This window comes from Aspergillus lucknowensis, assembly GCF_044049455.1.
Source record: "Aspergillus lucknowensis strain CBS 449.75 chromosome Unknown BJX67scaffold_73, whole genome shotgun sequence".
Classification (NCBI taxonomy): Eukaryota; Fungi; Ascomycota; class Eurotiomycetes; order Eurotiales; family Aspergillaceae; genus Aspergillus; species Aspergillus lucknowensis.
In genome coordinates this window covers 1-123,857 of record NW_027263617.1, presented here as the reverse complement: position 1 = coordinate 123,857, position 123,857 = coordinate 1, and the positions used below count along the sequence as shown (strand labels likewise).

The window sequence follows — 123,857 nt, the reverse complement described above, 5'->3', positions numbered from 1 at the left end:
CTGATCTTCCGACCCTCGACCGCAGAACTCTTCCGTCCTCGTCGCCTCCCGATACGTCGCAACTCCACGATTGCGGCTTCAACGTGCTGTCTGTGGAGCCTCGGGCAATAATTCCCATCGTGCTGCCTCCGGTGACTCGACAAGTCCAATTCTGGGTGGCGCATTCCATACGAACTTCCTCGTCCGCAATCATGTCAGGGCCAATGTACGACGACCCATATTATGCGACTTCGCGCCGCCATTCACTTGTCACTCCTCCGCCCTCAATGACTCCGCGTCACGGCCGTATGCGCAGCCAGAGTGTTCGAGTCAGCAACAGCACAGTCAGCACAGATAACAGCATGTCCAGTGGAAGGATATCAGAAGCAACAAATATCACTCAGCCACCAGCCTATTCCAAAAAATTTGTGGTGGTGGGGGATGGAGGATGTGGGAAAACGTGTCTCTTGATTAGTTATTCTCAAGGATATTTCCCTGAGGTGAGTATGAGCTTGGTGTGATTCCGGATCGCTATTGTGTCTTTTTCCTGACGAGTCGCTCAGAAATACGTCCCCACCGTGTTTGAAAACTATATCACGCAAACAACGCATCGTCGATCTGGGAAGACCGTGGAGTTGGCGCTCTGGGACACTGCTGGTCAGGAGGAATATGACAGATTGCGCCCTCTCTCTTACCCAGAGACTGATCTTCTCTTTGTTTGTTTTGCTATTGACTGCCCTGCATCTCTGGAAAATGTTATGGATAAGGTTTGTTCACTGAACCCTGCGACAACTTCAGCGTGCTAACGGAGAGGTGTAGTGGTATCCCGAGGTTCTGCATTTTTGTCCAACAACTCCGATCATCCTCGTTGGTTTGAAGTCCGACCTGCGCAATAAACGAACGTGTATTGAGCTTCTGAAGACGCAGGGCTTGACTCCTGTCACGCCAGAGCAAGGTGAAGCAGTAGCTCGCAGAATGAATGCGTCCTATGTCGAGTGCAGCAGCAAGGAGATGCGAGGTGTGGACAGTGTTTTCCAGCTTGCCGTGGACACAGCAGTATCCCTCGAGGATCAAAGTTGGGATAATCGTTTGCCTTCATCCAGCAGAGGCAGCAAATCTAATGCCGGGGGTAAAAAGGTCAGAAAGCGCACCTGCAAAATTCTGTGAAATCCTGCCTTGTTCAGTTTTAACTTCTCCATGCTGCACATATTTGGCCGCATCCAAACTTTTCATGCTGAAGACAAAGCCTGGTTGCTTTGATGTTTCCAACTTTACGCCTCTCCTTATCTTGGCCTGTTTAGTGCAAGGTGGATAGAGGGATGCAAGCTGCAGCCTAGCGTTTCCCGCATCCATGCTACTTATGTCATATTTCTGAGGTCTGGTCCTTAAAAAAGATCCGAGACCTGCAGAGAATGGCGGTTTTCGAATTCGTTTTCTTTCAAGCTGCAATTTTACTTCGACGACCAACGCGCCAACGCGACCAACGCGACCAACGCAACCAACGTTACATGGTCCCCTGGCGCCATTTTCTCGTTCTATTTCTTTTTGAATGACCACTTGGCGACTCCTGTTTTCTGTGATTTGGACCTGTTTATTAGCAATGTCTGTGATGAACTTGGTCCGAAGGGCTCTCCTTAGCATGCATGGAATAGGTGTTTTTGGCGCATGCGGAACCCCTGTATCTCCATGAATACAAACTTGTCAACACCACACTGTGCTTAACGAACAAATGATATAGAATATGACAGTCAATGCAAGAATTTCGTCTATGTACAAGCATGGGGAGGTTTGCATCGGGAGGTAGGGAGGATTAGAGTGAACAGGTCATGTCGTGTCATTCTGGGCTAGAGTGTCTCATTACTTTTCGTGCGTCTCGCTGTCGCCGTCGTCGTGATGTTCGTCTTTCGGTCGACTGCCACTCTCCTCGACTTCGTCGCGGGGTCGACCCATGAAGTTCTCGAATTGGGACCAGAGCGCCTCGACTGAGCCGAACTCATTTCCAACCTGTTTCACTTAGCTACTTCTGCATAATGGGCTGATCTTGCTGGGAATGAGTAGCAGTAGCATACCGCAATGATACTTTCCAGATTCCGATTTAACCGGTTGATGTTTTGGAGGACTTGCTCCATTCCCTTTAGTGTCGGCATCGCGTCAGCAGAATTCGTTTCGATTACTGACCCTTGAAGGGGCTCGAGAAGTCACTATCACGCACCACTGCGATTTCCCTGACCAGCTCTTCGCGCTGTTGTTCGAAGACCGTGGGAGGGGCGGCCTTGGGGGTTGGTGTTGACATTTTTTTTTTCGCTCCGATGGGAATTTTGTACGCAGCCTCGAGAGCCCAGTTCTTCCTCAAGAGTTCCAATCCTCCAGAATATCCCCAGAATCGGTGTCAAAATCAATCTAAACTTGCTGTCCTTGCTGGACAGTTGCGAGACGCGTCCATGAAGTTGAGTGTTTCTGGGCCGCGACGGAGTCATGTGAGAAAGCTGACTCATCAGCGGGCCGAGCCGACGACCATGTGCTCCTGGCTGTCGATCCACACTACTGATCCTCCAGATACTCCCTCGCTATTTCAAATCTTGGACATTTGGGATTGCTTTCGTGGTACTTGGGAGGACTCTGTAGCAAAGAAATTACGGGAAGGCAACAATAATTCTTTCATTTCACTTCGTTGAGATCCTCTTTGAAATCGTTTCGAAGTCTGAAACTACGTACTTGAAAGTCGAACCTAACAAAGGAGAAGATGAACGGCGGCAGGGCATCTCATCTACGTCTTACAGCTATGCACATAGTCTACCTTTATTATGCAGCCATTGTTCATGGTAACATGTCCACACGCTCCACAGTTCCCGATGTTGTCGTCTACAAGGTGATCATATGCACTGGGTGTTACGAGAGTCAGCAAGAGAACGTGGGTGAGAGAGAAAGAGAAAACGAGAGAAGGGCACCTACGCTTGTATAGCCGATCCACGAATCTGACAGTTATTGCCCTTGACGAAGACACCGCAGCCACCGAAGAAATTAGCGGGCGGGGCATGGCAGACGCCAGAGTTGCGGTTGGCTTCGGTTGTTCCGTAGACCACGTTGGGGTTGATGTGTTCCATGGCACGGTTGCACATTTTTCGGAAACTTCCCCCTAGCGTAACCACCTTCCATGTGGAACACATTTTCGAGTTTCCGCGGCACGAGTATTCTTTCTCGCCCGGGTCGTATGGGTCCTTGGTTGGCTCAGGCTCTTTCGTACTCGTTGTGGCTGTGGTCGGTTTGGTGTATGTCGGAAGCGTGAAGCCTGGGGCTTGACCGGGGGGATTGAATCCAACTGGGTGATCTTTGGTCGTGGTAGTGGTTGTGGTCGGTTTGGTGTATACTGGAGGCGCGAAGCCGGGGGGTTGACCGGGGGGGTTGACTCCAACTTGCTTAACTGTGGTTGTGGTAGTGCTCTTGGTAGTGGTCGTGCTCGTGGTCGTGCTGATGGTCGTGCTGGTGGTCGTGCTGGTGGTCGAGCTGGTGATCTTGCTGGTGGTCGTGGTTTGCAAGGTCGTCAAAGGGTTTTGGACAGGGCATGCATCGCGTCGTTGCAGTCGACCAACCCGAGTAGCATCCCAGAAATCGAAATCCAGAATATGCTTCCCGCCAACCCACAGCCGGTAACGGCCAATAACGACCATGGCATTCTGGGTCCCTACGAAGCCGTTTACCCTGGCTGCTTCGATGATCACCTTGCCGACGACAGAGTTGTCGTCGTTGGCCGCCTCGAAATCCCAGACCACGTACGGTAGAATCATGGGCTTTGCATCTTCCGGTGCCCCCTGTGGCCCATGGATCGCCTGCTCGAAGCGGGAAGCGAGCCAGTGGACTCGGTCTGCGTATCGGATAGGTGTACTCGTCTCTCCATAGCCTTCGCGAGGTGTGACAACGTAGATCCGCGTCTGCCGGGTTCTATGAAGCGGGCCAGGCTGTGCATCTGTTCCGATATACCAGGCTAAGCTCTGCCGCAGTATATGGCCGCCGTCTCGAAGGGAGAGCCAGGCGAGCCGTTCGAACTCCGCGTTGGACGTCCAGGGGCCGTCGCGGTAGCGGAAGACCGGAACCTCGAAGATATGAGAAAAGTAGACCCCCTCGTTCGAGGCAACAATGATTGAGGTACACCCGTAGAGCGGCTTGACGCCTGATGCGCCCAAAGCGCGGTCGGGGTACCTCCAGAATTGCGCCGTGACGGGTAGGCGCCATTCATGCCACGCGTTCGCCGCAGTGATGATATGGTTCCGCTGCTGGACGTGGTTTGCGAGATTCTCGATTTGTGAAATGTGGGGTATGGGCTGGACGAAGGGGACGGGGTTGTCGGCGCGTTTGCTTAGGGCTGACTCGGAGCTGGCCCTGACGGGGGCTAAGCCCTGGGCTGTTGGTAGTGCGCTGACCGTCAAGGTTGGAAGCCGGCCGCAGTCGATGTCTGCAACTGACGCCCACCCGCCACCACCAGGCGCAGGGCAGGCTGGACCGCATTTCCCAAACTCACATACGACGGCAGTTGGTGTCGGACTAGGGGTGCATACTTCGTCTCGTCGTTGCTGTCCAGAATCGACAGCGGTCATGCCGGCGAGGTCCCAGAGGTCATCCTCATAGACTGGTTTGCCATTAACCCAGACACGCACACCATCAACGGGCACTTGCATGCCGTCAGAGACCATGACCTTGTTCTTCTTCTTGGCCTCGACGACAAGCTTGCCGAGGACCGAGTTCAAGTCTCCAGTTACATCACGGAAGCCCGCGTCCCAAACGTCGTAGGGAATAATCAAGGGCTGTCTGTATTCCGGGACTCCATCTGGATAGAGAAACTGAGAGAACTGTTCACCTAGCCAGTGGACTCGTTCGGGATATCGAAGGGGTCCGTCTGCAATCAGAGCGTCCTTAAACGGAGTCACCAGGATGACTTGAGGGTCGTTTGAGGAGTGTAGCGGCCCACGATTCTCGTCTGTACCAACCGCTTCCGAAATTGGGGGCAAGATCTCACCGGGCGCTTCGGTACGGCCATATAGAATGTCGTAAAGGCCCCATTTCCTGAAGTTTTCCTCAACTGTTGGATTCGTATCGTACACGTTTCGAAAGACAGGTCCCTCCCAGAGATGGGCCATATACACGCCTTTTCTTGACAAAATCAGCAGTGCTGTGCATCCGAACATCCCTTTGATACCAGTGATCTTGTACGTTTCATCGTATTCGAGCATTCGAGCACTGGAAAGACCTTGGTGCGGTAGCCAGAGGTCGACGCTTTCGATCACATTGTTGAGAAGTCTGCCGTACTCAATGTGATCCGGAATCTGATCCAGTGGGAGAAGTTCTGCTGCTTCCGGCTGATCGGCACGCTTGCTAAGGCTATTCTTTTGGTGAGAACCGTAGATAGTACCTTGGCTAGGACTGGGCCATGCGGATACAGTTATCGTTGGAACGTGAACACAGCCGCCATGCGAAATCGTAGCCCATCCAAACTCGTTTTGGTTACTGGAGCAAGCATCACCGCACACAGCCAAGGCACAGACTGCCCGGAGGGTCGTTGTGGGCGTGGAAGTCTCCGTGATGGTCGTGGTGGTGTCGGTAACACTGCATCCAGTGGTTGTAATCGTCGTCGACGGAGAGCAAGTGCTGGTTGTAACGACTGAGTTACCGGAGATGGTCGTCGTAGGCGTGCATAGATATGTAACCTGGTGTGCAGTTGCATCGGTGGTGCAAGATGAGGAGGTAGTCGTTGACGAGGAGATAGTAGTTAACGAGGAGATCACATCGTCCTCGTCCTCGTCCTCGTCCTCATCATCGTCATCATTGCCATCGTCGCCATCGTCGTCGTTCTCATCGTCGTCGTTGTCGTCGTTGTTTTCATCGTTACCAGGCTTTGGGGGCTCGGGAGGCTTTGGAATATCAAAATCACCAAGGCTAGGTAGTGTGTTCCTGACGTTCTCAATCCGGTTCTTGATGACATCTTCCCCGAGTTTCCCCAGAGTGTTGGCAAGGCAATCGAGGCCACCGAGAGCATTGGACACAGCATTGGCTCCGGCGCTCACGGCGTCACTCGCAGCATCGAAGACTTGACCGAAGATATTCCGCTTTCTGTTATTACACTTTGGAAGCGAGCCACCACCGGATTTGCCGGCCAGGTCTTTCTTGAGACCCTCGACTTTGCCTCTGATGCCATCGATCTTGTTCTTGGACTTTGACTTGTTGTCGTCGTTTTGCTCCTTGAGCCAGCCGATAACGATTGGGCCGACGTCATTCTTGAACTCGTCCTCGAGACCGCTAATTCTATCTTGGACTTGCTTTGGCGGGATACCCCAAACGAGGGTCCCAGATGATTCGGCTGGGGCAGCGGTGACGGTGGGCGGTCCGTTATCACCGATGACAGTCACGCTGGGACCAGGGTCGAAAATGGTAGTATGTCCATCAAGGCCAGTCGAAGTCTGAGGAGCTATGACAGGCAGAATTGTTTTGGTCACAGCTGTAGCGCGCACGGTCTGGGTGACAATAGTGAAACCTCCGCCTTCGAGGGACCGGGTCGTGGTGATGAGAGTGCCGTAGATGGGAGTTCCGTCGACCGTGGATATAACAGGTAAGATTGCCCCAGCAGAGTCAGTTGAGTCTGCCTGGCCTGGGGTAGTCAGCTCCGTCGAGACTCCTGAGACGCAATTTTCGTTAGGTTGTCGCTGGACGTATGGGAGTGTTTGACATACCTAGAGCGGGAACGGCACTACTGCCTGGAGTCGATGCACCGGGGACGATGCTAGTGCTGGAAGCAGTGCCATGAGGAGTACCAGAAGAAACAGTGCCGTGAGGAATACCGGAAACAGTGTCAGAAACAGCAGTGCCGTGAGCAGTGCCAGACGTGGTGGCATGAGGAATGTCAGAAGAAGCCGTACCGTGGGGAACGCCAGAAGAAGCAGTGCCATGAGGAATACCAGAAGCTGTGCCGTGAGGAGTACCAGAAGAAGCAGTAACATGAGGGATGCCGATACCGGAAGCAGTATCAGAAACAGTGCCAGAAGGAATACCGGGGCCAGTGGGATTTCCAACTGCAACACTGCTACCTACAGAAGTCGGGGGGACAGGCAGATTGGAAGAAGGGGGCGAGGTGCCAATACCAGACGGACTGGTCGGCGCAAAAAGATAAACAGTGCTAGCAGGGGGCGCTTCGCTGAGATAGACAGTAACAGGAGAGGGGACAGGGCAGGTATACCCAGCTGTAATCATGCTCGGATCCTGAACTACTGCACTAAGTGCAGTAGCACACCAGGTCCCAGCACGGCACAGCTTGGTGTACCGCATGGTGTGGGAGTGAGAAGGGAACGGTGGTAAAGAGTACAGGAAGACCGGGGGACGGCAAGAACGGAAAGAAGAGATCGAGAGGCATGGTATTCTGGCAAATATTTATATTCATCCTTGTCGATGATTCTGGAAGCAAAGACTTCTCAAAATCTTCACAAAAGATATGTAAGGCTCAGTGATGTCTCAAACCAAGTAGTGTGTAAATTCACATATCCTCATGTTCTACACGTTGATTCGATGGGGTGGGCAGCATCACTTCCCGTGGCGGAGATAGCGGAATAAAGAGTAAGAGATTTCATGCGTGCATATAAGATTTACGTATATGTGTTACTGGAAGCTTCTCAAATGAAGTAGTGTGTGAATTCATGTAATCTCAGGGAGTCACTGTTCTACACGCTGATTTGACAAGGAGGCCAGCATCATACCCAGAGGTGGAGACAGCAGGGCCGATACCAAGAGATTTCATGAGTGAATATAAGATTTGTATGAAGCTGGTTGTGATTATAGCAAGCCTGGCCGAGACTAGATCAAGTGGATGATTTCACTCATACAGCTCTCAGTTCTAAAACAAGATTGCAATTCAAGGGAAGTTACTTATCCATCAAGGCCTGCTTACCAGAGCCATAACTGTCAGTTGCCGAGTAGTAGTGGGATAGAAATCCCAATGGCAGTGTGTACGTCGTAAGTTGATCCTCGGTCTCACGATAATCTCCCAGCAGAACTCAACAACCAAAGCGGGAACTCTCAATTCTCTCAATTCTCTCAATTCTCTCAATTCTCTCAATTCTCTCAATTCTTGCGGAATTGACTACTGGCTACCCTTGACAGAAATCCATCCACGCTGTCCATTCTCGAGCCCTCCGTCGAAGCTGCTGCCCCGTCCTTTCTCGCAGTACCATGTCTGTTCACGCAGTAAACCCAATCCCTGATGTTCAGTTGGCTACAATATCCAAGCACTGAGTTATCGACTAGGTCCTAGTAGCTCATCTCTGCCATCAGCCTTCGAACTTACCGTCCTTTTTGACCGTTTGCACACTGCTCTGTCCGGGGGTCGAAAGGATAGTCCCTAAAATAGCACATTTCGTGACGGTAGGGCTCCAAATTCTGACCTGACGGACAACAGAATAACCTGGTGACAGACTTTTACATGGGAGTGTGAACCTTCCAACGTTTAGCTACATTCGGTTGTGATGAGATGATCCCGAACGCCTCTCCGCTATGTCCAACCTTCAATCTATCTAACGTCGAATTGTTCTCGATATATGTGACAGATTGCCTTGCCCCATCCTTTTCCTACGAAGTAGTCGCAACATTTGGCGATAGCCACCGATGCTTGCTGTGCACCTGAGTTGGATACGAGATATTGCTTTTCAAATGCACTAGCTATACTCGTCATGCAGCTTCGCCGAAGTTGATACGGCAGCGAGGATTGCGAGAGCTTCGCCGAGTATGACGGGAGCGGACATAGATGGGGTTCCTAGGAGGGAACCTCATTGTTTGATGCTTCCCATTCCGATGTAGGGCTGGAAGTTCTTTTGTTGTGATGGGGTAGAATTGGGTTTCGGTTGTTCTAGGCTTGGGAGGGCGGATGTTGATTCTGATGCTAATTATTATGGCTAAGATGTCGGCCCGCAGCGAATTCTTGTAGAAGGTCCCGCGGACTGATGATCGTTTGCAAGAAGCCTGCAGGTCGATAAAGGAATCTGCAGGAGGGAGCGTCACCAAAGGATAACGGCGAAGTTAGAAGCTACTATATTGTTTACCCCTTTTTTTTGTCCTCATTGGGCTAAGTGTGGGTTACGTTTCTGAGATAGATTTTTCCTCCTTCGTCATCTTGATCATCTCGCATGTCTAGTTTAGACCTTTCTCATAAATCATTTCTTGCCTCGTCCATGCAATCCTGACCGTAACCGATACGAGAATGGGTCTGTATCACCCGTATCACTCCGTTATGCTCAAACTAACGGTCAAGGCAATTTATCTGGTATTCCAATGCTATGAGATGCGTACGCGTATCCGTCGTGCGTCCTTAAGATCCGTATCCGCTCGTCAGGAGTCAATTTGGGAAGGGAGCTTCCGAGCTCTCAATATCCTTGCTACGATGAAGCTGAGAACCGTGGATGTTGTCATTCCGTCGACAGGGTAGTTGCTGTTCTTCAGATGGCTCCTGACTTGCTGTAAGATTGTCTTGGAGAGGGGAAGTGGGTGCTCAGCTTCTGTGGGCCTTCTGTTAGTCCAGCCTGTGTTCGGATAGTGCGTTCGGAAAATGGAAAGTCAAATTCGGCTATAATTCTCCAGAATCCAAAGCATCGACATCGACGATGGGGTGGAAGTTGAGAGGGAGCGACGAGGACGAGGCATGCTGGGGTGTGACTCTCTCGTCCCGTGACAACACAGGATCAACACCCGCAGCGACAATGTGCCTGTTGATATGACGTAGGGGACATGGCGACAGTCTTTCCCGGGGCATTGGGGCCATTCGAACAGCCGCTATTGCAAAGATGACAAACCCCACTTCAAACGTCTCTTTTTTGAGATCCAACATCCCCTTCACCTCCGGTGTGTGGCTCTGAAACAGACGCTCAGATGCTCCTGTTCGTCACAAACGAGTGCCTTTGTCACGAAGTTCGGGGAAGGTTTCGACCTTCACGCGATTTGAAGATCTCCATCTGAGTGTTGATTGTGGGGAGCTCTTCGATTCGCCCAAATCATCATCTCCGTCCCGACCCCTCCTTTTCGCGAAACTGCACATGTGATTGAAAGATGTGGGTGGTCCCGACAAGAACCCATCGTCCTGACTGTGCGGGATGCATCTCAGACTTGTTGGGATTTTGCATGCATGCTCGTTGACGCCTCCGTGTCCTCAGAGGCAAGCGTTTGGAGTCGCGGGAACGAGCTCCTCCGCTATGACGCGGCAGCCACTTTGACAGACCTCGGGAGCTTTTGTTCTTGACTGGCACGGTTAAATCGCTCCAACCCCAAACCCTTGAGTTATTGGCGGGCAGCCAAACTGTGGGACCATCCGCTCCCTTCCTCCGTTTTTCTTCCCCGAGGGGCAATGGCCTTTGAACTCCCATGGGGCATTCACGACAGCGGTTTCGATTGTGTCCTGGACGTTGACAGCAGTCTCTTTGTGCAACGACAGGAGCCGTGGAAGTAAAGGCGCTGACACACCCTTGCCTCTGGAGCCGTCACCCAGTGGCGTTGATGAAATGGTCTGTTCCTCGACACGATCGGGTTGCCCTAGTTTCATCTGCACAGAATTTCAATCGTCGATGAATCGGAAAATAAGGGGAATCTTCCACATGCTACATTCGGGTTGTACTGCGCTCGTGGCCCTTCACGAAGAGTCCACGCTGCGTTATGGCTGCAGAAAGCGTCATGCAGTACTCCAACTGTGTTGTACAGTTCAGGCATCATTGCATGCTCTGTGTTGAAGCTGGCTGCTATAAGGCACTAGATTTCCCTGGTGGAGCTTCATCTCGCGAGCTTGCTTGACTGTCACATTTAGGATTGAATTCTGAACTATGCACGCGGTGGCTCTGTGCGAATCAGGTACACGATCAGGAGAGTATACGTCTATGTAACACAACTCGGGCAGGGGTATCAAAGGAACGGTAAGCAAAATTGTCATCTGGTAAGGATTCGCAGGCCTCCTAGCTGTCTTCATAATCATTCATCGTGATTCGTCGCAGTCTGGCGAAGTCGCGCAGTCGTAAGGGGTCAAGTCCAATAACTCCTGAATCGGAGGGCTAGTTCGTCGAAACCAAATTGAGTTGGATCGTTGCGAAGCGTAGCCGATTTTGTTCTCTTTTTACTCCATGTATTCCACGCCCACACTACATCCAGAGCTAAAGCGGTCGTCGCGTAGCGGTGAGAATATGGCTCAGTCGTTTCCAGCGCCGAGACGGCGAGATTGGGGCCGGACGATCTACCCGGTCCCTGTCGAGGCTGGTCTTGGAGGAGTTCTGCGGAGAGGAAACGGGTCTGCTGACGAAGGCCTCATGGTCGGCCAAGACGTCTTCCAATCGCACGTCTGAGTCGGAGATGCGAGGGTGGGCGTCTTTGAAGTCGAGGATTTCGACAAATTTCGAGGGCATGTCGCGCATTGTCTTTGCTCGTATGCCGAAGTGGCTTTGTGGTGGGTGTTATGAAGGCCCGCTGGTTGCGGGAGGCATCAGTGATTGAGGCAGAATCACGAGATCGCAAGATAATCCAAAGAAACGTGTTTCGTCCGTCTTGAGACAAAAATGCTTGGAGAGGAGAAGAGGCCAGGTGGACGCAAAGAGTGGACTGCAAACCGTCAGGAAGAAAATGAGGAGCATGCAGAAGATAAATTCAGGAGACTCGGAGCACTTTCAATCGACGAACGAACCAGTGGAAGGATCTTCAACCTCAAATGGTGTGGAGCAGCAGGAGCGAGGAGCGATCCCGAACAAAGAGGGAAAGATATTGGTCGATAATGGACCGGACTGCAGTAGCGTCAAGCGTTCTCCGTCTTAGTCGAGTTTCGGGAAGAGACCGGATCAGGGCCTGGGGGTGCTTGCTGCTTGATGCTGAGACAATGATGTCTGTGGTTGTCCCAAGCCTTTATCTCTTCCACTTTCCAGGCCGCGTTTGCTGACGAGTATGCCATCCCCAGCGAGTTAAAAGCCAGCCCGCCACTCGCCTCATGTTCAGATGGAAGATGATGGGATCAGGTGTCCTCCGGAGCAGACTTTCTGCGTGGTGGCGCCGAACAGAGTTCGTTGGTCAGCGAGGGCGATGACAGAAACAGCAACAAATCGTGCAGTCCACGAGTGACGGACACTCAGACCTTCCGCTCTGGGGAGCATCGGCCTCCAGCCTGCGAGCAGTCGTTTTGTTGCTTTTCCTCAAACCAAGCGTGGACCGTGCTCCTGGAGGACTGCCTGTCTGTGTGAATGGACGGCGATCAGTGGAGATGCTGGCGCTCGTCCACTGCCCTGCCTTGTCAGGTTGCCCAGACGCAAGAAAGCAATCAACTGGGGTGTGAAAGGGAATCATTCGATGCAGCCCTGAAGTCTGCAGCAAAAACCACGGCATCCTTGGAATAATGTTTCTTAACTCATACCGCAAGATCTTGAGGGCCCACGGCCTCGTTTCTATACTTAACTCTCCGTCTAATTTTCGGCGCTGTCTTTGGAGCGACATTCTTTGTCTGCATCACTTTTTGCTCGTTGAAAATTGGATAAGCTGCGTCCACGGGTTGCACAACTCTCCACCCACCATCTGGACAGCCCTATCGCGCCAGGGAACACGCCGATCGCCGCCCACCACAAGACGACGATTTCGCCTCCTCATACTTCATTCTGCGGCTTCGCGCTTGAGAACGCGTAACCACCCTGACTCAGTTGACCCGGACGGAGACAGCTACGATGAGGTAACAACGAACTTTTTTGAACCGCGGGCTATCTCTGAAAAAGTCAGCATTGCCACCTGACATATGGTTTGCTTCCAGGTGCTTTGCTATCTTTCTCTGGCCGCAGGCATCCCCTGTTCCGCCTTTTTGGCTTCAGCTTCAAAGGCTGTTCTAATTCGAGTACTAAAGAGGATGTCGGATATTCCGGAGGCGCCTCAGACATAAATCATGGTTTGAGGGAGATAAAGTTGCCTTCATGTGCTGAGGAAAGCTTGGAGGACGCTCAGGCGATCGCTTGTCCAGTCACGGGATCTCGCTCGGATCGGTGCAGAAGATCGTCTGTGCGGGACTTTTCCTTTCACTTTTGGCCCAGAAACTGCTAGGCAAATTAATAATTTGGGACACGAACTCTGGCTTCCCTGTTTTCTGCAAACTGCGCTCTGCCCACTTCAAGCAGCAATGGATTCTCGAATACTCTCCCTCGCCAGTGACCTGAATTCGAGGGATGCTCGCGATTGAGCTGCACCCCGGCAGTCTGAGATGGTCCGAGTAGATACCGCGGGCGGCTGTCGGTAGTTACCCCGAGAACGCAACACGTCTGTTTCACGTAGCGATCGAGTTGACCATTGGGGAGAGACAATACGACCTCAATGCCTCGGTAGGTTTGGAGATGTGTGCCTGACGATCTCAATCAGCGAAGTTTGACGTCGTGATGCATTGACCGCAATGGTGACTTTGGCTCGATCGTTCCTGCCTGCCGAGGTGTCTTCAGTGAGAACCTCTAATGCCGAGCCACTGACCGAAATACGACAGGGGAGGTTGAAATCCTCCTCTGAAGCTTTAAAACCCGAGACGCGGGGAAATCCTCTGTGTTTGAATTTTGTGGAGTCCGGGGTGTGCGCCTGTCTGGGGAGGGAATTGGCCAATGAATCCACTCGAAGCCTTTTGCGCAAGATGGGTCGAGCGATATGATAGTGACATTTCTTCCCCGGCATTTGATCATCTCTTACTATGGGAGTTGCAAGATGCCGCGGCCGAGTCACGAATGCAGGATATAAAAGGGAGGCAAAGATCAAGCTTTCAGGAGTCTCTGGGCAAGATCCAGAGACCAGCACGATGTTTTCGAAATCATTCCTCACCTTTTCCTTGCTCTCAACAGTGCTCTGTTCCAGGAGTGATGCGTTCACCATCGGTGGTCCTGTCAATACGACAGGTGGCCTGGTCAAGGGCCACGCATCTAGCCTCCGGCCTGATGTCTCTGAATACCTTGGAATCCGGTTTGCAAAGCCTGCGAAGGGTGACCTTCGCTTTGCGGCTCCTGTCCCGGTGGACAAGAGGTCGGATATTTTCGATGCAGCTGAATTCGTATGTTAACACTGCCTGTCCTGACGAATTGCGCTGACCAAGTGTAGAGTCCGTGAGTACTCAGGTGAAATATGTGGCCACGTTGTCTGAGATGTATACAGTGACTGCCCGTGTAATCGGGTTCCCATGAACAACTCGTACCTCGGCGGCCCAGTTGGAGAAAAGATTACTGTGGCATTGTCTCAGCAGGCAAACGTACTCGATGAGGACTGCTTTGGCATCAACGTCTGGACGAAGCCGCAGACGGGCGAGGAAAAGAAGGCGGTGCTGTTTTGGATCTACGGAGGAGGTAGACTCATCCACTCCTTGGTCTGATTTACATGCTTACGGTATAGGCTTCTCGATTGGAAGCGCAAACAGCCCCGTCTACGACGGTTCCATCCTCGCGGATGAGAACGACGTCGTCGTCGTCTCGTTCAACTACAGACTGAACATCTTCGGGTTCTCCGGTGCACCTGGCCAACCTGCGAATGTAGGCTTGCTGGATCAACGCTTGGCCCTTGAATGGACGAGAGACAACATCGAACAATTTGGTGGAGACCCAAGCCGAATCACCGTCTTCGGCCAGTCAGCCGGTGGCATGTCCACAGATCTGGTGGCCTTCATCAATCCCGAAGACCCTATCGCCCATGGGTTGATAGCGCACTCGGGGGTTGCAACCGCTAGAGCCATGCCAAGTCCTAACGCCACTCAATCCCTAGCTACCTGGTACGATGTCTCGCAAACCCTAGGGTGCGGTGGGGCAGAAGCTCGTGAGGAGACCGTAGCCTGCATGCGGACAAAAACCCAAGAGGAGCTCTTAGCAGCCATCGAGAGCCAAAGCACTTCCGCCCTCATCGGCGGCTTCCTCCCCTACGGCGACGGCGTGGTCCTTCCCGAAGACATCTCCGCCGAAGCGGACGCTGGCAACTTTGCCAAAATTCCGTTCCTGACAGGGAACACCGATTATGAAGCTGGTTTCTTCTTCATTGTCGCAATCGCGTACTCGAATATCACGACCGTCGAGGAGTTAAATGCCATCCCGTGGGACCTGGTTCGCCCGCTCGGCAATCTTCTTACCCGGGTAGCATTCACCTGTCCTGCTGCCGATGCTGCGGACCTCAGGAGGAAACATGGCGTGCCTTCCTGGCGGTATCGGTTCTATGGCGGCGACTATGAGAATACTGCAATAAACCCTGTCGGATCGGACTGGCATACGTCTGATATGCTGACCGTGTTCGGGACTGCCGCTGCGGTCACGGGTGTGGAAGATAGCGAATATGAAGCCAAGGCCGCGGCGTACCACCGGAACGCGTGGGCGACTTTTGCGAAGGATCCGACAAGTGGATTGGAGGATAAACTCGGCTGGCCGACTTATCATCCTCTGAGTACGACCCCTTTCCTCTTCCTGACTCGACTCGGGGTTTGTTCTCGTTTGGATGGAGACTAACAGGATGAATGCAGGACGCACCCTAGTTCAGTTATCACTCGGTGACCAGACAGAAGCAAGTTTTACCGTCAACTGGATGACGGACGCCATGTGCGACGCTATTGCCAATCTTGCCGAGATAATTGAGGATATCTCGGGTTTTTTCGGTGGACTAAACAGCGGGAAGGAGCTCGGTCGCCGTAGTTTTGATGGTATGTGAACTGACATTAATCGGTAACGGTGGCTGACAATCGTGTAGCTCTGCTGGAACGCTCGGACGAAGCTGCTGCTCTTTTGTCGCTTCTTGAGAAGATGGCAGAGTAAGGGCCAATTGGCTGCGATACATGCAGGCGTGGAGAGATTGACAGACGCTGAGCCGTCGGCCATGGCATGAGAGTTCGCTGTAAAATACCAGACTCAGTTACTCAGATTGTCCTAATATAACGCTCTGGCAGCTGTCTGTGTGTTTTGTGTTGTTTTGCATCTGGACTGTGTAGAGTGCATAATTACGTCATTCTTATGCAATTACTAATTATGCTTGGACGACGGACTTTCATTTCTGCCCCGCCAAAACGACCAGCTGCGACGCATCGAGTGTTCAATGACAGGGAGAAGCTCTTCTACGGGTGCCGTCCGGAGCACCTTCCGTGTGCGTGCGGTATGCAGTCTGCTGTTTCTGGCGTTAACGAATTGACGAACTGACAGTACCAGTGTGACAATTGCAGGCTCCGCAAGGTACACTATTCCCCGCCCAGGGTCGAATACACTCTGACGACCAGCGAACCTAGATTAAATGTGACAAATCGGTGCCGTGCTCGAGCTGCAACGCATTAGGAATTTTGTGTAGTGCTGGAGGAGCAACACCGACTCCAGCCCTTCCACGACCGCAGAGCGACGAGTAGTAAGGACACCGAGAAGCCGAGAAGCCGAGAAGCCGAGAAGCCGCGAAGCTGACACTGTGAAAGCGAACAGCGGTTCTACGCGATACAAGAGCAGCTCAATTCCATTCAACAGACTCTGTTGCGGATCTCGAGGTCGTCTCCTCCCACCGCCCCGCTCGCCGTTTCGAGCCCGATCCCTGCGAAACAAGCTGCTCCTCCGTTCGAAGGACAGTCGTCTTTCCACCATGAGACACTTGTTGCGAGGGATGCGGCGCTTTCAGCAGTTGGTGCGGCGAGGAGTCGAGAGCTGAATGATCAAGTTTCTTCTGCGCTGTCGTCGCTGAAGGATAGTCTCGACAATCACCATACACCTGCTGCTACGCAAGGCGCGTCATCTGAGGAACCTGTGCGCCAGGTCAAAGAGCCGTTGTTGCCCGCTGACCTCGTGGTTGCGGTAGTGAAGAAGGTCAAGTGTAAGTGTATTGGATTACTTGCACAATCGAAGATTGCTGAGTTTCCACAGCACAGCCGCCGTTCTTCCTTGTCAGTCAGTCGTGGAAAGACACTCGTCAGCTCGAGTCCCTCTGCCAGTCGATATACTTTCCGCTGGATCCGATTCCAGCCGGCTCGATGACTCTGTTGCATGGATTGCTGTATTTCGTTATTAGGGATTACATGCATGAAGGGGATCCTGATCTCGCGCGCTTTGATCTGCCGTCGAGCAAGTCGTTCTGCGAGCGGAGTTTTTCTGTGGGCCTCAGTAGCCCCCAGATGATGGTGGATCCTACATTGGAGAAAGTGCAAGCGTTGTTGATTGGAGTACGTTTCCTGAAATATGTGAAGACGCAGCTGACGAGTGTAGATCATCAAAGCCCAGGAAGAATTCGATATACAACGCTGCTGGACCTACCTATCGCTCGCGTTTAATATGTGCCAGACAATGGGCTTGCATCGAAAGAATACCTCCCTATCACACTCCGATCCCCTCGCCGACTCGAAACGCCACGCTTTTTGGTCGCTGTATACCATCGACAAGAACATATCCCTGAACATTGGCGTCACATCACACTTCCAGGACCATGATATCGATGCGGAGCTGTATGCACCGTCTCTGGATCACAGGCAGCGCTCATGGGATCTTATCAATCTGATCACTGTCGAGTTTGCTGCTATCCAAGGAAAGGTGTATGATGAGCTTTACTCGATAGCTGCTGCAAGAACGCCTGAGGAGGAGAGACTCAGTCGGATCCATACACTCTCCGTGGATCTAATGAATGTGCGGAATAAGTTGCTCGAGGTACTAACTCTGTCCCGACGAACTGACTGGTATACTTGTCTAATGATTGACTACGCCGTAGATCGATGTTAGCAAAGGTCTCTATGCAGACTCGCTACACGGAATGACGGCGTGTGCCGACTTTATCGCATACTCCGTCTTGACTGTCATATACCGTGCTCAGACGCGAGCCAGCGATGCTATGGCTGTCTCCTCCCACTGTTATGAAGCCGCCTCAATGGCCCTGCACAGCCATCTCAAGTGTATCACCTACTTCCGCGACCGCCAAGCGCACAAGCAGGCGGAATACGTTAACTCGTGAGTCTCCAGAACCTTCTAACCGGCCCGGCTAACCGGTCAGGATTCTATTATATCCCTCATTTACACCATTCGTGATTGTATTCACGCACGCCATCACCACTGCCAGTGTTACAGACCTGTCCCTGCTACAAGAAACAGTCGGATCGCTGGAACTCATCAGAGGCGTATCTCGCGGGTCAATGCATCTCCACACGATATGCGAAGCGTTTGCCAAGACTGCACAAGTTCTCGTCGATTCCAGACAGACGCTGACCGGGCTGGCTCAGCACCAGGATGGATCGCTAATCATGCCCAGCGAGGGGCCGGCGAATATCGCACTGCCGGATGTAATATGGCCAGAAGATATGTTTGATTCGCATGTGGATCAGGCGGATATCTCAATGTTCTTAAACGACTTTATTGGAACCAATCGGTCCGCTATGGACATTTTGAACTCGAATTATATGACCGATTACGGTAGTTGACTACCAATCCTACAATTATACACTGTCTCCCACTTTCGTATCGCTCGACTACGGTCCTGGGCGTTAGGAGCTCATATGACATACTTTGTACGTTAGTATTGCCTTCAAATAGAGCAGTGTGGCTTACCGGAATAAACAGATACGGAACGCGCCGCTCATACTCCATCCAGGCCTCGCCGTACCTCTCCCGACACCGGTGGATATCCCGTCGCGCGCGGTGGATGATCATGACGGTGAAAAACACCGGATAGAACCACGGAAACGGCGAGTCAAAACCGGTAATCAGTCCCCACGAGACGGCAAAGAACCAATCGCATGTATAATGAATCTTCCGGGCGATTCCATCTACACAATTAGCACTCACTCAAATTACTCGCGGACCCGTATTCGGACCCTGAACAGCGGAGGCAAAGGGGCCAGAGACATACACCATCCGTCACAAAGAATCAGCCCGCCCTCAGCGGTCTTGATAGTCTGCGGATTCCTCACAGCCCGCCACGGTAACTGCGGGAACGACTTCCGATCAACCTTCGCGCCGCGCTCTTCCGCGCGGAAGATCGATTTCTGGCTATTGCACGTGTCCCAGACCCAGTAAACGAAGATGTACGCGGCTGCCCAGGTGATCAGGATCCGGGAGTCCCAGCGGTATTCGGATGGGTCGTGGAACGCTAGATAGAGCGTGCAGTGGCAGTAGCTCATTGGGACGCCGGCGAGGTTCCAGAATATCAGCATGAAGCCCATTTTTTCGTAGTACATGTCCCTTTGCTCGTTAGCACCCCTGCCAAGGTTCCCAAAGCATGGAGCAGGAAGGAAGCAAAGAGGGAAGCATACCAAGTAGGAATAATCAAATCCTCACCCTTCGCACAAGCATTCGCATACAGAAAGTGCGCCATGAGCAAAAACCACACTTCGCCAGCGACATACCCAATCTCCTCATACTGCCTCAACGCCGTCGCAAGCGTCACCAGGAACAGAATAAACCACGGAATCCGCACCTCAAAGAACATCTTCATATCGATCCACTTGAGCACCCGCGGATTCAGCTCCGCGCCCATGAAAAAATCATACACGTGGTTCCCCGTCATCCGATGCTGCGTGCCGCGCACAAGGGCCGAGACATACGCAATTATCGAGACTCCGAACCCCGAAATAATCGCCACAGACATGATAGACCCAAACTCCGCAATCAGCGTGTCAAGCCTGAACCCTCCCGAGAAATGCAGACCCAGCGCTACGAGGATCGTAGCAAACCAGCTCCACACAGCAGAGCAGTAATATGGGAGCTGCGCGCCATTAAGATGCGGAAGCGGCTTTCCCACTCGATACACGCCGGGCAGGTACAGGTATGCTGCGCCCTCAAGGACGAGGAACGTCCAATATATGGCCCATGCCTTTCTGTGCGGGTATGCGTGTGTGAGGGTCAAATCGAGGAGGTGTGACGCAAACTGTGGCAGGGATTGACCGCGCTCAGGGAGCGGGAGAGAGCCGTTGTACGCTGTTGCCCCGAGGAACATGTAGTACATTAGCGCGGGAAAGCCGAGCATTAGGGCTGTGACGCCAAGGGGACCGCCGAATTCGAAGGCTGGCTCTGGGGGCATTTTGGCGGCGGGTTCAATAGTTGCTGGGATGCCGTGGGTGGTATCGGGGTGACGGTTTCGCGGTATGGGGCTGTTTGTGTAGTTCGTGAGCAGGGAAGCGAAATGTAGATATGGGAGATGGGGGGGTGGGGATAGACCTACATTTTGCCCGGTACTGAAGACATTCTGCAAGAATATCAAGAACTATATGAGTGTTAACTGATGACTACGTAACTCTGAGGAGGAAAAGCATGTTTTATATTGTGAGTGAAGACCTGTATAGAGACGGCCGCCGTGCTCTCCGGGGCAGCCGTGGCGCCCGCGGAGTCCGCGGAGAGCACGGTAAACGCGCAATTCTTCATTTTTCTGCCTATTCTTCTGCAGAGGGATTGTAAGATATAGAGAACTCTCTTCGGATAGCTTTATTTCATTTTAGAGTGTTGATTTCTTGCACGGAGTACCTCTTGGTTGGTTGGTTACACGGCATGCGGACGGACGGGGCTACTGCAGGTACTCGAATCATGCATTGCTCACGTACTCTGAATATATGTTTAACTGTCTCCGGAAAACCAGCTAATAAAGCAGGTTATATTCTGCATCTACCATCCGTTACTACACCATGCATTTACCATATAAACGAGGCTACGCCTGCGTCCCATTCGCCATCACCACAGCAGGCCGATAATCCACATAGCAAATGGCATTATCCTCAAACGGCCCGTAGAACCTGCTCCGCTCGTAGGGGGCAAACGGGACCCCGGTCTTCAGCCGCTCCACCAGATCCGGGTTGCTCGTGAAGTAACGGCCGTACAGGAGGGCGTCGTAGCGGCCGGACTCCAGCACGCCCCAGGAGTTTTGCGCGTCCCACCCGCCGGCGGAGAAGAACGGGGTTGGCCCGAAGATTTCGCGGAAGGAGGCTAGGTCGACGTTGAGGAGGCCCCAGGATTTCAGGAAGGCGTCTTTTTCGGTGGTGCTGAAGATTTGTTCGTAGCGCTGATGTCATCATCATGTTAGCACTTTTTTTTTTCTCTTTTGGTTACGGGCTTGGTGCTTGGACTTATGTGGTGGGGCTGAAGGCATACCGGCTCGATGAAGCTGACGTAGGAGAGGTTCGGGAGGGTGCGCTTCAGCTCCCTGGAGAGATGCGTCCATGTCTCGACGCGCTGCTCGCCGCGCGCCTGGTTGAAGAGGCCGAAGGGCGAGAGCCGGATGGCCAGGTTCTCCTGGCCGACGGTGCGGGCCAGCGCGGCCATCAGCTCGAGCGTGAATCGGCACCGTTTCTCGGGCGAGCCGCCGTACTCGTCGGTGCGGCGGTTGACGTTGGAGCTCAGGAACTGCTCGGGCAGGTAGCCGTTGCCGGCGTGGAGCTCGACGCCGTCGAAGCCGGCTTCGAGGGCGGCCTTTGCAGCGCGGCAGTAGTCGTCGATAGTGCGGCGGATGTGCTCGACGGTGAGTTCGATGGGGGGATGGGCGGAGTAGGGCACTTGCGCGGTCGAGCCAACGGGGGGGTGCGAGTAGCATTCCGTCGGGGAGTCCCAGATTGTGGCAGAGGCCGAGACGGCGGGCGAGCCGGTCATCTGGGGGATTGTGGCGCGGCCTGCGTGCCAGAGCTGGGCGTAGATGTATCCGCCTTTCTCGTGGACGGCGTCGACGACGCGTTTCCAGCCGGCGGTTTGTTCGGGGGTGAAGAGGCCGGGGACGCCGGGCATTCCATTGCTCTATGCTTGCGTTAGCAGGAGTGAAGGGAGAGGAGCGAAGATCTTGTAGCCAGGCACCTCGAGAGAGGGCGGGATGCCCTCCGAGATCAGCAGTCCGCCATCGGTGGCACGCTGGCGGTAGTATTCCACGATGAGGTCTCCGGGATACCAGATGCGATTGGGGTTCCCGGGAGTGCTGACGGGGTTGAGGGGGACGCCACGGTTGCGAGTCATCGGTGCATGGACGACACGGTGCTTGAGGGTGATCTTGCCATTGGCAATGGCCAGCGGCTGGAAGAGCTTTGAGTTCTGTGTGCTCATCTTCACAGCGATGGAGAGGGAGCTTTGGTGGTTCGGTTTGCTGTCGGTGATTGATTTATGCTTTCTCGTGCGATTTTCCCCGGGCCCCGTCTTCTCCCCTCGGATGCAGAGTCTTCGTCCGCCGTTGGATCCATCAAAAGGGCCGCGATGGGTCTTGATAGCCGGTTGGGATCCAGTGGGATCCAGTGAGAGAGGAAGGCGAGTGTGCAGTGGAGGTGAAGGCCCACTCGTGGGAGGCCGGCCTTGTTAGCTTCATGGCATTTTTCGTGAGTTTGGATTGCCCACTCTGAAGGCATGAGATTTGCAGTGGACAACCTCTGATAGCCTTCACGATCCGCTTGAAGTCCTGAACGGGAAAGATCCGGACTCCTGAAAGCCCAAACGATCCTGGACGACGACTTGGCGTGGTCTGCGTTCCACAACGCCGTCGAACTTATTTTCGAGATTCTGGAGTCTGCTTCGCCATCGGATACCAGTGGGCTTTCCCGGGTCCACAGCGGGCCGGAGTCTTCATCCAAGCTGGAAGAGCGTTTGGGCATCGGGATGTGAGTGGCCGTGGCAAGGCGTTGCAGTGGAGTTACGCAAAGGAGACCTTGAACCAGAGCTGTTGGGGAAGACAGTTGAATACTGTAGATGAAGACTGTTGACTGTTGACTGTTGATATCCTCATCGCTCAAGGCTAAGAAGCTCTCGGCCCCTCGTATTCATCATGATGCCCGGGTCGAGGTGCAGTCCGATTGAAACGATCGACCTCGTCCTGAACTGCCCTTTGCGGAAAGAAGTCTTTCTGGCGCTGTCTCAGCGCTGTGGGCCACTGGTCCAGAATGACAGCAGATCGTCCGGGAACGGCGGAGCAGTTGCAGCAAACCGGAGTCTTTTTCCGGCCAGGCAATCCCAATCTTGAGAAGGCTGTACTTATTGGCACATGCTCCCAGACCGCTGGGCTGGCAGGCTTCACTCCTTTGCCCTCCCCTCGCCCCCTCTGTGCACCTGAAATCGATCCGAGTGCGTAGAATGCTGCCCTGAACTGGCAGCATGTCGACAGAAGACCGGCCCGACATCCTGCACACCGTCAATCTCGTCACGCAATGTCTCTGCATCCCGATCGTCAGCATCTTCGTGGTGCTGCGGTTCGCCATCCGCGGTTGGTATAGGCAGTGGGCCGGTGTTGAGGACTGTACGTGCCTTCTCGTCGAGTGTTGCTCGTGCTAACCTGACTAGGGACGTGTTTGTTGGCATGGGCAAGTCCATCGGCGTTCGGAGTGAGCCAGACTAACCGTCCTAGATGCTCTTCATGGGATACTGCGGCATTGGCATCGTCGGTGAGTATCAGCATCTCTGTGACACTGACGCGGGCGTTCTGACAAGAATAGTCGGCAACTATGGCGGAGGATTCCACTACACGGACGTCTCGGATGAAGACCTCGTGCACTTCCGCAAGGTAATTCCCCTACTTCCTGTCTCGATGTCACTGACGGCGCAGTTCTGCTACATCGCAACCGTGCTGTACTGCCCCATGGCCCTCCTCGTCAAGATCGCGCTGCTCTCGATCCTGATCCGCATTTTCGCTCCTTTCAAAAACAAGGTCCTCTTCATCTACGTCTTCCTCGGCGCCCTGGCCATCTACTACACTGTCGCTGAGATCGTCAAGATCCGCATGTGCGACCCAGTCCCGGCATATTGGACCCTGGATCCGAATGCCTCGTGTCTCGACCAGCGAGCTGCCCTTATTGCAGACTCCGTCATCAGCGTGGTCTCTGACTTGCTTATTCTCCTCCTCCCGTTACCCCTGACGTGGTCGCTGCAGATGTCGCGGAATAAGAAGCTCCGGGTGATTGGCATGCTCTCTGCAGGAGGACTCGCCACGGCGTTCAGTATCTACCGACTGGTCCTGGTGCTCCGCGACGGCAGCTCCCCGGACATGACGATTGTCTTTGTCTGCGTGATTCTATCAGGGTGCGTCTCCTCTCTCTATTTATTTTCTTGTCTGTATTAAGTGGCGTTCCTGTAGAAACGCCGAAGGAGGCGTCGGCCTCATCTGCGCCTGCCTGCCCTCTCTCAACATCATGATTCGGAAAGTCCGCGACCACAGCTACAAGTCCGACCGGTACTACGACCAGCAGGGCTCGTCCGTCCAGCTGAGCCGCGTCCAGGGCCACCACTCAAAGGGCCTCTCGCTGAGCCGGTCCCGCCGCGAGCCGGAGAACCGCGAGGTCAACTCGGACGAGAGCCATCTGATCTCGCATGCTGGGCGTGGCGGCATCCAGAAGACGGTGGACGTCTTGCAGACGGTTGAGATGGTGGACGAGGAGCCGGGAAGTTTTAGATGATGTAGTCTTTACAAATTAATGGATGGGGTCGACTCTCGAGTCTGAATCTGACTCTCACTGGAGAAAATGCCGGCTCGGGTCCACCAGGAATGTCTCTCAAGCAAAGGGGTTTAATAATCCCAGAGTATAATCCACCTATGAATCCCATCCGGGAATCTCGGCGTCTGGACCCGCCGTAAGCATGTGCCAGCCAGGGCAACCCGACTGGAGCGCATTTTCAGGGGTAGAGAAGCTGATGCAGTTGTGCACTTTCTTCGCCCTTCGACTTTCCAAGCTCTGAGTGGAGGGTCCCTCGTTCCTCATCCTCGTTTCTCAAGGTGATCTTTTGCTTTTTCGTCCGAGGGATTTCGGTAGGACCTCAGGATTCCGCTGGCCTTTCCATCTGCCCGGTCTGGCCTGGCCTCATCTCGTCGGCTTTGGCCAGGAAGAAACTTCCGCAAGAAGGAAGGACAGACTTTCCTCGGGAAGTTTAAATTGAGTCCGGTCCCGGAACAAGATTCCAGACTCGAAAGGCTGTTCTGGTTGGTTGGTGCCCGGCGAGACTGCTTGCTCGACGGTGACGGTGTGATGACGGTACCTCGCTAGTGAAGCTTCTCTGGACACAGTCTCAACCTTATTCTGGATGGAGGAGCAGTAAAGACGAAAAGAAAGTTACGTGTGTCCAAACTTTGTCCTGCGTCACCCGTGGCCACATGAGCCCGTCAGGGGCGCCAGGCTCAGGACAGGCACGGAGTCAGAACTGCCTACCGTGTCCGGTCTGGTCTGGTGACAGACTCGGCTCTGTGAGTCAGTGTGACGTGACGTGGATCTCGCTGAGAGTGAGGATCAAGTGTCGAAGGCAGAAGTCTTCGAATACCTCGCTGTGTAGATTCTGAGCTTTGTTACTGATAACTAGTACGGGTTTCGAGGACTGGATATAAAATGTAATGTAGTCTGATGGATATTCCCTCCATCGTACTGATATCTACAGGTTCTCTTCAATAGGACCCTGTATTGTGGATGTAACGTGTGCATTGAGCACTACTAGTAGTAACTGGTCATAGTAGTACCAACATGAAGGCCCCATACACGATGCACACAAGACCAATCGACTCAGTCTGTCTAGTCTCGGCGGAGAAACATAAGTAGAAAGAAAATACATGACTGTCGTTCTGGACAAGACAACCTTCCATCCACCGAGATCCAAAGATAATCCACATACACAAAACTGAAAGAGTGCCCATCATTTGAACAACGCGGCGAGGGCATACATCCATCCCACACATGATGCGAAAGACAAAAATAAAGAATAAAACGACATATCCAATCTCAATCATCCATCCACGACATTCAGGAACGTCGACGGCTGCGACCACGACCACGGTGACCACGACGACGACGACGGCGAGGCCTCGTCCCACTGTTGTTTTTGTTGTCGGTCTGATCACACTCACACCCATTGACCAGCGGAGCCAGGGGCGAAACATCTTCAAGACCGCCGTCGTTCATCGGCGCGAGGCGTGGAGCTCGTGGCGGGGTCTTCTCGTTTGTCCGATACCACGTGCTGAAGTTGCCAGTGTTGTGGACGATGGAGGCCCAGGAGGAGGTGGTAGAAGGCTGGACATCAAAAAGCTGCGCTACATCATCATCATCATCATCATCATCATCGTCATCGTCGTCGTCGTCGTCGTCATCAATAGACTGGGCTTCATCGGCGGGCGAGGCTTCAGCAAGCTCAGCTGCTTTCTTGGGCTCAAGTGGCGACAGGGCATGAATCTCCGGGTCGACGATCTCGACGACGAGAGCAGAGTTCAGTACGCGGAGACCGATTCGGAGGATCGCGTCGACAGCGAAGAGGACCATGCTCTTCCCATCTTCTCTGAGTGAGTCCTCGTCGAGCCGCATGTGGATGAGGAGTGTTGGGACGGGCCGGACGGAGGGATCATTTTCTGGTTGCCGAACACAGGGCAAGATGGAGGTGAAGGGGGCAAGGCCGTGGGAGGTGAGGGCCGTCGCGGCGTAGTTGACGACGTAGCCGATGCGGTTCAGGGTCTTCTCGTCTAGATCGTCGTCGCCGATTCGAATGGTTTTGAGGGGGAGGGGGAGGAGGTTTGGGCCGCCGGCCCGGAGGCGCGAGACAGTGATGTTGTAGTCGGTTGGGCTTGCTGGCTGCGTGTGCTGGATGAGTGCTTCGATTGAGTTGTTGGAGCTGTTGTGGAGGGGGTTATCGAGGCACTGCCTTGCTGGCGCCTGTGGTGTCTGAGGGACGAAGCAGGTGGCGCCAGGATCGAGGCTGGAGGTCCGCTTTGAAGACTTGAGGGCAGAGAGAGGGTGGAACGGAGCGAATTCGTCTGTTTCGTCGGAGGGGGAGGGTGTGGGCTCGAGGATGAAGTCGCTGGCCAACCAGCTGGGGAGATATTGATGGGGGATGGGCTGAGGGCTCTCGTTCATCTTTCGTAGAGCGTTCATATTGGACCAGCTGGACCGGTTGGACCGGCTGGGACGAGTGGAGTGGGAGTGAGAGGTGGGATGAGGCATGATGTAGATGGAGGAGTGGTAGAGATGAAGACTCGTAAGAGAGGCGAGATATATGGATAGAAGAGTGAATAGAGATAGGCGAGTGGATATAGATCGAGGAGAAGTAAATAGAGAGTTGAGTATGGAGGTAGGGAAGGCAGACGAGCTGAGGGGTAGGGCTTGTAGCAGATGGCGATATAAGGCTGGCTATAGATCTGTCTGAACGGGCACGATGGAAGAGAGTGGAGAGGAGAAGGGGAGAATAGAATAGCCAGCAGGGAAATAGAACGACGAGGGCAATGCAATCCGACGGAACAGTATACACTTCCAGAGTCATCGAGGAAAGGCAATTCCACCCTATGTCTATCGTCAACCAAGCCCTACTCAGGGGCGACGTGGAATCGTTGGTCCGGGACATCGCTGAACAGGAACAAGCTTCAGGGACGGCCAGAGCCATCGAATAACCGCGTGCATTCGTAGTAAGTTTAAATTAAGTTCATTCAGTTTGACTCTTCTGCCCGTCCGTCTCATAGACCTGCATCACCTAGCCGACAAATGACACAGTCTATCCGTGAGCACACTCGATTGACTCGGAGGCGAAGAACATACCTTGGCCAGACACCGTACTGTATCGTTCGGCCTCCCGTCGTCCCCAGGTGTAAGCGCCGCATCCAAACCTTGCGGCATGCCCATAACCGTCTCCAGCACATCCGGCTCCAGAGCAGGTGTCATGTCCACGCTTCCCAGAATCCCAAGTCGAGTCTCCATAACCATGGCACTGGGGTTCACGGCCACGGCCACATCCACAGGGACGGCCTCGAACAGCCGGGACACTGTCAAGCTCGAGGACACCTCTGAGACCAGCAGACGCAGCCTTCGTGATGCATATACACAGTTCTTCAAACGCGGCAGTGATGAAATGGCTCTCCATCAGGCCTGTATCGGAAATCGACTGGCAGGCTTCCTGCGATGCGAGCTGGTGTCTCTTTCATTCGATGCTGCCCTGTTGGAGAATTCGTACCCCCTCGATGGATTTGCTCATATGGGCATGGCCGTAAAAACCGGGGTTCTCTGCCCAGAGTCAGCAGTTGAAGAGGTCAAGGAACTCCAAAAGGGCACAGGGATGGGAGGGAGTTATCCTGAAGCACCCCGACAATGTCGATGCGGCGATGGAGGTTACAATTAGGGATTGAGCGGCGTTCTTGAGACAGAGAGTAAACATCCGGACAGCCAGCATAGGGGGAATGACCGTCCGATTAATGGCTGGGATCTAAATGGCGGTAGTCAAGTGGTTGATGAAGCTGGATCATCTATTCGACTTCGTCTCTCGTATTCTGCAAATGCTTACGCTGAACTGAACTGACTTGGACTCGCGTCGAGAGTTGGGAACAGAGGTCGAGAAAATAACGCGTGTCAACCTGGAAGAAATCGCTGCACTTCGACTCGACATTGTATACGAGTCAGAAGAGCAGTGCGCTCGGGCCGTTCTGACAGTCTGTGGTTGACTCGACGGATGAATGATTGGATGGACGCCTCTGGGAGAGATTTACTACTAATATACTGTATTGGATTGTGAGTATCCTGGTGAATTGCAAGTGCGTTGTCAGATCAGACAGCCAATTTGATGCTTTCCTCGTCGATATCCAGCACGCCATCCCCATATTACACGAATTAACGTCCACGAGTGGCCATAGAAAATAAGTTACTGTCATCCATCCATCCATGCATAAGTCGTCATCCAGCTGCGATTACGACCCAAAACTCAACCCGTCCATCTCCATCGACGGACTCTGGTGCTGCGGCGACGCTTCCTCGCCAAAGTACTCCTGCACCCAGCTCGAGATCAGCGGGTCGAACCCCTGCGCCAGCTGCTGGAGCTGCATGCGCTCGAACTCTGCGTCGTCCTGGTCTAGCATCTGCGTGCTGCTGCTGTCGGGCTCGATGTATAGGTAGTCTAGGTTGATTTCCTGCTGTACTTGTTCGGTTGAGCCCATTAGAGCAGCAGCAGCAGCAGCAGAGTATTCCGTCCCCTCGCCGAGCGCCTGCACGGGCGCATCATCTGCCACCGTGTGCACACCGTGCCCCGTCTGCTCCGTCCCCGCCGCACTCGCTCCCCCAGGCGTCGGCACAGTTTGCACATACGCCTCGCCCACCGCAGTCACCTCATCCCGAATAAGCCGCCGCCTCGGCACCTCACCAGCCGGACCATCAATCGTCCAGGGGAGACGAATCCCGAACCCAATCGGCGGGATACTCCGCACCAGTTCCGGAAGCGCGCTGTCGTAGGGCAGTCTTCCAACCGCAAGGCTGTAGTCCACAGACGTAGAGATGAGCAGGTACGCGCGCGGGTACCGCAGAAACGCCTCGTGCCATGTATTCGCGCGGCCATGGGCCGATGTAGCCGCGACCAGCTCCATCCCGCTGCCGAGGCTGCCCTGATTCTGATTCTGGCCGCTCCCGCTCCCGCTCCCAGGTAGCTGTGCGGGCTGGCTATCCGGGTCGAAGCGGAGGAAGAGGTGCTGCGAGGTCATGTAGGCGAGGCGCAGGATGTGGTTTGTGCCTGTGGTGACGAAGTCCGTGACGTCGTAGACGCGGCTGGAGTGGCGGACGATTTCGCCGAGCGAGTCGAGGCGGCGGCGGCGACGGTCCATTTCTGAGGCGGAGGGGGAGAGCTTGAGGTCGATTGCTGTGAGGACGAGGGGCATGGCTACGTAGGCGAGGCTGTTGTTGTTAGCGATGTGCATGTATTGGGTTTGGAAGACGCACACGCTGAGAGGGAGATTCTGGGCGCGACCCTCGCGGCCAAAGTACTCCATTATACTTGTCAGGCGGCTCATCGCGTCGCGGAGGGTGTTTCCCGCGCTCCAGAGCTGGGTGATGTAGTTCTCGCCGCAGAACATGAGGTGGTTCTCCAGGAGCAGAGCCTCATAATGTGCTAGGTCGATACGCGCGGTCCTGCTTCTTAGCTCTGCCTTCAAAGTCTGGATGCGAAGGGAACGTACTGATAGTACATATAGGTGAAGTTCGTGAACAGCGTGACAGCCTCCGGCGCCTTCCCCTCCGTCCACTGGTGCAGCGGCGAACACGCCTCCCACCTCTGCATAGCGGATTTCGTGCGCGCGATCCTCGCAAGATCCTCGTGGAACTGCTCGAGCGTCAACGACGGCGCCGAGATCCCATGTGACGCGAAGACGAAGGTGATCATCTCGGAGAGCAGGACAGCGAGCCGACACTGCTCCTGCAGCACCTTGAGCATCATCCGCTTGATTTCCGGGCTGTACACGGGCGAAGTGCTGATCTCGTCGGCGAAGTCCTCTTCATCCGGTAACTCGGCGACTATCCCCATATCGAAGGAGGTGACCTGTGGTCTGCGCCGGAGACCAAGACACAGGCTGCGGTCGCGGAGGATAATCGACCACCAGAGACGCTTCTTGAGACTGGCGTTGATATCCTCTGTCGGACCGGGCTGGCAGCCGATGATCATGGCGTTCTGGATTGCGCGGGTGAGCCAGAGGCTGCAGATCTGCGGCTCGTTGGCGGATGTGTGCAGCGTTAGGAGGACGGAGCCCTGGGCCTGTGGGTGTGGACGGTCCTCGGCGTGGAGGTCATAGAGGATCTTGACGCGTTTATACAGGGTGTTGCGCGCGTTGCGTTTGTCTGTGAAGCCGCATTTGCGGATTGTTTGGGTGGATATATACTGCTCTGGTCAGTTTCTATGCCCACATATGAGAGGGATAAATAGGGATACCGGCGACCCAGCGAAGAGAATAGCCTGAAAGACAAAAAGAGAAATCTTCTTTCCAGCCGCAGGATTGCGATACACACGCCAGAACTCCGCCTCATCGATCACCGGCGAGCCCGGGTGGATGTGCAGGAAATACTGGCGAACGAACTCGTCCAGGACAGACTCCTCGGGCACACTGAGGCAGCCCTTCGACGCGAGGAAGGCGAGGTCCTCGCGGTCTAAGGTAGCGAGCCCACGCAGCTCGAGGAAGTGGTAATTTGCGAAGCTGACGTGCCCAGGTAGGGATGTTAACGACGACGAGAGACTCCTCGTGAGCTCGCGCCCGTCAGCCTCGAATGCCAGAGCGCGGATGCGCTCGAGGTGCGGGTTTGTCTGGTTAATTGTGTTATCTTGCGTTGCGGCTTGCGCATTTGCAAAGCCGGCGAAGCTGTGGCAGTCAGTATGCAAGGCACGTTCATGGCAGCTTTTCGATCACGTTCACGATCACAATCACAAGCTTGGGAGCCGCTTACTTCCGTGGCAGTTTCCCGCGCAGCACGCACTCCGGCCGGCCGTCCTGGCGACAGCGCGTGCAGGGACAGCCCCGGATAGAGGCGTCGCAGCGCACCTTGCGGTGGTGGCACCATGAGCACGCCTTGGGCGCTCTCCTCGTGCGGCGCAACATAAAAAATTTGAAAATAGTGAGTAGAACACGAGCGACAGACGATATCGTGCCGATCTGGGATGTGGAGAGAGACGATGGAGCCAGCTGCGGGAGTGATAAGTTAGACAGAAAATGGACACGCAGGCGTGCGACTGCGCGAGAAGGACCGGATCGGCCCGTGCAGTATGTTTTTCGACGCTGACAGAGGATTCTGAGGATTCTGGGGCGTGGAGAAGATGCTCACGAGAAGTTAGGGTTAGCCACCGAGTCAGGCTGCCTGACTCGACGCCTACTCTCCCCACGTCACCCTCAGCTGATCGTCTTGTCAAGCGGCCCGAAATTTACAGACTACGGATCGCTAGTTCCAGGCCAGAGACGCTCATCCAGTCGTTGGACCGCATAAATTTGTCTAGGCGTACCCCGCGTCCCCACTGCGCCTCGGTCCTACGTACCAGAGTCCACGGTTGAAGGATCGAAGTAACGAGACATTCATCTCGTAATTGACCACACTCACTTGAAAGAAAACAGAAACAAAATGGAAAAAAGAGAAGAACTGCTATATCTTCCGCTGCCCCTCGCCATACTTGGCCATGCGTTTCCGCATGTCCTTCATGTAGTACTTCACCGGAAACGTGCGAATCGCCTTCGGGAAGAACGGATACGTCGCCTTGGTAACCAGCATTGTCGACCTGTACAGCCTCTTACGGCTCTTGCTCGTCTTCAGCCCGTACGCCTCGCGCAGCCGCGGGGGCAGGAGCTCCGCCGTAACCAGCCGCAGCGTCGGCATCATCACCTTGAAGTAGACGGGCAGTTTCGGGTTATACAGCAGGTCGTGGGCCACGCTCTTGGCCTCGTCGCAGACCTCAAAGCTGGCCAGCTGCTCGTCCCAGTACACCCAGAAGGCCGCGCGGGTCCTCGGCCACATCTCCAGCGGCACGCGCAGCGAGGCCCCCAGCACCACGTACTCGCGGTACACGGCCTCCGCCTTGTCCTCGTCCATCACGCCGAAGATCTGCTCGTATAGATCGATCGCCACAGCGTACAGCGTCGCGGCCACCCAGAGCTGCGCGCTGGGGTCGTCGGCCGCGTAGTCGGGGCCCTGGATGGAGGCGTGCGCCTGGTGAACGAGCTCGATGATCTTCTTCTTCTCCCGCGGGGTGCCGAAGAGCATGCTGTAGACGTAGGTCATTGTCGTGCGCAGCCGGTCCACCGGTCGCTGCGCGAAACTGCTGTGGTAGTTGACGCCCTTGGCCACGCCCGGGTGTGCGACCTGGAGGAGGATGGCGGCCGCCCCGCCACCGAGGATGATGGCCTCGCTGACGACCTTTTGGATGTGCTGCGGGTTGTCCAGGGCGGCCATGATCAGGTCGGTCTCGCTCTGGGTGTGCTTTTCGTTTTCGGATGCGGACGACATGTTGGGCTGTCGGTCACTGAAGAAACTAAGGGGAACCAAGGAAATGAAGAGGGTAAACGGACCTGAGGACGACATTATGAATATAAAGTCACCCGCTTTCCCCGGTGCCAGCATCGGACTCTGGCTGCAGCGGCATCATATGGAATCCGTCGATACGAGCCGCGGACCGCGCTGCCGTCCGTTGTGGCAGTCTAGACCCTGATTGGCGCTGTCCACGCAGTGACATCTCTCGACTCATACGACCGAGTCAGAATCTCATCGATTCTCGGAGGGAAAGCTTCGCGATGGACGTGAACAGAGCAATCAGTTTTGAGCGATGGCGGGGTTGGTCGATCCTCCACACTTGCCACGAGGACAGGCCCGTCGACAGGCCTGTTAACAGGGATATCACGGACTGATGGAACTTCTCTCCAGATCGAAGAGGCCGATAGTCAAGCCTCAGGCCTAGACTAATATAATAACCCCTCCCTTGCCTATCCAGGGTCTACCCCACTGCATATTTTCAACCCCTGTCTGACTCTGTCACTTTGTGAGTGCGTCCCTCACGATGGCAGTGGGTGACGCGTACAAGGCCCGGATGGCCGAGAAACGGGCCATTGGAGCCCATGCCACTGGATCCAAGGACGCAGAGATCGAGCACGTCGAAACCGTGGCTGTCGGCGACGAAAAGCCGACGAAGCGGCAGCGGCTCAAGCGACACCTCGCGCGCTTCTGGTGCTGCTACCTGCTGGGAGGGATGGTCTTCCTGGCCATCTTTCTTCCCGTGTTGTACGTCTAAACCCTCTTTCTCGTGTCCTAGCAGTGTGGCCTGATGCTATTGTCAGCTTCCTCGTGGCCATCCCGGCCATTGCGCAGCGGATCGTCGACGACACGAACCTGCCCGTCTACGCGGCGCATATTACGGATCCCAAGCCTGATGCCGTCACATTCACCCTCGACACGGGGCTGACTATCCCTCTGGGACTCAGCGTGCGGCTGGATCAGTTCGACCTGAACCTGTTCAACCGCGACTCAGACCCGGAGATCACATATCTCACTGTCTCCGTGCCCGAGTACACGGTCAAGGGCAAGACGAACATCAGCGTCTCCAGCGAGGATACGCCCGTCATCGACGAAGACGAGTTCGTCAAGGCGTTGACCAAGGCCGTGTACTCGAAGCGGTTTACCCTGTCGGCGATTGGCAAGACGACCGGCCATCTCGGGGCGTTGAAGGCTGGCATCACGCTGGACAAGGACGTCGAACTTGACGGTCTGTCTTGCTGTGCCATCTCTCTATTTCTCTAACGTTCGTAGGCCTCGACCAGCTTAGCGGCTTCTCCATCGACGAAGCTGCCCTCCTGCTCCCTCCTCGGGTGGACGGTACGAACCTCCGCGGACGAGCAACGCTGCCCAACCACTCCGTCGTCACCTTCGCCATGGTACGTCCTCGTGCTAGTACTTGATCAAGTCTAACGAGATAGGGCAACGTAACGCTGAACCTCAAATCCGGCGATATCATCCTGGGCACAGCCCTCCTCCCCAATGTCACCCTCCGCCCAGGCAACAACAGCGTAGCGTTCACAGGCAAAGCCGACATCAATACAGCCCTGGCTAACATCGTCGACATCCTCTCCGCACAGACAGACGCCCTGCGCAGCGGCGAGATCGAGCTGTCCGCCTCGGGAAACCAGACCGTCTTCAACGGCGAACACATCGCCTACTTTGAGCGCGTGCTCAACGACCTCACCCTCACAGCCCGCGTCCCCATCATCCAGATCCTCCTCGACACCGTCGGGGATTTTCTCGGCGACGACTCCGAGGGCGTGATCAATACGCTCACGGATATCCTGAACAACATCGACTTCGCGTCCCTCTTCCAGGGCGTGGACTTTAACTCACTCGTCGACAGCGTCGGCGACATCGTGAATAACTTGAACCTGAACCAAGGCGATCTGCTCGACGGCGTCGACTTGAACAGGCTCCTGCAGGGAATCGACTGGCCGAAAGTCGTCGATGCGCTCGGCAGTATCCTCAGCCAGCTGGATGTCGGCGCCTTCGTGAAGAACCTCGATCTCCCTGGTCTCTTGAAGCACATCGATTGGAATAGCCTGCTCGACAGTGTAGCTGGTATACTCCGGGGCGTGGACTGGGGTGCCCTCGCCTCGACGCTTAACGCTATTCTGACGAGTGTCGACTGGGGCGCGATAGTAGAGCAGCTGCAGCCGATCCTGGATAGCCTTGACATCGGCGAGATTCTCGAGAACATCAACCTCGGGAAGATACTGGATAGCATTGCGCCGGTGATTCAGAATATCGATCTCGGTGCTATCTTTGAGAACCTGGACTGGGGGTCTATCATCCAGGGGCTGGGAAGCATACTCCAGAATGTCGACCTGGGCTCGCTGTTCAGCGGGTTTATGGACGCTCTGCAGAGCCTGAATCTGGACGACCTGTTCGATGTGGATATCGAGGGCGTGAATGTCGGCGACGTGCTGGGGGAACTCGCAGACAATGCGAATGGGACCAGCGTTGACGACGCCTTTAACAACCTGATGGACGCGCTACAGGCCTTGGGCGATGGAGCTAATACACCAGATCAATCATAGCATCAATCATATCGCAGTAAAGGCATCAAAGAGTAAAGTACAGCCAGCTACAGTTTCGCCTGAGCTTGAATCTCCCTCTGCGCCTTCTCTCTCAACATCCTCTTCAGTATCTTCCCACTGGCATTCTTCGGAATCGCCTCGACGAACCTCACGCCCCCCGTCAACGCCTTATACTTCGCCAACCTTGCCTCCAAGAACCCCCTCACCTCCTCTTCGGTGAGGTTATCACCGTCCCCAGGTCTCCGCACCACATACGCCCGCGGCAACTCCGTCCCAGGATGCCTCACAGTATCTTTAACCCCAATAACTGCCGCATCCGCAATCCCCGGATGCGAAAGCAAGACGCCCTCCAGCTCCGGCGGCGCAACCTGGAACCCGCGCACCTTGATAAGCTCCTTCTTCCGGTCGACGATGTACCACTTTCGCGTCTCGCCGTCGCAGTACGCGATATCGCCCGTGTGGAACCACCCCTCGTCGTCGAAGGCCTCTGCGTTCGCCTGCGCGTTCTTGAAGTACCCCGGTGTGACTGTTGGGCCGCGCACGCACAGTTCCCCGCGGACGCCGTACGTTGAGATGTTCTCCCCCGCGTCGTTAACAAGCCTGTCCTAGATATTAGCTCTCTCCATCAATCAAGTATACAGCCAGGAAAGCCCTAGAAGAACCCGTGGACAGGAAACGAACGCACTTCGCCTCAACATTGGATATCAACCTCCCCACAGACCCGGAGTCATCATGCTCCGGAAACGGAATCATCGTCGCAACGCAGCTCAACTCCGTCATGCCCCAGACCTGCGTGAATGGCGCCCCATCACCCAACAACCCGCGCACCCGCGCCTGCACGTCCTTATCGAGCGGCGCGGCGCCGCAAACCGCCGCCTTTACGGACTTGAGGAACGGCCGCGTGCGCGTGAGCGGGCTCATCAGCACGGCGATCGCGATCGGCGGGACGAACGTCACGTCTGTCACCTGGTACTTCTCGGCGGCGGCCAGGAAGAGCGCCAGGTCGAAGCGGCGCATCATGTACGCGGTGTGGCCGGCTTTCAGGAGGCCGAAATGCGTTGAGGGCGCGGCGGCGGCGTGGAAGAGCGGGATTGGGATGATTCTGGTGACCTGTTCGAGTTAATACAGGAATGTCCTTCAAAAGAGAAAACGAAATGAAATGAAATGGAACAGGGGAGGGGGGAGGGGTACCTCGTACGGCCGCGGATGCACCTCAAAGGCCAGCTCCTGCTGAGCAACCATATTGTGATGCGTATTCGTCACGGCCTTGGGCAGGCCCGTCGTGCCCGAGCTAAACAGTCTCGCTGCGGGCGTTGTTTTCGCGCGCTCCAAGTCGTCAAAGGCTATCCAGTCCTCTTCTCCCGAGTTGAAGAGCTCGTTCCACGAGACCCGTCCGGGGGGCAGGGGTTGGCCCTGTGTGTCGAAGATGCGGATGTGCGCCTCGGGGATGCCAACTTCCTTTGCAGCGGTGAGAATGGGCTGGAGGATCTCGGGCTCAGAGAGCACGAAGCGCGTCTCTGAGGCGCGGAAGTGGTGCGCGACCTCGTGGCTTGTGTATGCCGGGTTCGTGCCTGTGTAGACGCCGCCGCAGCCGACGATAGCCAGAACGAGCATGGAGTAATATATCTATCTCATCAGCTAACCTGTTCTACCTATTTGGAAAATGAAGGTGCGGTACATCATTAAACGAATGGATAGCCACGCAGTCGCCCTCCCTCACGCCCCAGGCGCGCAGGCCCGCGATGAGCTGCCGGACGATTGTGTGCGCCTGGTTGAAGGAGATCGAGCGGCTTGGATTTGCGACATCGATGTATACCTTTCGTCTAGTTAGCCTTGTAGCTTGTCCTCATCCAGCGGTACGAGCCGAGGATACGGACTGGCTTGTCGGGGTTGTAGTTCGGGCTTGAGAAGACGTAGGACAGGATGTCTGTCGCCGGGACCGGGAAGCGAGAGGCTGGTTCGAAGATCATACTGTGTGTTTATGTTGAGAGACGGACGGATTATCGAATGGAAAAGGCGTTATTTAAGAGACGAGGAGAAAGCTGTTGGCTTGAGCTGAAGAGGATCGTTCGTTCGGCCGTAAGCAGCCACGCGTCTCCCGTGGTTGACCCCGGTGGTTTTGTCAGCACAACTTTTCTTCCTCAGCTATGCGGGGATTGTGAAATCTATGTATTATAATCTGTCCAATAATTTACCTTGTCCTTCTTAAGAGTGGAGGAATTTTGCCCTAAAAGAGCAGACAGGAGATGAGAATAACACAGCCTGCCCGTTATGGGATAGCATCGACAGCCACTGGACGAACAAAATCACCAGGGCCAACCACAGGAGTGCTGATATCATCCGCGAGTTTCCGCAAACCTCGATTTCGAAATAAAATACAAATACTCGCTGAGGATTATTTCCTTTGTATCAGAGTGGATGATCCGACCTGACTTAGCCACAGACATTGGGTAACTGTTCAACCCACACAAGTCGAGTACGTATCACTGTGATATCTCCTATTGGAGATATTCTCGTTGGAGAGTTGACATGCATATCTATTTCCAAGGTGATCAACTGGAGACTTGTCCGAGAACCATTCTCTGTACAAAAACTGGACGCCGCTACAGCCGGATTTGGAACCGCGGATGCGTCCGTATCATCTCGCCATACTTCCAGAACAACACCGGACACCCGCACATCACGAGCGCCACAAACGCCAGCAGCGAATTCCCCCATCCCAGACCCAGCGCATCGTACATCGCCGGCCCGGCAAGCGGCAGGACAGCCCCAGCCAGCGAGCGCAGCGCCGTATTTGCCGCCGTCACGGACGCCGCGTGCAGCAGGTACGAGTCGACGAGGTACGTGTTCGCCGCCATGAACACGGTCATGAGCCCCACGGCGAAGACGGCGGTGCCGATAATGGGCACGATCCAGTGCGTCTTTGCCTGCGCGGACCAGCCGTACCAGAAGAGGCCGATGGGGATTGTCCACGCCCCGAAGAGCATCGGTGGGAGCCGGGATTCGGGGCGGAATATGCCCCGTGCGGAGTGTGAGACGGCGATTTTGTTGGCTACGACGCCGCTGATCACGAGGCCGACCAGACTCCCGATGCCGAAGCCGAGGTATGCGAGTCCGGCGAGGGATTGTGAGAAGCCGTAGGTTCTCTCGAAGATGCCGGTTAGCGTGGTGAACATCAGGTACAGGTAGCCATAGGTGATCGCGGCGAAGAGGCTGAGGAGGAAGACGATCGGGCTGAGGAAGAGGAGCTTCACAGGGCGCGCGAAGGCGTCGATGAAGACCTGCTTCGGGGCTCGGCCGCTGTCGTGGATGGAGCGGAGGGCCATGTTTCCTGTCTCTTTGCGCAGGCGCGCTGCCTTGCGCTCGAGGAGGACCGGCGCATACGATTCGCGGTAGGTGATGAGGCACCCGAGGGCGATGGCGGCAGTCTTAGGTACTCGTTAGCATTTCATGCTTTTTTTTTTTCTGAGATAAGGAGACGAACTGTAATTGCAATGACCCAAAACACCCATCGCCACCCCTCAGCCTCGGCCAGGAACCCCCCGGCAACTGGCCCGACGACTGGCCCCAGGATCGGGCCCATCGCCCACACGGCCATGATTCCCGCGCGCTTCTCCTTCTCGATCATATCTGCGATGGTCCCGGACCCGATGGTGAGCGGACACACGCCTGCGACGCCGGCGAGCAGTCGGAAGACGATGAGCTGCGGCATGTCCTGCGCGACCGCGCATGCGATTGTGAAGACGAGGAAGAGTACGTTGCAGCCGTGGTAAATGGGCACGCGACCATATAGCTCGGACATGGGAGCGATGATGAACGGGCCGACAACGTAGCCCAGGACGAAGACGGAGACGACGAACGAGGCGAGCATGGAGTCCGTAGAGCGGAAGTCGCGCATCACGCCTTGGATCCCGGGGGCGAACATCGACGAGGCGAGGGGGCTGCTGCTCATTAGCTGCGTCCGTTTTCCTGGTGAAGGAGACGTACGTGAGGAATGTGTTCATGGCGACGAGGACCAGCTGCTGCATCTTCCTGCGCGTTGTCCAGTTGAAGGGGTTCTCGGGGTCGTCAGGGCCATCCCAGTCGACCTTCTCAGCTGGAGTCTCTGTAACCCCTTTCTCGCCATTCTCTTTATTCTCACCACTCTCACCCTTCTCAATATCGCTCGAGGTCGACATCGGCCTGACTTTTCTCTATCCCTCGATCGCAGCCGAAACAGCAAGGCCGGTGGGCGTCACCCGGCCAGGCCGCTTTTTAAACCCCCTCAGAACCTCCAAAATGCATCGGATCTGGGGTAAATGCATAATTCACAACCGAGCGCCCAATCGCGCCCAAGATCAAGGGGAGTGAACCCCTCCTCTGCGGAGATTATTCCGGTTATGACGGGACAAACTTCACTCCTGACCTGGCCTGGTTCGTATTCACGATTAGTGTACGAGGAGCCGAATTTTATGCCCCGAAAGTGGGGGTGAACTGCCGTTATGCATGATTGCGATGGATAAGCGCTGCATCCGAGTCTGGCAGACACGGCTCTGATGTTCGTGCACAAATAAAACGAGATCTTGTGCTCAGTTGCTTGATGAATGGCTGGAGCTCTTCGGACAACCAGGTATGTATATCGGCCCAAGACCTCAAGGGCCCGAAAAGCGACAGAAGAGCCGCATATCGCTTTCGACGTAATGAATTGGAATATTGTGAAAGCTGCTCCGCATAAGCCTCATCGATCACCGGAGAAGTGATAACAAGCGAAGAAGATACTAAAGACCCATCCCCACAACCAAGGGAATGAAAATCAAGCATTCTGACTGAGTCTAAATGGTGCCATTACCAATGAAGCATCGATCATGGCCACCAATCTCCGGTTGACGATGGCATACCTTGTCGGATCTGGATGGTCATGGCCATTTCCCTCAAATGCTTCTCTCAGCCTCCCGCATTCAACATTGGAAAGCATACGAGATTTGTTTGATCTGCTGGAATTTCGTTGAGGATTCAAGTACTAGTACGCTAAAGTGCAGGTCAAGTTCGATTCGGGTTCGATAACGCACCACTGGCACAATGACCACCATCTTGTCATACAGGCAGCTGAGCCCGACGATAATATTCTAATGGACGGCCTCATCCGCCCCGGCCATGCGAGGGCCACCCACTCACTCGGGAGAAGGTCGATTTTCTCTTCATTCCCCGAAGTATCTGCAGGGTTATATCGAGTACATGCATCATGCGTTTCTCCTGCATGATTCTCTGTTTCCGTTTCAGAGCTATGGCAATATCCTCATGCCCGTGAGTGGGAAAGGTCGTGGGATGAGGTACATGGGGAGACCCCATGAGAAGTTCGTTGCAAGCCTGTTTAAGCTCATTCTCGGATTCCGATAGCTGAACACACTTAATCGTCGGGCGCCCTCTAACCGTCGGTTCTTAAGAACAATATCAGCAACGGTTTACCCTAAGGAGACGCAGCTCTCGACCACCGTCTCCTTGAGGGATGGTATTGGAATAGAGCTGTGTACGTCTGATAGCTTGGCGTACAATGGTAGAGTGTCCTTAACCCTCTTTGTTGGCCTTGCCGCCTTCGTTCTCAGTGGACCCGATAAGAATAGTCAATCCCTGAATCCTCCTTAGGTGGAGGCTGGGGCTGCTGTTAGAACTCGGCATATCCTGAAAAGGTGGACATAAAATGCTGTTGTCATACCGGTGTGAATTTAGCGTTTTCCATGTATTTTAGAAACGCGCTGGAGTACTCTGGCTCGTAATCGGGAATGTAAGCCAGGTCAATTAGATCCCGGACAACACTTTCTTCAGGTAGACGATCACGGTGGCCAAGGAGAACGAGTCCCGGAATCGACGACAGCTTTTTCTTAAAATACACCTCGCGCTCGGGACGAGTTTCTATCCGAACAATGCTAAGAATCTCCTCGTTCGGGTGGAGGATATCCCCAATGTCAGGAAGCTCAGTGTTGTCATACAAGTGGATGGTTTCCCGTGGATTCGGGCGGGCGACATAATATAATCCATAATACCCACTGTCACGGCCTTGCAAAGAGATTCCAAGTGCTTCTTCGACGGTTACACTAAGTTCATCAATCTTCTCTATCATGGAGGCGTATGCAAGGTCTGTGTAACCACTGTCTTGTGTCGAGGGCCACGGTGGGAATTCTGGGATGGCTATGCTGCTGTCGTCTGATTCAGCATCCGACTCGCTTATACTTTCTGGCCAAGTATATTGGAGTTCCTGGTTTAAATCCACCAGGCCTAACTCGATTCCTTGTTTCTCAGCCAGTCGCTTTAGAGCTATTGCCTCGTGCAACGTTTGGGTGCTGTATTCCTGAAACGGTCCGTCGAGTCGTATATATCGGAGCCGTAGAAACCTATTGGTGAACAGCAATAGACGCAGTTCGCGGAAAAGATCCGGCAGCATGGTCAAGTCGGGTTGACGATGATACACCCGGAGAGTCTCCAGAGACTCGGGGAGTCTTTCGTGGAGTGGCATCCGGGCATTGATGAGGGCGGCTGCAGAATCATACAGTGCATGTGTCCCCCGTCTACCCCGGTCGAGAACCAAATACCCCGTGGCAATATCAAGATGGGTTAGGACATGGAAGTCAGCAAGGTTTAAGGGATTAACTTCCTCTTCCATATCACCAAGGAGGAAGGGATTAGCTTCCTCTTCCATATTTGCAGGGTCGGGACAGACATTATGAAGAAGGATAAGCTCTCGCAGAGTTTCTTGGTAACACTGCAGTGCGGTGTTGATGGCAGAAGATGTGAGACCCGCCCAGCGGCCTGGGTTCCAGTCACGGATAAGCCCAAAACTCTGCAGCCGGTGACATCTGGAGATGACCATATCCAGATGAGTGGATTCGAAAAGGCAACCCCGTAGGTTCAGGTGTGCGAGTGTTAATGAAGGGGTTGGGAATTTGCCAGCCCGTGGCTTTCCCCACGATGAACCATCAAAATAGGTTAAGGTGGGGATAGACAAATACGAGAAGAGCAGGTTAATCTCGTGATAACAGTCTGGCTCACCTTCTACTGTTAATTCTCTCAGATTTGGGAGAATGCCAGTGGTCTCCCTCCCGGCATGAGCTTCCAGGAGGTATTGGCCATGCTCGCGCACAAGTGACATGGTAATCTTTAGCTCTCTGAGCGAGGGCATAAGAATCAGAAGAGCTGCAACAACGGCATCCCAGTTACAAGGGAGCTCTTGAAGTGCCTCCAACCAGGCTGATCTGCGCTCTTCCGTGATGGAGACCAGACTCTGGACAATATCGACCAGCTTGGGCTTGGAAATCGGGCCAATAGCCTCTCCTTGGGCTTTTTCGATTGGTTCAATCTCATCTGATTCATCACCACTATTAATGTTGGGCTCGGTGAGGTTGATGGAGTGTGTCCGTTCAACTAGTGAGGGCTTCTGGAGGATGCTGTTGGCAAAGCATCGTAACTGCCAGCTGTGTCAGTTCCGACAGGGCCCGAAGAAGGGAACGACTAACCTTCCGTAATCTGTCGGGTTCACAACAACGCAGGTCGACATGGCGGTAGAGAGCTGGGGTGGTGGAATGGTATTGTGCTTTGCTGCAAAGACGCAGTTGGAGCAAGCTATCTGTATCCAGAAAGTCCAGGATAACGAATATAATTTCTTCTGGAAGATCTGAAAAACGCATTGTTATATTCTTTCCTCCTTTTAGTTTTTATTGATCTTTTTTTGGGGTTGTTCAACGTTCATCAATCTTTTCAATCTTCATATCAAGGACATTATTTCATCAGAGAATGACACATATTCCCCAAGACCCAATACGAGATGACCCAATACGAGATGCCGAGGTGCGGCTGAGCAAATGAAAGTCTCATCATGGGGATGGGGCTGAAAAATCATCCAGGGTCACTGGCCTGTTTCTTCCAGTTTGGTGATGGAAAAGAGTCACAGGGGACGCATCCCAGCCGCAGCCAAGATTCAAATGGGATCGCCAAGACAGTGATACGAATGGGAGAAAAAAACTTGCAGCGACTGAAGGCAGAAATTGTGACCACAGGCAACGAAGTGGATGATCGCCAAAATCTCCCGACGAGATTCCAGACGGTGGTTTTGTCCTTCAGTCTTCACGACCGTCATACTCTCCCCACCAGCCCTGAATCGCAGAAAACCAAAATCCCACGTCTTGATCACGGACTGCATTCATCATGATTTCCCGCCTGCCATCTGAGCTGATCTATGAGATCCTTGATCTCCTATCGCCACCTTCCTGGGAATGGCCCGAGAACCGGTACGAGATAAAATGGTTCGTGAGGTTGAGATTGGTCTGCAGTATGTTGAAGTTTTAGCCTCCGTGTCGCGGGAAGAGTGAAACCATTCGTGGTGAATGGCCTAACCGATACTAGAGCGTCTGGATGGGGCCATTATCCCCTGGATTCTGGCATCCATGAACCGGAGGTTTGACTTCCAATTTCTCCCGCTAACTGATCCGATCGCAACGCCCTCGGCCGCGTTAATGGGGCGCCGTCTGGTGTCCGAACAAGTTTACCGCGACCAGACTGCTGGGGGAAGTCGTCTCAATGAGATTAACCAAATTCTGGCTGGGGTCGACGCCGCAATTGATATCTTGGGCCATCAGCATCAGGATCTCCAGAGTCTCCGGAGAGCCTACACTGACAGCCTGATCACCACCGCGATAGCATCCGTTGGGGTGCGTGTCGCGCTGCAAGATTTAGCTGAGGGCGACTCCTCCGTGACAGGCGAGCTTGTCTATAGCGGCAATCGGAGTGTAGCATTGGTCGCTGCTGCGAGCCTTGGTCGCGTCTCTGACATGAAGTTGATCGAGACGAGTGGTGGAGACCTGGAATGGGATGAAGAGGGTTGGCTGTGCCCTCCATTCCTGGCCGCCGCATACACCGGCCAGCTGGACGCCATGAAGTTCCTCATCGACCGGGGCGTGGACCCGAATCGGAAGATAGGTGGCACAGGCGACACAGCATTGCATTACGCCGCGAAGGCCGGTCAGGAAGAGACGACTCAGTTCCTCCTCGATCTTGGCGTGGAACCAGACATCCAGAATGAAAGCCAGGAGACCCCGCTCCTCTGTGCTGCCCCTGCGGGACACGGTTCAATCGTGAGACTGCTCCTGGCCCAGAATATTAATGTGAACGTTGAAGATGAGTCAGGTCGAACAGCGTTACTGTGGGCGGCGACGAAGGGTGCGGTGAGTGCGGTGCAGCAGCTGCTAGAGAGAGAGGATCTGGATGTTGGCTCTGCGGATGGGCAGCATTTTATGCAGAACCCAACGATGATGGCAGCTCTCAATGGCCATGAGGAAGTCTTCCGCCTGCTTCTCTCACATCCCAAGGTCGACATCCATGCGACCGATGAGAGTGGTTTTACGTGCCTAAAGCATGCAGTCTATAGAGGGAAGGAGAGCATTGTTCACATGCTCCTGCAAACACCCGGCCTGGACCTGAATAATCGAGGCGGCCCCCAGGGTACGACCCCCCTCATGTGGGCTGCCAAGGAGGGCCACGAGCGCATTGCCAGAATGCTTCTGGCCCAGGATGGGATTCAGATAAACCTTCGAGGGGAAGGAACGGGCGCAACGGCGTTGGTTGCTGCTGTGATGCATGAGCAGGTTGAGGTGGTGCGATGTCTACTCGAGGAGCAAAGCATCCTCGTCAATGAACCGACGGAATATGAGGACGATGATTGCGAAGGTGGCAACCCTTTAACACTTGCGGCACTTAGTGGAAATGAGGAGATTCTTCGGCTACTTCTCAATCACCCTGATATTGATGTCGAGTATCAGGATGTGTACGGGCGATCCGCGCTCAACAATGCGGCAGGGTGTGACCATGCCAATGTTGTGCGGCTCCTTCTGGAACGTGACTGCATAGATGTAAACACTCGGGATAACGCCGGGCGAACGCCATTAATAACGGCAGTGCTGGGCGGATGCGAACAGTCGATCGGAGTATTGTTGAATGATACAAGAACGAATACTCTCTGCTGCGATGAGAACGAGCAGACAGCGTTGGAGTTGGCTGCAATCAATGGACGTGAGGATATCGTGACCATGTTTTTACGGTCGAATAGGGAGCTCCCCAAAGCTAGTATCGAGGAAGGTCTGGGGGAACTGAAGCATTTCAATGACACCCCGCGTGACAGCGTGAACAAATTACTTCATCGCGGCCTCGACGAAGAGGTTGAGGGAAACCTGGACAGGGCCAACGAACATTACCTAAAAGCAATCGAGCTTGCAAAACAGACGCTTGGTGCCGATGAAGAAGAGACACTTAACGGCCAGATCTTTCTAGCGACCAACTACCGAAAGCAGTATCGCCACAAGGAAGCAGAGCCTCTCGATCGCGACGTTCTTGAGCGACAGCAACGCACCCTGGGCGAGAAGCACAAAGATACCATCATAACTATGGGTAATCTCGCATTAGATCTGAAGGGTCAAGGACGTGTAGACGAGGCTATCCCGCTCCAGGAAAAAGCAGCCCACTTGATAATGGACGTCATGGGAGTGGATTCGGAATCAGCAATACAGAGGGTTAGTGACCTGGCAAACTCATATGCCGCCATGCGGTGGTATCATAACGCCGCAGAGCTGCATCAAAAGGTTCTTGGATGGAGAAAGCATAACCTGGGCAAAGAACACGCTATGACCATTATTGCGATGGATTTACTTGGGATTGACTACCGCGGTCTTGGACAGCTGGATCTCGCTTTAAAGTTGCAGGAGGAGGCAGTGAAGTTGGCCAAAGTCCAGATGGATACCATGCATAAGACGACAATCACATGCGTTCTCAACTTGGCTGATACATACAAGGCTCTCGACAAAGAAGAGCACGACGGAAGTAGTCAACGGACCGGTACTCGCAAAGCAATTGAAGTTCTGGAGGAATATCTACCAGTGATACAGAATAAAGGCGATAATGGCAATCCGCTCTTTGTTGGGATTATGAACAACCTGGCCGTCGCGTATATGAGTGTGGATCGACTGCGTGAAGCACAGGAACTCCTGCAGTCCTGTCATACATGGAATGAGGCAACACTAGGAGACGGTCATCCAAGGACAGCGACCACACGCCAGAACCTCGACTTAGTCTTGGAGAAACTAGGCGAGAACTTTGGAGATTGACATGTATATATGAAGACAGGTTAATATTCTCTTATCCTGTTCCGTCAATCATACGGAAAGTGGGACGCAATCTCACTTCTCCAGGATGATGGGAGCTGGATGGCATCGCCCGAGTTTCTCGCACGCACGTCCAATTCGATTGCTGCGAGTGAGTTGGTCGCACATATTATGAAGATGGATAGAGACCCCCCATTCATGTCCTTTCTATTTGGTATGTATTTATTCCATGGCAGTTTGACTCTCCCTCTGCTTGCAGCTCGGATGGCGCGGGCTGGGCCAAACGTTCCAGTAAAGGGGGCATGTGAGGTGATAATTCGAGCTCACGAGGTTACCGTGATGACGTTCGACACGGAATTTCAGGCATGGTTCCAAACAAATTGGAATACCGTGCGAAGGAGTGTTGGTAATGCTAAGCAGTGGAGTTTCCGTCGTGCCCTTCGATCGACGCTGTAAAGCGCACAGAACCAGTCCCCTGTGGATTCCAAGTCAAACACACACACACACACACACACTCACACTGTGACGGAAGGTGGTATCCATGCAGCAGTGGATGCGGGAAAACCGTGAGTAACGCTGCTAATCGTTCATGGAAGGTCCACCTTCCGCTTCGAGGTGACCACGTCTGTAAATCACGGCCCATGTGTCTATGGTATGTGTGCATTGTAATACATTAATGCCACTTGATGAAAGACGAGGATTAGTCGAGACATAGGAAAAGGTTAACCACCAGAGAAGTGACCGTCCCTGACGGCGATATCCTAGATAGGGGAGTATTGGTTTTAGCAAGGCTCTTGCCTTGCAGACGAGGGCCTCCACTATTATCGTGCTCGCCAAGGCGCGTCAGTCCGCTTTGTCGTTCGGTGACTTCCTTCGGGCGGTCTGAAACACAGTCATCGCTCTCCGCCCTCTATCTCTGCTTCAAAGTGTGGCCACTGCATTTTCTCGCCATGATGATGGGAACGGTGGAGAGAAGAAAGCTGACCTGGAGCTCGCGAGGTCCTGACCGCTTGCTTCCGAATCCGGTGTTTGTTTGCTTTGTTTGCTTCCCACGTGATAGAGGCTGGCTCAGAATTTCGGCGAAAGTTACTCAAATTTTGTTCTCTTCGTGTCTCTCAACGCATTTGTTGGGGAGAGGGCATTGACCAGTGACGGATGGAGATTGTTACGATATGTGGTCCGGGAATTAAGGCTTTGTGCCAACCAGGTGGACAGATATATTTGAGCGACAGCTCGGAGCAGAAATGATACACATTCGACCTTGGAGAAAACTATTTAAACAATTTCTAATCGATCTCCCGGAGGTCAAATCTCCTGTTGTGACATCTCTCGCGGCACATCCACTAGGGATCGGAGGAAGTCGGGGTGCTTCTCGTCGAGACCATGTTATGCAGCGGTTCTTCGGGCTGGGGTAGCACAGGTGGTTTTCAAATCGCACACACAATTTTTGTCAGGTTGGGCAATTGGTTATAGGTGGAAAAGGGGCGCGTCTTGCTCAATTAACCCCTGGTGATGAAGGAAACCTGGTTGAACTGTCTGTTCAATCATCTACCTGCCCGGAGCGATGCAAATTCCGGACTGTCAAGGTCGAAACCAGCTGGCAGTGAATAGGATTTCAAGAGGGCAGTAACGCGGCTCGATAGGCGGCATGAATCATGATTAATATAAGACCCGGAAGAGTCAGGGTCTCTTATGACTGGGGAATCCATTTTACGGCGCAGATCTGCGAGGAGGTTTTGAGCAGAGAAGCCCGAGAATGGGGCCGTGGGTGTTGGTGACGAGAGCTCCATATCCGCCATGTGCTTTGTGAAGCCGCCCAGGACAGCGAAAGTGCACAGTCCAGGCTTCTTTAGTGTGGAGTTCGAATCGCGGGGGCAGCCTTTCCTCAGCTTGACCTCGAGCCGATGCAGGTCATCGAATAATCGCTGAATATAGGTTATTCTCTCGGCATTCAACTTGTCTGTGCACGTGTGGACAATTAGTGAGGCTCTGGGGGATGGATCTTGGAAGGATAACGCCCGTGCAAGTACACACCTATGATGAGTCCGGGGATAGGAAGACCAGTGGCCTCAATGGTGTCTTGACCAAGGAGCTGGAGCCACTGTGTCATGTCTGTGAAAATCGAATTCCTTCGAAAGACCCACGATATTAACAGCCATCTTGTGGCATCGGAATCATCGCGGTCAATGGGTTCTTCGGGGAAAGTCTCCGGTAAGCATCCGGTAGCCCGCCCTCTAGAGCTTTAATCCAGAAGCCTGCGAATACTGCCACTGCATCATAACACTCATAGAAGTCAACAAGCACGGCCACATCAGCGAGCGTCGTAAGTGTCACCGCAAGTGGAACTTGAGATGTACGGCAATGGATGATCAGCATGAGTAGGAGGAACGCAGTCCCTCTCGAGTCTTCGATTTCGATCTCGACATTTCCCTTGGTCTTAAGCTCTGTGGCCTCACGAAGGCCACTCCGGAACATGCGTACGAAATATGGGCAGGCCAGCGTGAGATGTTTGGAGGAGGCTCGGAGACGAAGAATTTGCCGTTCTGCTTCTGCCGACTCGATGGAAGTGGACAGATTTCCAGCAAGAGCGTCGGATTGCACGTCCTTCAAATCGGGGGGGAGGTCGTTTGGTGCGTTGCGCACGATAAAGAGGACATCGCCATCGCGGTCTAATTCATAGCTTGGGCCGTCGGTTGCCATTTGGCTGCTTTCTCTGACAGGTGGGGTTTTGGAAAACATTCTGCGAGGTCTGGAGGAGTCGGGAGAAGAGAAGCACAGCGGAGGGTCACTGACGCCCGGAGGAAGGAACCGGAGGGACTTGTTGAGGAAGGTCCAACTGACTCTGTCGAACGTCAACAACCTTGGTGACGGATCAATTCGTTCATCCCACTATATGAGGATTGGCCAGCACCATTGCTTCGCTACCTCCGAGTCCTGATTTGAGTTCCTCAAGGTGGTGTCAGGTCATGTCGCTTCACTCACTCAATCGCTCTGCCCACATATACTAACATGAAGGTCTATCGGAGGCTTCCTTGCAGGCATATATAGTTATTGCTCGAGAGACCTTCGTGAGCACTTTGGATTCTTCTTCCGCTTTCATCCCTATCACTTTGGTCCTTCGTTTCAGGGTACCCTCTCATTCAAGGACCTTAAATTCAGTTTAATTTGGGTTGGGGCTAGCGTACCGTTATCTTGTGTTCGCTCTTTCCTACTCACGGGTCCACGGGTTGGGTTGGGTGCGCGTGGCTGAAGCAAGCTATCTGAAGAAAGGATATGTTCAAGATAACATGCAAAATAGTATTGCAGGAATAACAGAACAATTTACTTAAGTAGATCCTTATAAACCTTGGAAACTAGTCTTTTTTAGATAGCTGGCCATGTTACTTTGGGTAATTGCAATAGATACCACGACCAGAGTCTTTAGTGCGGGTATTATTGCCAAGCAAGGTGTAGCAAGCCACTTCAATGCCTGAGAATTCAGAAGTTGTCTATTAGATGCCAAGGGGTTCCAAGGTTGAGGTACCAAATCTCCTAGTTAGGTTTAGAGGGTGTTGCCTCGAGCAGAGGCAGGTGTGTCTGTGGCGGCCCCCAATTTAAATTGAGACCAGCACACCATTATCTTGTATTCACTCTTTCCTTGGCTACTCTAAAATCCATTTGTCCAATTTACTCTGAGTGTTTCAGCACTGGGCAGCTGGGCATGGGAATGCACAGCTCAATGTCCGGTGCCCTCCCCCCAAGGACGGACAAAGCAGCTCTCCAAGCCAAAAGAATGTGCACCATAGTGGAAAGTCAGCCCGTCATCGACTGTATCGCCCACCAAGATATCCAAAACCAAGGGTAGGTAGCTGAAAAACGCGACCTTCCCATCAACAGGTTCGGCCAGATTTAGAACCCCAATCGCATCGGATGCGCCGTCGAGCATGACCACGTCGAGCCGAAGGTTCTCATTTGTGAGTGATCCGGACTTGTCCTTTATTTCTCTGGTACTGCGTAACCTGTGCGGCGCACCGCCCAGGTGTCCAGCTGGCTGCGTTGGCTGTCTTGATATTATTACCGTCTACCCTAGTAGCAGGGCACACTTCGTCCTTGGCGTCTCGCCCCCCTTGACAACCGTTCTCAGGCCGCTTCGGCATTTTGCTCCACCGGCCGTCATAGCTCACGTCCATGGGCCAGGAGCTACCTTTGGTGCAACAGCGGTTGCCAAACAATGAACACGCAAAAGGGATTTTGAGCTCCATAGTTACGAGTACTCCGTCCTTTCTGATGAGGCGAGATTGAAGCCACGTGGAAGCGCGATTGTCGTTATTCGTTGCGATAGAAAAGTTTTGCAGGTAAAACCCGGTGCTGCGATAGTCCAGCGTTTGGCACTGTTATGTTGATAATTAATCCTGTCAGCAGATGGTCTCTACAGGAGCTGTTCCACACGATGTGCCTTCACTTACGTGGACGTTGTAACGAATATAATGTTCTGCCCCTTCAGCAAACTCGTCCCATCTTCGTCAACGTCCCAAAACCACATCTTGGAGTGGAGGTGGGCATCGACGTTCTTTGCTTGCCAGCTAAAGTCACGCTGGTCAAGTGTTTCAAATGGCCCAGCCTCGATCCCGAGGTTGCGGAGCGAAACTGAACTGGTAAGATAGCACTCCGCACCAGGAAAGCAATCAATGCTGGCTAGCTTCGGATAGAGGGCCATAACACCAGCGGCGTCCCTCTTGATTTGAGATCCGGGCTCTGTGGTGTCCAACTAGCGCGCAAAATGGTCGAACTCGGGATGATCCCGATAGCTGGACAGGTTATCTTGGGCGATATCGGCTATAGGAATCGATAACGGCGCGGCGTCAGTTGGAACTGCCCATGCTGCAGACAACTGTAAAGCCGTAGTGACGGCAATGGGAAGGAGAAACATTGTGTAGAATGGGCGACGTTAGATGTTGATGCGGCTATGATTCAAGCGGGCCCTATTTGAGCGGTGAATGCAGAAGCAGGAGATTAGATTAATCAAGGTAGCCAACGCTAAGAGTATCGCGATACTTATACCTTTATCCTGTCTCATGCCGTTATACTTTTGGATGGTCTTCTCAGACAAAGAGTTAGGTTCAGCCCTGGAGGTTCTAGCACTGCCCGCGGGCGGCCTATCAAAGGAATCCTGTTTAAGGCAGCCTGTATACACATCATTGGGCCAGGGATGTCGAGTGGATTGGTGCTCCCACAGCAATCTCGCAACATCCCAGTTTCAAGACTGGGGCTCGTGGGTGAGCAAGGCAATCGACGGGACTCTAAGGCGAAACAACACCACCTCACCCTCCTGGTAGCATGACTAATTTTGCACGTCTGCACATAAGTGGGTGAAATGCAGCCACCATGGAGAGGTTGATACTCAACCCGCCCCACTACTTGGCGACAAATGTCCACGAATCTCCAGAATCAATGCAACAAGATGAGGCCTGAGCTGAGACTGCGAAACGCCCTTGCGAGGAACTGTGGGGATCAGCAGAATAACATGGGAAAAGCAAGGCTAACCACAAGGCGGCAGGATCAACACGCAGTAGTTGGCACGAGGATCCCCCATAGATCACCCATTCTGGAAGTGGATATCCATAGCCCTGGAGCCCTGGAGACCCGGCACACACGGTCCGCCATCGACACAACCTTATCCAGATGAGGACACTAGCATTGGCCGCCTGGGTTACTGAACCACGGCTGCCTCCGTTCCCTGCTGGTGCGGCAACAAATAAACAACGACAGATTGGCAAAAATGACAAGGATGGGATTCGACCATGCGATCCAAGATCACTAGTCTACTTGGAGGGGGGTTAGCGAAGGTTCAGGTTGCTGGTGGTTTGGAAACAGTGGGCATGGACAAACTAGCGCCTTAACCACCTGCACTCGTTTACCTGGCCTTAAATGGATAAAAGTCACCTTTTTGAATTTACCAGCAGGAATGAGTATACGACTGTGTTCACCATTGGTTCCATGGATAGTATAAATGGTTTTAGCTTTACCAATTGAGCGAAGGCGAGTTAGGTATCCTGATCGGATTACATCACGCAGGAATCCCAGGGCTGACAGTAGAACAGTATCAACCAAGGTGTTCTTGTGGGATTTAATGCTCTTGTTGTATGCTGGCGTATTTACAACCGCTCGCGCCTCAGCTCCCACTCATACGAAGCAAGGAGGAAAGGACCAACGCCTCGCGTGTCATGCGGAACCACGGGAATGCTGGTGTAGTACTAGATACACGGTCAGCGGGCACTTTCCAATTGTCCACCGGAAACGGCACTCACCTCGAAAGACGCATCGCTATTCAGCGAGCCGACCTGGACAGTCCCCTCCCAGGTTAACGTGCCATTGCGATTGTGGGTGACAAACTCGTCAATCAGGTGTCTGTACGCTTTTGCCGCTGGACCGGCGAAAGTCTCTTCATCCAGGTAGCCCCTCCGCAGACCGGCAAGCCAGCCGTACGTGAACATCGCCGCCGCCGAACTCTCGAAGTAATTCCCCTCAGCGCCAACATACTCCTTGCTCAGGATCAGGTACCACCCGTTCGTCTCGCTGGCCTGGGCACGGCGAATCGCGCCCGCCAGCCGCGTGTAGTATCCCAAGAGCCGCTTGTATCCCGGCAGATCCTTAGGATAGATATCCAAGACCTCGACCAAGGAGACAAAATACCACCCCAGCGCACGGTTCCATACAAGCGGTGACGCCCCAGTCTCAGGATCCGCCCACACAGCCCTCTTACTCTCGTCAAATCCATGAACCAGCAAGCCCGTCCCCCCCGGATCCCGCGTCACAGCCTCAATCTTATCCCACTGCAGCACAATATCCTCCCACGCAGTCTGATTCCTGCCATCGAAGAGCGCCGTCCACTTCGCATAAAAGACATCCGCCATGAAGATCCCATCCAGCCACATCTGATGCGGATAATCCGGCTGACGGTGCCAGAACCCACCCGTCTCGGTGCGCGGGTGCCGATCTAGCATCGCCCGGATGCGGTCCGCGGCAAGCCGGTACTTCTTCTCGCGCGTGCGCTCGTACCAGTACAGGATGTTGTTCCCGATGCGGTAGTCGTCGAGCGAGTAGTAGGTTTCGTTGAAGTCGACGATGCTTCCGTCGGGGGCGACCACGACATCGTCGATTTGCGATCTGTACCACGAGAGAAGGGTTTCGTTGCCGTAGAGCGCGTAGGCGGCTTCGTAGCCCTTGTAGATTGTTGCGCGGCCGTACCAGTAGGGGCCTTCTTGTTCGTGGTTGTTGACGATCCATGAGTCGGCCATCCAGGTGAGGTAGGAGGGGGCAGCCGCTGCTGGAGCGGCGACGAGGAAGAGGGTTTCGAGCCTCATGGCGGCTACTGGAAAAAAAGCAGGCTCCTGGAAAGAAGGCGAATGTCTGTTCACAACGGTTGATGGGCACGAGCTCGTTTTATACTCATCGCGGTGTCTGAGGTGTCTTCGCTCCCCAGACGGAGGGCCACGAATTGCCCGGAAGCCAAGCACAACGCGGTCTTCTTCATTGACGGAGAGTGTCCCGGACTGTGTTTGCCCGGCTGGCCAAGAAAGGGCTTGCTTTGGGACTTCGTCTCACTGGTTCGGTAGCTGGAGTGTATGGAAAAATTGCGAACCGTGAATGGGATCTTGAGTGTAATTTCTCCGGCGCGGCTTAGCTTCGAGGTGCCATGGCGGCGGCGGGAGACTTTTCCGAATGGCATTGGCAACCGGTCTGAATATTCTGTCTTGATGAAGTTCTTGGAAGTGAGATGGTATTTGTCTAGTTCTTCGCTCCGGTCGGCTAGAGCAATATTCTCCGAGTAGTTGATCAAGTGTGGAACATGTCCTGCTGTCTAGATCCGTAGATGTCAGTGATTACTGCTAAGGGCTCACCCAGTGCTCGACCCGTGCACGGGCAAGTGATATGACCGAGAAGACTGGAGCTGAAATCTCTGTTCCCCGTGATTGAGCAAATACTGGACTTTTAGGTCCCTTTGTTGGCCTTTGTAGGGCATGCTCTTCTGTCTTCTTCAACTCAGTCCGTGTGTGGAAGAATGACGGCCATGAGTAACCCTATCCCTATTGAACATCATCAGCTATGTACATAATAATCATGGCTAAAATATCAAAAAGCCTGTACACATCCATGCCAATCCATATACATCCATCTGTGAATCATAGCCTCACCGCATTGACACCATTCACCACCCCATCTACCTCCTTCCCCCCTAACCCTCGAAACCGCCGCGGCCAAATCCCCTGCTTGCCCGGACTCAAAATCCCATTCGGGTCCAGCGCATCCTTGATCCGCTCATTCAGGCCGCGCAAGCTCCCGCCGTTGAAATCATACTGGTCCGCCACAAGGTCCATGTAATCGATATGCGCGCGGTACTCGCTGTACCCATGCCGGCGGGCCAGATGCACCAGCTCGACGAATAGCTTGTTGGCGTTGACGCGTTCCGTCTCGGACGTGCGGTCGAAGTAGATCATGTTGATCATGGCCAGGTGTCGCGGATATAGATGCAGACCGCCAAAGTAGTCGAATCCGTATCGCGCGCAGAGCGGCTTGACGTCGCGGTAGAAGGCCATTGCAGAGCTTCCCTCGGGTGGCAGCACGGGGGAGAAGGAGATGTGGCCGCTGGCGACAGAGTTAGCTTGCAACGGGATACTCGGCGGGAGGGAGGGAGTGAGTATATATACCCATCTTTACCGCGGTACTCGACGGCCTTGAGGGCCATGAGACTGGGCGTGCCGGTTTCCACTGTCCTCTCTGCGGGCGGGATATCCTCTGGGCTGAGCTTTGTCTTCCCCGGCGGCGGGTAAAAGGCCTTCCCTGTGAATGTTGCACTGGGGAGGTCCTGGAATGCCCTGCGGCATCGCGCGAAGCTGTACTCGATCAGCTCTTTCGGTCCGTAGAGGCCGAATCTGGCGGACCAGAAGCCGACCCCGAGCTGGGCCTGGATCTCCTTCAGACGCGCATCGGGGATCGCCCCGTCGCCGGTGTAAAAGTCCCGTCGTCGGCCGTGCTTGACCATCTCGCGCGGCACGTTGCCGATCAGCGGGTGGTTAGGGATGACCTCATGGAGGAGGAGGTCGCGGAAGATATCGATCAGCGGGATGAGGTCTGCCTCGTGGGCGACATCCACCCGGCAGTGCATGAACCCTTCCGGGCTGGGAGTCGCCCAGAGGGAGAGCTTGGTGACGATGCCAAAGTTGCTCTGGCTGAACATGCTCTCGTAGGTTGGGCCGTATCCGCCGCGGAAGAGGGGCCAGCAAGGGGAGTGGTCGATGGCGCCGGCGCCGGTGCGCACGACTGTCCCGTCTGCGAGTACGACTTCCATGCCGCAGATCTGATTCGAGTGGTCGCCGGCCGGCGTGTATCCCCAGCCGCGGTCGAGGGCGTTGCCGACGACGGAGCCCCAGCCGAGGGCGGGGACGGAGCACCAGATGTCCTTTTTCTGGGTTTGAATCTCGCGGTAGATGTCGCAGAAGGTCACGCCGGGCTCGACGGTGTAGTACGAGTAGCGGTCGTTGATTTCGAGGACTTTCCGCATGCATTGCAGGTCGAGAATGATAGAGCCCTGGGGACGCTCGTTAGTACTTGTCTCCCGGGGGATTCGTTGCTGGATCGGTACCTTCACTCTCGCCGCTGGACCTCCGTATCCAAGGTTTTTCCCCCGGGATACCGTCCAGAGTGCGATTTGGTGTGTGTTGCAAATGCGGAGAATCGTCTGGATGTGCTCCACGGTGACGGGGAACAATGTGGCAGAGCTTCCGCGCTTCTCCTGCTCGTCGGCTTGCTCAGCGTATGGGTCGACATAGCGCACGCGGTGTTCGTGGCCGGACAGGACCCCCTGGTCCCCGAGGATGGCTCGGAACTGCTGCAGCACGTCGGCCCAGGTCGAGGCGTCGAGCCCTGGCGGGAGGATGTCGATTGTCGGCGTCTCGCACGCCGTTGCAGCCCACGTCGAGAGCACCTCGTTGGCCATTACATTTTCGGGGTCGGTTAGGGCGAGAGAAAAGGGATCCAAGGGCGAGTACGTCTCCATTGTGAGCAGCGGCGGTGGTGCGAGAGTCAGAAAGAGCTGACTCCTGCATTGCAAAGCTGTCTGTTGGGTTATTTTATTCTTGTTCCTCGACTGGATCCGTCGGCTGCTCGGCCTGGCTCAGAGTTGGAGTCGATGTGTATCTCGGATCCATCCAGCCGGACACGAACGCTGTCTCCAAGGATGAACGTTGATTAACCCGTCGACAGCCCTCTATTCTGAATTTTACGGGAGCCTTGCACCCCTCGCCAGCTCTGACTGCGGCCCTGTAGTCGTCCCCGGAACGCCTGATGAACGGAGCAATATCTCCGTCCCCAGCTACGAAATGATGGGGTTCCACTCGGAACCTTTTGGTTCTGTCTGGTCTGGGGGAAAAGCGGGGGAAAGGCTCCACAGATCAGAGCAGTCCAGGGATGCCATGCGTTGAGTGTCTGGAGTAGTGTAGAAGCGGATACCCACCGCTATAAATGGGTGGCATCAGTCGTCGCTTCTCGCTCTGCAATCCACATTCCGTCTATCTCGTTTTTTTTTTTTTTTTGGTTGATTGTTGTCGTCCTTAATCTCTGATTGACAGCTGATCGACATGTCGTCCATCACCGTCTCGGGCGAGGAGATGCAGACGGTGACCGAGGGCCGTCGCGACACCAGCCTGAAGGCGAACTGGCGAGTGTTTGCCGTCACCCTCTACATGGGTGTGGCTTTGTTCGAGTATGGTTTTGATAAAGGCGCCATTGCAGGTTTTCAGGCCATGCCTGGGTTCTTGCAGGTGTTTGGCTATCAGACCGAGTCGGGGGAATGGGACATCCATGTACTTTACCTCCACACCCCTTAGTTATCTCAAGGATGGCCGCCGTCTGTTGACACTCTTGACCATGAGGCCGGCCCCCAGCAAATCATCTCGTCGTTCATGATCCTCGGCAGCGTCATCGGCTCCCTCCTGACCGGCTTCGTCGGTGCCCATTGTGGCCGTCGATATGGGTTGATATTGGGCTCCGTGATTGTGATCATCTGTATCGTGATCATGTCCGAGACGACCTCCCTGGGGGCCCTCTACTTCTCCAGACTGTTCATCGGGGTCGGCAACGGCCTCCTGCTGAATTTTACCGTGCTCTACCTGCAAGAATGCACCCCTCCTCGGTTCCGAGGTCTGTGCTTGAGCATGGTTACGTGCTGGATCACCATTGGGACGACGATTGGAATGGTGAGTGCTCTCTACGCAGCACCACGGCATGTGGAGACGTGATATGAAAGATGAAGATAAGAGGTGCTAAGACATCCACGGTCCAGGTAATCAACCATCAAACCAGCGGTATGAAGAGTCGAGAAGCATACCGCATCCCGCTATACGTCTGCTATCCGGCGCCAGCCATCCTCATCCTCACCCTCCCCCTGTTCCCCGAGTCCCCTCGCTGGCTCCTGCAGCACGGCAAGCCGGAGGCCGCGCTTCGTAGCCTCCGGTTCTTCCGACAGGGCGCCTACGACGAAGTCGCCGTGCAGCAGGAGTTCGAAGAGATGAGAGCCGCAGCGAGACGAGAGAAAGACCAGGAGCACCTCCAGAACCGGTGGCTGCTCATCTTCGAGCTCTTCCGCGGCGTCAATCTGCGCCGGACAATCATTGCCGTCGCGGTTGGCACGGCCAATGCGGCGGTCGGTGCCATGTTCATCTTGGCCTATGGGACCTACTTTTTCCAGGTGGTGCGTCTTGTCCTGCCTGCGTTGATGGTTCTCGATTCTAACCCATCCATCCACAGGCAAATGTTGGCGACCCGTTCAAGTGGATCATCGTCACCAACTGTGTTGGACTCGCAGGCCTCTTCACTACCTGGACCATCGTCACCCACGTCGGTCGCCGACGGATCATTCTCGCCGGATGCATGCTCTGCACGATCCCGATGCTCCTCATGGCCGCCGTCTACTCCGCCCCCGGCGTCTCTCCCAACGGCGCCGGCATCGCCCTCGTCGTGCTCGTCTCCATTTACGTCTTTGGGTTCAACTTCGGCCTCGAGTCCTACGTCTACCTCGTCGCCGGCGAGATGCCTGCCCAGAACCTGCGTGGGTATACGATGGGCCTATCCACCGCGGTCAGCTTCACCTTTGCGTGGCTGAGCGCCTTCACCACGCCGTACTTCATCAATCCAGGCGAGCTCAACTGGGGGCCCAAGTATGGGTATATCTGGTTTGCCAGCAGCATCGTCACGACCGCGTTCCTGTGGTACTACCTGCCGGAGGTCAGGGGCCGCACGCTGGAGGAGATTGATGAGATGTTCCGGAACAATGTCCCCGCGCGGGACTTTCCCAAGTACGTATGTGTGGAGAGTCTCGAGGCGAGTGCGCGCGCGGCCTTGACGGTCAGGGGAGAGGATAAGCCCAGTTCTGCGCATTTGGAGGCTGTCTGAGATAGACCATGGACCTCCCTGGGGGAGGGTCGTCTGAAAGGGAGCAGCAGGGTGTGGGCATTGGCGGATCCGCTTGTTGTACCGGATAGTTCGTGACTAGGCAGTTGACACGGCTCATTATTTCCAGTCCGTCGTTAGGTATACGTTGTTCTTGCAAGACCGTGGTTGTTGCCTCGATCTCGGACAATCAGACTACTCGCATCCATAGCCCCGAACCTTCCTGGGTACCTCAGCGCCGCGTGGTAACTCGGCTGCATATTACCGCAGCTGCATTGCGCTTTCGCATCGGAACCCTGTTGCCGGCGTTCAGGGAGCCCTGATCCTGGGTAAGCTAGGTGAAGGTAGATTCAGTAATTTCTAGAAAGAATGACATTCCTGACCAGCATCTAAACCGTGGTCTTCTCTGGCCTTCAATCGCTTTGCACTCATCACACCCCATGGACAACAGTACAGTATACTACTACTCCGCAGGCACAGGAACCGCCGGCATCCTCAGCCATCTCGTCTACTTCATCCGCGGCGAGCACCACCAATATGCCCATCGCTGGATCATCCGGGCTCTTGCCGGCATCGCATCAGTTGCGCTGATTGCGCTGCGCCTGACCAACTGGCACCTCGTCCCCAGTCTCACTCTGACAGCGAGCATCTCCACCTCCTTCTTCCTGGGCTTGTACCTCAGCATCGGGGTCTACCGCGTCTTCTTCCACCCGCTGCGGCGCTTCAAGGGCCCGTTCTGGGCGCGGGCATCAAATCTGTACCATATGCACATTATCCGGAAGTCAGATAACTACCTCATCATGAAGAAAATGCATGACAAGTACGGGCCGATTATCCGCACTGGTAAGGATAAACCTCTGCATCAGTCTGTGCTCGCTTATCGAAACTGATCGCTCGTCACCCCATCTCGCAGGACCGGCAAACTTATCAGTCAATGACCCCGTCGCTATCCCTCTCGTGCTGAGCGACCGGGCGACCTGCGTCAAAGGCCCCTGGTACGACCGCTCCCTGCCTCTGGTGAATCTGCACACCGTCCGGGACAAGAGGGTGCATGACGCACGCAGAAAGGTCTTCACCAAGGCATTTACCCCCGCGGCTCTGCGCGAGTACGAGGAGAGGGTGGCTGTTCACTGCGAGGAGTTTGTGAGGCAGATGAAGCGGCTGAGAGGGGAGCCCTTTGACGGATCCGAGTGGTTCAAATACTTCGGTACGCTTGTCCTGTCTGGAATCTCCTTCCTGGAATATCCTTGCTCGGGCGTCTGAAGAGTCATAACTAACGGCCACAATTTCCAGCATTCGACGTGATGGGCGATCTGGGGCTCGGCCGGGAATTCCATATGATGACCTCAGAGACGAACCGATGGATTCCGGTCCTTCTCGAGACAAGCATGGCCCACGTCGGGCCTACCAGCCCTGTCCCCTGGATGGCTCCGATCCTGCACAATCTTCCCTGGGCGGGACGTGGCGCCAGAGCATGGCTCGAGTTTGTCGGGTCGCAGGTCAAGGAGCGGACACAGAAGAAGTCAGACCGGCGTGATGTGAGCTGGAAAAAACCCCCTTTCTTTCTGCTTGACATTCAGACTAACCATACCATGTCAGATCCTCTCCCACCTCGTCGAGGCGTACAATCACTCCGAGAAGAGGGATATCGACTACCAATGGCTCCGCGGCGACACCAGACTGACCATCGTCGGCGGCTCCGACACAACCGCAGCCACGCTGACCTTCCTCTTCTACCATCTCGCCCGGGACCCAGCGCAGGTCGACAAGCTGCGCGCCGAGCTCGAGCCACTCCTCAACGGCCAGCCGCGACTCGATCCCAAGGACGTCCCGAAGGCGCAGCATCTCAACGCTGTCATCCAGGAGACCCTGCGTCTCCATCCGGCGATCCCGTCGGGATTCCCGCGGACAACGCCGCCGGAGGGCATCACCATCCGCGAAACCTATATCCCTGGAGGCACAACGATTGTGATCCCGGTGTATGCGATGCAGCACGACGAGGCCAACTATACCCATGCGGAAGAGTTTATCCCGGAGCGGTGGTATTCCAGGCCCGAGCTGGTTAAGAATCGGAGTGCGTTTCTGACGTGGAATATTGGTGAGTTCGGCTGCACGGTGACTTACATCTGTGGATGTAGCTGCGTCTCTAACATCGATGAAAAGGAACGAACGGGTGCATAGGGAGGGCGCTGGCTCTGGCGGAGATGCGGAACCTTGTCGTCTACTTCATCCACCACTTTTCGGGGGTGCGGTTTGCCCCGGGGGAAGATGGGACGGCGCTGATGACGGAGACGAAGGATCATTTTACTCTGGGGGTTCGACCGTTGCGCTTGATTTTTGAGTAGAGGATTCTGTGCGGAACTTGAATTGTTTATTCACAGTATTCGATGGGGAAGACAATCAGAATGAAACCAGATTTGGCATTGCCTTCGTTCAGTTTGTCACATAGTCCAGTGCCGGAGACCGCTATAACCATTGAATAACCAGAGCTTAGAGATCCGAAAAGTACTGATTGACAGCTTCCAAACAAGCCCGTAACTCCTTCCTATCCACAGCCAGCGAATGGACGAAAAAGTCCGGCCGCACCAGGACATATCTAGTCGACGAGGCATAGCGATCCTGCACTGCAGTGTCTCGATACCCCTTGATCGGACGGATGCCTTCCTCCCTCAACTCCTCCTCCTTGCAAGGGCAGTATGTCTGGTCCTCGACCCCCATCTTCTTCAGCGTCGGTACACTCCCCACATCCAAGCAGTAGTACGTCGCATCCATCGCAGTCAGCAGCTCCGCCGAAACCCCAGACTCCCGAATGGCCGCCTCCACCCCCTGCACCGCCGCCTCAGCATCCGCAGCGCTCCGGACAAAGACAACAAGCCCTAAGCGCGGCAGATTGCGTAGAAACACCGTATCCGACAGAACCGGCACCTCGCCCCCCCTCCGCACCCAGACCTGCGCAACCTTGCGCCCTCCTCCCTTCTCCTCAACAAAGAACCCATCCGGACACGTGCCGGCGTTGTAGACGAGCTTGTCCCGAAAGGCACGTCGAGTCCGCAGCCACGCCAGAGACGGGAACCACCAGATCAGACGCATGCAGGCCCGGTAGACCCAGCCGCCGAGGAGAGAGCGGTCGTTCACGATGCTGCCATTGAGCTTGGTCGCCAGCGTTGCCGCCGTCCATGCGTGTCGGCGTTCCTGCGCCCAGCCGTTCAGGATCCGCTCCCGCACCGCTGGCGAGACGCGCAAGTTCGTCATCAGTGCCAGCCGCCAGCTGAGTGCCTGTGCATCGCGGATGCCCGCTGCGATGCCCTGCCCGCCAAAGGGGGGGAAGACATGCGCGGCGTCGCCGATAAGCATTGTCCGGCGACTGAACCAGCGGTTGACGATCTTGGTGGCGAAGCTGCGGTGACAGTGATTACTTTAGTGGGTATTCTAGTGATAAAATTGTAGTAGGTGGGGGAAGGGGGTCTGACGTACGTGAATGGTCTGCACCGGATGAGCTTGATACAGTCTCGCGGGAACTCGACCGTCCTTGGCCGCAGCGCTGGGGAGAATCGAGACCCCGGAATTGCGGTCCATGGACCAAACTGTCTCCAGAAGCCGCCCTCGACATCATCTTGCGCGTCCCCGGGCTCGACGGAGTACTCATGTCGCCAGAACCCGGAATCCGGCGGTCCAAATCGCCCACTCACGGCCGGCCGGTGCGCGCTGTTACAGAAACTAGGAGCGCCGTGTCAGACATAGTAGTTACAAATTCGAAGGCAGATTGGCAACGCGACTTACTGAAACCCACTCGGCCAGAATATGTCATGTACCTCCTGCGGGGTGTACCCCAGCTGCCAGAGCGGAAAGTCCGGGTGCGATTTTGGCGTGGGGATGGTGATATGCAAGTTCGCTGCGACCCAGGTCCCGACGTACTTGTAGAATCCATCCACCTGGCGGATCCCCTGGGGCTCCAGGAACTTCTTCCGGACGACGCCACGCTTCCCGTCGGCACCGACAAGCCATGCAGCCCGGACAAAGTGGTGGGAACCGTCGCGGGCGACGTACTCGACGGTGCTGTGGTCGTCTCGTTCCTCGCACGCGATCGCTTCGCAGCCCGGCCGGACAGTGCAAGTGTGAGAGTACGATCGGGCGATCAGGCTGCGGATCTCACGCTCGTAGTTTGGCTGGAACTGGGTGACGTTGTTGGAGACGGCTTGCTCGGCCCAGTCGACGGTGATGTCGAAGTTCATGAAGGTGGGTTGTCGGAAGTTGCCGCGATGGAAATGGAGGACGCCGATATCTATCCCGTTGGGAAGGGAAGAGATCAGTTAGGGCTCGTAAGGGTTCCTGTTTTTGAGGCCTGGGTGCATGCATACCTTGACCGACCCTGCTGGTCAGGCCGTCGCCAATGCCAATCTGGTATGAGATGCGAACTGCATCGCCGTTGACGACGATTCCTCGGGGGTCCTCGCACACTTCGACTTCTTTCTCCAGAATCAGAACCTGTGATTATCTTTGATGTCAGTTCGTGTCCGGCTGGTCTGATATTCCGCGTCATCAAGCGTACCTTGATCTGCATGCGGGCCAGGAGAGCTCCGAGGGCCAGGCCACTCGGGCCAGCGCCGATGATGAGCACAGTGGTTTCCTCCATGTTCTCGGGAGGGTAGTTGAAGGACGAGAAATGCCCCAAGCATTTATTTCATCCCACGAGCGTCGTGAAGCTGTTCGGTTCGTTGATACCGCTGGCTGCAGGTCACCATAACCAGAGCCATTTGCCAGAGAAAGATCGGCTACAACCACCCGGAGACGATAACCTTGGAGAATCCAATGCCCCATTGGTATTTCTTCCTTGGATAATGGATAATGGACTAGAGATTTCCCACTACCACTACGCAACCCCTGCCTCTGGCCGAAGCGGCCCCCAGATATACATGGACGCCGCACCCTCACTCCTCTCCCTCCCCGTCTCATTATCCTCATTGACCAAGTCCCCATCCGCATAATGCTCGATCGCAAACCCGCTCGGGTCCTTCCAGTAGTCAAAGATCTGCGACCCGAGGACATGCCTGCCCACGCCCCAGATGGGGGTCCACTTCTTGCGGAGCAGGTACTCGTGTCCCAGCAGCTGCGTATCAAAGTCCTCCACCTCGAACGAGCAGTGGTGCATCTTGTGCTTTCCGCTGAAGTCCTGCGGCGCGCGCGAGAGGAAGACCGTGTGGTGGTCCACGTACTCCTGCCCGTGGTCGAGATGCATAAAGGTCAGGGCGTCGGTCTGCGTGCCCGTCGCGGAGTCCTCCTCGTAGAGTACGTCGGAAGGGACGAAGTTGAAGGCCTGCGTGTAGAAGGCGACGTCTTCGTCGAACATGGCCGTCACGTACCCGACGTGTCCGAGTTTGTGGATCATGGCCGGCCCCGGCTTGAAGCGTTGGAATTCGCCTAGGACGAACCGGTATTGAGTGATGCTGATTCAGAGGCGATTATTGAAGGGCACACACCTTTTCTGGTCTTCTGCAGCGCGGTATTGTACCCTCCTTTATGGACCTCTGTCTGGGTCTCTGCCCTGCTCGGAACGGGACGCTCTTTGACTCCCCAGAGGACGTGGACCTTTGTCCCAGATGGCGACTCCACCGTGACGATCCTGCCGCCACCAGGGCCTGTATACGGTTCTGCGGCGGTTGTTGCCGTAGCAAGTTTCGATGCCTTCAGGAAATCCTCCTCGGTCTGCGCGGTGAAGGCGACGCCTCCAAAGTGGGATCTGCCGTTGGGACTCTTGCGAGCGACATACACGCACTTGTCTGGGCCGTACCCGCGATAGTAGATGATCTGGTTTTCTTCGTCGCGGGAGTCCTCGACAAATCCAAAGTCCCGAGCAAAAGCGTCGAATGAGTCGAGATCTGGGTGGGAATGGTAGACGTGACTGATCCGATTCAACTGGATCTTCGCGGGGCTGTTGCGGATGGGGAGGGGGATGTGCCCTGGGGTGATCTGAAGATCGGTCATCGTGCTCATGGTGCTGTTGGAGATGACGACCGGGAAGGAGAGGACGAGCTGGGTCACCGATGATATACCAAGCTGCGAATGATCCTCTGCTTGACTCTTCTAGCTAAGATCGGGCGTATTGTCGGAACGATGGCGCCGATATAGCAAGCGACTCCCGCCTTCATAATGAAGGGCTCATACCGTTGTCTCACAAACAGATACCACAATACAATGACTCCGTGGGAGAGCTTGATCTGCTTTCAAGCGACCGACCAACGGGTTTACTGGGCTCCGCTTGCTCTGGACGAGCAGCCCTATGTTGGCCTCAACGTGCAAGCGTTTGCCAGCATCGAAGCTTTAGAGGCCGACGAGCAGAGGTCCGAGGTTACAGTTGAAAAGGTAAGCATCAATCCCAGTTCAGCATGAGACGTTCGTTCGCCATTGACTTCGACAGCTCCTCGCCCCGGTCCCCGTCACCGGCATCAACATTATCTGCGTGGGCCTCAACTACCGCAACCACGCCAACGAGGCATCAGTGAGAGCACCAAACAGTCCGGTCTCGATCTATATCTAACCAAGTGTCCTTAGCTGGCCACCCCACAATGCCCACCGATGTGGTACAAGGCGCCTCCAGCACTTGCCAACCCCGACAGCGAGATCCCATTCCCCGTGCAGGCGCAGAACGCATTCCCTGACTTCGAGGTACCAACAACAAACCATGCTCTCTCCCACGATAAACACCGAATACTCCATACTAACCCGAATCTCCAGGGTGAGCTGACCATCGTCCTCCGCAACACCATCAAATCCGTCCCCGCCTCGTCCGCTGCCTCCCACATCCTCGGCTACACCATCGGCAACGACCTCACGGCGCGGATGTTCCAGCGCGCCTGTGGCGGCCAGTACACACACGCCAAAGGCTACGACAACTTTGCCCCGCTCGGCCCGCGTCTGGTACACCCTTCCGTCTTCTCCCCCTCCGATCCCGCGAATCGCATCACGACGCGGGTGAATGGTCGCGTGGTGCAGGACAGCCCATTCGACTTTATCTTCCCGGTGGACGAGCTGCTGGCGTTTCTGTCCCAGGGAACGACGATTCCGGCCGGCACGGCCATCATGACGGGGACGCCGGCGGGGGTGGGCTGGTTCCAGGAGCCGAAGTGTGCGTTGGCGGATGGCGATGTGGTCGAGGTTGAGGTGAAGCCGATTGGGGTTTTGAAAAATCGGGTTGTGTTTGAGAAGTAGAGGGTTAAATTCGCCTATCTATAGAGTTAAATGACAACAAGGTGATTTTTTGGTGCTGTTTCAGTGTTGAACTGGTAAACCGTTGATCTCTGAGCACTGCGTTATGTTGGCATCGTCACTACGGCTTGCATATTAGGTTCCTGGAGGTACAACTAATTCTAGGACTCCCTGGACCAACCCATCACTCAGGCACAATTCTTCCCCTTGAAGACGTGGGGGAGTGCCAATACCCGAGACTCGACTCCAACACGCCCCAAGATCGACCATCGGAAGCATCAATCCGCCCCCTTCACGACCCCGGCTCCATCAGGCCGTCGCACGCACTCCTCGCCATGGGGTAAGAAAGAGAGGGGCCAAACCTCAGTATGTATAACAGCAGCCGATCCGATATCGAACACAACTCCAACCGCGACTTCACCTCACCAAAATCCCCCGAACCATCGCAATGGGCTCCCGCAGCATGCCACAGCAGTACACAGTCCAAGACCAATATATCCACCAGCGGCGCCGGATCCGCATCATCGTGATCGGCGCCGGCATCTCCGGGATCGCGTTTGCATACAAGGTGCGCGAGCTGGAGAACGTCGAGTACCAGATATACGAGAAGAACGAGGACGTCGGCGGGACGTGGTTCGAGTCGCGGTATCCCGGGTGCTCGTGCGATATCCCTGCGCACTCGTACACGTATCCGTGGGTGGGGAATCCGGAGTGGTCGCGGGTGTGAGTACTTTCTACCTACCCCCTATCCCGCGGGCTGTGTTGACAGGAACTGTGTGAGATAGATATGCTGGGGCTGAGGAGATTTGGAAGTTCTACCGCGACCGAGCGGAGGAATATGGCGTCTACGAGGCGACGAGGTTCCGGCATCAGGTGGTCGGGGCGAGCTGGAATGAGGAGCTGGGCAGATGGGCCGTCAAGGTCAATGATCTGGAGAGCGGAGAGGTCTTCGAGGACTCGGCGGAGGTGGTGATTAACTGTGCTGGAGTGTTGAAGTGAGTTCTCCAAGCTATTCCAACTTATTTTTGGCCTGCTGACCAGAGATAGCAAGTGGAAATGGCCTGATATCCCGGGTCTGCACTCCTTTGACGGAACCCTAGTCCATACAGCGCGATATCCTCAAGATCTGGACCTGACGGGAAAGAGAGTCGCCATAATTGGGGCTGGGTCCTCCGCAATCCAGGTGGTGCCGACGATTCAGCCTCGTAAGACACGCGCAGTCCTCCCTCTCCTCTATCTGATAAACAATGACTCGCTGACACCGACGCGGCAATAGTGGTCAATTCCCTCATCAGCTTTAACCGGTCCGCGACCTGGATTGCGCCGCAATTTGCCGGCCACCTGGCCTCTGCGGGACGAGCAACAACATACACCGAGGAAGAGAAGGAGAAGTTCCGCAGCGACCCGGACAACCTACGGCAATACCGCCAGGAGATCGACCAGGCGCTCAATTCCCGCTTCCCAAACTTCTACAAGGGCTCGCAGGAGCAACAGATGTCCAGGCAGATCGTGGAGACGGCAATGCGCGAACGACTGGCCAAGATGGACCCCGAGCTGCGCGAGAAGCTTATCCCAGACTTCGACGTGGGTTGTCGTCGGTACGTATCACGGGCTAGGGAAGATAACAAATGGACGAAAGACACGCCCGCTAACGGATGGATCATGCAGCGTCACCCCGGGCGACGGCTACCTCGAAGCATTGCAGGAGTCGAACGTGGAGGTCGTTCGAACTGGCATCGAGGAGGTCACGTCGGAGGGCGTTGTCACGACTGATGGCAAGCTGTACGCGGTGGATGTGATCATCGCAGCAACTGGCTACGACACCTCCTACGTGCCTCCTTTCCCGCTCATCGGACGCAATGGGGTCGATCTGGGAAAGCGATGGGCTCGAACCGGTGCGGAGGCGTACCTGACCTGCGCGGTTCCTGACATGCCGAATTACTTCAGTGCGTGCTCTCATCCTCTCCGTCTGGTGTTGACTTGGGACTGATATCGCCCGGCAGTGGTGGTTGGACCGAACACGCCCATTTCCAACGGCTCTCTGATGCCGGCAATCGAAAACCAACTGCAATTCGCTCTAACCTTTGCCAGGAAGATCCAGAGCGAAGGAGTCAAGGCGGTTGTGGTCAGCCAGCAGGCGACGACCGAGTTCAACGAACACAAGGACGCCGTCATGGAACTGCTGACCTTCTCTGGTAGCTGCAACAGCTGGTACGTCGAGTCTACTTTACCGTCTATGTACTCGCAGCAGGGACCAAGCTGATGAATGCACAGGTACAAAGGGGGAACCTCGAATGGCAGGATCGTAGGTCCATGGTGTGGCTCATTGAACCATTTCCTGGAGAGCATCGCAGAGCCGCGACTGCAGGACTTTGAGTTCACGTACAGGACGCCGAATCGGTTTGCGTATCTGGGACGGGGGCTGTCGCTACGAGATGTGCAGATGAAGGATCTCGCGTGGTATATTCGGTAGTACGGACGTATGTGATGATTCGAGCTTCAGTAATATTTCTAGGCCAATATGACCACTGTTCTTCCTTTCTCTACGTGAATTGAACAACGGCCTCTACTCTTCAGACATATCCCAGCTATTAGAATAACACGGCCAGCAGGTTGCTCATAATCTTCATACCCTAGCGAACTCTGGAGCCACAGTGCACCACGCAGCAAGCGTCCGCAGCCAATCCGCATGCAGAATAGGAAAATACAGCACGCGGGTGCTTGACGTAGACAGACTGGGCATCCATCGGCTGCTTGTTTCCGATATGCTCGGTTCTCCAGATGAGTCGGAGGTGAGCACCCGAGTCCGGAAAACGTGGCCGGGGAGATACAATCAGCCCTACCGAATAGTTATAGAGCACCATCGCATCGAGCAGCATTAGCAAACTCAAAGCATATCTCAGGAGAATGGCACACGTCTTCGAGTTGGCGCAATCACTCAGCCCACCCCCGAACTACACCAACGGTGTCCAATCCCACTCCACGCTGCGATTTCCCTCCACGGAGACCTTCACCGGCTTCAACAGCCCCTCGCGCATCGAAGCCGACGTCGAGAACCTCCAAGTGACCGGACAAATCCCCGCCGACATCGACGGGACCTTCTTCCGCATCCAGCCCGACCATCGCTTCCCGCCCCTCTACGAGTCCGACATCCACTTCAACGGCGACGGCAACGTCACCGCCATCCGCATCGCTCATGGCGCCGCGCACTTTCGGCAGCGCTACGTGCGCACGGATCGGTTCCAGGCGGAGAGCCAGGCGCGGCGCGCGCTGTTCGGGAAGTACCGCAATCCGTACACGGACAATGAGGCCGTCAAGGGGGTGATCCGCACAGCGGCGAACACGAACATCTTCTTCTGGCGCGGGATGCTGCTCGCGACGAAGGAGGACGGTCCGCCATATGCGATGGATCCAGTCTCGCTGGACACGATTGGGCGCTATGACTTTGAGGGCCAGGTGTTGAGCCCGACGTTTACGGCGCATCCGAAGTTTGATCCGAGAACGGGCGAGATGGTGTGCTATGGGTACGAGGTATGGGGGGCCTGTTTTATGTGTCCTCCGGTGCGGCACGGAAGTGTGACTGACTGACGGAAATTGCATAGGCCGGAGGGAATGGCAATGACGGGTCTTGCGACATTGTGGTTTATACCATCGATGCGGACGGCATCAAGACAGAGGAGTGCTGGTACAAGGCGCCCTTTTGCGGGATCATCCACGACTGCGGGATCAGCGATCGTTGGGTCGTTCTGCCCATGACGCCGCTGAAATGTGACCCGGAACGGCTGCAGAAAGGAGAGAACCACTGGGCCTGGGATCCAGAAGAAGACCAGTGGTACGGGCTTGTGCCGCGCCGCAGAGGGAAACCGAGCGATATCCGCTGGTACCGGTCGAAGAATGGTAAGTTAATCAATCCGACGAACAGAAAGACGCAGAGAGTAAACGTCCTGTATAGCATTCCAAGGCCACACGGTCAGCTGCTACGACACGCCCGACGGCAAGATCGTGTTCGACCTGACCATCGCCGACGGCAACGTCTTCTTCTTCTTCCCGCCGGTGGACACGCCCGCAGGCACCGTCGCCAAACGCAACAAGCTGCAGAACAAGACGACGCGCTGGATCTTCGACCCGGAGAACACGCCGACCAACAGCTGGGTGGAGCCGGCCGAGGAGTTCGACACCTACAGCGGCGAGTTCTCGCGCATCGACGACCGCTTCACCACGCGGCCGTATAACCACTACTGGCAGGCCGTGATTGACGGGACTAAGCCGTACGACTTTGCAAAATGCGGCAGTCCCGCGGGCGGGCTCTTCAACAGTCTAGGCCATTTCACCTGGGATGGCGCCGTGCGCGAGACCTTCTGGGCCGGCCCGTGTGCCACCTTCCAGGAGCCGGCATTTATCCCGCGCGCGGGCAGTCAGGAGGAAGGAGATGGGTATATTGTGGCTCTGCTCAATCATCTGGATGTGCTGCGGAATGATGTGTGCATTTTCGATGCGCGGAAGATTGCGCAAGGGCCGGTTGCGGTGATCCATCTGCCGTTCAAGCTGCGGCTGGGGCTGCATGGGAATTTCGTGGAGGAGAGAGAGATTCGCGCCTGGAAGGAGAAGAGGGAGGGACAGTTAGGGCCTGTGCAGGCCGCGAGGGCGCCTTTACCGTGGCAGCAAGAGGAGAGGAGGCTTGCTGCCATAGGTACAAACGTATGAGGATATTAGAGAGTAGCATGAAATCGACGGACGAAATAACATGCAGAGACTTGCTGCCGTAGATACAAAAATATGAGGATATTAGAGAGTGGTATGAACTCGAGTGTCTAGCTAGAATCCGAGTTGTGATGCTGAAAGCGTTCCATCCGCAAGCATATCCATCCATCCAGAGCCGTCATCCCCGTCCATATCGAGGGTCTCTAGAAGGTCAAACTCGGAAATGTCAAAGTTACTGCTTCACTCCTGTTAGCTCGTGTGTTTGCTGAATGTAAATGGGGACGAGCCTTACAATGTCGTGTCTTCCAAGAAATCACGTCGCGAGTCAGGGGGCATTCCTCCAAAGGCAACCCCAGGCCCATTTTCCTGACTCTGGAGATTCACACTCTGGTCTCTATCCTGCTGGGTCTGCTGCGTCCGCTGTGTGCCTCGGCGAGACTGCGGCTGCATGATTCCGCTCTCCAACAGTCTCGCCTCCAGCTCGGGCGCCACCTTCTCACACCACCCAAACTGTTCCATCCCTCGGAGCATCTTGAGGCACAGCTGGAGCATCTGCCGGTGTCGTTCCTGACCGAGCTTCTGCACGGCCAGGATCAGAATCCACATGGTCTCTCCGAGGCAATGGCAATCGAACAGGATCCGGCTCGAGAGCGTCCGGTCCTCGACCATGCGCTTGAAGAGGTCCACAGACTGCTCGGCAGCTTCTATGCACCGTCTGCTGATTTCCTCGTAGCACTGCGCTTTGGACGACTCTTTGACCCCTGACGGGCGAGAGACTGTGTAGAGCAGGAACGGACGCGTGACGAAAATGACCGAGCTCAGGTACCGCAGGTGGAGGATGGAAACTGGCCGTCGGTGTTGCGGCGGCTGCGACGCCTCCCGGCTGAGGTAATGCGGTATCTCGTCGACCCAGGCCCGGAGGGCATTCAGGCTGTCAAACACCTGTCGAATCGGGAGACGGCCGCCGGCCTGGGCAGGGACGACAAAGCAGCTCTGACCGATCTTCTTGCGGAGCCGGACGAGCGAGACGCAGAGGGCCTGGTATCCCAGGGGCATATTTGGGCCGGGGTCCATGACCTATCTCGATGAGAATGGGGGCTGCGTAGGGAGGAAAAAAAATAAAAATAAAAAACGATGGCGACGTACCTGTTCCAACGCTGCCGGCGTCTTGACGAGGCCACTTTCATCACCAACAGCGCAAGGATATCCGAAGCGAATAGCCATTTCATGGTCAAGAGTGTAGATCGTCCACCAGAGCCGCCGTGCCCTCTCGCGCCCGACTGAGTTACTCTTCCGGGGGAGGATGTTCCTATGCAGACCGAGTGAGAACCCTATGCGTACTGCTGTGCCGAGATGCAGGTATGCCCCGACGCTATAACACATCGCGTGCATTCCGAGACTCTCAACAAGGCGTCAGTCAGTCCATGGTTCACGAAACAAAACCCCCCGATGGGGCCACATACCAACAGACCAAACGCCTTCACACTCTCCGTATCCGCTTCCTCGCTGACTTCCGGGACCAGATCCTTCGCCAGGGCAAGGTACTCTGGCGCGCGCTTCTTATCGCCTTCCTCTGCCTCCTTTCCGGCACGAGCGACCTGATTCTCCGGTGCCATACTGCCGATGGCGAAGATCGAGTACAGCGAACACAGCCACGAAGCGCTCGCCTTGGCCCCATGGTCCTCCAAAGTCTCCTCCAGTGCACCGTAGAACTGCTCAAGCGAGTAGAACCAATACAAGCAGTGAACCTCCTGGAAGAAATAACCGGCATAGCGCATGGCCATCGTCGCCGGGGGCAGGTAGACGCCCGCGCCGCGTGAACTCCCACCCAGGCTCTCTGGTGTCTTGGGTGGGAGAAGTCCCGTTTTCAGCGGAGCGATCACCTTGGGGTCTGTAACGGCCGTTGCGTGCAGCGCCATGCGCGCCGCATGGTTCCAGCGGATGGAGGAGTCTGCGCCGACATAGCGGTATTTTCCTAACGAGTCCAGCACCATGCAGCCCCGTTCTTCTTGGAGGGCAGGATGCTCATCCGGTTCCATGACCTCCTCCTCCTCAGCCCCTAAGTCTAAGCCTGATCCGTCCCGTTGCTCTTCAATTGGCGCAGGGGGCCTTCTTCCTCCGTTGGTCTGGGATTGTGGCGACGGATGGGGTCCTGCTGCAGACGCGGACAGACTGGCCGGACTCTGCGAGTCCACATGCACTGGCGCATTGGCATCCATCCTGTCCTTATCGCCCGCCGTCTCGCCGAGCTTTGAGAGAACCCCCTGGATGCCCTCGACTGTCAGCTCGGGCAGTTCTTCCTCGGAGACAAACCGACGAAGCAAAGCGATTGACGACTCATAGGCCGCCTCAGAAATGCGATAGAACGGGCGCTTCCGAGCCCTGAGGTTGACGTGGCAGGAGAGTCCGAGCTGTGCGCAGTACTGGCATGTGCCACTTTCTGTCCTCCGTTCAACAGGAAGCCAACAGACAACATCGGGGACGGAACACTCCTATCATCGGTACTTACCCAGGCCAACACACTAATACAACGAACAACAATGTTAGCGGGCACTCACATTTCAGCACAGGCCCGAGTTACCTTGGTCTTGCGTGCCTTGCAAGTCTCGCAGCTCTGGCGAGCTCTCTTTCGCCGCTGCTGCTGGTCGGCCGAGTTGTCTCCCGGTCGCTTCTGAGGCGCGAATGTGCCGATCGGATCCATGGTCGAGAGGCGTGGGTTTTGCTGACAGGGACCATCGGAGACAAGGGCCCTCCTCCTCCGTCTTTTAAAGATCTCGCGAGTGGAGATTGGAGGAGGCAGACTGGGGAAGCGTGCGGGGGAACCGGCTACTTCTCGGCTACTTGGACCCAGAATCGTACCAAGAGGCTGGGGCGGGAGTTCAGTTCGACAGATAGCCCTCTCATCGTCGAAAAAGTGTGGCATGATGCAATACCATCACGGCATCTTCAAGCCGAGACCAGTTCCTTCTCCCGATGCTGGGCACCTGACTGACCTTCATGCATCACTATGGGTACGGTGATGACCGACGAATTTGGACCTGGTATCACCGTTCAATCACCGATACAGTACAAGATGAATGGATGTTCAGAGTTGCTTTTGCTTGGTGGCGGCATCGTGAGTTTGAATGCTCCTACCAACGTGATGTGGACAATAAATATAACAGCTACAAAGCAGCTTCATTCTTCGTCTGAGTACAGCTCCAGCAGGTGAAGAGCCTTCCATTCACATTCTCCAATGAAAATATCCCACTTTGGCTACCGTGTTGCGTCAAAGCTTCACCTCTAGAGAGTGTAGGCATGTCCCGGGTGCCGACGTAGTTTGTAGATAGATTCAGCCTCGGTTTGGATGGCACGGAAAGTATTGCAGGGTGCACTCCTCGTCAAGTATCTCATTAAGAAATCCGTTTGCCTGCGAAGATGCAGTAACGCGAAGTTGGTGTACCAAGCTCAGACGGTACGACCCAGTCCGTTTCTGTTCAGGGCAAGGAAGGCGCATCGCAGCTCAAACTGCCAGGACTCCCACTTTCTGCTAACAATCAGCCGTGTTGGGTGATAGGGAGACGTCGAACGTTGTTGATGATGTTGGTGTTCCGTTTGAGTACTCGGGCATGTGAGCTTATGCATGGAGTATGTCTGAGCGGTGACTTACGTTGCGTTACCTGAGTACTCCGTGAAGGCGAAGCGTTCGATTGACAACGACTGATAGCTGGCATCGACTACCTGCCTGTCATGCTGTGGGTTCTGAGGCGCTGAATCCCGCAGGGATGACCTCCCCTGCAACCCCATGGGAAAGCCAAGGGCCGCTACTCCATGAGAAATAGCCCAAGCTCCGGGTCTCCCTCAGGCAACCCTCTCCCTTCATTATCGGTAAGAGTTGACCCGATCATGATATGGGGGCTGTCTCCGGCGTTGTCCAAGCAATAGACCAAGTAAGCACTTGATGGTGAATGTTATTGTCCCGCACACCAGCCAGGGTAATGCTGAAAGCACAATGAAGGCCTTCGCCACATATTCCAGGGTATCTTCGTGTCTCAACCAGGATGGCTTGCAAAGTGACAATGCTAAAATTTGGACCCATAGTGCTCCTGGGGACCCGGACTCCTCCGACTCCACGCCTGTCGGTACTGGTTTGCGATGAAGTCCACCGCGCACGGGTCCGAGCCCAGATTTCTCGTCATGACGCACTCTTGCGCTGATCCTGTCTCTCACAGAGATACAAGGAGCAAAACCGTTACGAATTCGAGGGAGCTTCCTTGCGAAGGACGGAGGATGCTTTCGAATCCTTCTCGCTCGCCCAAGCTGCGCTGGATAGCATGCACCTATTTCTGGCGCCGCCATGGATGCCTATCCGGGACGGACTCGGACCCTTCGACGGGAAGAAACAACCCCAGCACACTTCCCCTCCTCGAAAGTCAATCCAGAAATCCCCATCGCAGTCCGCCTCACAAGGCATAACCGCATCTCCGCCGCCGCTCGTCATCTCCTTCGCAGACTGACACGACACGAACCCCCAATCTCCAGTGTCAGTGTCGGGGGTCGGGCCAAATCCTTCACCCAAGGCCCAATCAAATTCCCCCCAAAGAACCCTGTCGAAACCCGTCAGGCTAAGAACCCGCGAACCCGCTTGTCTCAACTTTATTGCTGCGTCGGTGTTGGTGCGGCTGAAGAAGCACAGCCCGCGCGTTTTGTTTCCACATTGGAAAGTGCAGGAACGTACCGGCCCCGCTGTTGGGGGCCAGTCTTTCCGCGCTCTGAACCCTTTCTGTTGCAAATGCCGCTAATTCCTGCTCTTTTGTCGATCCCAACAGTTCAGCACAGAGTTTGTTTGGATGATGGTGGTGTTGTTGTTGCTGGTTTTGGTCATTCGGGCCGTGTGATGGATGGATTCCGTTCGTATTGACTCGCCGGCGGCTGACATGTCAGCTCAACGGTTTTCCAACAGTTCAGAGGATCGCAGGTCTTATTGGATACTCCGGCCATCGCAAAGTCAGGGCGATATGGCGTGGAGAATCCTTCAGCTCAGCTCCAACATTGAGAGGATTGAAAGGATTACGAGGATGAAGGAAAGGAGCAGAGATTTGAAGATGTGTGCATCTCATTCGTAATTCAGACAGCCAACTATTTTCATACACATGGAGATGGAAATGGATATCGCAGTTCTATCATCCAGCCAACAAAGGAAATGCGCGCCAAAAAAACAAAAAGCACTGCGCCAAGTCATCCAGTAAACAAACTCCGCTCTATTAGGCAACTCCATAATCTAAACTTGCGATGCACCGTTGTACGGGGTCTGCGGGTGATAAGACGTCGGCGGGTAGGAGGTGGGGTTGAGCGAGATCTCAGACTCATCGCTGGCGGCCTTGGAGTAGGGACGGTCGGTCCCCTTGGAGCGAGTGTGCCAGACAGCCTGGTGCCACTGGGCCTTCCAGACGAGACCGGGGTGGAAGAGAGTGAGGCAGATGACCGAGATCGAGATCATCGTAGCCTCGAGGATCATGAAGGTGATTTCGTCGTTGGCGAGGTGCCCGTCAAAACCCTCGGAGAGTTCGGCGCACCGGAAGACGGAACGGACAAAGATGACCAGCGTGGCAACGGAGAGAGCAGTAAGGGAGCCCTTGAAGAACCGGCTGCGGCGGAGGCTCGCGAAGTCCATGTTAAAGTCGGCGGGGGAGGCGTTGCGGACGCGCCAGAAGAAGTGGCCGGCCATGGCGGAGAAGATGAGCAGACTGGCGACCTGCCAGGCTAGACCGGCAATCATGATGTTGATGCCGAGGTCAGTCCCGGCCTGGTCGTCGTCGTCCGCGGTGGAGGCGATGGCGCCGCCGATGGCTTGCAGGAGGAGGGCGATGAAGTCGAAGGTGATGAAGGTGATGGTGTAGGTGCGGGGCTTGAAGAAGGAGATCTTCTCGCCGTATGCGACGACGATGCGGGAGAGGGTGAGGTAGATCGCGGCCGTGAGGAAGGCGGGGGCAATCGTCAGGCAGACCAGGTACGTGAGGAATGCATCGCCGTCGAAGGGGTTATCGTGGAGGTTGACACGGCCCACGTAGCCGACGACTTCACCGGCGAGACCGAGCACCATGGCCACCATGAAGGTCCACGTCCTGTATCGGATGCCCAGACCGATCTGGACGAGGGCGGCACCACCAAAGAGGGCCATGAAGAGGATATTCCCCCAGAGCACGGGGATATACTCGACGGAGGCCATGCTCATCGGACATGTTTGGAGGGTGCAGAGATCAGGGTTCTCCAGAAGAGTCTGGTTGGTGGGCATTGAGTCCGTCATTTTGCTGAAAGGGTGGAGGAGATGTGAAAAAGCGGAGAGAAGCGGAGAGAAGTGGAGAGAAGATGGTAAGCTTAAAGTTGCTGATGCTGATGCTGATGAGGGTCCTCCTCTGGGAATTGAGGCATCTTATATAGACATTGAGCGAGCACTTTGAAGTTATCCCAACAGTGGGCGGAGCGGAATGAGCCAAAACAGCGTCGCCTGGCGAAAGGATCAAGCAGTGCCTAGAGTAAAGTTAAGCTCGTCTGGGCAGGCTGCGATTGGCCGGTTCGTAAAAGGCAGCGTGCATTTTGCTGCTGCGTGCAGGGGCCGACACTCCAACCAGGCTGGATTGGGCAGAGATGGGCCGGGCTGTGTTGCTTGGCTGGAGAGCTTCAGGAGCTGCCTGGCCCGCGGTCTATTTTTGTTAGCGCTTGCTTACGGCAAGCCCAGTGAAGCACCTGCTGGACACTGCCCTGCCTGTTGTCTGTGCTCGCTGCTGCCGTCTCCGCAGGGCTGAGCATTCCCGTCCAGTCATGGCCTTATTTTCGGCCCCCCGAGACCCCCAAGCCGGTCGCTTTTTATGGCATCCAGGCTGCAACGATCAGCATTCCGTCACAGGTTGGCCAATGAAGGAGGTAGCACAGCCAACAAGCAGCTCGGGATTCATCAAACTCCTGCAGCTTTTCTCCGAGAGACTGAGAGCACGGCCGGAGATGACCCCGGCTCCACCCCGACAGCGGGAGAAGATGGGCTTCACTCGCTGACTGTTGGGTGTCCCAATGAGAACAGACACACAGTTCTGATCAAGCGCAAAGGCAAGATGGCCGTCTCAGACTGCTGCCTGAAAACCTTCGAATGGAACGGCACACCCACCGGTCGCATCGACAGGCTCGGCAGCAACGACACCTACATCGCCGGTGACAACCCGAACCTCGCCATCCTCATCATCCACGACCTTTCTCGGCTGGACAGTCCCCAACGTCCGCCTCCTCACAGACCACTACGCCCGTGAGGCACGCGCAACTGTCTACGTCCCTGACTTCTTCGGGGGCGAGGTTCTTCCTTTCGAACCAGTTCTCGCCGGTCGGTTCGGCGACGTCGATGTCCCCGGCTTCCTGGCACGGAATTCTCGCCAAATTCGCGAGCCTGAGATCTTCAAGTGCGCGACCGAGCTGCGAACCAAGCACGACACCACCGTCGCCGTGGGGTTCTGCTATGGCGGCTGGGCTGTCTGCAGACTCGGTGCTGAAGACCCGACTTCCGCCCTAGTTGACCAGAAACCGCTGGTGGATGCCATCACGGTCGCGCATCCGAGTCTGCTCACGGAGGAAGATATCGATGGTGTTGTTGTCCCCGTGCAGATCCTTGCGCCGGAGCGGGATCCCGTCTTCACTCCGGAGCTGAAGAGCTATACATTCGACTCCTTGCAGAGACGCGGGGTTCCGTTCGACTGGCAGCACTTTCCAAGGGTCGAGCATGCGTGTATGACAAGGGGGGATCCGAATAAACCGGGGGAGAGGGCCGCTTTGGAGAGGGGGAAGAATGCGGTTGTTTCGTGGGTGAGGCACATTGCGTTGGTGAAATAGGCAATACCATGTATCAGCCTGTGCGAAATGCTCAGTTTCCCCGGTTAATGAACCAATTCAGGGACTTGACGTGCTGTGATGCGTATTTGTACAAAGGTGGTGGCCCAATATATATTTCTGATCGTCTTCTTGCTAGAATCAACGCACGGCTCCCAGGAGACTCCTGCTGGGGTTGAGAAAGGAGAAACGTGCCTCGCAACTGGCGTTACGAATGAATCCATGAAGAATTGAATCTTTCTTCTCTTTTCCGATTCATTAAATATGCCGGATACGTCGGTACGGTTCGTTTAAGTGTGCTGTCGTGCGGTCGGGCCCTTCTCGACGGCTTCACATGAACTTCAAACTTGGTTCTCGACGTCGTCTTAGCGGGTTACCTTTGTCGACTCTTCCGAATCTTTGGCTATTGGTCGATTGCGAAGGATCAGCAGGGAGTCGCAAACAGACAACTTGCAGTGCCAAACTCACCCGAAGCCACCGCATTGGGCATATCTCCCCATCGACAACCGATATCCATCGGTTGTTTCTCTTCCCTCGCGACAAGAGGATTTGGGCAATGTATCACGGTGTTCCAAACGATAGAATGTGACTGACAGAGTTGATATTGCCCAGGAAGCATGACTGCCTTCGACCCTTCCGTGCCCTCCGTTTCGGCAAGCGCACATCCGAAGATGAACGTTTCTGGTATATCGGGGCCATCTGAGATACGACGCATGGCCGCAGGATACGGGAGATGAAGTTGAACTGGCTGTATCATCGACTTGGGGGGATCGAGGGGAAAGGTGTGGAATTGAAGGTCGTTTGCTGCGTTGCTGGTGGGCGTGGTGGAGGCCTGCCTTTGTATCGCCCTGGCGATCTGGAGACGAACAGCCTTTGGCAATGTTGTGATGCAATGGATGTTGATGGTATCATTTTTCTAACGATTTTCTTGCAGAATTTTCACTTCCTGCACAGCTGGCTTCTTCTTTCTTTTCGTTCATCCATTGCTGTCTCCTCTGCTGTTGTCATCCACTGTTGTCTTCAGCGCCTCCCTCTCCCCTTTTATCTCAGTATTCTGTCCATCTCAAGCCTCATCTATCATCTCTCTTTGATCTCATTTTGATCTCACATTCTCTCTCAACCGACGTCCGCGATGGAATAGACACCTCCAACCGCTAAGCTGGCGGCCTCCGTCCTGGAGAAATGCGCAAATGTCATGCACGCTGCCTACACCAACCGCAAAGAGACAGAGTACGACCTCCAGCAGCTGCTTGACCAGGTCCGGTATCTCTCCTCGCGTTCTTTTTTCAAAATATTCGTGGACTAACACCCCTAGTCAACTCGCTACTGTCGTGAGCAGCACGGCTCCCTTCTGGGCCTTCAACCCCACCGTTAGTATATCCGAGCATTTTGCTACGTTGCTGGGGGCTCTCCGGTCCATCTTTCAGGGCTGTCTCGCGACACTTGGTCGGATGGAGCTGATGATAGCGTGTGGTGCCGTGGACGTCCACCCACGGTCTGCATTCGGTGCGGACTCCATTGACGCTGGGATCCTGCACTGGAAATTACAATCCTATATTGACGCAACGGAGCTTGCGAGAAGGTGAGCACTCGTTTGTGCACTGTATTGGATGGCATTCAACTGACGGATGCAACAGACGCGGCAGTGGCGAATCGATCGATATACAGCAGCTCCGGCAGCAAGGCTCGTGGTACCAGGTCGCGGGGGATCGCCTTGATGGCCGCCGGGAAATAGGAGACCTGCTGCTGCTTGAGATCGTCAGTATTGAGGACCATGTCGGCCGCGTTGAGGGGCTTGTCGTCGCGGCAAAAGTGTATACTGAGGCGGTACAGCGTGTGGACAGCACGGCTCTGCCGGCGGAGTCTGCTCCTGAAGGTGCTAAAACGAACCCTATAGTCGTCCCTGAAATCACCCAGACTATACCCATAGATGCCTTCGAGACTCTCGCAGCTATACCCAGGTCCCTCAGCGACAAAGACGAGATCCTCCATTTTATTGAGCGGATGAAGGACCAAGACGACGTGGACTATGAAACTGTCCTTGATGACATCCTTCGTCGTCTCTCTCCAACCGTCACGCAGAAAGTCTCTCTCGCGAAGGCCCTTTATACAGGCGGAAAGATCACCAGAGCAATCCAGCTCCTCCAGCTTCCTCTGAATGAACTTCAAATTGACCCCATTGCAAGCGCATCGGCCAACCATTTGCTTGCAAGACCCACCTTGAAGAAGGAGACTTCCGTCGCGCTCTTGATTACTGCCACCTCAGCCTTGATGCGCGGATGGCTCATTTCGGACCCAACCACACCTCGTCCATGGAGTCATCGGAACTGAAAGTCCAGCTGCTACGAGTCACTGGGCGCCTCGAAGATGCAGACGATATGAGGAATGGTTTTTTCACACCTGAGCACGCGGAGTTCCTGCAGAAGATCGACGATCTAGAGGCGGCATTTGGAACCTCCAAGGAAGCAGCTCTGGCCGGTATGACCGCGCTGCTGGACACACTGAGCGCGGAGAACCAGCCTCAGGTAGCCAGTCTGCTCAAGACCCTCGGTGACTACCAGACTTGGGAGTTCAGAACGCAGGTCCTCGGCTTTGGGAATAAAATCTCGCTACTGACGATTCTCGCCGATTTCGAAGACTTTCACAGAGTCATCGTCCTCTGTCTCCGCGGGAACGCGACGAGAGGCCATCCACCCGGAGGGACACGAGCCGCACTCAACATCCTTCTCCGCCAGGAGGCATTCGCGTATTCGGACGGGGACGCAAGACCGCGCGTGGAAGCCCTTCTCGACGTCGAGGCGGACATCGAAGCTTGGGAGGACTCGATACCGGAGTGGCGCGCCTTTGAGGACCACGAGATGATGACTCCGCTGCACATTGCTGCGAGTGAGGGGTGCCTCCCTGTCGTCGAGCTTGTCGTGGAACGTGGTGCCAATATTGAGGCTGAGGATCTTCAGGTCAGGACGCCGATCATGCTCGCGAAAGAGGGTAACTTCGGGGCGGTTATCGAGTTTCTTCGGAGGAATGGTGCGAGGGAGGAAGGCCGTCGTTGATTGTCGGCTTTCTCTGTCTGGATATGGAATGTTTTATGTGGTTTGGAGTGACGTCGTTGGAAATTGTTTCGTTCGACCTCCATTGAGTGCGACTTCCGGATTGGACCAGAGTATCACACCTCCAGCTTTTCGAGATAGAGATAGCCATCGATAGCAGCGAGAGGCGACATTGTCTTGAATTTTGTTATTCAGAGACCGGAAGTTAGTTTCTATCCCACCTTATCTTATTGCTTCCAGTCATTCTTTCCAAGATCTTAATCTCGTGGCTCAACATTGCCTTCTGTGGAGAGCACGTCTTGTCTTGCTTGTTAATGCATTTGTCCTGCAACCGTTCGGTCAAGAGGGGAGACGACTTTGGCCGCCTCTGGGGCCAGATCGGACTGCTCCCCCAAGAGTTGGATACGAAGCGAAGTTGGAGACGTGCGGGGTCGAATCCACGCCGCAATCCTCACTCAGGCAACACCATTGCTCTCATCCTCCCTTCTTCAGCCGTAGACAGTGGTTCACGATGCCAGATACATTCTCGTCAATCCCCATCATCGACTGGCGCCGCCTGCAGGACCCCGCGACGAAACCCGCTGCCCTCGACGACCTCCGCGAGGCGATCTTCGTCGTGGGCTTTCTCTACCTGACGAATCATGGCTTGGAGGCACGACTCCCTCTGTCTCCTTGCAGGTGGCCTTGTCTAACGATCAGTAGGACCTGGTAAAGCGCGCGCATCAACGCCTCCCTGAACTCTTCGATCTCCCTGTCGAGGTGAAGGAGAAGTGCAACATGATCAACTTGCCGTCGTTCGTCGGGTATACCCGGCTCGGGGCGGAGACTACGGCGTTCAAGACAGATTTGAGGGAGGTATGTTTTCTGGAGTTATAGATTAGGGGACGAATGAGACTGACCTTGGTTAGCAATATGACTTTGGCACGCCAGGAATGAAGAAGTGGACGGAGGACCGGGATATCTGGTGGCGCTTGGAGGGGGATAGCCAGGTATCTTCTCCAAGACTTCATATTCACCAGTCTACTGATAGGATCAGTACCCCGACGTTCCCGGCGTCAAACAGCTGGTGGAAGAGTACATCTCCGCATCGGAGGCCCTCTCGCAGGAATTCATGCGCTGCGTCTCAGAATGCCTCTCCCTCCCACCAGACACATTCGCCTTCTTCAAGGGCAACATGGACAGACTCAAGTTCGTCAAGTATCCGCAATCCCCGCCGGAGTCGCAGGGCGTTGGACCGCACAAGGACTCCGCTGGCCTCTTCACCTTCCTCTCCCAGGATGATACGGGCGGACTGCAGGTCCTCAATAAGAACGGCGAGTGGATCGACGCCCCGCCGATTGAGGGGAGTCTCGTCGTGAATATCCAGCAGGGGTTTGAGGCGATCACGGGCGGGATCTGTGCGGCGACGACGCATCGGGTTATCGTATGTTCCCATTCCATCTGCTTAGAAAAGGAATTTCAGCGAGACTGACGTGGTAATGCTGTATGGACAGGCCCCCACGACAAAAACCCGCTACAGCATCCCCTTCTTCCTCGGCGTCCGGATGGACCTCACTCTCGACCAGCTGCGTGAATCGGCGGCGCATATTGTCGCGCGCATCCCGGCCTCAGACGATCGGAAGAAGCGCGCTGTCGATGTGCCGAGTGAGTTTCTTTCGCCGCTTTATTCGTGTGTAAGTGCCGCACCTGGACCTCCAAGTCTGGCTTGTATGTGTAGAGTGATGCTGATACGCGATAGTTTGGCGAGGCGTACTTGCGAAATCGCATCCTGAGCCACCCGGATGTCGGGCAGAGGTGGTATCCGGAGTTGTATGAGAAGTATTCGAAGCAGGTCCTTTCTTAGCTGTTTGGTGTTTCGTGCTGTATGCAGGGAGGACTTCGCGTGATGTACCACAGAGATCGTGGATACTCCTGTTACTTCAGGGCTAAGTACAAGAGATAAATGAAGATATGGAGATATCCATTTCAGCATATGGAGTTGTACAGCCCCATGACAACCGGGTAGGCAAAGTTGAAATTCCCACAATTTACGCATCGATACCACATACGAAGTACAAGCTACCCCCCCGGCCTGTCCATAGTAGAAGACAACCCCCCATGCACAACAAGCAAAAACCTCCTCTGCTTCAGCCCACAAACAACCTGACAATTCCTCAACCCCGTATCCAACTGCACCCCCGGTCCCTGCCCCCTCAAACAACCCGCAAGACACGGCGCCGCATACTTACTATAAACGCGACACTGGCTCCCCATCCCCGTATGCGTGCTGGCGAACCACCCAAACCCACGCTTCGTGCAGTCAAACGCATCGATCTCCCCGTCGTTAAAGAGCGCAATGGTATTCTGCACGAGGACCTCGCGCGTCCGCGGCGCAGAGTGCAGGAAGACGACGTCGTCTTCGAGAATCAGACATTTCGCTTTGTCGCCTGCCGCGCACGCGTCTAGGACGGCTGCGTATTTCGCGCGGAAGAGGTCGTCTTTACTTTTACTTTTTCCCTCGCTCTCGCTGTTGCTGTTGCTGTTGCTGTCTGCGCCGGGATGCACGGGGAGCTGGAGTTCGGCGCGGTTCAGTGCGGCGCACTCTGGTGTATCCGGCTGATTGGGCACGAGGATGAGAGAGTCGAAATGCTCCGCTACGTCGGGCGTGAAGCGGCCGCAGGAGCTTGTCAGGACGTATGCCTGGAATTGTCGCTGGAAGTATGTTTCATAGTCCAGGTCGTAGAGGTGAGAGTGCACCAGTCGCGGCACGCGCGAGGCGACGAAGATGATGGTGAAGACGATGGCGGCTATGAGCGCATATCGGGCGAATCGGGGCGCGGAGACCAACATGTCCCTGTCACGGCCGGCTGGCCGGGAGCTTCAGGGAGGGGTTGAAGGTGTTGTTCTTGCGTCTTGCAAAAAGAGAAGGTGAGAGCCGCGCCTTGCTGGCGATGTCGATCGCAATAACGTGATCGGCCGGCTGTGGCGATGCTTCCATCCCACGTTGGGTTGCCAAGAACGGTGATCACAGGCAGGTGAATGATGGAGGCGTTGCTGACTTGCTGAGAGGGATGTCATATTCGATCTGGACTCCAGACATCGCGGTGTGGTCGCTCTTGACGTTGTGGCATCTCCGACAGCTATCAGAAAAGGACGGCAGGCCTTGGGAAACCCCATTGTCAATGACGGACTTCACGATGCAACACAAACTGTGCTGGAGGACACAGGGTTGGGGTCTGGGGCGAGGCGTTACTGTCTCTTTTTCGATGCCACTGCGAAGGATTGAAGGGCTGCTCCTCGCCATGACCGACGGTTCGATCTACTAGGCCTTTGCGCAGTGCTTCCGACCTCCAAGTTCTATTTCTGTTATATTCATCATTTATCTAAAAACATGTCTATGATATAACACTACTCTCTCTCTTCCCCTCCCCCCTCGCCGTCGCCGCCAGCTCATCCAACACCTTGCTCCCGATCAGCCCAGTCGCAGACTGCATCGGCGTCGCCCCGACACCCAGGTGCTCCTGCGTCGGCCAGCTCGCGCCGGAGACACCCATATTCCTCGCGCGCAACACAGTCCAGAAGGCATAAACCAAGACAAGCAGCAAGAGGGCGAAGGTGACAGCTGCACCAAGTACGAATAGGATAACCCCCATGACAGCTGAAACGATATACGGCTGGTCGAAAACGCCAGAGAAGAAGAGCACGAAGATTGAGAAGAGGAAGTTTACGGCCGCGAGGGTGATGTTGAATGCGTTTGTCTTGCGGTCTGTCCAGGGGCGGAGGATGGAGACTGCGACGAGCATTGTGGCGTCGATGACGACGAATGCGACTGCTTGTGTTGTTGGTGAGGGTTGTGCGAAGGCGATGAAGAGGGACTTTATAAAGACGTATCCGAGCGTCACGGCCGCGAAGTACGAGGATTTCGCGTTGTACTGCACGTACAGGGAGCCGTATTTGTGCAGGAGAGATGTATCGGAGAAGAGGGTGTATCCTGGGTGTCGCTGCATCGTAGCGGCGTGTCTTCTGGAGAGCAGGATGCGAATCGCAGCCCAGACTAGCGCCCCAGCCACGGAGAGGAACGATACCGCTGCGACGACCAGCTCAGCGGGCGAGTCATGCTGCGTGAACTCCCAGAGACAGAAGATGCAGACTGGGGCAAACCCGAAGAGGAAGATCCGGTATAGGATGCCCTTGGCGAGGGTATGCCAGTCGCTCTGGCCAGTGCCGGACCTCCTGCGCAGCACTAAAGCTACCCTCCACGCGGCGAGGAGGATCACTACGACCAGGACGACGAAGGCGAAGATCAAGATGCTGGTGAGAAAGAGGTTTGTTTCTTCGATTCCGGCGCGGAAGGCGACGCGCGCGAGGCCGCGGAGAACAATCTCGCTCGACGAGGTGTCGAATCGTTTTGCATGGCGAACTAGACTTCCAGCGCTCTGGTCGCGCTTGAGGACTTTGGCCATCCGGGTCGGAAGGATCTCGAAGAGGTCGTCTGGGGTGCCGCCGGTCGACCGGAGATACCACGTACAGATCGTCTGAAGGAAGCCCGCATGCACGATGCCCATGCTCCACTGGAGATTCTGAGTCCACGACCGTACGATCGGAGGCATCGGGACAGCGAGTATGCCGATCATCGCCTGTGACTGGATGAAGCTGAATAGCGAGAGCGTGTACCCGGACAGGAGAATCACTTTATCTGAGTATCCCCGGACGACAGGAACAACAACAGACACTGCAAGTCCAAGCCCAGCAATCACAGCCGTCGCCCACCCGACTCCGGTCTGATAGACCGTCTTCCCATTCGAGAGAACAGCTTCCACAGCGCTGATCTGCTCCCCCGTCTCCCGCGACTTGACAAAGATCCGAATCGTCGCATCCAAGTCCGGGACCGTAAACCCGACCCCCGGAATATCCCCAATCACATCCTCGGGCACCCGCAGATTCGTCACGGTGAGATCCAGCGGCCCCGAATTCATCGGGCAGAACCCGTTCATCCCCTCGATTCGGCACGGGTTGACCGTTTTGTTATTCGTCTCGTAGCCGTAGATGACGAGAACCACGTCCGCGGTGACGTACCCGGTGATGAGTGTTTCGCCGATGAATCGGATGTCGATATTTCGGTCATCTGCGTTGAAAACCGCGGTGAGATGCGTTGCAGAGAAGTTTCCCGGCTGCAGGATGTTTAGCGTGCTGGATTCGATCAGTCGGGATGCCGTGGCCGGAAGGCTCCAGAGAAGGACACAGCTGAGGGCCGGAAGCCAGCGGATTCGACCCAACATGATGGCATCAACACGGCGATATCAGACTCGGATCATACCATCTTCTCTTCTTCTGAGACTGTGAAGAAATACGCGATGGTGTCACCGGCTCACGACGGAATCCAAGCCGGCGAAGAGGGGAACGAGTCCTTGCCTGCTGACAGTAACCAACTGATTCAAGCTAGCGCATCGTCGGCGAATTCTTCCAGAACCTGGCGAATCCCTGGCAAGATAGCTTGCCCTGTTGAGCGCTGTGATAGGCTCGAGATTGGGGCTGTGCTCTTGTGCTCACTCGGTGTGGGCCACACCCGTGAAAGCCGAGAAACAGGAGGGACGACGCAACGTCATTGCTCGACTTGGAGGAGCTGTCTCAAGGGTGTTGTTTTTTCGAGCCTGGACCTTGCGTTGAGAAGCGAGGAAGCCAGCAAGGGTGAATGGACGGCACTTCCCGCAGGAACCAGAGAGCCGTGGTCCATGGAACCGTGTTTCAGGCACAGCGATATCCAAAGTCGAGCTATCTCGTCTTGTTGGGGCCACCCCGGAAGTTGCAAATATACTACTTCACGGATAATGGACTTTCCGGACGAGATAACCCATATTACGAATTGAGCTTGACTGTGTCTGTCAAGGATTTACCCAACATCTTTACCGAAGAATGGAAACAAGCCACTTTTATATTATTATATCTACCGTCCAGCATCGGGGGAGAGCCGGGGCACAGATTGAAGGAGAAAAGGAACAGTTGCTCGGGGGACTGCAAGAGGGGCTTGTAGAGTATGCACTTTTGGAAGGCTTGCTGTGAACGGTGCAGCTTAACACGTCTGGGGTCTCCGTGTCACTGCTTTCTGACTGCGACATATTGGGATGTTCCTTCAGCCCTGGAGAGGCCATGCTAACGGGAAGTTCTAACACGTACGAGAGGTCCGGGATTCCGTTGCGCCCCTGCTTCGGAGGACCTCGACGACCGCAGTGTGCCCTTGGTCCAACGCCGCCCCAAGTGCATTTGTATATCTCGGACCCCCCGGGGCATCGATATCAGCACCGCGGTCCAAGAGCATCTCAACAAGTTCAACTCTGCCTCCGGCTGCCGCTGCACAGAGTGCGACCCCGAGCAGCCCACAGTGGGCGTTGATATCGGCGCCGCTGCTCAGGAGAACCTCCACTACATCTCGCGCGCCGATGTAGGCCGCCGTCTCCAGCGCACACGGGAGCATAAGCTGGAGGCGGTTAAGTGACCTCGGCGAAGATTTCCTGTATGTCGGCTGGTAGCTAGCTTCATGACCATCAAGCAATTTTCCATGGCTCCTTTCCCCGCTGACTAGGCCTCCCAATAGCATATTGGATCCCCCGAAACAATCCAGAATAACCCTAACCGCCCCAGCGCTGCCACTTCCCGCAGCTATCAGCAGAAATAGGTCAGGGTCATCGACTTCTGCCCCACGACCAAGCAGTAACCGCATTACGCCGGCCCTTCCTTCTGACGTCGCCGCGGTGATCGGAGACCAGGGCCATTTCCGCCCGAAGTTGGTATTGACATCGGCCCCAGCATCGAGTAACATCTCAACGATACGCTCATGGCCCCCATACGCTGCAGCAATGATTGCCGGCTCGCTCTGATTCCCTCCTCGAGTGTTAGCATCCACTCTCACCTTCCCGCAGTCAAGCAGCACCCTCACAATACCATCATGGCCGCCCCGACAGGCTGCAGACAACGCACTCCCTGTATCTGGATTGCAAATCCCAGCGTCAATCTTGTCCATGGCAAGCAGCCTCCTACAAAATCCTTCCATCCCCAACCCCGACGCAAGAATCAGCGCCGTCTCCCCACGCCAATTAACCGCGTTAACGTCCGCGCCAGCCCGAAGCAACATCTCCGCAAGATCAACATGCCCCCGCATCACGGCGACATGCATCGGCGTGCCACCGGCATACGGTAACTCGGGGCATATAGCCTGCCAGCAGTGCAAGTATTGCCGCTGGTCATCTGAGATAGACACGTTTGGATCCGCGCCGAACGCCAGACAGTTCCGCGCGGTGGCGGCCTGGCCGTTGTAGGCGGCCCAGAAGAGGCTAGAAGTCTGCCGTGTCCTGATGTCATTTCTGTAGAGGTGTGGGAGAGTTAGGCTGTGCGTGCGTCTGTTTGTTAGAGAGAGGGATAAGATATCCCTGTTTTCCTGGAGGAAGGTAGCGATCATGAGCAGGAGCTCTGGCGCGAGGGCGGGGGGTGACATCGTCAATGATTATGGCCTCGTGTTGTTGGGGCGGGGTAGCTCGCCTCGACGGCCAGGGTTGAAGAGATGGGAGTACAATAACCGCCGTCCAAGAATTCTACAGAATTGAATTGCCTGGAATCCAGCTCTTGAGAGATGGAGGAGGGGATTCTGACTGTCAACCAGAAGAGCTCTTCAAGAGGAAAGGTTGACCCTTTTGAGTGGAGCGGCAACTTCCCACAATGATTCATTGGATGAGATCCGTCGGGGCTGTGGGAACTCTCGTATTCTGGTTGACAGGCCAAATGGATGTGCTATCCGTGCCTTCTCAGCGCCCCACCGCCTTCGTCGGATGGGTGCGCCACATAATCCTTTCGGTCACATAATCCTTTCGGTTTCTTAAGACCTTATTAGAATTCATTATTACAGCCACACAACATGCCTAAATCCCCTAATTTTGATGAATCTCGAATGGCTGAAGCCGTTGCCACGGCCCTTGCTAAAAAAAAACGCGAATATGGCAGCAATTGCGCGTGAAATAGGGGTATTTTATGATGCGCTCCAAATCCGCGTGAAAAAGGCACGATCACCAATTATACCTACTACCATGAAGAATTCAGCCCTACAGCTATATCAAGAGAAGGCTTTGACTAATTGGATTGTACAAATGTAGAATTGGAACCTCCCGCCAACTCCCTTGCTTATAGAGGCATGGGCAAACCAGGCACTTGCTCGCGCGGGGTATCTAGATCGACGGGTTAGCAAGATGTGGCCTTATCGCTTTATGAAGCGTATCCCAGGCATGCTAATAAAGCAGAAGCTAAAGGAATCAAAGTAGATACAGGCAGAGGATGCTGGCTTGCTTGCCAACTGGTATGACCAGCTAAAAGTATTGCTTAAAGGCGTGCCTCCCCGTCTTGTATACAACTTCGATGAATATAGTTTTCGACCTGGCCAAGGGCGTGCTTGCAATATCTTTGGAAGCTCTAAATCTTCATGTTCTGACTTACCAGAGTCAGAAAAAAGTGAAAATATTATAGTAGTTGAATGTATTGCTACAGATGGCTGGCTAATAGACCCTTTCTTTATTTTTAAAGGCAAGGGCAAGAACCATATGGAGGCGTGGTATCAAGGCGCTGAGACCCTCCCACCCGATATAATGACTGCTATATCGCCTAATAGCTGGATATCTAATAAATTGGCGCTTGCCTGGCTGTTGGAATTTATTAATACCACTAAGAATCGTACGAGGCAAGGCGAGAATTGATATCTAATATTCAACGGCCACAGCGCGTATCTTATGCTTGAATTTATATAAAAATGCAAGGCAAATGCTATTATTCCTTTTGGCTTCCTACCTTATACAACTCACCTCTACCAACCACTTAATAGGAAGCCATTTCTCAATTATAAGTAGTAATTCAGGCTTTATAATAACAAGGCATTGTTCTGGGGGGGTCGGCCGCTTGGGAAGGCAGAATTCTTGCAGATTATTACTCCTATTTGACAAAAGGCCTTTTCGCAGCGGGTTATTCGAGATGCCTTTAGGGAGCGTGGGATCTGGCCTCTATATGGGAACCATATTATCAATTCCCTTACCAACCAAATGATCGTACCAGATATTGAAACCCCCGAGGGGTTGCGTACGCCTTCACCACCAGCCTTATTGTCATCCGATATTGAAAATACTCCACCAACGACTATTAAAGTATTAGAAAGGAACCAGGCAAAGCTTATACGGGACCTTGAGGACCTTAATAAGCGTGGTAAGCGGAATATTGAAAGGATCTTTAACCACTAGCAGGTGATTATTGAATAGCTTTAAATGCAGATCAATACAATTTCTTGAATTTAGACCACGCAGGCACCACAATATCGGGAATCTACAAAGCGACAGGTTAAGACCCTTGGAGATACTAGAATTATAAAGTCTCGCGATGTAATTCAGTCTATTACAGACCAAAAAGTCAAAGATCTTGCAAGGGAGAAGAAGAAGTTGGATAAGCAACACATAAAGTTATATGGAACCCCTTGCCCACAACGCCCGGAGGAAAGAATTCAGCAGGCTCTAGAGAATGAGAGATGCGCTATAGAGGCAGGCGACGACTTTTTTATAGATAATTAGTCGTGGTTGTTGCGAATAGCTTCATTTTTTAAAAATATCGAAAGGATTATGTGACCGAAAGGATTATGTGGCGCACCCATCCGACGAAGGCGGTGGGGCGCTGAGAAGGCACGGATACTCTTCAAGATCGAGCATGGACCACTCACGACAACAGGATCCATCTTCCCGGAGAGGCAAGAGGTCCTCCGAAAGGAGGTATCGATCGACCCTGCACCAGAGGATCCCGGGGATGAGCTTCGCATGGCAAGGCAGGCGCAATCCTGATTTCCAAACCACCATCGCACCTGCCAGCTGCAGGGGCTTCCTGTTTGGTCAATTCCCGATTGAGAAGGAGCAACCCAGAGCGTTGCGTGCGAAAGAAGGCACCCACCGGCGTCCACCAGGCTTGCATGCGACTCCTCCGCGCCGGAGCTGTCTATGTCTAACAACCAGGACATATGCCAGCTAAGGAAGCCAAGGGATCTGATGTCAGTTGTCCATGATCTCTCGTTCGTCCAGACAGCAACGCATTGGCACATTGTTCGCGGAGGGCTGTGCGGTGTACGTCAATACATTGGACTCGATTTCAGCTGATGCTAAGCTAGCCCTAGTTTAGATGTCCTCAGGCATACTCGATAGTAGCATGTCAACCATACCGCGACTCCGGACATTGGAACTCTCTCAGAAACCATAACCCAGGATGAAAACGAGGAGCGAAATATACGCAAAGCATGACTGCGCTCTCCAACTCGTAGCCCCCCCTGTCTCAGTCGGCTCCGGCTCCGCATCCCCAGTAGACGTAGGCGGATAGACACCACTGCACCCACCCGATCCCGTTGCCTCAACATTCCCTCCAGCCGAGCAGGTCTCGCGTCGCGGATCTACACACTCAGTCAGGTAGTAGTCGTCGACGAACGCCGTCTGCGCAGCGGGACAGCGTCGCCGCGCAGGTAGATGTCACAGACTGCCGTGGTGACAGCCTGTCCACCGAGATTGGTGCTGATCGTCGACGTGTACGTCGTCACGAGCGTCGCGAGACTCTCGTCTGTTGCTTGCGCCTGGAGCGTTGAGGGCAGCCCGACCTGCACGCCCTCTGTGTATGTGTACTCTGTGAGGGTGCACGAGGCGAGGTTACTCACCGTCAAGGGGAGGTAGTACTTCGTTGTGATTGTCGGGTCGGGCACGGAGGTGGAGGGGGAGGGGTTCTCGCCTGCGGCGACAAGGGTGGACAGCGGAAGGTCTGTCCGGTTGGGCAGGATGAGGTACTCCGTTGTCACGTTGAGAGCGGCGTATCCAAAGCCGGCGACTGGGGTGACCCCGTCTCGGCCGTAGCTTGTGATTGTTGAGGTCGGGGTGACCGTTGAGGGCAGTGGTGCCGGGCTGATGACGGGGATGGGCAGGGTGCGGTCTTCCCCGACCATTGGGAGGATTGTGAGGGTTGCGTGTTGTTCGATCAGCCATGCCGTGCCGGGGAGGGCGTGGCAAGCGATCAGCAGGAGGTTGGTGAAGCTGCGTGGCATCGTACCGGCAGTCGTCAGATGCAAAAGGGTTGATCATGGAGAGAGACGACCTCACTCCCTCGCGCCCGAAATCCGTGGCGTGAAACACCACGGGGCGGGTTTGGATAATTCCTTCAGCGATCTTGACAACACTAGCGTTCCAGGGGAAATATATAAGGAAGCTCTTTCTATCCCGAGTTCTTACTCGCTTCCCTCCTCAAACACTTGCCTTCATTGCCTTCTTTATAAGGGCGACTTGTTGTGTTGCACATGCACATATAATATCTACGGACACCCCCAGGCTCCCAATACCTCTTACTATGGCGGTATATCTACAATACCCACTCTTTAGAGATTTTTACTAATTATTCTTGCTAGTGGACTTTACGAGTCTTTGCGGCTATAATAGCAACGAACCTCGCTTTTACATCAGCCGATTCCTCCTCAGATGTCTATTTCACGTTCTACTCCGACAACGCATGCTCAGGGCTTCGTATCACTTGTAGCGCTGGTAATTCTGGTGATGTTGGCCCTGCCGCCTGTGGGGGGCCAGGACCTTTTGGGAGTGTCCAGATGACTGGACTTACCTCTGCTGATGCCTATTTTGTTATTCCTGGTATTGATCCTAGCGATTGCAACGGCCAAATGTCTTTCCCACCGGACCTCCCTTTCTACGCGGCGGAGGAGAACGTGGGCTGCAAAGACTTAACCACTACAGGATTTGACTATTCGACTGGCGCTTGCGCTCTATGGGTTTGTAACCAATGTGTTTGATGCCTGAAAGATCACCTTTTGAAATATGATTTCTGAAGGCCAGCGATTAGTTGTTGGTAGGCGGCCAGTCACGCGAACTCACCCCTCTATGTACGTATCTTGAGCCCAGAGACTTCTGCAAGCCAGAGAGATTCTGAGTGCTATTATTAGTTCAAGAGCTATGCAGTACCACCATCATGCATATTCCGCCTCATATGACTTTATCTAGCGCACCTTGCCCACAATTGCATTACACTTATGTCCGTGTGTACAGCTGTGGTTAATTAAAGACTTTACACGTTATCTGCTGCCTCGTGCTGTTAAAAGAATCTTCCTCCAGACAGCCGCCAGATCGCCAAGGGGCTTGCGCTAGGGTCCCGGTTGGCGTTGCATGGCGCTGGATCTGCCTCGTTGCTCATCTTGCTCAATGAAGTGCAATTGGCCGGCTCAGAGCAGGCTCAAGCCCGTTTGACTCGTGTTGCCATCCTGGAGGATCTCCCGATGGGAGACGAAGCGCCGAACATTCCTCGGCGCCCATTGATGACTGGGAGCCTTTTGGCCGAAGGTATGGGGACACGAGGCAGCCAAGAACACACGGCCTGTCGGCCGTCTAAGATCTTCGCTCCAGCTATTTTTGGCGACGAGGTGGATTTAGTCCAGGGTGGGATGAAGCAGATATGGCCATGTCCATGACGATCAGGGTATCTCTGAAGGAGGAAGCAGAGCCGTGAGCATGATCTTGTCAGGGACTGGGAAGAGGACAAGCTAAAGGATTCGAGGCACAGACGTGAATATGATGAACATTGATTCAATTTACACCACCACTACAGAGAACCCTCGTCGTAAATCTGACATTAATGCTCCGGAGGATACACCACAATCCGATCTAAATCCGCCCCCTTGTAGTCCCACCCGTTGAACAGTCCGCCCACGGTAATCGTGTTGTGCCTGCCCTTCTCCAGGGTCAACTGCAGCGGCGTGGAGAGGATAATCCCCTTGTGCGTGTCACGCTGGTACAGCGTCTCAACATTCTGGACGTCCCCGTTGACGACGACGCTGCTGATCCGGCGCAGCTGCCATTCGCCGCCGATGCGATCGGGTGTGCCGCCGGCTGTACTCGTGTTAGATTGTGCGTTCAACCGACAGAGAGGGGTACTTACGTTGGTCGCCGAAGCCCATGTCGTCGATGTCTAGGCCGTTAGTCAATGCGAAGGGAAGGGTGAGGGTTGGGGTGACGCACTCTGGTAGTAGAAAGAAACCCACTGCGGCTTGCCGGTGCCTTCGATGCCCTCGAAGGTGACGGTGCTGTCGTTGCCGTAGATTCCTGTGAGGATGACCCCGTCGGTAGCGAAGTTCTATATAGCACAGATGTCAGAAACAGTGGCAGTTACCAGAACGGGGACGTACAGCTTCCTGCTTATATGCCTCGCCGCTCGTCGTGGCGTCGTTCGCCGTGTAGGTCTTTCCTTGGATGGGTCGCCATTCGCCGGTGTTGCTGGGACTGTTAGAGAAATAACCTTGGAGGGATTGTTACTTGCGAGATACTTGGACGTACACATTCAAGTCGTAGACGTCGTGCCACTGCACCTCGAGCGTCTTCTTTCGCTCGTCGATGTGCATGGGGAGCCAGATGTAGCGGCTCTCCCAGAGGGAGTTGGAGTCCCACTATACGAGTTAGAGGTGGTATTTATGTCAAGGAGCGGCGTACCTGGTCTCCGATGTAAAGGTAAGTTGTCTTTTTTGTTCCCTCGATTCGAAGCGAGAATCCGGACTGCGAGTTGAAGGTGCGCGTGTTCAGCGGCGAGACGATGAAGGGCTGGGACCAGGGGCCGCTGAGGTCGTCCGCGCGGAAGGCGACGACATCTATCATGTTAGGACGGCAGCCTTGCGAGGATCAGAGGACGTACTGTTCGGCCGGTATCCCGTCTTATGGCTCATCAACGCCCAGTAGCTGCGCTCTGTCTGGATGATGGTCGGCGCCTCGAGGTCGAACTTCGGAAACCGGTAGACCACCTCGTCCAGGGCAGTAATGTTTTCGTTAAACCTGGTCAGGTAGACATCGCGCCCGTCGACGCTGTCGCCGTTTGAGTAGAGGGCGTAGGATCTGCCGTCCTTGTAGTCCGTGAACAGGCCGAAGTCCTGGGACCAGTTGCCCAGCGGCGCGACGGCGTCGACGAACTTGTATGGACCGGCGACGTTGTCGGAGGTCGCGAGGCCCTGCAGGAGCCAGCCGTAGGTGGAATTATCGGCATGCCACCACATCTACATCCTTAGTTTCATTCTTTCGTATGGTGGACAGGGACGTACGTGGTACTGCCCGGTGCCTTCGCTGTAGACGACCTTCGGGCGCTGGATGATGTGCTCGGGGGAAATGTATGGGTGGCCTTCAATGGGCTCTGATCGAGATTATTGTCAATCCTGCGCGGGTCTCGAGCGAAGAGCCTGCCTACCGAGTGCAAGGCCGTGTGGCTCCCATGTCGCCAGATCGTCCGAACTGTACACAGAAATGCCACCTCCCTCCTCCTGCCCTTCGGTCTTGTGCTCACCAAAGAGCCAGAACTTCGAAGACCCCTTGTCGAAATAAATGTTCCCAGCATGGGCATTGACCAGGTCTCCCTCCGTGTCTCTCCATCGACCCCCGGGAACAATGTATTTGGCCTGGACCACCGAGGCCACCAGCAGGGCGGAAAGCGCGTGAAGGACTCGCATTTCGGTGACCAGAATTCGCTCTCTGAATTGCTTCCAAGAGTCCCAGGGGCCATCCCGGCTGAAATTATTTATGATGCGGGGAAATGAGCCAAGGGTCAGGGCAGGTCGGAGAGAACTACCCCGAATCTGCGGCCGTGAAATGAAGCTCTCCGCAATTTCTCCGGAGAAATCCTTGACTTGTCAGAGCTGTTGTTGTGTCTGCTTTTGCGGGCGATCTTTTGCCTGATTCTGCATGGAATTTCTCCGCGAAGGATGAATCAAGGCGTCGGGCAATCAGATTCTTAACCGACCTGCAGTCCTGTGATGGAGATCCCAGACAACGCTGAGACGATATCAACAGACGAGACTCGAATCCTCAATCTGATCTCAATTCAGGAACTTGCACATGGAATCCTAATCGACACGTCGACAGGCTTGTGGCTTGACTGCCTCAAAAGTCTTATTCCTCGTGTTCGAGGCACATCACCGCTTCATCCTCCATATGATGACTCAATCGTGTGAATACCTGAGAGAGCAGAAGCTTCTCGCTTTCCATTTCGCCCGGACGTGAGTCAACAAGGGCTCGTCTGCCAATCGGCGAAAGAGAGATAAGCCCCGGATTCGAGGCTGTGCCCCGCGGCCACCATGAAAGAGCTTTCACGAGCTGGAGCAAAAGCCGCAAAGATTCCTTCCAATTCACAGCTGGCAACTTGAACCATGGCCCAGCGCACTCTCCCCTCTGTTCCTGCCAAACATTCAGACCTCGTGCAATACTTGCACTCGCACCCTGATACGCCCGTCCACAGTCTCCTCAAGCCATACAACGCCTACGATGCTGTGCTCCGCGAGATCTTTGCCCAAGAGCCGGACCACCCCGCCATCGCCGACCCTCTTCTCAACATCGTGCCCATCTACAATGATGGGTCCGTGGACTTGAAGATCCGTGCGCGGGACCTCGCGACAGAATCGGAAGATGCGAAATCGAAATACCTCTTCCCCCTCCAGGACGAAGCCCGCAGGGCGAATGGTTCCCCTGCGATAGTTCCAACGTTGAAGCAGTTCCAGACGAACTTCAGCATCTTCTCTGAGGGATCGCTCGCGAGCCTGAACTGGGATAATGTCGTGGCCGTGGGCAGCTCGGTCGCGACTGCTCTCCTCCCTCTCCCGGCTGAGTGCGCCGACGCAGACTCGAAACGAAAGACTCGCCATTTCTACCATGACAGATTCGCCGCTGCTTCCGACGTGGACTTGTTTCTCTACGGCTTGGACCATGACCAGGCGATCGAAAAGATCAGGCATATCGAGAGGTGCATCAATGACTCCGTCCTGACCGACACGTCCGTTGTGCGCACGAAACACGCAATCACCATCGTGTCGCAATATCCCACGCGCCACGTCCAGATCGTCCTGCGCCTGTATAAGTCTATTGCAGAGATCCTGACCGGCCTGGACGTTGACTGCTCCGCCGTTGCATATAACGGGAGCCAGGTCTTCTTTACCCCCCGCGCCCTGGGTGCATACATCACCCAGGCGAACCATGTTGATCTATCGCGGCGCTCGCCCTCGTACGAGAGCCGTCTGTCGAAATACTCCCGTCGGGGCTTCGAGGTCTACTGGGCCGACCTGGATCGATCGCGCGTGGACCCTGTAAGTCCCTTCCTTCCAGACCACTCGATTTCCCTGACTTTCACAGACCATCTTCCAGCGGAGCCTCAGGGGCATCGTCGGCCTGGCTCGTCTCCTGGTGCTGGAGAAGCTTCCCCGGTCGTCTGAGCGAGAGGAATACCTCGACCAAATGCGAAAGCAGCGCGGGCGACCTGCGGCACCCTCTGAACAGCGACCCGCTCTACCTGGGAATCTGAAAGATGAATGGGAGGATGAGGTCCCCGATTGGATGGAAGAAGACCAAATATCGAACTACCATACCCTTAAGGTCCCGTACGGAAGGCCCTTCAACGCCAGAAAAATCGAGAAGATCCTATTCACGAAGGACCTGCTCCTCAACGCCGAATGGAATCGGCCGGCGGATCGTACTGTCAATTTGCATCGTCATCCGCTCTTCCTCGGGACGGTGGATGATGTGATCCACGACTGTTGCGGGTCATGCCCTGTGCCAGAGACCGACGAGGAGCAAGAGATAGCGGACAAGGAGAGCAAGATATTCATCTCTGGGGATATTAGCTTTCTAACTGATAATCCGGGCCGCCAGGAGATCGGTAGCTTTCATCCTATCACGGAGGGCGACTGGACAGGTATGCTGCGTATATTCCGCGACGGCTTGATTGCTAACGTCACGCAGAAATGGCCTACCTTGGAAATAACGCGGGCTTGTGCCAATCCATTGTCGACGGGGAACTTGCCAGAGTACAGCAATGGCTGGCCAAAGGAGTTGATATCAACCGACGGGACCATACAGGCCGTACTCCGCTGCATCTGGCCGCGATGACTTCAACGCCGGAGGTTCTTCAGTACCTTGTTGACCAACGTGCCCGCTTGACCTGGCGCTTGGTAGACGGACGATCAGCCCTCCACCTTGCTGCGGCACGAGGTAACGTGGAGATGGTTCGCATCCTGCTGAAAAAGAGCGAACAGAACGAAGAGGAGGAAGCACGCAAAGAGGACCAGCGAGCCGTGTCTGATGTTGCATCGGCGGAGGATGGAGAGCTCATCAGCAGTCCCTCAGACAACGACTCTGTAGAGGACCAGTCATACGCTACTGGGTCGTTTGTCAAGGTGCGACAGGGCCATGAGAGCAACGAGTCTCCAGGTAACGAGCCAGACGATTCCAACCTGCAGGGTCCTGATATCTACGACATCAACGCTGCCGCATGGGACACCAAGGCTTCGCCGCTCCACCTTGCAATCCTAAAGGGCCACGTCGAGGTCGTTGAGGAACTTGTTTCCTCCTTTGGTGCAGATGTACTCAGGCCCGTTCAGGCAGTCCATCCCGTGAACGGCATACCGCAATTCGCGACGCTGACTTTGGTTCTCGCTCTTGCCCTCCCCCTGGAGCAGGCAAAGGTCATGACATCCAAGTTGCTCCAGCTCGGGGCTTCTCCCGCGCAGGCAGATGTGCACTACAAGACCCCCCTCTTCTACACCGCAGCAGTAGGGCACCCGGACATCCTCGATATCTACGTGCACCACGACCAGCCCGCCGTGACACGCGCCATCAACCATCTATCAGTGAACGCACAGTACGGGAAAAGCTTGGTCCTTGAGTCGCCCCTCATGGCTGCGATATTGGCCAAGAATACAACAATGGCAAGCAGGCTTCTCCAGCTCGGCGCACACCCCTCAACACGCTTCGAGGATTTCATCAAATCCGCAGAGAAATTCGCCTGGGTGCGCTCGGCGCTGACCTCGGAGAACCGCGCCTACTTTCAGCAACACTTCGACCAGCCCGTCGTTCTGGCCGTCGAGCACGACCTGCCATCGCTCGCGCTGGAGCTCCTTGCGCGAGGCGCGGACCCGAATACCCTCACCCGGGAGGGGCATCTCGCCGTTGGAGGGAGCCCGTACTATAAAAGAACAACCGTCGGGCTTTCCTTGCTCGACTACGTGCGTGGCAAGCTGGGGCCCCTCCGTCGGTACAAGGGGGGTGCAATCGTGCCTTTCTTGCCGCCAAAGCCTCTGGAGCCGGATGACGAGGTGTACCTAAAGCAGTTTGAACCTGGTACATACCAGCGTTGGAGAGCAGCGGGGATACTGAACGATGAACGAGAGAACATCGAGGAGAAGCAGAACCAATATCGTCAGGCGCTCCAGTTACCACCGAGAGACGGGATGGAGGAAAAGAACATCGCCATCAGGGAGCTGATTAGCACTTTTGAGGCTCTGGAGTCTGACCTGGCCAGGAGGGGCGCGAAGACTTTCCCAGAGCTGTATCCTGATATCAAACCCCCTGCTCCCTTAAACAATAATCCGGCTCCCCCGGCCAATATCCCGGAATTCCGGATCACACTCGACTTTCAAGGATACGATCATACCGAGGAGAAGAGGCGTGATTACTTGAAACTGTAAGCAACCGTCGCCTGTATTATTGTACAACAATTAATGTTTTTGTAGGTTTGACGCCGCGTGGACGGGCGACATCAACACCATCAAGCAATTAACAACTACCACAACAGGCGACTCGGGGCATCCACCCTTGGAGATTGGGGTTTCCGACAGTCGAGGGTACTCGTCATTTACCATTTCCGTTCTCAGAGGACATCTCGACGCTGCAGAAGCCATCATCGCCATCGCTGCCGCCCAGTATAAACCAGATGGGGTCCCTGAAACCCGGTATCGAATGCAGCCAGATGACACTGATGACGAGTTATATGCGTCGAGTGAGTCGAGTGATTCCGACGGTATTGCACTCGAGAAACGTATCATCAACCCGCAGTTCACCATCGAAAATGTGGGCGAGATCAAGACGGGGGCCGAGAGCAAGATCAAGCCGATATCGTTGCTGGATGCAAAGTGCAATATGAATCTCTTTCTTGAGGAGCCCTGCCCCTTTGCCGTCAACACTTTGGTCGGCTATGCGATTCTGACTGACAATTGCAAGCTCCTGGAGTTTCTCATCACACTGGGCCAGCGGTTGGTCGCGGATGATCCAGAGGACATGTACGACGTCTACGATGACGACCTTGAATTGGCGATGCACCTGGGTAGGCTCCGCTGTCTGGAGATTCTCGTCAAACGGACAGGGGCTGGGCTGCCTCTAGATGAGCTTGCAGACGGCAGCATCGACGTCAAAGTGACTCCCACGTCCTACCGGGGACTGTCGGTACGCGGCGCGAAGCGCGATGACTGGGCAAAACAGGATCGTGTGAGTGCACAATCGATAGATACGACGCCACCGCTTCTCCTCGCGGCGAAGACGGGAAATCTGGAAGCCGTCGAGTGGTTCCTGGGCCCTGCAGCGGCGCGATGTTATTCGGAGTTTGTTGCGGCTCATGAGGACAACGAGATGGTGCGGAACCTATCATCGACGAAGAAGGGGATTGATCAGATCATTACGGACTTTCTGGAATCAAGACGTATGTCCCTCTGTGCACCTCGTGTCCGTTTCTCAAACTAACTGTGCAGGACACCTCCTCCTCCACTGCGCCGTTCTTTCCCCTGAGACCGACGGCTCGAAGCGGCTCGTAGCCTATCTCGCCAAACAGATGCCCTACCTCTTAGAAGCAAAGTCGGCCGACGGCTATACGCCCCTCGCCGTGACATATCGCCTGCGCCGCCTCAAGCATGCTGAAACCCTCATCAAGGCCGGGGCCAACCAGACGGCGCGCGACAAGGAGGGTCACAACCTGCTTCATCTGCTGTTCAAGGACATCCGCCTCCCAGCTGCAGACGGCGAAGACGAGCCGCTCTCTGCCATGATCAAGCTCATTGATCCTCGCCTGCTCCCATCCATGCTGGCCGAACGGTGCTCTTCGAGCGCAGGATCCTTGACGCCCTTCGCCCTGTGGATGAGTCGATTCAGCTCCACTTACAAGAATTCTGCCGCGTTCTCGTTGCTCACCACGGGTCTCAATTTCGTCGAGACGGTGGGCTATACCCATCTTGACATCCTTGATGGATCCGGCAACACCCAGGCGCATCATGCAGCGCGCCAGACGAACGATACGCTCGATCTCCTCCTTCGGCTGCGGCCCGAGCTCGCGTCGAGGGAGAATGCTCACGGGTTCACGCCGACGGACGTCGCAGAGCAGGAGTGGTTCGCATCGAAGGTCGCGCCCCCCTTTACCCCGAAGGCAGCGAGGGGCCTGTCGACCAGTCGTAAGTTCGCCGCCAAGGCGATAGATGCTGGACCGCAGACGTTCCTCAAGAAGAAGGACAATGAATCAGGAGACTGGAGATGGAGGAACTACGAGCTGTGCTGCGAGAAGAGTCAGGGGGGCGAGGTGAAGAGGAAACTTGTCGGGCTGCTGGAGGCGAACGAGGTAGCGTCGGCGTCTTACGACAAATTCCAGAGAAGGGGCCAGTACGATATGCGAGAGAAGGACGAAATCAGCAGATGGCTGAAGTAGCACAGCATCTAGATTAATAATTCCAACTCGATTAAACCTCCTTCTGAGTCTCATCCACCTGGCCATCATCCCCCTCCCGAACACCGCTGCTCCTCCTCTCCTCCCGCACCGTCATCAGCGTAATCCCCAGCGTCCACAGCGCCAACGCAATCGAACACGCAATCATCGCCCACATGCCCCTCGTAAACCGCGGCGCCAGATCCGCCGAGTAGAAGATGATACTCCACCACGCATTCACGGCGTTGCTGCCCATATTCATGCTCGCGATGACGACAGACCGCAGCCGCGCATCCTTCTCCCTCATCGCATCGTTGCACCATGCAAAGAACGTCGCCTGGCACGCATACACGGCCCCAGCCCAGTAGTACGCCCCGAAGACAACAGACGTCCTGTCAAAGCACGCCAGAATCAACGCCGACGTCACAATCCCGGTAATCCCAATAAAGTAACCCACGAGATAGCGCTTCCCGCCCATGAAATCCGTCAGCGTCGCCCAAAAGAGCGTCGAGACGATCCCGACGGCCGGCACGCCCGTCGGATAATTGTTCAGCTGCGGGACGCTGTACGAGTGCGTCGGGTGCGACTGCATGTACAGCGCGAGCAGCGAGTTCGTCGAGAACGACTCCGTCTCCCCTGCGATCACCCACAGCATCACGAAGGCGTACCAGTACCAGGTGCAGAAGACGCTTTTCAGGAAGGCCGTGTTCAGCGGGACCTTGACGGCGCCGGATTCTGGCATTCGGGAGACCGCGAGGGCTTTTTCTTCTGCGGTGAGGTACCGCGCTTTGGTGGTTGTGGGCGTGTCGGGGAAGACGATGAAGCCGTAGATTGCGATGGGGATTGTAATCAGGCCGTCGATCTGGAAATGTTAGTACTGTTGTTACATATATAAGAGAATACAGAGGGACAGACAATGAATAGCCAGCGCCAGCCAGACAGGCCCTGCATGCCGTCCATGGACGAGTGGATTCCCGTCTGGATGAACCCGCCGAACATCGTCCCTGCAAGCCCGCTGGCCGTGAAAATCCCACTGCGCTTCCCCAGCTCCTTCTCCGTGTACCATGAACCCAGGATATAATGCGTCCCGACAAAGGTACTCGACTCCGCGAGCCCCAGGAAGAAGCGGATCGCCATGATCCCCTGCGGATTCGACACCGCGGCCGTGATCATCGTCAACCCGCCCCAGATCAGCATGACGGCGGGGAAGAACAGCCGCGGCGGGACGAAGGTCAGGGCCAGGTTCGAGGGCACCTGGCCGACGATGTAGCCGACCGTGAAGACGGTGTTGATCTGGTTCAGCTGGTTGCCGTGGAAGTTGAGCTCCTCGCGCATGCCGGAGACGTAGGCATTGTTGATGTTGGTGCGGTCGAGGTAGTTGGCGAAGTAGCACAGGCAGCAGAAGGAGAGGATGAAGAGGTCGAGCTTGCGGAGGAGCTTGGCTTCGCCGGGCACAGACTCGTGGCCTTTGATGTAGGAGGCGAATTTGGCGAACATCCTGGCTGTTTTGCGAGGAGAGGGAAATCCAGGCCAGAGAATCGGAATCGGATGGTTGATCTGGGAAGTTATACGGGCCAGGCCGAGGCTCGAGTTGGCGATGATAACGGTTCCCCCACACGAGATCGGGCGTTTCCCGAGGGTTCGTATCTCCCTCGGTCTTGTCGCTGTCTTCTGATGGGCTCGAATCGCCGACTTATCAGAGACCCTGCGGCGGTTCGGTTCTCTGTCTCCAAAAATCGACGGAGGACGGTCAATCACCGAAACTCGGCCCACCCCGCATCGCCTGCGATACAAAAACTCACACCGTGATCGTCGCTGCATCAACAAGATACGACAGGAGCACATCCCGTATATATATATATATATATATATATTTACCAAAATATCATCTATACTATTATCACCATGAGCTGGGAATCGATCGCGGCAAACAAGCGCCAGGCCCTCAACGACTCCATCCCCCCCGAATGGCGGATTCCGCCCGCCATCTTCCCCCCCGAGGATCAGTTGGACGTCACCACCTTCCCCCGAGAGTCTGGGTTTTTTACGGATCGCGAGCTGGAGATCACCTCGACTGCGGCTCCGGCTATCCTGTCGCATCTGGCTGCGGGCGAATGGACGTCTGAGGAGGTGGCCAGGGCATTCTGCAAGACTGCCGCTGTTGCGCACCAACTGGTATGTTCTCCTGGCTACGAGATATGCACGTAGCTAACCCAGTAGACAAACTGCCTTTCGGAAATCTTCTTCGACAGAGCCATCGCCCAGGCAAAGGAACTCGATGTCCATCTTAAACAAACAGGCAAGACAAAGGGCCCGTTCCATGGCCTTCCGATCTCCATCAAGGACAACTTCAACCTCGTTGGCTACGACTCTACCGTCGGGTTCGCGTCTCTGGTCAATGACCCCGCTACCTACAACAGCACCCTCGTTGACCTTCTGCTCGACGCTGGAGCGGTACTCTACTGCAAGACGAACGTGCCGACCGCGATGATGATCGCTGAGTCCGTGAACAACGTCTTCGGTCGCACCGTCAATCCCCGCAACCGTAAGCTCACCTCAGGCGGGTCCTCTGGCGGGGAGTCGGCTCTCATTGCATTCGGCGGCAGTCGCATCGGAGTGGGTACAGATATCGGTGAGTTCGCTCTCTTAAACATGATCTTCAGCAGCTAATGGACAGGCGGCTCGTTGCGTATTCCCGCCGCATGCACCGGCATCTTCACCATCCGCCCCTCGTTCGGTCGCTTCCCCAATTTCCAGACGAGATCCGGTCTCGCAGGCCAGGAGGCGGTTCTCAGCGTCAATGGCCCTCTGGCCAAAACACTCGAGGAGGTCGTCCTCTGGGCGAGGACCGTCGTCGGCCAGCAGCCCTGGATCCGCGATCCGAAGTGCCTCCCCATCCCCTGGCGATCGGTCGAGCCGAAGCAGAAGCTGAAGATCGCCGTCCTCTGGCACGATGGAATAGTCATGCCAACGCCCCCCGTTACGCGGGCGCTCAAGGAAACCGTCGACAAGCTCAAGACCGCTGGCCATGAGATCGTCACCTGGGCGCCCACGGAACATCAGGATCTTGTACAGACGCTCGCGCGCATGTTTGTAGCCGACGGAGGGAAGTCCGTCCGGAAACTTCTAGAGCCCACCGGCGAGCCCTTCCGCCCAGAGATGAAGATGTATGAGGACGCCACAGAGCTCGGGGTGTATGAGATGTGGCAACTGCAGGTGACCCGGAACAGCCTCTGCAAATCCTACTTGGACCGGTGGAATGACGCCGGTATCGATGCCGTTCTATGTACGGTGTGCTCGTAAGCTTAGTGTGCTCCGCTGATGATAGCGCAGGTCCTACAACACCCTACAGCACAGTCGAGAACGGAAAGTTCGCGTACGTCGGATACACCGGTGTTTTCAACGTCCTGGACTACCCTGCTGTGTCATTTCCTTCCGGAGTCACGGTCGATAAAAGCGTCGACGTGGCATATGCTGACCACAAGGCGTTGAGTGATATCGACGCCCAGATCCAGAATGACTGTGAGTACCCCTGAGGTCTCGATATTCGGAATACTAACAGAGCTAGACTCCGCTGATTCCGTCCACGGAATGCCGGTTAACCTCCAGCTTGTCGGCCGGAGACTCGAAGACGAAAGCGTGCTCGCGATGACTGGCGTGATTCTCCAGGCTCTTGCGTCGGCGAGTGGCAAACAGTAGAACAGCCCGCTCGCCCTTTCGGGTTGATGTGCATTGATGGCGTAGGGTAGCACGATTTTGATAGATCGCATGCAATAAAGGAATTCGACCTAGTTGCCGTACGTCCAAACCGGACCAACGGATTCCAAGGTTACGGCTCAGGGTGTCATCACGGCATCGGCCTCGGCAGACGAGGGCTAAACTCATATTATCCGCGAAACGTAGCTCCGTGTCAATAAGGTTTGGGATGCTGTCAGGCGGTTGTTCCCTGAGGATTTGCCACGACGCGGTCGCGGAATCATTAGGCCTTCCGTGGCCGAGGAGATAACGGGCTTTCCGCCGCTCTTCTTCTCGCGCAGTCTCAGCAAGGATCCTGCAAGTCTTGGCGACAGTTCTTTCCCTGTTCCTGGCAGCGTGACAGTGAGCCTGGCAGGATCTAGACCGACCCTGAGCCTTCGATGGACGTGTTGTAACCGGACAGAGATCCTCCAGACCCTGGTTGTGGCTCCACGAATCTTGCAGGGAGCCATCGACAGGAGAGAACGGAGGATGCATTCACTGACAGGGGTCAGCTAGAAGGGTCCAAAGTGGGTATCCGGGCGTTTTCAGGAGTTTTTCAAGCTTTGTGTCTTGTTTTAGCACGGCGTTGGCTGCAGCCCCGTCCTTCGAGTGCTTAATATATCTTCGGTCCGAGATAGGCGGCTAAGAGGAGGCTATTTGCCGGTTCTGAAACCGTTTCAGGAGACCGTTGGCTTAGTGCGACACCGCGTACCAGGAGCTGTATGCGTTTGGAGACGGTTCTTTGAGAGAGACGCCTTCGGGACAAGATCGTGCCTGCTGCTTTTGCTGCCTTCGCTGCCAGAGCATAACAAGCACAAACATTGCTGGCTGAGGAATACAAATCAGGTGATTGCACTGATGTGGTTAGCGTCCGGCCTCTCCCCCCTCCCTCCTCGTCTCTCCTCCTCGTGAGCGTCTCCTCCTTCCCTTCTTATCTCCCCTCATCCCACAATCGTTGAATGAGACATCGTGAATCGCGGTAATCCTTCACTCGAAGGCGTGACGCACTAAAGCCGACCCTCGGCTTGCTCTTCGATTCGATGTGTTCGCGCAGATCGGGGCCATCGCCCCAGGCACGACGCCAGTCCCGATCCACATTGGGTACGGGCGACGGACCGGGTCACCTCGACTGATTTGGGCAACCCGCTTCTCTCTCCTCCAAACAGCTGACCCCTCGATGGCCGCGCCGGATCGGGGTTCGAGCCGGTTGATTTCCTTGCCAGGAAAATGACTGGCCTGAGTCCGAGACACTGCCATGATTAAAACTCGCGTGCGTCCCGATGTTCCCCTTTCCGTTACCCCGACTTCGAACCTGCCACAGCCTGCCGACGGGTACCATGGGATCATTAGAGGCTTGCGACTACTCGTGGACAGAGGTCCGACCAGGACGATGGGAACGTGATATCGATGAGACCGAGCAATTCTACACGTCGCTGGCCAAAACGTATGAAGGGAGCGGGCGCTGTTGTTTCGCGATCACTGGGTACATCTCATTTGCGGTGCCAGGGAGGGAACAGGAGGTGGAAAATGCCCTACGGAAGGCCTGGTTACGGCTACGGTTCGATCACCCCACGATCGCTTCACGGGTCGAGTACATCCAGCAGCGGCAGAGGTGCAGGAAAGTGTACGAGATGGCACCCAACCAAGAATCCCAAAGCGACTGGCTGGATGCCACCTTTCGGGTCATTCCCACCAAGATGACTGGGTTACAGTGGTGCAACTCAGACCCCCCGGTCCCGAAACTTCCGACTCTGTTCATAATCAAGCGACCCAGCCGGTCGAATGGCACGGTGGTTGCGGATCTGGTGTTGCGCGCTCGCCACGACATCATTGACAGCAATGGAACGCTGATGCTTTTTAACAATTTCTTCGCACATGCGGCACAGGCTTTGGAGCAAGGGGATGCCTATCCTCTCCCGGTATTTGGCGACGAGTACACCCGATTAAGTCCCCCCCTTCGGTTGGCCGCGGGAATACCACCAACTCTCAGCCGCAAGCAGCAAGCCCAGTTGGATAAGACCGTTTCATGGAATGCCACTCTGAAGAAAGGCGTTGAGGTTGCCGGTCTCCCCTGTGGGCGAGGTCCGACGAAACCGGGCAAACATCAACGGGTGGCAATCACCCTCTCCACAGAATCGACGCATCGATTATTAAGGGCTTGCAAAGCCCTGGGGCTGAGTATGACCCACGCCTACCATACAGCAATCGGCATCGTCCTGCGAGACCTCCAGAAGCGGCACGCGCGATCGCGGACGGTGCGATATATCAACTATGGCCTTTTCGATGAGCGACCGCAGTGCGAGGAGCCCTACAACACGCCAGCGCATCCGGTGTCAGTGTACAATTCTGTCTCGGGCGAGTGCCTCGCCGTCGATCTGACTGTCCAACCCGCTTCCTTTGGGGCGCCCGATCAGGTGCTGGATCATAGCGTTGCGCGCCGCAAGGAGTACATGAGAGTTGCCAATACCGTTCGTCGCTTTGACCTGCAAAATCGGAACGACAAGCAACGAATCGAGATGGTGCCATCATACTGGGCGATGATTACCCCTCCCTATCCCGCCGATAATGTGACGCCGAAAGTGCCGATGCCGTACTCGAAGCCCTCAGTGTCACTTTCCGACATGGGCACGCTGGACCACACAGTATCGTCGTCGCTCGGCTTATTTGAGCTGGACAATCCGTGGGTCACAAGGGAGCATTTGGTGACGGGCTTAGCGCTGTTCCTGGGGATTTGGAAGGGCCGTCTCACGTTGAGTGCGACCTACAACGACGCATGGAACTCTCGCAATGAGGCGTTGGCGTTCCTGGACCGATGCAACGTGGTCACCATCCAGGCACTTGGGGCGTAACGCCGTTGCTGTGCAGGAGGTGGGATTGTCGTTTTGGTCTGCGCGGGGCTGTATATTCTATTAGATTAGCGCATGGAGTTCTCGCATGCAAGCTTGTCACAGTAATCGAATCAATTTTGGACTCGGTCGCTTCTCGTTCGGTGTCTCGCCAGGTCGGTAGCGACTGCCTTGATCCTCAACCATTGACTCTTCAAACCGGGTACGGATACGCCGTGCTTTCCTCTTGGACGTGCTTTCCGAATCTTGCAGATGCATGACATGGTACATGGATTCCAACTCCCTCTGGAGATCCTGCTCCACGACTGGGCATCTATGTTCTGCTGGAAACGGTGCGGATGGCAGCTGAAGGGGCTTGGACGAACGCACAAGTATTTTGGATAGAGCAAGAGCAGCAAGGCTCAATGCTGACACAAGATGGAGCACAATGAGCTGTCGCGGGGAGTCTTGCTACGAATATTACCAGCGACCAGGAGAGAGAGAGAGATCCTTCTCGATACTAGGGGTTGTGACGGCATATTCCAGAGTTTAACTCGACAAGATATTTCCGCGATATCCAAGTTTTGAAGCGGAGGGAGAGTATATCAAACACAAGAAGGTTCGATGCTTCTTGGTGGATAGCCTGCGTCATATACGTGGGTTCGAATACTTTTGGACTATCCTCTCTTATCATCCAGCTTTGATTTGTAAATGCTACAATTCTATTTCCTCCCTGCAGAGCCCATCAGGTTCCCATATCTGAGCGTGTTCAGCGCAGCATACTGGGGCTCATGCCATGACTCCTGCAAACACCATCGATGATTTCACGGGCTGAGGGACGGACCAACAGACCAATGAGGGGGAAAATTGCTCATCGGCGGCAGTGGATGATGGACTCGGACTATGTCAGGGCTTTTTTGTTCGATGTGGCCAAGAAATTGTTCACCCCGTCGCAGCCCAAAGATCGTCTATCCAGGTGCAGGAGACCAATCAACCTCCCCAGGCGTTCAGGGTTCACCCAGTCGAAGTGAGTCGATCGAAACGAGGAGCCAAGAAAGGCTGAGGCGCTGCGGTCATCCCGGAAAGGCACTGACCTGGGCAGCCTTGTGATTCTTTTAACCTTGATAAATCCCTTCTTCGATGACTCCTCACTCCTCCCCTCTCTCGAGATGATTTAACTTCCGACAGTGTCTCCCACCATGACTCCATGGTTAACAAGGGCTTACATCCTGGTATTCTTTCTTCTGGTCACCGCCGCAGCGGCAGGCGTGGGGAAGGAGGTAGTTCTGGCGATAGCAGCGCCGGCAGTGGAGGTGGCAGCGGCGACTCAGGGTCGTCAGTTCACATTATTAAAGATTATTATGGTCCGAGATGGCCATATCAATGGACAGGGAGCTACTATAATGGAACAATTGTAAGCCAAAGCAACACCAAGCCATGAACCTCACTTCGACAAGACCAACTAACACCTGTTTTTCGGTCCGTATTAGGACCTTATAACAACCATCAACCGCTGGCCACACTGCACCGAAGGCTCTGAGTATTGTCGTTGATCAGCAGCTTATTGTTCCAGGCCGTATTCAATGGTAATTGAATCCTAATGGGAGAACAATAGAGATTTCGTGTTTATAGACAGGCAGCAGTCGCCCGCAAGTCCATAGAATCAGACCCGTCAAAATATTTAGAAACTTTTTTCCGACCTCTTGTTTGATTCTTTGAGCCGATTTGTGTCCTCCGTGATGTCGACTCTGCCTTTCCGGGTGATCCAGTCTCGAGATATTAAAGGGGCTGGGCTGGCTCGTGTGCTGAATGGGGGCACAAACAGGGTCTTCTGGAACAGAAATCGTCTCATTTGGGACTCTTTGGATCTAATCGAGGATTTCGCAACGGAGGAGAACCAGGTCAGTTTATAGTCGGCTTTCGCACAACAAGGCCAGGCTTCAACTACCAAGGCTTGATACAATGAGGACAAAACTAATAATATCCGATTGCTTAGATGGCGGTCTTTGGTGGTGAAGGAAAGATCGAATTACAACTCTGCAAACAATTCGACTTTCAAGTTCGGTATACCATCAACTTCGATAATCAGCCTTGTTACCGGCTGCACGTAGCTATAACTGGACCTACCAGGGATGCTGGGGAGGAGTATAATAAGTCAGATTTTGCTCAAAGCGATTTTCTGGCGGAAAATGAACAGAAGATAGCTTTCCGTCAAGCCATCTACGCGCTCACCCAGCAGGTTCAATCCATGGGTGTGGAGGCAACAATTCGATCGTTCATGACGTTCAATGGTGCCTCATCTGCAATGACGAATGGAGAAGGGTTCTTCGGCTCGGGTGGTCTTTTGCCCGGAATGGAGTTTAAAGCTCTTGCATTGAGAAAGCTAGCTTAATATGGCTGATTCTCGTTTCTTCATTCGACGGAATCAAGTTCGTCGGGTCCTACGATGCTGCTTAGAATATCGGTTGAAGGGATGAAGTATATATAATACACCTCTTGATGTCACCCCTTATGTATTATAGACGCTTCACATACAGGTTAAGAAGAGTACGGGGTGAGGCTCACGTCTGAGCAGATCTAACGGGTATGATATGCACACTTGATTATCAGCGAGAGTTGGAAGCCTTCCCCGTGTACGGTCCAGCACTGTCCGTTATGCGCAGACGGTATTGACTGGTGGAGATACAATGTCAAAAAGTGATATTTCTGGAGGAGTTCAACGTCGCGTAGCCTAACCTGTTTTGGACACATCCGGCGCACCAATCAGAGCCTGATCTGGAGGTCATCACGCTCCAGCTCCAGCTTCTCCAGGGCTGTTCCTGATCAAGCAAAACGCGGCGAAGGCAAAGAGGCGGCTGAGAGTTCATGGGCAATCTCAAGCCTGCATTGTGTTGACAATCTCCATGTCACTGCCTCCCTCACACGATATAAAATGGACTCTTCCCAGCGAGGGTTGGAATTCCCTCCAGGCTCAACATCCTTCTCAAACTGTCCAGTATGAGGCCGCACAGCTCCTTTTTCTTAACATCACTATGTCTTCCTGGGGCTCTCTCAAACTTCCTCGGCCCCATATATCCTGCCCCGAGGGATCTCACCAGCAGTGACAGTCTTGTCGCAGCCGGATGGAAGAATCTCGCCAGAAAATTCGAAACGAGCCTGGGTAGTTCCTCCAACTCAGCTCTGTCCCAGCTGAATGACCTCACTTTCTCGGTCGGCTTGTTCTCGACTCATGATTCGAGCGCGGAGAGGCTGCAGTACCACCACACCGCTCCTGAGATTGCGAATTCCGCAACGGGAACGCGCAAAGTCGACGGTGACAGCATATATCGCATCGCCAGTGTGTCGAAGCTGTTCACCGTGCTGGCGGGCTTGATCGAACTGAAGGGCCAGGACTGGGAGCGTCCGCTTTCTGAGCTGTTCCCGGCTTTCGCACAGTCCCTCCGTGAACGTTCTGGTACCGTCGACCCGGTGTATGACACTCAGTGGGATGCAATCACTCCAAGAGCATTGGCTTCCCAGATGGGTGGCATTGCGCAGTACGGGGCACCTTGGAACACGGACTACCTGACGCTCCATGCCTTAAATACATCAGATCCGCTTTCCGACCCGGCCACTTATGCGCTCCCGCCTGTCAACAAGTCTGATCCGGCGATCTGGCCTCCCTGTGCGACTCTCGAAGGCTTCCTGCACGGGAGCTGTGCCCCGGGTGATTACACTGTGGGGGTTTCGTCGAACCCCCCAATTTTCCTTCCGTGGGCCAGCCCGGCATACTCAAACAACGGCCTTACCATCCTCGGGCTCGCTATTAGCAATCTTACTGGAAAATCGATGGAAGAGGTCTACCAAGAAAGCATATTTGACCCCCTCGATATGCAATCGTCATATTCCAACGTTCCACCTGACTCGGAATTATCTCGCAGCGTGGTTGCGGGCGTCTACGACCAAGGCTTCGCTCTGGTGAACGGTATCTCCACACCATCCGGTGGCCTGTTTTCGACTTTGAACGACCTCGCGAAGTTCAGCACGGGAGTGCTCAATTCCACCCTTCTAACCCCCACTGAAACACGCCGGTGGATGAAGCCCGTCACCCACATGTCAGACCTACACTACTCCATTGGTGCGCCCTGGGAAATCTACCGCTATGAACACCCTGACACCGGCCTCGTCACCGACATCTACACCAAGCTTGGCGACTCCGGCAACTATGGCAGCATGACCCTCTTCCTCCCAGATTTCGACGCCGGAATCAACGTGATTACCGCTAGCTCCAAGACTACACGGAGTGCCCAAACCCTATTCCTAATCCAGCAGGTCGTGGATGTCATCCTCCCAGCCCTAACAAACCAAGCGGCCAGAGAGCTTGCGCGCAACTATGCGGGCACCTATGTCGCAACAGCCAACAACCTCAACAGCTCCATGACATTCGTGGCCGCCCAGCGCGGCCCACCAGGTCTCGTAATCAGCTCCTGGATCAGCAATGGGACTGATCTCGCGCCCTGGCTGCCATATATTATCAACGCGCGATCGTATGGGCTGCGTCCGACGATTTCACCCCTTGGAAATGAAGGCCAGATGGTGTTTAGACCAGCGACTACGCCCACGGAGCCCGTGCGGCCGGGCAATCCGTCAAACCTTTTCACGAACTTCTATCAAGCGGATCAATTTGCGCAGCTCGGACAGGCGACTTATGCCGGACAGTACCTGTCGGAGTTTGTGTTTGACGTTGAGGCGGATGGTAGTGTGTCGGCTGTGACTCCGGCCGCGTGGAGGGTTAGGTTGGAGAAGAGGGAGTGATTCTATTGTCGTACGTATATTATTGCATGGTATGTGGGATTTTGTTTGGTATTTCCTATAGTCGTTTCGTTTCCAGGGATCTACCCTCGAATTTGTATATCTACACTGCTTGTATCCAGCCTCACTGTCCCCAACACACTCCGACCCGTTCCTTCCATTCACCTCTAATTGACACGGCACTCGTTGATAAGGGTTTTGGATGAAAAACGGGAGGTTGTCATTGCACGCATGGAATCCTACCTGGGCAGGCTGATCATTGCCGCCCAAAGACTTAATCAGGCTTGTAAATAGGTTCTTATTTCTTTTTTTTGGTTTAAAGCTTAGATTCTGTAAACTCATCATAAGATATAGTAAGTCACTTCTGTAACCCGCAACCGTCCAAGAATCGCTGGCGAATATCCTGGCAGATCCGCACATTGTTCAAAGCCCGCTGCTTCGAATCGCTTGCTCGCCTCTCCAACCAGGCATTGCGGTCATTGACAAAAGCGTCCCACCTCTCCCGATGCTGCTCCAGCTTCTCCTTCTTATCCGCCGACAACGCCGCAATCTCCTCCTCCGTCGGCTCCGGAGCACGCGGAACCTCCGGCCGCACCGGCAGCCTCTGCTCAACCGGTAGGATCTCCAGCCGCGGACCAGGCAAGGTCTGGTACCAGTACGCCGTAGTCGACCAGTCATCCCGGAGGTGGTTCGCATGGCCCGATTCGAGCGTGACCTTGATCCGCTTGCTGAAGCGGACCGGGTCGGTCAAATGCCAGCGGTAGCTCACCTGCGTATTCGGCACGTCCTCCTCGTGGATGATGGAGCCGCAGAACGGGTATGCGTTCTTCTGCATGCCCCAGCCCTGCGTGAAGTAGTCTTCACCGCCGGTGCCGTGCATGCTGGGCGGCCAGGTGTCGTCGTCAATGAAAATCATGTCGTCTCCTTCGCCCCACCAGGTGCCCTGGAAGTGTCGGACGGAGTGGTTGCACCCGATGTAGTGGCCAGCTCCCTCGGTTTCGAGAATGACGTAGTTGTCCTTGCCGGTTAGGTTCTTGACTTGGGTTTCTAGGCTGTTGGTTTGGATGGCCGATGGCGCCCAGCCGTTTGTTGGGTTCGCGCGGCGCCAGTGGGCGTGGAAGTAGAGCGTGTCCTTGGGCAGGGGTTGAGCGTAGAGCTCGTAGTCGATGTAGAAGTACTGGATGTAGGCCTCGTCGTTCTGGTTCTCGATCTCGATACGCGCGCGCTTGTTGAAAGGCATCGTCAGGTAGCAGTTGAATGCAGCGGCGCCGCCATATTTTTTCTCCTCGGATGGCTTGACGGACACGGTGAATGGCAGAGATTGGAAATTGGCAGCCATCGAGTGTCCTAGGCAGAAGAAGTCGCCGATGGGAGCAAGCACGTTGGGGGTCTCGGAGTCGTCCCAGTACATCTTGATGAGCACCTTGCGATAGTAGTCCGGGTCGCTCTCCTCGTAGTTGAGACCAAGGGCGTTGTGGATTTCCATCATGGCGACGCCGGACTTGGAGTAGGGGATCAGGCCCGGCCCCAGGATCTTACGGCAGGTCTGCACGAACCACAAGTGCGTGATGGCTCCGGGGCCCTCGAGGTCAGCAAGGACGGCGGTTTCGCCGGGCAAGACGACAAAGGCATCCTCGTTCAGGCCGGTCTGGTCCCAGCTGGCCACGCGGGCGCTGCGGGCTACTTTGCGCGTGGTGAGGTCGGCAAGAAGGTGGTTTGGAGTCATGACGATAGTGTGTAGAGTCTGCAGTCCCAGTCTCACAGCTTATTTCTACCTTTATATCGTCTTGTGTATACGCGGAAACAGCCTCCAACTCCGCGTGGATCCGACGTCACTGCCCAGGGCTGAACCCGCGGTTCTTAAGATCGACTCCGCACTCTCACCTCCACCTCCAACTCAACAATCATGGTCAGGACGAGGAAGAGACTCAGTCTCGCGTGCGATGCCTGCCGAGCACGCAGAATCAAATGCGACGGCCAGAAACCGTCATGCGCGCCCTGTCGCATTCGCGGAGTGGACTGCTCGTATCAGGCGCCCCCGGAAAGCCCACCAAGCAAGTACGCGCCCAGTGGATCCCAATTCGAGTCCGATGGGTTAATATGCCCCTAGGGTTGAAGCAGAGCTCGTGAGTGTCAATCTGCGCCTTGACTACATCACAATGCTGCTAGCGAAGCAGTCCAACCCCCACCAGGAGCTGGCCCAGCAGGGGACGAGCTGTGCGCTCGGGTCGCACGAGGACTCTCCCTTTCGCTTACTGGCGACCAGCTCCATTATGGAGATTCTCGGGCTGGAGGAGGACTATGCGCGAGGCCTCATTCGCCTTGAAAGAACGAATCTCCTCGTGGGCCCGCCGACCGGCCCCCCGGGCTTGTTCTTCGGCTCACACCAGCAGGTCACGAACGCCCTGGCTGCGTTCTCCGAGAGGGTCCATGCGTATTTCTCTGTGCTTCCACTCGACTTTTCCGAAGCGTATTTCCATGCCCTGTCGGGTCCGTTGACGCCGTCATGCCAGTCTTGTTTAGTCCTGCTTGTCGCGGCCATTGGCTGTGTCGCGCATGATGCGGCCACCCAGAATCCATACTTTGATGCTGCGCTTGCTTCGTTACCGCTGGTGCTTGCAGAGTGCAGTCTGGCGAGTATTCAGTGTCTGATATTCCTGAGCATCTACTACTGCTGTCGCCTACGGCCATGCCAGGCCCACGACTACTGCTTGATAGCCTCCTTCAAGATCCAGAATCTCTTCAAGAGGTGAGCTTGTTCGCAAGACGGACCGCCAGTGCTGACTTCCCCAGTGGCTCCCAAAGTAGCGACCAAGATGCCCTTGAACTGACTTACAGGGCATACTGGGCCATCCTGCTCCTGGAAAGGCAAGTCCCCAGGTAGCCAGCATGAAAGCTGGAGCTGCAGCTGACAATGTAGACAGCGAACTCAGCGTCCAGCTCGACGTCGCCAAAAGCGACATCTGGCGACTAGACGAGTATATCCCCCTCCCTAACTGCCGACACACCTGGCACTTCCCTCTCGCTCAATCCCCAACCAGTCCAGCCACTGTATCCCCGGCAAGCATCCACTCAACCGACAGCACGACAGCAGACCAGGCTCAGTCGTTCTTCCTCGCGGAGATCGCTATGCGTCGCATGCTGCACCGCTGCAACTCGGCCGTGACCCAGGGAGTGGACGGACAGTCTCGCTATGCGCCCAGCATCGCCCTGGAACTCGAGCGCCAGCTAGATGAGTGGTATGGGTATCTCCCGGGGAATATCAGATTTACGAAGGACGAGGACCGTCCTCATGCCCCGACGCAGGCGGAGCAGATCTGCTCGCTGTCGAATTTCCTAAGCGTGCAGTACTACTGCTGCCGGCTGTCGATATACTGGCCGGCTGTTTACCAGGCTATGCAGGATGAGAGCGCCTCGGCGCAGCTTCTAAGCCACTGTCAGCGGTTCATTGACTCCTATGTTTTTCTTCTCCCGAGACTGCGTCTTGCTATCCATGACTGCCTGATCTACAGATGGACACTCTCACTCACGTACGATCCCTCCCCAAATCGGCAGGAGGTGCTAACCTTGATAGCTTCTTCATAACGACCATGGCCGTGTTGAAAGTGGTCGATACGCCGTGTCTCGGGGCCGCTAACCTTGATGGCCTCCGCCAGTGTCTTTCGTCCATTGGGGGCGTGAGCTGGGATGGGGTCGACGGGAGTCCTTCGTTGACGGTCTTGCAATATACACTGAATCAGCGTCTTGAGAGGTTTTCTCCGCCTGCCGCTACCTAAATAATATCTGCATAAATATTTAACTGTGGATTGAATCGGTTTATTTTTTGAGAGCGCTGCGTGTATGTTGTCTTGCTATTTATAGGTTTTACCGATATCCGAGGATAAATGAGGGACAGGATATCTCCATAGGAATTGAAGAGAAAAAAAAATCAGAATTGAAAATATAAAAAAAGAAAGAAGCTGCGGAACATTAACCAGAAAGCGATATAGCATGCACCTCGACAGACCGCAACATCGCCGACCCTCCTTCAACAGTCAAGGCCAGACCCTCAGAAGACTCACTTGGAAAGATGAGATCCGAAATGACGACCTCACCCTGTCCTCCAAAGACCTCGACCGAGCAGGTGTCGACCAAGGCCCGGATACGCACCACACCCGATGCATCGGGCTGAAGAGGCGCAGTATGCACCCCTCCCGCCCCAGGATCAAACGAGGTATCCCCAGCTGCTGTCCGATCAACGGACAAGGTCCCATTCGAGCTGTCATACTGGATAACGGTCTGCTCGTCGGCAGCCTTCCGAACAGCCAACGACAAGATCGCATTGGCATCAATTGAGAACGCAAGCTGGATATCCAGTGCTATTCCCTGGGCCGACGAAAGGAGCGTATCACCGGGCGTAATCGTCTGATTCTGGATCGTAGCAATCAGCGAGCCAGAAACACCCGCGAGCTCCTGGACAGGCTGCTGGAGGAACTGCAGCGAGTTCCCCGGCCCCGTCTGGCGGAGCGTCAACGTCCGCGGGAACGTGAGCATGCCCTTCCACGTCGTCGTGGGCGGGCTCTCCCCGTAGCTGTTTGCAATGCCTGCAAGAATGCGCCGCCCGTCGGAGGCCGGCACATTCTCCCAGCTCATGACGCCGTCAAAGTCACGTCCGTGGTCGAGCCACAGCGTCGCGGGGTCGACCGGATCCGCCGTGAACTCGGTCCCATCGAATGAACCCGTCAATGCGATGACGCCGTTTCCTCCAGCCGGAGATCCCTCCGCGGGCGTGATGATAAGCACCCAGGTCGTGTCGCTGGTTCCCTCGATGGGAAGCTGGAACATATCCGGCACCTCCCAGGCTTGAACGCCCGAAGGGAGACCGGGGATCTGGTCGGAGGTGAGGTCACTCACCCAGGTCCAGCGCTTTGTGTCGGAGGATGTCCAGAAGGTAAGCTTATCCTGGCCACCGTGGGCAAGGACCATCACCCATTTCCCGGAGGGCTCGTGGAAGAAGACCTTGGGGTCGCGGCTCTCGAGTCCCCCCGTTTCGTCGTGCGGCGCCTCCTGCGCAGCTGAGATGATAGGGTTGCCTGCGAATTTGGTCCAAGTACCGCCCTTGTCGACGCTGTATGCGAGACGCTGGTCCTGCGTCTCGTTCGCGGTGATGTAACCCGTGTACCATGCTAGATATGGGGGATTCTGCGCCGTGCCCAGGCCAGAGGTATTGTTCCCATCAAAGTAAGCTGTGCCTGTAAAGGCCTCGACGCCGCCACCGCTAGTTATGGCGAGGGGCTCGTGGGTCCAGTGGACGAGGTCGTTGCTGGTGGCGTGGCCCCAGTTGAGGTTGCCCCAGACGTTGGCGGTTGGGTTGTGCTGGTAGAAGAGATGCCAAGTGGAATCGATTTTAATCAGGCCATTGGGCTCGTTCATCCAGTTTTCTTCGGGGCAGAAGTGGTAGAGGGGACGAAAGTCCTCGGCCAGGGCTAGAGGCAGGAGATAGACGAGAGGGAGGACCTTCATTTCACAAAAAGTTTTATTCACAGTTTGTATGTTGGATGTTATGATTTCTTGCGGAAAATGCAACTGCATTGCAAGGCTTTATACATCGTCGCATAGCCCTAACTTCGAATATGTTCAGTCTTCAGTAACTACACCATCCATCCTCGATCGTCTGACCGTCAGGGCTGGCTAAATCCAGAAATTAGGAGCAACAGGTGGGACGCCCGACATCGTGGTGAACAATCCGACGGTTGTCTCAACTTCATTAACTCGCGGAGAGCGAAAGCAAGTCCGCGACGAGATATCATCTTGATTCGTCGCGCATTCCTGCAGCCCCAGACTCTCCAGGGCAAGTCCCCGCGGGGTACATCGGCACGCCAGGCACGATTAATCTCAGCCGGGCGCTGCCTTTGCGGGGAATGCCGCTTGGCTGACGGGCCGATCATCATCGTCGACTCGTATCTGCAGCATTCTTCCAGAAATCGCTTGGAAACACTCAGGCCCTGTTCGGCTTCCATCGCGGTTCTCCGCGATACCAGTTGCACGTTTCGACATGAGTGACGCAATTTTGGGGCCGTACGATGTATGCTGCAGGCTATAAAAGTCTACAAGACCACATCAAGAACTTTTTCTCTTCAACCACCTCTCTCCCCTCTTTTGCAATTATGCTCAAGGCTTTGAAAACCCTCGCTCTAGGCGGATTAGCCAGCTCAGTCGGTGCAGCCTACATGGAGCCCTACCGACCTCAATTCCACTTCTCCCCCCAGCGGAACTGGATGAACGATCCCAACGGACTCGTCTTCCATGATGGAGTGTACCATCTCTTTTACCAGTACAATCCTGGCGGTGATACCTGGGGCGCGATGTCCTGGGGCCATGCGACTAGCAGCGACTTGGCGCATTGGACTCAGCAGCCTATCGCGCTGCAGGCCCGCGGATTTCCAGATGCGATTACTGAGATGTATTTCTCGGGGACTGTTGTCGTGGACGAGGACAATACCAGTGGGTTTGGCGAAGATGGCAAGACGCCTTTGGTTGCTATGTACACTTCCATGGTGAGTTGCAGCCATAACCATCCCAGATCTTCACTAACATGCCCAGTACCCCGTGGAGCAGACATTGCCCAGCGGAAAGCAAATCCAGGCGAACCAGCAAGCCCAATCAATCGCATACAGTCTCGACAACGGGATGACATGGACCACCTACGACGCCGCCAACCCAGTCATTCTCGACCCACCAGCTCCATACCAAGACCAGTTCCGCGAGTTCCGCGACCCCAGCGTCTTCTGGCACGCCGACACCGCAAAATGGGTGGCCGTGCTTAGCCTGGCGCAGCTGCACAAGGTCCTCTTCTTCACCTCGGATAACCTCAAGAACTGGACTCTGGAGAGCGAGTTCGGCCCTGCTAACGCAATCGGCGGCGTCTGGGAATGCCCTAGCATCTTCCCACTGTCGCTTGATGACTCCCAGACCAAATGGGTCCTCATGCTGGGCCTGAACCCGGGCGGACCACCGGGGACCACCGGGTCGGGGACGCAATACATCGTCGGCCAATTCGACGGCACCACTTTCACCGCGGACCCGGACAGTATCGACGACGCCAGCGCCAACTGGCTCGACCGCGGCCCCGATTTCTACGCCGCACTCGGCTGGAATGGCCTCCCCCAGAATAACCGCACAATCATCGCGTGGATGAACAACTGGCAGTACGGCGGAGCCATCCCTACTGACCCATGGCGCAGCGCGATGTCTGCCCCCCGTGAGCTCGCCCTGAAGACAATCAATGGCAAGGCGACCATCGTACAAAACCCCGTGGATACCTGGCAGTCCGTCCGGCGCGGAGGCAACACATCCACCTTTCCTACCGTCAACGACGGCACCCGTAACCTAGGCCCGCTAGGTAAAACGCTCGATATCGAGTTAAGCTTTGCCAACAGAGAGGCAGGATCCGGCTCTGAGGCGTCCGAGTTCGGCGTCGCCGTCGCAGCAAACGAGGACCTCACAGAGCTTACCCGCGTGGGGTACGACTTTGCCACGCAGGAGGTCTTCGTGGACCGGACTCTCTCCGGCGATGTCTCGTTTGATGGCACGTTCGCGAGCGTCTACAGGGCGCCCTTGGCTCCCTCAGCCGATGGCCGTGTTGCCTTGCGGATCTTGGTCGACTGGTCGAGTGTTGAGGTCTTTGGTGGGCAGGGTGAAGCCTCGATTACGAGTCAGATCTTTCCCAGCGAAGGGTCTGAGTACGTGGGGCTTTTCTCCGCTGGGACGACGACAAACGTGAGGCTGCGGGTTAAGGGGGTGCGTTCTACGTGGTCCTAGCTCTGGCATGTCCTTGGTGCCATTTGATTGTATTTAGGTTGTAGGTTCTAGTTACGCTAAGGGGGTAGTGAACGGTTCGAATAAGATGTGCTATTACTGCGGGACTAACTTCTATCTTTACTCCTAATATCTGTCAGTGTATTATCTGACTCGCGGCTTTAACTTATAAGGGGCTGAGAAAGCGTAGCCAACAATATGCAATGGTTATCCCTCTCCCATAAAGACTTAGATTAAGGCATAAAAAGATCAAGTTTTAGTATACTTTATTTGGATGTGTGTAGACCTTGCCACTGTATGTAGTGTCTATATCAGGCAAAGCACACTTTCAATATGCTGAGGTAAATAATGGTATTCATGTGGTCATATGCCGTTCGGAATCTTAGCCCTAGCGAGCTGACCCTCCAGGGAATCCCGCAGATACTGAACAGACGGACTAACCTCGCTGAGCCGGCGCAGTGCATCCAGCGAGTTCTCTATAGACTTCCAAAGGCCCGGGTGAGGGAGTATGCGGAGACATTGTACCTCTGTAGCCCTAATTGCGGCAATTGCTGTGATATACATACTATGAAGATATCAGCGCGAGTCCTTCAAATAAAATGAATGACAGACCTTGCACATAAAAACCAGGCCTTAGACGGACAGACTCTCAGAGCAACAAGGGCAGCATCAAGGAAACCCGTAACAGACTCGAAAAATAGCGGTGCGTGTGGTAGCAGTTCTGGTTCGGCGAATCCGTTGACGATGATGCGGTATATCACCGGCCAGTAGATCGATACCTCGTACATGTGATGCTTTGCTCGATAGACGGCGCCAGCGCCAGCGTGTGATGGTGGTCCTTGCGTGTCAGGGGATATTCCCAGGTGAGGAATTGAGCCGAGACTAGGGCCTAAACGGTGCTGGGATTCCTCTAGAGACTGTGGATGCTGGCTTAGAACACTCGCTGGATCTGATGTACAACTGTCTCCGCTCAGGAGCAGTTGTAGTTGCATTTCACTGGAGAAGTAGGAAGGGGCTGACCGTGTATCCTCTGGGGAATAGGCTGTACTGCTTGCGGGAGAGACGGCGGATGGGGATCTAGAAGGCACGTTGTCCCAGGGATCTCGTTCTAGCGGTAGAGGGAGAGTCTTTAATCTGTCACGCATGGATTTGCCTATTGCGGGGAGGTTCAGATGCGAAGATATTTCGCTGGTTTTGATTTGTTAGATGTTGAATCCAGAAAAAAAAAGTAGTTGAGTACCTTTCAATCAGATAAATCGTCCAATATAGGTGTGTCAAGCGGTGCAATTCGGATGAGCTAGAGCAAAACGCACTATTTGTATGAGAGAAGACGAAAAATATTTACTGAAAGGAGACATACCCCTTCATGAAAGATTCAATCTTGAGGCGCGCAGCTTGGATATAAGAATGTGCCTGCCGTGGCTGAACCAGAGACGCATAGTATATGCTGAAAAGGATCAGGCATTGGATGCTCGCTATACTATGCTCCTGCAACACAACTGGGAGGTGGGCCAATGCCGAGTCGAAGTAGGACAATCTCGACTGGTCATCGCCCAGCAGGGCAATTGAGGCAACAAGAAGAGATATACAAGATCTCGAGGTGTTCGGCTCGAAGAAGTGAAGCGTAAAGTCGCGATCCAGCACAGGATACCATTGCTGAACCTGATCATGGAATCTGTGGAGGATCCTGCAAAGGTTAGCATATCGTTATAACTGGCAATTACCCTTCCCGAGACGTACGTGACATCTAGTGTATCCAAGGCGTCTGGGAGGCTAGGGCTTGCTGAATACCCCCCAATCCGCGGGGGCGAATTGTGCAACCGGTAAAGCAGCGTAGCAAGATCAGACGGGAGACCCAAAACCTGCATCAAATGGGACGACCTGAGCGTGAGTGACGGCGTCGTCTGCGGAGGCATCGCAAGCGAGGGAGCTGGAGCATTATCGCGAGGAAGCTGCTTCACCAGCGGAGTGAGGAACTCGAGTCTTTCTCGAACGCTGGCAAGTTCCTGCACCAGTCTACTGCCTCCATCAGCAGTCCAATGCAGTTGTAATACAGTGAGAAGGAATCATACTGCGATGGCTGCGGCCCGGAGGCGTGGCGGTAGACGCATTCTGTATCCTGAGCGCTGCAGGACGAGCATTTGGGCTTGAGTCTGTCGCAGCGTCTCCTGCGTGCGCGACAGTTGTCACAGGCAACTGGGGCTAACTGGGTTGGTCTCATTCTGGATGTCCTTGCCTTACTCCGTGTGATTGTACAATATATTCCTGTCCAAAGGCTTCTCGAAGCGTTGGCTCTTCCAGGTTACAGGTCAGGTGGCACCGTTCTAAAGGTGGGACGCCGCGCTAGCGCATCACCTGACCAATATTACGGCTTCCGACGCTAATTGTTATAGGTATTAATTACCCGGCGGCTAGGCTTTACACATTGTTGACACTTGTAATTAAAGGCATTAACTGCTTTTCAACTACTATCTAACTGATTAATCTTTATATTTCACTATTTCTCTGATGTATCTTTGCTCGACGTTCCATAAGCTCTAGTTCTTTCTCCTCATTCTGAAGTTGTTTTGCCTGGTTTTGAAGCTGCTTCTCACGTATTTCTTCCTCTTTGTCTTTTAGTCGAAGCTCTATCTCTCGGAGTTCTAAAGCCC

General features: G+C 54.9%; 48 protein-coding genes across 48 annotated transcripts; 24 read left to right on the top strand and 24 right to left on the bottom strand.

Annotated features, from left to right (window-relative positions):
* Positions 1–191: 191 nt before the first annotated feature.
* On the top strand, positions 192–1,146 carry BJX67DRAFT_375536 (Rho4-like protein; the record flags this gene model as incomplete). The annotated part of the gene is made up of 3 exons (XM_071031711.1): positions 192–479; positions 543–746; positions 799–1,146. The coding sequence occupies 3 exons, from the start codon at positions 192–194 to the stop codon at positions 1,144–1,146; spliced, it is 840 nt and encodes a 279-aa protein (XP_070881107.1).
* A 627-nt stretch (positions 1,147–1,773) lies between these two features.
* On the bottom strand, positions 1,774–2,426 carry BJX67DRAFT_313679 (DASH complex subunit DAD1). Its single transcript, XM_071027191.1, has 3 exons — positions 2,192–2,426; positions 2,049–2,111; positions 1,774–1,983 (listed from the first exon to the last, which is right to left on the bottom strand). Exons 1-3 carry the CDS (start codon positions 2,270–2,272, stop codon positions 1,837–1,839), a joined length of 291 nt encoding a protein of 96 aa, XP_070881106.1. The 5' UTR covers positions 2,273–2,426; the 3' UTR covers positions 1,774–1,836.
* A 131-nt stretch (positions 2,427–2,557) lies between these two features.
* Positions 2,558–4,361, bottom strand: BJX67DRAFT_367061 (uncharacterized protein). Its single transcript, XM_071030472.1, has 2 exons — positions 2,932–4,361; positions 2,558–2,861 (listed from the first exon to the last, which is right to left on the bottom strand). The coding sequence occupies exons 1-2, from the start codon at positions 3,762–3,764 to the stop codon at positions 2,747–2,749; spliced, it is 948 nt and encodes a 315-aa protein (XP_070881105.1). The 5' UTR covers positions 3,765–4,361; the 3' UTR covers positions 2,558–2,746.
* A 9,425-nt stretch (positions 4,362–13,786) lies between these two features.
* BJX67DRAFT_375535 (cholinesterase) lies at positions 13,787–15,663 on the top strand (the record flags this gene model as incomplete). Its single annotated transcript, XM_071031710.1, has 4 exons — positions 13,787–14,039; positions 14,127–14,324; positions 14,371–15,402; positions 15,479–15,663. 4 exons carry the CDS (start codon positions 13,787–13,789, stop codon positions 15,661–15,663), a joined length of 1,668 nt encoding a protein of 555 aa, XP_070881104.1.
* Positions 15,664–16,044: 381 nt separating this feature from the next.
* BJX67DRAFT_391576 (transcription factor domain-containing protein) lies at positions 16,045–18,385 on the top strand (the record flags this gene model as incomplete). Its single annotated transcript, XM_071034812.1, has 8 exons — positions 16,045–16,101; positions 16,155–16,178; positions 16,232–16,344; positions 16,409–16,797; positions 16,848–17,143; positions 17,187–17,621; positions 17,683–17,918; positions 17,962–18,385. 8 exons carry the CDS (start codon positions 16,045–16,047, stop codon positions 18,383–18,385), a joined length of 1,974 nt encoding a protein of 657 aa, XP_070881103.1.
* A 35-nt stretch (positions 18,386–18,420) lies between these two features.
* erg4A (c-24(28) sterol reductase) lies at positions 18,421–20,184 on the bottom strand. The gene is made up of 5 exons (XM_071027190.1): positions 20,125–20,184; positions 19,217–20,053; positions 18,814–19,145; positions 18,513–18,730; positions 18,421–18,468 (listed from the first exon to the last, which is right to left on the bottom strand). Exons 1-5 carry the CDS (start codon positions 20,145–20,147, stop codon positions 18,457–18,459), a joined length of 1,422 nt encoding a protein of 473 aa, XP_070881102.1. The 5' UTR covers positions 20,148–20,184; the 3' UTR covers positions 18,421–18,456.
* A 222-nt stretch (positions 20,185–20,406) lies between these two features.
* Positions 20,407–22,089, bottom strand: BJX67DRAFT_367049 (alkene reductase). The gene is made up of 3 exons (XM_071030471.1): positions 21,738–22,089; positions 21,045–21,680; positions 20,407–20,955 (listed from the first exon to the last, which is right to left on the bottom strand). Exons 1-3 carry the CDS (start codon positions 21,978–21,980, stop codon positions 20,605–20,607), a joined length of 1,230 nt encoding a protein of 409 aa, XP_070881101.1. The 5' UTR covers positions 21,981–22,089; the 3' UTR covers positions 20,407–20,604.
* An 816-nt stretch (positions 22,090–22,905) lies between these two features.
* Positions 22,906–24,378, top strand: BJX67DRAFT_313545 (uncharacterized protein). The gene is made up of 5 exons (XM_071027189.1): positions 22,906–23,157; positions 23,202–23,221; positions 23,266–23,302; positions 23,354–23,936; positions 23,992–24,378. The coding sequence occupies exons 1-5, from the start codon at positions 23,016–23,018 to the stop codon at positions 24,308–24,310; spliced, it is 1,101 nt and encodes a 366-aa protein (XP_070881100.1). The 5' UTR covers positions 22,906–23,015; the 3' UTR covers positions 24,311–24,378.
* Positions 24,379–27,578: 3,200 nt separating this feature from the next.
* On the top strand, positions 27,579–27,992 carry BJX67DRAFT_385951 (uncharacterized protein; the record flags this gene model as incomplete). The annotated part of the gene is made up of 1 exon (XM_071033970.1): positions 27,579–27,992. One exon carries the CDS (start codon positions 27,579–27,581, stop codon positions 27,990–27,992), a length of 414 nt encoding a protein of 137 aa, XP_070881099.1.
* Positions 27,993–28,351: 359 nt separating this feature from the next.
* BJX67DRAFT_367041 (Zn(II)2Cys6 transcription factor) lies at positions 28,352–31,418 on the bottom strand. Its single transcript, XM_071030470.1, has 4 exons — positions 31,064–31,418; positions 30,555–30,978; positions 29,809–30,503; positions 28,352–29,761 (listed from the first exon to the last, which is right to left on the bottom strand). Exons 1-4 carry the CDS (start codon positions 31,213–31,215, stop codon positions 28,555–28,557), a joined length of 2,478 nt encoding a protein of 825 aa, XP_070881098.1. The 5' UTR covers positions 31,216–31,418; the 3' UTR covers positions 28,352–28,554.
* A 332-nt stretch (positions 31,419–31,750) lies between these two features.
* BJX67DRAFT_391564 (oxygenase MpaB family protein) lies at positions 31,751–32,614 on the bottom strand (the record flags this gene model as incomplete). The annotated part of the gene is made up of 1 exon (XM_071034811.1): positions 31,751–32,614. Exon 1 carries the CDS (start codon positions 32,606–32,608, stop codon positions 31,751–31,753), a length of 858 nt encoding a protein of 285 aa, XP_070881097.1. The 5' UTR covers positions 32,609–32,614.
* Positions 32,615–33,155: 541 nt separating this feature from the next.
* BJX67DRAFT_391562 (DUF3712 domain-containing protein) lies at positions 33,156–35,332 on the top strand (the record flags this gene model as incomplete). The annotated part of the gene is made up of 4 exons (XM_071034810.1): positions 33,156–33,376; positions 33,433–33,857; positions 33,902–34,026; positions 34,069–35,332. The coding sequence occupies 4 exons, from the start codon at positions 33,156–33,158 to the stop codon at positions 35,191–35,193; spliced, it is 1,896 nt and encodes a 631-aa protein (XP_070881096.1). The 3' UTR covers positions 35,194–35,332.
* Positions 35,217–37,301, bottom strand: BJX67DRAFT_313485 (acyl--CoA ligase). Its single transcript, XM_071027188.1, has 5 exons — positions 37,071–37,301; positions 36,872–37,009; positions 36,385–36,819; positions 35,879–36,303; positions 35,217–35,793 (listed from the first exon to the last, which is right to left on the bottom strand). Exons 1-5 carry the CDS (start codon positions 37,161–37,163, stop codon positions 35,241–35,243), a joined length of 1,644 nt encoding a protein of 547 aa, XP_070881095.1. The 5' UTR covers positions 37,164–37,301; the 3' UTR covers positions 35,217–35,240.
* A 409-nt stretch (positions 37,302–37,710) lies between these two features.
* Positions 37,711–39,570, bottom strand: BJX67DRAFT_313483 (MFS transporter). Its single transcript, XM_071027187.1, has 3 exons — positions 39,181–39,570; positions 38,678–39,134; positions 37,711–38,621 (listed from the first exon to the last, which is right to left on the bottom strand). Exons 1-3 carry the CDS (start codon positions 39,369–39,371, stop codon positions 37,797–37,799), a joined length of 1,473 nt encoding a protein of 490 aa, XP_070881094.1. The 5' UTR covers positions 39,372–39,570; the 3' UTR covers positions 37,711–37,796.
* An 8,088-nt stretch (positions 39,571–47,658) lies between these two features.
* BJX67DRAFT_391560 (uncharacterized protein) lies at positions 47,659–49,052 on the bottom strand (the record flags this gene model as incomplete). Its single annotated transcript, XM_071034809.1, has 3 exons — positions 47,659–48,273; positions 48,348–48,519; positions 48,579–49,052. The coding sequence occupies 3 exons, from the start codon at positions 49,050–49,052 to the stop codon at positions 47,858–47,860; spliced, it is 1,062 nt and encodes a 353-aa protein (XP_070881093.1). The 3' UTR covers positions 47,659–47,857.
* A 3,324-nt stretch (positions 49,053–52,376) lies between these two features.
* Positions 52,377–53,675, bottom strand: BJX67DRAFT_391557 (glycoside hydrolase family 88/105 protein). The gene is made up of 2 exons (XM_071034808.1): positions 52,601–53,675; positions 52,377–52,546 (listed from the first exon to the last, which is right to left on the bottom strand). The coding sequence occupies exons 1-2, from the start codon at positions 53,654–53,656 to the stop codon at positions 52,448–52,450; spliced, it is 1,155 nt and encodes a 384-aa protein (XP_070881092.1). The 5' UTR covers positions 53,657–53,675; the 3' UTR covers positions 52,377–52,447.
* Positions 53,676–54,080: 405 nt separating this feature from the next.
* On the bottom strand, positions 54,081–56,349 carry BJX67DRAFT_375523 (FAD-binding oxidoreductase; the record flags this gene model as incomplete). The annotated part of the gene is made up of 5 exons (XM_071031709.1): positions 54,081–54,101; positions 54,278–54,302; positions 54,534–54,938; positions 55,001–55,881; positions 55,936–56,349. 5 exons carry the CDS (start codon positions 56,347–56,349, stop codon positions 54,081–54,083), a joined length of 1,746 nt encoding a protein of 581 aa, XP_070881091.1.
* A 610-nt stretch (positions 56,350–56,959) lies between these two features.
* Positions 56,960–58,868, top strand: BJX67DRAFT_391553 (general substrate transporter; the record flags this gene model as incomplete). The annotated part of the gene is made up of 4 exons (XM_071034807.1): positions 56,960–57,154; positions 57,224–57,547; positions 57,634–58,041; positions 58,098–58,868. The coding sequence occupies 4 exons, from the start codon at positions 56,960–56,962 to the stop codon at positions 58,740–58,742; spliced, it is 1,572 nt and encodes a 523-aa protein (XP_070881090.1). The 3' UTR covers positions 58,743–58,868.
* A 311-nt stretch (positions 58,869–59,179) lies between these two features.
* Positions 59,180–61,130, top strand: BJX67DRAFT_391551 (cytochrome P450; the record flags this gene model as incomplete). Its single annotated transcript, XM_071034806.1, has 5 exons — positions 59,180–59,582; positions 59,653–59,946; positions 60,033–60,277; positions 60,339–60,837; positions 60,903–61,130. 5 exons carry the CDS (start codon positions 59,180–59,182, stop codon positions 61,082–61,084), a joined length of 1,623 nt encoding a protein of 540 aa, XP_070881089.1. The 3' UTR covers positions 61,085–61,130.
* Positions 61,131–61,229: 99 nt separating this feature from the next.
* On the bottom strand, positions 61,230–63,372 carry BJX67DRAFT_375520 (uncharacterized protein; the record flags this gene model as incomplete). Its single annotated transcript, XM_071031708.1, has 5 exons — positions 61,230–62,136; positions 62,214–62,456; positions 62,520–63,021; positions 63,108–63,111; positions 63,289–63,372. The coding sequence occupies 5 exons, from the start codon at positions 63,370–63,372 to the stop codon at positions 61,230–61,232; spliced, it is 1,740 nt and encodes a 579-aa protein (XP_070881088.1).
* Positions 63,373–63,609: 237 nt separating this feature from the next.
* On the bottom strand, positions 63,610–64,721 carry BJX67DRAFT_375519 (Glyoxalase/Bleomycin resistance protein/Dihydroxybiphenyl dioxygenase; the record flags this gene model as incomplete). Its single annotated transcript, XM_071031707.1, has 2 exons — positions 63,610–64,157; positions 64,217–64,721. 2 exons carry the CDS (start codon positions 64,719–64,721, stop codon positions 63,610–63,612), a joined length of 1,053 nt encoding a protein of 350 aa, XP_070881087.1.
* A 165-nt stretch (positions 64,722–64,886) lies between these two features.
* BJX67DRAFT_385936 (fumarylacetoacetate hydrolase family protein) lies at positions 64,887–65,945 on the top strand (the record flags this gene model as incomplete). Its single annotated transcript, XM_071033969.1, has 4 exons — positions 64,887–65,099; positions 65,155–65,235; positions 65,289–65,402; positions 65,472–65,945. The coding sequence occupies 4 exons, from the start codon at positions 64,887–64,889 to the stop codon at positions 65,943–65,945; spliced, it is 882 nt and encodes a 293-aa protein (XP_070881086.1).
* Positions 65,946–66,286: 341 nt separating this feature from the next.
* Positions 66,287–68,415, top strand: BJX67DRAFT_391549 (flavin-containing monooxygenase; the record flags this gene model as incomplete). The annotated part of the gene is made up of 7 exons (XM_071034805.1): positions 66,287–66,665; positions 66,728–66,937; positions 66,990–67,147; positions 67,219–67,540; positions 67,611–67,888; positions 67,946–68,153; positions 68,217–68,415. Exons 1-7 carry the CDS (start codon positions 66,391–66,393, stop codon positions 68,413–68,415), a joined length of 1,650 nt encoding a protein of 549 aa, XP_070881085.1. The 5' UTR covers positions 66,287–66,390.
* Positions 68,416–68,679: 264 nt separating this feature from the next.
* Positions 68,680–70,646, top strand: BJX67DRAFT_391546 (carotenoid oxygenase family protein; the record flags this gene model as incomplete). The annotated part of the gene is made up of 3 exons (XM_071034804.1): positions 68,680–69,473; positions 69,545–69,839; positions 69,895–70,646. The coding sequence occupies exons 1-3, from the start codon at positions 68,850–68,852 to the stop codon at positions 70,644–70,646; spliced, it is 1,671 nt and encodes a 556-aa protein (XP_070881084.1). The 5' UTR covers positions 68,680–68,849.
* Positions 70,647–70,757: 111 nt separating this feature from the next.
* On the bottom strand, positions 70,758–73,566 carry BJX67DRAFT_385933 (Zn(II)2Cys6 transcription factor; the record flags this gene model as incomplete). The annotated part of the gene is made up of 6 exons (XM_071033968.1): positions 70,758–70,878; positions 70,936–71,720; positions 71,790–72,044; positions 72,107–73,083; positions 73,153–73,165; positions 73,225–73,566. The coding sequence occupies 6 exons, from the start codon at positions 73,564–73,566 to the stop codon at positions 70,758–70,760; spliced, it is 2,493 nt and encodes an 830-aa protein (XP_070881083.1).
* A 1,314-nt stretch (positions 73,567–74,880) lies between these two features.
* BJX67DRAFT_313294 (uncharacterized protein) lies at positions 74,881–75,702 on the top strand. The gene has a single exon (XM_071027179.1). The coding sequence runs from the start codon at positions 74,980–74,982 to the stop codon at positions 75,541–75,543; it is 564 nt and encodes a 187-aa protein (XP_070881082.1). The 5' UTR covers positions 74,881–74,979; the 3' UTR covers positions 75,544–75,702.
* Positions 75,703–75,720: 18 nt separating this feature from the next.
* On the bottom strand, positions 75,721–77,434 carry BJX67DRAFT_367028 (RTA1 domain-containing protein). The gene has a single exon (XM_071030469.1). The coding sequence runs from the start codon at positions 76,927–76,929 to the stop codon at positions 75,904–75,906; it is 1,026 nt and encodes a 341-aa protein (XP_070881081.1). The 5' UTR covers positions 76,930–77,434; the 3' UTR covers positions 75,721–75,903.
* Positions 77,435–77,731: 297 nt separating this feature from the next.
* BJX67DRAFT_391543 (dienelactone hydrolase family protein) lies at positions 77,732–78,808 on the top strand (the record flags this gene model as incomplete). The annotated part of the gene is made up of 2 exons (XM_071034803.1): positions 77,732–77,828; positions 77,884–78,808. 2 exons carry the CDS (start codon positions 77,732–77,734, stop codon positions 78,495–78,497), a joined length of 711 nt encoding a protein of 236 aa, XP_070881080.1. The 3' UTR covers positions 78,498–78,808.
* A 635-nt stretch (positions 78,809–79,443) lies between these two features.
* BJX67DRAFT_313318 (uncharacterized protein) lies at positions 79,444–80,980 on the top strand. Its single transcript, XM_071027180.1, has 3 exons — positions 79,444–79,757; positions 79,810–80,076; positions 80,132–80,980. Exons 1-3 carry the CDS (start codon positions 79,690–79,692, stop codon positions 80,823–80,825), a joined length of 1,029 nt encoding a protein of 342 aa, XP_070881079.1. The 5' UTR covers positions 79,444–79,689; the 3' UTR covers positions 80,826–80,980.
* Positions 80,981–81,847: 867 nt separating this feature from the next.
* Positions 81,848–83,495, top strand: BJX67DRAFT_313320 (isopenicillin N synthase family dioxygenase). The gene is made up of 6 exons (XM_071027181.1): positions 81,848–82,196; positions 82,247–82,399; positions 82,453–82,533; positions 82,581–82,967; positions 83,038–83,217; positions 83,283–83,495. The coding sequence occupies exons 1-6, from the start codon at positions 82,056–82,058 to the stop codon at positions 83,385–83,387; spliced, it is 1,047 nt and encodes a 348-aa protein (XP_070881078.1). The 5' UTR covers positions 81,848–82,055; the 3' UTR covers positions 83,388–83,495.
* BJX67DRAFT_313397 (uncharacterized protein) lies at positions 83,321–84,442 on the bottom strand. Its single transcript, XM_071027185.1, has one exon. It carries the CDS (start codon positions 84,371–84,373, stop codon positions 83,603–83,605), a length of 771 nt encoding a protein of 256 aa, XP_070881077.1. The 5' UTR covers positions 84,374–84,442; the 3' UTR covers positions 83,321–83,602.
* A 476-nt stretch (positions 84,443–84,918) lies between these two features.
* On the bottom strand, positions 84,919–86,802 carry BJX67DRAFT_375510 (transient receptor potential ion channel family protein; the record flags this gene model as incomplete). Its single annotated transcript, XM_071031706.1, has 2 exons — positions 84,919–85,044; positions 85,096–86,802. 2 exons carry the CDS (start codon positions 86,800–86,802, stop codon positions 84,919–84,921), a joined length of 1,833 nt encoding a protein of 610 aa, XP_070881076.1.
* Positions 86,803–87,620: 818 nt separating this feature from the next.
* On the bottom strand, positions 87,621–89,123 carry BJX67DRAFT_313325 (ankyrin repeat-containing domain protein). The gene has a single exon (XM_071027182.1). The coding sequence runs from the start codon at positions 89,010–89,012 to the stop codon at positions 87,687–87,689; it is 1,326 nt and encodes a 441-aa protein (XP_070881075.1). The 5' UTR covers positions 89,013–89,123; the 3' UTR covers positions 87,621–87,686.
* A 2,653-nt stretch (positions 89,124–91,776) lies between these two features.
* On the bottom strand, positions 91,777–92,615 carry BJX67DRAFT_375509 (uncharacterized protein; the record flags this gene model as incomplete). The annotated part of the gene is made up of 2 exons (XM_071031705.1): positions 91,777–91,976; positions 92,012–92,615. The coding sequence occupies 2 exons, from the start codon at positions 92,613–92,615 to the stop codon at positions 91,777–91,779; spliced, it is 804 nt and encodes a 267-aa protein (XP_070881074.1).
* A 106-nt stretch (positions 92,616–92,721) lies between these two features.
* On the top strand, positions 92,722–93,391 carry BJX67DRAFT_367023 (uncharacterized protein). Its single transcript, XM_071030468.1, has 2 exons — positions 92,722–92,920; positions 92,973–93,391. The coding sequence occupies exons 1-2, from the start codon at positions 92,915–92,917 to the stop codon at positions 93,366–93,368; spliced, it is 402 nt and encodes a 133-aa protein (XP_070881073.1). The 5' UTR covers positions 92,722–92,914; the 3' UTR covers positions 93,369–93,391.
* A 744-nt stretch (positions 93,392–94,135) lies between these two features.
* On the bottom strand, positions 94,136–96,561 carry BJX67DRAFT_367019 (putative beta-glucanase). The gene is made up of 9 exons (XM_071030467.1): positions 95,798–96,561; positions 95,655–95,743; positions 95,255–95,609; positions 95,056–95,210; positions 94,903–95,012; positions 94,755–94,842; positions 94,588–94,702; positions 94,508–94,537; positions 94,136–94,458 (listed from the first exon to the last, which is right to left on the bottom strand). The coding sequence occupies exons 1-9, from the start codon at positions 96,054–96,056 to the stop codon at positions 94,202–94,204; spliced, it is 1,458 nt and encodes a 485-aa protein (XP_070881072.1). The 5' UTR covers positions 96,057–96,561; the 3' UTR covers positions 94,136–94,201.
* Positions 96,562–96,752: 191 nt separating this feature from the next.
* BJX67DRAFT_385923 (ankyrin repeat-containing domain protein) lies at positions 96,753–102,058 on the top strand (the record flags this gene model as incomplete). The annotated part of the gene is made up of 5 exons (XM_071033967.1): positions 96,753–97,682; positions 97,729–98,287; positions 98,335–100,054; positions 100,104–101,065; positions 101,115–102,058. 5 exons carry the CDS (start codon positions 96,753–96,755, stop codon positions 102,056–102,058), a joined length of 5,115 nt encoding a protein of 1,704 aa, XP_070881071.1.
* A 15-nt stretch (positions 102,059–102,073) lies between these two features.
* On the bottom strand, positions 102,074–103,784 carry BJX67DRAFT_313178 (putative MFS pantothenate transporter). The gene is made up of 2 exons (XM_071027178.1): positions 102,971–103,784; positions 102,074–102,917 (listed from the first exon to the last, which is right to left on the bottom strand). Exons 1-2 carry the CDS (start codon positions 103,550–103,552, stop codon positions 102,090–102,092), a joined length of 1,410 nt encoding a protein of 469 aa, XP_070881070.1. The 5' UTR covers positions 103,553–103,784; the 3' UTR covers positions 102,074–102,089.
* A 176-nt stretch (positions 103,785–103,960) lies between these two features.
* BJX67DRAFT_375505 (amidase signature domain-containing protein) lies at positions 103,961–105,754 on the top strand (the record flags this gene model as incomplete). The annotated part of the gene is made up of 5 exons (XM_071031704.1): positions 103,961–104,230; positions 104,276–104,687; positions 104,733–105,341; positions 105,389–105,577; positions 105,624–105,754. The coding sequence occupies 5 exons, from the start codon at positions 103,961–103,963 to the stop codon at positions 105,752–105,754; spliced, it is 1,611 nt and encodes a 536-aa protein (XP_070881069.1).
* Positions 105,755–107,130: 1,376 nt separating this feature from the next.
* BJX67DRAFT_375504 (uncharacterized protein) lies at positions 107,131–108,642 on the top strand (the record flags this gene model as incomplete). Its single annotated transcript, XM_071031703.1, has 1 exon — positions 107,131–108,642. One exon carries the CDS (start codon positions 107,131–107,133, stop codon positions 108,640–108,642), a length of 1,512 nt encoding a protein of 503 aa, XP_070881068.1.
* Positions 108,643–109,733: 1,091 nt separating this feature from the next.
* On the top strand, positions 109,734–110,266 carry BJX67DRAFT_313136 (uncharacterized protein). Its single transcript, XM_071027177.1, has 3 exons — positions 109,734–110,032; positions 110,109–110,204; positions 110,262–110,266. The coding sequence occupies exons 1-2, from the start codon at positions 109,818–109,820 to the stop codon at positions 110,116–110,118; spliced, it is 225 nt and encodes a 74-aa protein (XP_070881067.1). The 5' UTR covers positions 109,734–109,817; the 3' UTR covers positions 110,119–110,204; positions 110,262–110,266.
* A 91-nt stretch (positions 110,267–110,357) lies between these two features.
* BJX67DRAFT_385919 (uncharacterized protein) lies at positions 110,358–111,010 on the top strand (the record flags this gene model as incomplete). Its single annotated transcript, XM_071033966.1, has 2 exons — positions 110,358–110,519; positions 110,615–111,010. 2 exons carry the CDS (start codon positions 110,358–110,360, stop codon positions 111,008–111,010), a joined length of 558 nt encoding a protein of 185 aa, XP_070881066.1.
* Positions 111,011–111,308: 298 nt separating this feature from the next.
* Positions 111,309–113,590, top strand: BJX67DRAFT_313021 (serine hydrolase domain-containing protein). Its single transcript, XM_071027176.1, has one exon. It carries the CDS (start codon positions 111,616–111,618, stop codon positions 113,410–113,412), a length of 1,797 nt encoding a protein of 598 aa, XP_070881065.1. The 5' UTR covers positions 111,309–111,615; the 3' UTR covers positions 113,413–113,590.
* On the bottom strand, positions 113,407–115,135 carry BJX67DRAFT_391537 (glycoside hydrolase family 172 protein; the record flags this gene model as incomplete). Its single annotated transcript, XM_071034802.1, has 1 exon — positions 113,407–115,135. One exon carries the CDS (start codon positions 115,133–115,135, stop codon positions 113,768–113,770), a length of 1,368 nt encoding a protein of 455 aa, XP_070881064.1. The 3' UTR covers positions 113,407–113,767.
* A 180-nt stretch (positions 115,136–115,315) lies between these two features.
* On the top strand, positions 115,316–117,185 carry BJX67DRAFT_385916 (uncharacterized protein; the record flags this gene model as incomplete). Its single annotated transcript, XM_071033965.1, has 5 exons — positions 115,316–115,467; positions 115,520–116,158; positions 116,203–116,289; positions 116,334–116,939; positions 116,984–117,185. 5 exons carry the CDS (start codon positions 115,316–115,318, stop codon positions 117,183–117,185), a joined length of 1,686 nt encoding a protein of 561 aa, XP_070881063.1.
* Positions 117,186–117,378: 193 nt separating this feature from the next.
* BJX67DRAFT_385915 (glycoside hydrolase family 32 protein) lies at positions 117,379–118,911 on the bottom strand (the record flags this gene model as incomplete). The annotated part of the gene is made up of 1 exon (XM_071033964.1): positions 117,379–118,911. The coding sequence occupies one exon, from the start codon at positions 118,909–118,911 to the stop codon at positions 117,379–117,381; it is 1,533 nt and encodes a 510-aa protein (XP_070881062.1).
* Positions 118,912–119,555: 644 nt separating this feature from the next.
* BJX67DRAFT_385914 (glycoside hydrolase family 32 protein) lies at positions 119,556–121,209 on the top strand (the record flags this gene model as incomplete). Its single annotated transcript, XM_071033963.1, has 2 exons — positions 119,556–119,945; positions 119,992–121,209. 2 exons carry the CDS (start codon positions 119,556–119,558, stop codon positions 121,207–121,209), a joined length of 1,608 nt encoding a protein of 535 aa, XP_070881061.1.
* Positions 121,210–121,340: 131 nt separating this feature from the next.
* On the bottom strand, positions 121,341–123,496 carry BJX67DRAFT_312965 (fungal specific transcription factor domain-containing protein). Its single transcript, XM_071027174.1, has 6 exons — positions 123,279–123,496; positions 122,947–123,222; positions 122,567–122,881; positions 122,447–122,503; positions 121,819–122,394; positions 121,341–121,771 (listed from the first exon to the last, which is right to left on the bottom strand). The coding sequence occupies exons 1-6, from the start codon at positions 123,425–123,427 to the stop codon at positions 121,570–121,572; spliced, it is 1,575 nt and encodes a 524-aa protein (XP_070881060.1). The 5' UTR covers positions 123,428–123,496; the 3' UTR covers positions 121,341–121,569.
* Positions 123,497–123,857: the final 361 nt, after the last annotated feature.

Excerpts from the sequence above, each read along its gene's own strand:
- BJX67DRAFT_313397 (XM_071027185.1), bottom strand. The coding sequence starts at position 84,373 with ATGTTGGTCTCCGCGCCCCGATTCGCCCGATATGCGCTCATAGCCGCC.
- BJX67DRAFT_367028 (XM_071030469.1), bottom strand. The coding sequence starts at position 76,929 with ATGACGGACTCAATGCCCACCAACCAGACTCTTCTGGAGAACCCTGAT.
- BJX67DRAFT_313294 (XM_071027179.1), top strand. The coding sequence starts at position 74,980 with ATGGATGCCTATCCGGGACGGACTCGGACCCTTCGACGGGAAGAAACA.
- BJX67DRAFT_367061 (XM_071030472.1), bottom strand. The coding sequence starts at position 3,764 with ATGATTCTACCGTACGTGGTCTGGGATTTCGAGGCGGCCAACGACGAC. Across the intron at positions 2,862-2,931 it reads CGTGGATCGGCTATACAAGC|TGCATATGATCACCTTGTAG; the intron begins GTAGGTGCCCTT and ends CGTAACACCCAG.
- BJX67DRAFT_367049 (XM_071030471.1), bottom strand. The coding sequence starts at position 21,980 with ATGAGCACACAGAACTCAAAGCTCTTCCAGCCGCTGGCCATTGCCAAT. Across the intron at positions 21,681-21,737 it reads GCATCCCGCCCTCTCTCGAG|AGCAATGGAATGCCCGGCGT; the intron begins GTGCCTGGCTAC and ends ACGCAAGCATAG. Across the intron at positions 20,956-21,044 it reads ACGTCAGCTTCATCGAGCCG|CGCTACGAACAAATCTTCAG; the intron begins GTATGCCTTCAG and ends TGATGACATCAG.
- BJX67DRAFT_313318 (XM_071027180.1), top strand. The coding sequence starts at position 79,690 with ATGCACGCTGCCTACACCAACCGCAAAGAGACAGAGTACGACCTCCAG. Across the intron at positions 79,758-79,809 it reads CAGCTGCTTGACCAGGTCCG|TCAACTCGCTACTGTCGTGA; the intron begins GTATCTCTCCTC and ends TAACACCCCTAG. Across the intron at positions 80,077-80,131 it reads GCAACGGAGCTTGCGAGAAG|ACGCGGCAGTGGCGAATCGA; the intron begins GTGAGCACTCGT and ends CGGATGCAACAG.
- BJX67DRAFT_367019 (XM_071030467.1), bottom strand. The coding sequence starts at position 96,056 with ATGCGAGTCCTTCACGCGCTTTCCGCCCTGCTGGTGGCCTCGGTGGTC. Across the intron at positions 95,744-95,797 it reads GCCACACGGCCTTGCACTCG|AGCCCATTGAAGGCCACCCA; the intron begins GTAGGCAGGCTC and ends AATCTCGATCAG. Across the intron at positions 95,211-95,254 it reads GACGGGATACCGGCCGAACA|ATGTCGTCGCCTTCCGCGCG; the intron begins GTACGTCCTCTG and ends CTAACATGATAG.
- BJX67DRAFT_313545 (XM_071027189.1), top strand. The coding sequence starts at position 23,016 with ATGTCGACAGAAGACCGGCCCGACATCCTGCACACCGTCAATCTCGTC. Across the intron at positions 23,158-23,201 it reads GTGGGCCGGTGTTGAGGACT|GGACGTGTTTGTTGGCATGG; the intron begins GTACGTGCCTTC and ends TAACCTGACTAG. Across the intron at positions 23,937-23,991 it reads GTCTGCGTGATTCTATCAGG|AAACGCCGAAGGAGGCGTCG; the intron begins GTGCGTCTCCTC and ends GCGTTCCTGTAG.
- BJX67DRAFT_313325 (XM_071027182.1), bottom strand. The coding sequence starts at position 89,012 with ATGTCACCCCCCGCCCTCGCGCCAGAGCTCCTGCTCATGATCGCTACC.
- BJX67DRAFT_313483 (XM_071027187.1), bottom strand. The coding sequence starts at position 39,371 with ATGTCGACCTCGAGCGATATTGAGAAGGGTGAGAGTGGTGAGAATAAA. Across the intron at positions 39,135-39,180 it reads GCCATGAACACATTCCTCAC|CCCCCTCGCCTCGTCGATGT; the intron begins GTACGTCTCCTT and ends AATGAGCAGCAG. Across the intron at positions 38,622-38,677 it reads TTTGGGTCATTGCAATTACA|ACTGCCGCCATCGCCCTCGG; the intron begins GTTCGTCTCCTT and ends CGAGTACCTAAG.
- erg4A (XM_071027190.1), bottom strand. The coding sequence starts at position 20,147 with ATGTCTTCAGTACCGGGCAAAAT. Across the intron at positions 20,054-20,124 it reads TCTTCAGTACCGGGCAAAAT|CCCCATACCGCGAAACCGTC; the intron begins GTAGGTCTATCC and ends CTACACAAACAG. Across the intron at positions 18,731-18,813 it reads GATTCTTTGTGACGGATGGT|ATGGAATCGCCCGGAAGATT; the intron begins GTATGTCTCTGG and ends CTAATTGTGTAG.
- BJX67DRAFT_391557 (XM_071034808.1), bottom strand. The coding sequence starts at position 53,656 with ATGAGGCTCGAAACCCTCTTCCTCGTCGCCGCTCCAGCAGCGGCTGCC. Across the intron at positions 52,547-52,600 it reads ATAGCGATGCGTCTTTCGAG|TACTACACCAGCATTCCCGT; the intron begins GTGAGTGCCGTT and ends CCGTGTATCTAG.
- BJX67DRAFT_367041 (XM_071030470.1), bottom strand. The coding sequence starts at position 31,215 with ATGTTGCGCCGCACGAGGAGAGCGCCCAAGGCGTGCTCATGGTGCCAC. Across the intron at positions 30,979-31,063 it reads CGCGGGAAACTGCCACGGAA|CTTCGCCGGCTTTGCAAATG; the intron begins GTAAGCGGCTCC and ends TGACTGCCACAG. Across the intron at positions 29,762-29,808 it reads TTCACCTATATGTACTATCA|GACCGCGCGTATCGACCTAG; the intron begins GTACGTTCCCTT and ends GCTAAGAAGCAG.
- BJX67DRAFT_312965 (XM_071027174.1), bottom strand. The coding sequence starts at position 123,427 with ATGAGACCAACCCAGTTAGCCCCAGTTGCCTGTGACAACTGTCGCGCA. Across the intron at positions 122,882-122,946 it reads TTGGATACACTAGATGTCAC|ATTCCATGATCAGGTTCAGC; the intron begins GTACGTCTCGGG and ends GATCCTCCACAG. Across the intron at positions 122,504-122,566 it reads ATTGAATCTTTCATGAAGGG|CTCATCCGAATTGCACCGCT; the intron begins GTATGTCTCCTT and ends GTTTTGCTCTAG.
- BJX67DRAFT_313320 (XM_071027181.1), top strand. The coding sequence starts at position 82,056 with ATGCCAGATACATTCTCGTCAATCCCCATCATCGACTGGCGCCGCCTG. Across the intron at positions 82,400-82,452 it reads TCAAGACAGATTTGAGGGAG|CAATATGACTTTGGCACGCC; the intron begins GTATGTTTTCTG and ends GACCTTGGTTAG. Across the intron at positions 82,968-83,037 it reads CGACGACGCATCGGGTTATC|GCCCCCACGACAAAAACCCG; the intron begins GTATGTTCCCAT and ends CTGTATGGACAG.
- BJX67DRAFT_313485 (XM_071027188.1), bottom strand. The coding sequence starts at position 37,163 with ATGATCTTCGAACCAGCCTCTCGCTTCCCGGTCCCGGCGACAGACATC. Across the intron at positions 36,820-36,871 it reads CTATCCATTCGTTTAATGAT|ATATATTACTCCATGCTCGT; the intron begins GTACCGCACCTT and ends CTGATGAGATAG. Across the intron at positions 35,794-35,878 it reads ATATCCAATGTTGAGGCGAA|GCTTGTTAACGACGCGGGGG; the intron begins GTGCGTTCGTTT and ends TATCTAGGACAG.
- BJX67DRAFT_313679 (XM_071027191.1), bottom strand. The coding sequence starts at position 2,272 with ATGTCAACACCAACCCCCAAGGCCGCCCCTCCCACGGTCTTCGAACAA. Across the intron at positions 2,112-2,191 it reads TGGTCAGGGAAATCGCAGTG|GGAATGGAGCAAGTCCTCCA; the intron begins GTGCGTGATAGT and ends CCGACACTAAAG. Across the intron at positions 1,984-2,048 it reads ATCTGGAAAGTATCATTGCG|GTTGGAAATGAGTTCGGCTC; the intron begins GTATGCTACTGC and ends TAAGTGAAACAG.
- BJX67DRAFT_313178 (XM_071027178.1), bottom strand. The coding sequence starts at position 103,552 with ATGTTCGCCAAATTCGCCTCCTACATCAAAGGCCACGAGTCTGTGCCC. Across the intron at positions 102,918-102,970 it reads GCTGGCGCTGGCTATTCATT|ATCGACGGCCTGATTACAAT; the intron begins GTCTGTCCCTCT and ends TAACATTTCCAG.
- BJX67DRAFT_313136 (XM_071027177.1), top strand. The coding sequence starts at position 109,818 with ATGACTCCATGGTTAACAAGGGCTTACATCCTGGTATTCTTTCTTCTG.
- BJX67DRAFT_313021 (XM_071027176.1), top strand. The coding sequence starts at position 111,616 with ATGAGGCCGCACAGCTCCTTTTTCTTAACATCACTATGTCTTCCTGGG.